This window comes from Lytechinus pictus, chromosome 8, assembly GCF_037042905.1.
Source record: "Lytechinus pictus isolate F3 Inbred chromosome 8, Lp3.0, whole genome shotgun sequence".
Lineage (NCBI taxonomy): Eukaryota > Metazoa > Echinodermata > Echinoidea > Temnopleuroida > Toxopneustidae > Lytechinus > Lytechinus pictus.
This window is the reverse complement of record NC_087252.1, coordinates 11588178-11732356: the sequence shown is the minus strand read 5'-3', so window position 1 is coordinate 11732356 and position 144179 is coordinate 11588178. Positions and strand designations below refer to the sequence as shown.

Here is a 144179-nt window from a genome sequence, read left to right as displayed (position 1 = left end):
CAGTCTTATACATTATTTATATTTTCGATTGTCACACAAAAATGTATTCATTTATGTCATTGTTATTGTATCAAGTTTTTTTTCATTTGTTATTGATTTATGAATAAAATGCAGAAACTCCTGCAAAAAAATTGTGCAGGACGCGCACTCTGAGTCATTTGTAAACGACCCCATAACAATTCAATCCACTTATGTCCTTAAGAGAAATCACAGACTTTCGTTTTCATTTCTTAGGTGAATGATAAATGGAGATTATGAGTATTGTTGTAATCTCTTATTTTACCATGATTGTAAACCGTCTACTTTATACTCTGTCACTCATTTTCTGTTTAGATTCCCTGGCGATTGGCATGATGACTACTGTTCTACTTCTCGGTTCACAGGACTGTGAGAAGGAATAACAGTATGGATTGCTGTCTTTGCATATTGCTGTTCTTTACTGTCTCTTTTCATAAGACATATGAAGTTAGTGTATCGACTCGTATTCAGAACTGGCAAGTCGATCCAGTCATTGGGGAGGATGTTACACTTGTCTGCACATACGAGCCTTCATACCAAACTCGAATACTGAATTGGAAAAACGGGAATGGAGATATTCTGGCTACTGATAGACAATGTCAGGGGTATGGATGCCACAAGACGCAAGAGGTTTTAGACAACAGCAAGTACAGTTTGATAGCGGATTCTTCCAGCGGGAATCTTACTATTACGACATTAACACCGAATGACAGCGGTGTATATCAGTGTTTTGTAATCACAGACTACCACACAGGGTTAAGTCGAATTCATTTGAATATACAACTACCAGGTAATAGCCATTAGTATTATTTCATTTTATTCCTTAACAATATTATTTGGCACTTTTGAGAACGGATGTTTATACAAATTAAATTCATACAAGTGATAAAATTGAAATGAGAGAGACTATACAAATGCATTTTATAGCATCAAAGGATCATATTGGTTGGCAGCCAGAAACGAGAAAGTTAATTTTATTCCTGGAACTATAATGGCCCACTTGCGCTACTAACGGTGCGCTGATAAAAAAAACAGCATATAAGGACAAATGGGAAATATAGATAGTAACGAATCAAATGACAACAAGAGATAGTGATAACGAAAAAATACAACAAAGAAATATAAAGCCATTGCACTTTGTATAAAAAAAAGATAAATGCGATATACATTTTCTACATTTAAGCCATAACCAGATCGCTATCAATAACCATTAATCGGTCCAGTCACGAATACAAGAATGGAGCATCAGCAGCCATCACCTACGGGAGGACCAACTACATGATATGCTCAATCCAAAGCGCTAGACGTCCTGCAGAACTCGAATGGCAAGTTCCTGAGGAAGTGCAAGCTCAACAGCAAGATCAGTACAACTTCTTTCACGGTGACGTCTACACATCTTATAAAGAGGTTGTGTTAAATCCAGCCAAAGACGATGACGGAAAGATATTACGTTGTGTGGCTTTGCATCAGGAGCTTGACCATGAACTACAATTGTCTATCATCCTAGAAGTTCAAGGCAAGTAGGCATACTGATATCGTAGATCTCCCTATATGTTGTGTACACCCTTTTGTCATATGTTGCATGATTTGGGCTATATATGTGTACTTTTAATAAAGATTCTGTAGATGTTTATTCAAATATGCAACATTTGCATTCACTTAGTAAATTTCAAATAAAATGGTAAATCACGTGTATCTGTACTTAGTTCATGAAATAAAAACACTTTTTCAAGAAATACCTTCCGTTTCTTCTCTTTTTTTCAGTCATGTTTAAGTCATAAATTTGTTTCTTTTATGTTATAGTATCGCCGACTGATTTAATTCTAACTGCAATTAATGGAATAACTACCAGCAAAGAAGGCTCAAGAAGTGCAGTTGTCTTTGAAGATTCGCCGACATCATTCACTTGTAAAAGTGTAGGATCACGCCCTCATGCTCTTATATACTGGTTCATTGGTTCAAACAATCACACTAGATATTCAACATCAAGGTTTAGCAAGAACGAGGTAGAACATGGACTGCATGACACTGAGTCTATTCTGGAGCTGATTCCGAAGAGGAGGCATCACATACAGGTTCTTCGATGCATGGCCATCGCTGGCATTAGCCAACGTCAAGTAGGAGTGAAGATTACGGTTTATGGTGAGCATATTTCCGTTTAGTGCATCAATACCAGATCGCTGCCCCATCCTGAATTTGATATCAGATCAGTGAAAATTATTAATCCTTGTAGTACATATAATAAATAAATCTCAAGGAATTCATTTGTAATGTTCATCTACATTAATTATTGTATCAGTAAGTCTTGTCCGATTTACATGTATAACACAGCATGACATAGGAAATTTCTCTGAACTTACGGCGACAGTCTTACTTTGGATAAATTTTTTGTACAGAGAGCGGGTCATCGAAATTATGATGAAAACTCACAGATACAAATCAATTGAGATAGTAGAATCGTTTCCTTGTCTAAAATCTACCCATGAGATTGAAAACAACATCATTTTCCATTTAGAAATGAGATAGCTGTAGATTGTGTCTTCCTTACGGGTAGATTGAATTGTCATTAGCTACCATGCTACAAATTAATATAGGCTTATGTGATAATTCTCAGGACCGCCTGATCCTCCCTACTTCAGTGGAACAGAAGAAATCCTAGATGGAATATCATCAAATATAACTTGCACATCAAACAATGGCTATCCTACACCAACGTTCCAGTGGTTTCTTGACACAAAGAACATCACTAAGGATTCAGACAGCATATCTTCTATGAACAGAAATCATCGGGTTGATGCAAGAAGTGTGCTAACAATAACACCAACGAGACACGAACACGGAACACGACTTGTCTGCGAAGTTCATCAAGGTGTTCACCGGGATAGACAATCGATAAAGGCTTGGAGTGTTATTAGTATTCTTCGTGTTCTTTGTAAGCCCTTTATATTTATTCATTTTTATCGAACTGTAAAAAAACATAAGAATTTCTTGATGTCTTCTAACTTAACGCATTGCAACATTAAGATCTCTAACTCGATTTCACGAGAACTTTCACAAGATATTCATCATGTCCTCAAAAATTGATGAATACTCTGAGCATGCTCCAAACGGACGAAGGGTAATAATATGTTTCTTGTAACGATCGAGAGTATTGACCATCTTTGATTTCGCAGCAATTAGCGCTTCAAGCGTATTACAAGCAGATCAGTTTTCCCCAAAACATTTCTTGGAATCCCTATTCTTTTATTATCTCTTTATATCATCTCTATAACCAGATGGCATTCATTACTCTTTCATTAACAACCATTATTTAAAAAGATACTGGTTCGTTTAGTCTGGCGCTTACTTGAAATAACATGTATTTTTAATGTCTCAATTATTCTTATGTAGATTTGTCCACTCTTATTATATTCATCTAGATTCCCCAGTCATTGTGGATCATTCTGTTCGCCGGGTACATGTTGATGGAGATAGCGTGGATGCCTTGCTCACGTGTACATCAGATAGTAGACCTGTGGCCTCGATAACCTGGTTCTGTAATGGAAAGCAACTCAACAATAGCACCCGTCGTCAGATTCATCAGGGTCTTACAGAAGAAGATACCTTGACTTTGAGTGTTCTGATCATTTCAAACATTTCTGCACAAGACGATGGCTACTATACATGTTTTGCTGAGACGATGCTTGAGGAAGATTCTGAAACTCTATTTTTTTTTCTCATATTCTAGTAAAATCTTTCATTTACATTATACTTTGATTGCCTGTCGTTGTCTATTAAATTAATTTCAATCTAAAAGCGTCATTTAAAGCTGATAATCATACTGTATATGTACCTATAGAACTCCATAGTTTGCCCCAACTATGCAGAATAAAGTCATGCCTTGTGAAAGTATGAATATCAAAGACGTCTCCCTTGAGACCTAAACATTGCATTAGTAGTACGAGAACGAGTTGCATTTTCGTAATTGCACCTTTCTGACCGCGGGAAACCATCACGTTATCTGTATTATAATTTTTCTTCTGTCGTTCCCGCTCCAAATATCGATATGAAAATGGCAAGATGAAATGGTTGACCGAATAAATGAATTAATTTGACAGTTCGCAAACTACTGGAAGCTATCTGAAATTAATTATGTTTAAAACACACTCTCAAAGAGGACCGACTCGTGAGCTACATGTTATTCATTTAAAAAGAAAGATCGTAAACAGATAATACTATTTTTATAGTATATATAGAAATGTTTTATCTTATTGAGCACAATTGGTAATTTCAGTATTCATGTTTCCGACTTTATTGCTCATTTGAAATGTAATTTAACCTTTATCATAGTGTATCATTTGCTTTGTTTTTAAATAATATCAATATTGTAATTACTTGAACATGTTGCAATGATATTCTGTTAAAGTTGCTAATGGTCCATAAATTCAAAAGCATTCCCAAGATCTGTATTAAAGACAACTCTTAAAATTCCATCCTTGTCACTTATCTTCAATGGCCATTGAATTATAAGTTCGGAAAGGAGACGTAAAAGAAATGGATAAGCATATTGGATGGATGGTGACAAGAGGGGGTGGGGGGGGGGCTTACCGGAAAGTTTGAGCACTTATATATTAGGGCTTATGCAAAGCAATTAATAAAATCTGAATTGCACGAATAAGTTTCAATATATGCCGGGGTAATGGGTTGACAAACTCAAAAATTTGTTTGTCATCCAGCGTATCAGATGGACCTAAGAACATCTCTGACTTCAGATTACGGCACGTTAAATTTCAGAGCAATGTATTAACCTCGTATGGAAGATGAATACCATCGACCAAATGGGATCATTGAAAGATAATTTAGAGCTTCCATCATCCTGCAAAATACAAATGTCCATTCACTCGTTATATTAAAGAAATGTGTAGTCTTGAAATTGTACTCTTATTTGGACACGTGCCGCCATATTCTAAACCCACACTAAGCACTTTCTATTAAACGCACATCGTTCTGTTGTCCCCGTACTTAAGATCTAAACCGCGCGTGTCCGTTTATAAACAACGCATCATAAGCAGGCCTGACAAGAGGTGTCAGTCTCACAATAGAGCAAGATGAAGTCTTGTTTAACATTGAATAAAGTGAAACCTATCTCTCTCTCCCTACTTTCGATTTTGGATTTTTTTTCTTCAATTTATTCCACTTTTAGAATCTCGTCATCTGCCATGCCCTTGATTGCTCTGTGAATTAATCGTTCATTCCTTCTTGAACTAAAATAAAAAGCACTCGATGCAAGATGATTGTAACCGTTTTCGTATAACATTTTTCTTCTACAAATGGCAGCTGTAATTTTGATATGGTTTGGTCTTCTGTTAAGGAAAGAAGGTAAGCTGAAAGTAAATGACTTTTGAATATTTTAAAGAGTTGAACTTTCATCCTGCTTATTCATCGGTTTGTGATGTCAGGCAGCTAGATTTTAACTGATACACATGAATGGGCATATTGTGTATAATGTTACCTTAAGGAATACATAAAAATATTTATGGCAGGCTTTGTCTTTTCTACAAAGATATTCATTATGTCTAGTTCAGTTAACTGGTTTGAATTTAGCACCAGCGCTCTGATTCTCCGTTGGCAATTGTAATTTTCCCTCTCAGTTGCGTAGCATTGTGTATTATATATTCGTAATGAAATTAAGGTATACTACTAGTAGAAAAACAGAATATCTTAATCATAACATGAACAAAATTATCCACTCCCAACGTACAGTGGTGGTCAAAAGTTAGTGAGCCCCACAGGAAAATAATAATATTTAAAGTGTTCTAAACTCCGTCATGTTTTAGATATTTACGTTTGAATTCAGGTGAAGAAATATTACAATTAATAAATTTTGTTTTTCTTGGTTCGCTGAACATTGTAGTGTTGTTGTCTACAGTCAACACTCAGAATGAAGGAGTGGGTTTTTTTGGTGGAATTCACTAACTATTGAGCCCAACTTTATCGATCAAAATATTCGGCACATTATTTCCTTGAACTTGTATCAACCTGTAAAGTATAAGCAGATATAATGCTTCGTTTTGCTTTTCGGTAACATTTTCGCAAGAAATATTGTAGAGATTACAATGTTACAAACCCATCTAATTTAGTCATAGTATCCTTTATGACTTGGATTGTTTAATATATTTAGTTCATGTAATATTTTTTTCAGTATGCTACGCAGTTACCAGTGTTAATATATTGACTGACATTTTAATTCCGAGTATTGGTGAAGACATTCATCTCCTCTGTAATTTTATGCCATCGAATCAGCATGCTGATGTATTGATCACAAAAGACAAAGTGACAAGATTAGCATCTAAAATATGCTTCAACGATGGAGATTGCAATAATTATAATTCAAATTCCGGAAAGATGACATGGCAGACGGACGCATCATCCGCTGAATTGACAATCAACAAATGGAGTATGAGTGACCGAGGAGACTATCAATGCGTTGTGGACAACACACGGTCAAATACCTTGAATTTGAGAGAAATAATGCCCGGTAAGTACTAGCCTGTAAAGGGACATCTCATACGGATGTTAAATATAAAATTTAGAAGACATCTTTCCAGAGGACGCCTTGGCCTCACAGGGGCTCTGGAACAATTTGTCATTTGCCGGATCTGGGTTTCATCACGGAGAGTTGTTCGGAAGTGGTTCCGCTGTCAGGTAATGCGAATGATATGCTTTGTGAATTCTGAAATGAGGGTGACCCCAAAAGTATGGTCATGGTGACAATTTAGTCTTAGTTGATTATAAAGGCATTGTTTCTATTGAAAGATTAATCAATACACGGTTCCCCAATTCTAAATAATTTATGTTTAAGCTTCCCCAATACTTTGGAAATGTATGATGGGTTTTTGTTGTTTTTGTACAAACGCATGAAGAACAACCCGACACTCCAGAAATTATGCTCAACAATCTGAGAGCTGGTGAAGAAACAAAAATAAACTGTACTTCAAACAATGGATACCCATCACCAGCCATCTATTGGTACGTGGAATCAACAAACCTCACGATGAATTCATCTATCCAGACGGAAATGGATGAGAACGGACGATGGAAGGCTACCAGTATTCTTACTTTTACACCATCAAGATATGATCACGGAAAAGGTCTTATCTGCCAGGTAGTCCAACCGACGGCGCGTCTTATGTCTTCGCAGAACGATACCATGGTCCTCGACATTCTCTGTAAGTTACACGCGAGAAATAGCCTGTTCACTATCCTGACAATTGATACTATTGTTTCTATTCCACAGCAAATAATAATCTACTGCAATATACGAGTATGTATTCGTTCAATTAGGCTTTAAAACCCCCAGAGTCATAGATTAAAAGACCTAAGTGCAACAGTTTGGCAATCAAAACTTAAAAATTGTCCATAAATTCGAAACACATCAATCTAGAAGTATCACACTCCTTCCTTCGCTAACCCGATTTGACTGACATACTTTGATGTTGAAAAACATCGTGATGTTTAGCTCATACGTTTTATATGCCATTAGTTTCTATCTCGCTCTTTTATGTATACAACACAGACCTACCCATCATTTCTCTTCGACTCCTTGATAACGAAGAGACGGTTTCCAGCTTGACTAGCCTGACTAGTGTCGAATTCGAATGTACATCAGATGCAAATCCAAAGGTCCTGAACTTATATTGGTACCACAACCAGCTGATCATAGTCAACAGCACAGGGCAGCTTGTTGTCCTTGACATTGTTCAGAGGAAAACAGTTTCAACTAGTCGCCTTATCATCAATGATGTGCAACGAATGCATTCTGGGAAATACGAATGTCACGTGATTACCGTTCTTGGTAATGCCACTGCGACTTTGAACTTTTCTTGTGAGTATCCACTCATTAGTGTATCACCTCTTTAATTTGTGTCGTTGCCTTGTCACCCACAATGTTCCCTCAGCAATTTTTTAAATATATATTTACTTAAAAAATAAAAGGCAATTGTGATATCTAATTACATAGTTATCAATTACCCCCCCCCCCCTTTGTACATTATAGATATCTCAGATCGACTTCCCCTGCTCTTTATCGTTCAAAACCAGACGACATCTTCAACTCTCTTCGTTTCCTGGCAACCAGGGTTCGATGGCGGGTTTCAACAGACGTTCAATCTGGAATACTGTCCAAACAATACACTAGTAAAGAAGGGAGAGTGTGGTGTTGTCACCAACTTTACAGAGACATCGTCTGAACTAGACGAATAAAAAGTTCCATGAAATTTGCTCTAGCGACAATTATTCTGCTGTTAATTCTACACACCTATTAAATGACCAACATCAAGCCTGGATTTTACAAATACCCTATCCTAAACCGAACCCTAAACCTAACAAGACAATTTGACAAGCTAAAAAAAAAGGTGTTTACCCAAATTTTAAATTCATTTCGTGCGCGAAACAATTTGACAGGCAAAGAAGGACCTCACTTTCAAAAGGGGGGGCACGGTAGCGTTAGTACGGCATATTTACATTAAAAATATATTGTGAGTCTAAAAGGGGCACGGACCGGTTGTGCACCACACCCCTCCCCTCCACCCCCCCCCCCCCCCATCCGCATGTGCCTACTAATAACTCAATATCTTAGAAGAAATAATACCCGGAGCACTTGCTGCCGGATCAAATATCGTTTTACAAAATTAAATACGACCACCAGGGACCGACTAACCATGAACAAAGTTGATTAGTGCAAGTTGCTTTCGCTTCATATGGGCATGGCTGATACATATAATTTTTTACAGATTAGTTACACGATGAATTTCGAAACACTTCTACCTGTTTATATTGGAGGAAAACTTACGTCGTGATTAGAATTGCCTACAATGATATCCAAATCCGTCGGCTCCTCTAGAGCTGACTAGCGTTACAATAATATTGTCATCGTCTTGTAATTGAATCATTTATTTCAACATTGGGAGTTACCATTAAATTGCAAAAATAACACTAATATTAACTTTCATGCAACTGGCCCCACAAGGACTGCACTTTCGACAATTTTAGTTTGGTTATTGAAAATTCGTCACGGTGCTGCTTCGTTTCCCGAGTGTAAACGACTTGTTCCTTGTTTTCAGATTCAAAGAATTCGTATATTGTCAACTGATCCCAATAGGAATACCACAATCATTCTATTACCCAAGCAGTCCTTTTCATTGTCAATTGGAAGCTTTTTTTAAATTTGTGGTTTGGCCAACTTGAACCAAAACAAATATTCCTTCGATATTATTAGTAAGAGCAATTAATTACAGTAACATTATTTCAAGGTATCATACCTTTTCAGGCTTCCTTTAAGATTAAGTGACCGATATTATTAAATTTTCGAGTACTTAATATCCACTAAATAATTATCCAACAGTCTAACACGTTTTAAAGATTTGAGTCCTTAGTGTTGTATGTTGGTAGACCTTTACCAGGACCCTGGGAATTATTTCTTTTTTACAGGGGGTCCTAATTTACCTTTGGCAAGCTCAAAACCTTACACTACAAAATGAAGGTCATTTTGTCGCGAGAAATTTGACAAGCAAGCAAAGTTATGGAGAATAGCACACGCAACACCCCCACGAAAAATATTAGGGGTGCTTCAGCAGCCCGACTACCCCGCTTCCCAGGGAAAATACTCTATTCATGTAAACACATATCGACTTTGATAACTGAGTTATATATTATTGATTCGAAAAGTATTTATTAATCAATGTTCTCCTCGTGTTAGACATTTTGGGACAATTATTGTTTGCCTTCACAAGCCTTCGCAATAAAACTAAGGACTACATGTAAATGTCCATGATAAAACTAAACACATGAATTATCAAACAGAACTTATGAAACCAGCTGTGCTTTTATTAAACAGCACACTCTGTCGTTGAGAAACAAACATTACATTTTACATGAATATGTGGCCTTTCAATTCTGAGGAATGATATATTTAAACGATCATTATTATTTGTATTGCATAGGCACATTCGTCGGAATCGGAATACGTCGGGTACCAATTTTGTTTATCCATTGTCTTTGGAATTCTAATTTTAGTAACGCCCATTTCGTCAAGTCGAAACTTTTTAACCGATAGTCACTTCAACTTCACATGTTACTCCCAGAAAATGGCCTCTCGTTATCTTTACTTGGTCTTATTGTTATTATTTGGCGAAGGTAAGTGCAAAAATTATTTCAAACGATTTTTTTTTCATTCACAGCTTCCATAATAATATTAAGGGCATATCTTATAGCTCCTCTATTTTTTTTTTCCGTACTTATGTTTTTACAATGTTATTATTTTATCGAGGAGTATATTTTTACCACAAACAAAAGATGGAGCCACAATCCGTTTTTCCAGGAAAGAACAAAAGAAATTACTAAAAAAATGTATAAAAGTAATCAAAGTGAAGCCAAAATCACAGAATTTCCAAAAAAAAAATTTAATTCAATTATCCCACTTTTGTGTAACCGCGATTATATTTTGTGTTCAATTTGCTACAGTGTCACAATGTGTTTTGTATAATAAATTGGCATGTTATCAGTATGGTGCGTCATAAATTACAATGCAATGGAGCAAAGTGTGCTATCAATACTATAAAAATCTATTTACAAAAAGCTCCAATGACGAACTTTCGTACCAAGGGCTCCAGAAGCACTCAATATATAGAGAGAGAAAAAAAATCATCGAATTCATTTTTGTCACAATTCTTTTTTTTTTTTACTAGTATATCATATTATCAGCGTTTTAAAAAGAGACTGCAGAAGAAGTAGTAGAATGGGCAGTAAAATACTTTTGTGATAAGTGGAGAAGTGATAGTAGAAATTTTTTACTTTCTGATATTTTCATTTCATTTTGATCTCTCTAGATTGCTTGGCGGAATTTACAGTGGCACTAGAACCACCGGTTAACTTACCCATCATGGGGGAGGATTTCACAATGACGTGCAGCTATTGGCCTCCATTACCAGGTAGCGTGGTAAAATTGTCGCGTGACCAAGGAAACGTCATTGCTACTTTTGATCAGGAAACCAAAACAATTCAATATTCAATTTTAAATCAACTAAGGTTCAAGTTGATAGGTGATAACAGCAACTCGTCTATCACAATAAACAATCTGAATACTGACGATAGTGGAAATTATACATGTATTGTACTGAATCAAAATGGACGCAAATCATCGACTTTGGCATTAGAAGTATTACATCCAGGTAAGATATATATTTTGTTATTTCAGACTTCCTGAACCTCATTATTGCCGTGAAATAAAGACTGTGTGTAACCTTTTCCTGGTAAAGAATGCCAATTCCATAAATCATTTATGTAATGCAAGGATGCCGAAAAACGTTCAGAGTCGAGAGGTTCCGATGCTGTCCGGGGATGCCGGGAAACGCATGAAAACAAATTTCGTAACATTTTTAGCCACTCTTTTGTGTCCAACTGGTCTATTGCAGATTATATTCAGTTCATCAATCGTCAAAAAACAATAGCAAATAACAATATTTGTTGCATGCGTTTTAATGCTTTTTTATTTATCACATTATTATCTTCGACCCGGTAAATAAGATTTCATGTTCGATCTAAAAATAAGTCGGGAAAAAGTAATGGAACAAGCAGGAGATGAAATATCGTCTACTGCATCCTGGGCAGCCACTCTTTATCATAATTCTTGTTCAAGATTTACAATCCAGGATAAACATAATGGCCCGTATTCTGAGGTCGGATTTAATTTGAACTCTGGTTTGAGTTGTGGTTTAACTATGGAAAGTAAGTTATTACATAAATCTATAACAGTAGAGGTTCAATGTATCAGCTCACTTGACTCCTTAAACATTATTAAATGCCTGGGAAGGATAAGTATGACAGTTTTCTTCGCCATTGAAAAAAAATCGTAAAGAGCACAGTAAACATGAAAAGCATCCACTGCAAACAAAATTTTGAAACCTTTGGCTTCCCATAATTTTAGCAAAGAGTTAGACCATGGTCTAAGTTAAACCTGACTTCAGAATACGGGTAAATGTGCTACAATCCCTCGAAAGAATTTCATTAAAGACCAAGAAGGAATTTGATCCGATATTTACCACAGTCAGACAACTACTACTTCGCCAATCATAGTTCAATTGATTTTTTTCTACTTTCAATTTATAATATTTACAATGAAGGTAAGTTGTCAGATTCTGATAACCTGTCCCAGGATATAAGTTGATACAACACTAACCGGGTGTACTTCTTTTCACTAATTCTAATTTTTAAAGCTCCACCTAGTGACGTAATCATCAGCGATATTCAGTCTCATGGAGGATACCATGAAAACTCTTACATTACCATGACAACGGGTGACCCACATGATGTAACATGCACTGTACAAGGGGCACGTCCACCGGCTCGTATTGAATGGAATACCGGTGTTGAACGTATCCAGGTCATGGATCAAATCAATGTTGTTGAAGGCCAAAGCTACGTATCTCACAGGGTAGCAACCATCACCCCTTTTCCATCGGGGACTGAAATTGTGCTCCAAGCAACATTATCCATCTGCATATTTATTTCGGAAAGGTAAAGGAGCAATATAGTTGTCTGTCTAGTCATGGATCTACTAGTAGGTCCATGGTCTAGTCAAAATAGAAACATCATAATAAATCGAACATGTGATGAAAAATATCCTCAATATCCGGATGAAAAGACAGCGAGATTTTGATATACATTTTTCTAAAGGATAGGCCTACTCAAAATAATTTAGAGCTAGGTGTCGTAGAAAATTGGACAATATTATATCAAATGGTAGAGCCGCCCCCTATCATCATGGCAGGTACTAAGACTAAATAGGGACGAAGTAACTGAAAGTGTGGACATAGTGATACGAAGTACATGTATATAGCATTCCTAGAATAATGGCATTTATGAAAACTGCTCCCAGTATATTTTTGCTTTCTTTCAGATGGCTATTATTTTAAACTACCCTACAATATGTAAATATAAATTGAGTATCAAATATATTTTATTCATCAGTTTTGTTTTTTTTACCTTGTTTCGTACGATTTTTATATTGACTAGAGCTTGAACTGCAGCTTTCGCGCAAAATGCAATCAATGAAGTCATCTTGTCGGGTAACCATTGATACGGTCTACACGAAATTAACGATCGCATGAGAAAAAAAAATCATCCGTTACCTTTATAGTTCTTGTTTGAAAATACTCTAAAACATTAGGGTTTTAAGTCATTGTAAACAGCATTTGGTTTGAAAGCATAGTGGCGCCCTATATTGTCATGGCACGAATCGCATCCCTCTTTTGAAGTGACAAGTATCAAGATATTGTTTTAGTTTCATGCCTCGATGCTTTCCGGTTAAACAAGGGGATCGCGATGTTATTTTGTCATGGTATTCAGAAGTCATTGTGTATCTGTTTCGATTTCTAGTGAGCTAGGATCATACATTTTCTTCAAGCACTGTCAAGTAAAGAGGTCACAATCATTTCCAATAATGATATTCGGTACTTTGAAAGGATTCCTCTTCTCAATTTTGGTGTATTGTAATGGTAGGTAGATTGATTATTTACTTTCAATCTAGTATTACCTTGTAGGTCTGTACGTAGAGGCATCGGTGCGTGAAGATATGTGTGCTAGTATGTAGTATGTCTTTGGTGAGTGGCTTAAGGCGCCTCATTCGACGCGCGAAAGTCGGTTTCTCCCCGGCCATTGTCAAATGCCCGTGAACAAGGCGTCAGCTCTCTTTAATACTGCATTCATTTAACCGGAAATGTTATATGCATTTTAGGTAACTATGTGTGCACTTGTTTGACAGATAAATACATATGAAGGCCTATATCAATAGATTCGAAATGACAAAATAAATCAATCGTCAAATAGTTTAAAAAGTAAGCCGTAACTATTTCCAAGTATGAATAAAAAGTGAGTCACACTCAAAACTGGGTCCAAATGACACATTTTGAGCCAGAGTGTTTAAACGGAGAAAATGTGACTCACCATTAAATTTACGTGTAGGCATCTGAGGTATCAATTTTTCTAATAATCGTGTGAATTGTTGAAAACCAGTATTATCCTTTGGCAGGTAGCTTCGGGGAATTCAACGCCTCGATCGCCAACGATGACATCCCTACCATCGGAGATAATATTCAACTTTCTTGTGTCTACTCGTACCAGCTCAGCCGCTTCCGAATCGCATGGAGGAGAGAAGATATAGGAACACTGGTTTCTGTCGAATGCTCTAGCAGTGTGCCGGATTGTGAACGAAGGAATTCTAATCCCTCAAAGTTCATATTTACGATAGAACGTCAACATTTTAACTTGACAATCAGGAATTTGGCAGTGGATGATACTGACACATACCAGTGCCAGTTCACCGGTTTAGGTTACTTTGAAAGAGCAGCAGTTCAACTTGAAGTGTTTGCAAAAAGTAAGCACTTTTCAAAAATATTGTTTTTAAAAGAAGAATATCACATCACAAGAATTTAACTTTCAAATTACCACCTGGGCTATACAGTAAAAAATAAAAATATCAAGTCATACACTTTTAATTCATAAATTATCCAACAGCCAGGTTTATGTTATTTTGATTTCACTTTGCTTTATTGGTAATTACTACCCATAAAAAACAAATATACCACACCCTTTCAAAATATGATAAAAACATGCAGCAGTTACCAACGAACTTGATTCTCGTCTTAATTTCGGGTTCACACGATATCGAGCAACGCTGTCACTCAGTTTATCTTATTTTTCTTCTTTAATTGGACAATCATTTAGAATTATGCTGTTACAAGTTTATGCTTAACAAGGATTTTGTTTATATCAAGTTCACTTTAAAAACATAAAGACGATATCGAGACAAGGAAATTGATGCAAGATCATTTTCATATATAATATCCTTTGAAAATATACATAATTACTTTTTTAAGACTGGATAAGAACTAGGCTGGAAGGGTTTTCGAGTTTACATACTATTTTTTTTTAAAGCAGCATTTAGTAAATGGTCTTAGAATATTTCCTGGCTGCATGAAAGCCTATGTATAATAAACTGCACTGTGTATGTTTCCTCATTTAGCCCCACCACGTAGCATAATCATTCATGATGATCGGTCTCTGGAGGGATATCAAAACAACTCCTATGTGACCATGACGACAGGTCAACCACGTGACTTAACATGCACAGTACGAGGAGCACGTCCACCGGCTCTCATTGAATGGCGCGCCGATGCTGGATGTATCAAGATCATCGCGATCAGATCAATGTTATCGAAGGTGCAATATACTTATCTACCAGGATAGCAACCATTACCTCTTCTAAAGAAGACCACAACGGAATCAGATTAATATGCATAGGCCTACCCTGGCTGCTAGGAAACAATCTAAATCTTTATTCCAAGTAAAAGAGGACTTTAACTCTTGCAGGCTTATGCTACTATTTCATTTGCACGATTTGGGGGCCCGAATAGTTAACGACTAGTTCACGCATCGAGTCGTGCCACGCCGTCCCATGTCATGAAGTGGGAGGGGAAATGGAGAACAATGCTTGAAGTGTCGTGCCAAAATTTTCTAATTTTTCAAATCTTGGCACTAACGAATTTCGGGGATTATGGCGTGAACTATTCGTAAACTGTGCGCTACCTCGTCGGGCCAAGTCGCTCCATTGCATGAGTGGCAAGCATTTCACGACTAGTTCTAGCCTTTTGACAAGGCCCTCGCGACTTTGCTCTATTCCTCGTCAGGAAGTGGCTGAAATGAGACTAGCGGCCTACCGAGAGAACTGGCGATACCCGAGTGAACGCGCGAGCCGAACGACGTTTTGTGAGCGCCGAATCCTCGCACTCACTCGGCTTCTTGCGAATAGTCTTTTGTCTTTTCTCCAGTCGTATAGGTATGTAATGTAAATATCACAACAGACACAGGGCCTTGTATAAAGGCTAGACTAGTTCACGAATAGTTCGTGACTAGTTCACGACTAATTTATAAGTAGTTTGAGACAAGTTAAACAATAGTTTACGAATAGATCACGCTCGCATAAGAATTGTTCGCCTAAAATGCTGCTATTACACTTCAAAAACAAAATTTTCTGTGATTAATTACAAAACTTCTCAACCCCACACCCCCCCCCCCCCCGAAACCGATAATTTTTAATTTTTAATAACTTACTCCTAAATACAATAGGCAAATGACCTATCACTGAAAAACTAAAAGTGTCATATTTCAGCGTATGCGTATAGGTAGGGATAATTTGAAGAAAGGATACCGCAGAATCACTTGCAGGATGGTATCTGCAAAAGAAAATCACATATCTGAATAGTTCAATATCTGCTCTTTTATTCGATACCCCAATCAAAGAAATTGACCAACGAATACCAAAGCTCCGTCTCTTCAAGTTAATGCTTATTTTTCGATAATTTAAAAAATCAAAGGGTGCTTTTTCTGATTACTTACCGTAGCTATATCACATCGTTAATGAGAGATGTGGAGGTTTCGTATTAAAAGAGCAGATATTGAACTTTTGAGAAACGTGATTTTGTTTTGACGTTCAGACTTCGTCCGCCAAAAGACTTGTATTTTTTCCTCAGATTATCTTCACCTATATGTTAAATGAATAATAGTTACAGTATAAGTAACCATATAAAAGGGGAGATTGATAGTTCATAGTTAATAGTCTATCATATTTGTGATTTGGCTGACAAAGTATAATATTCCGCTTTCGTTTGGGACGCACTGCATAGTCGCAACCTCAACTATAAAAATATCTGCATGTATATTCATCCGGTATTTCTAGAATACAATTTATTTATGTACAATATAATGCAATCTACTGGAAAGTAACAAATCAGCCCTTTAATTATGCGTTAGTTAACATGGTTTACGATATGTGATAAATTACACGATATTCCGATTACACAAAATATACAGTCCTAATGGAAAATAACATTACCATCTCTCCCCTACCTCAGGGGCTTCACACAAGCCTAAAATCGGAGTTCATAAGCGGTCTACGAAAGGTCCACTCTGCGAGTAGCCCCTTCCGTATCAATCCGCCCGCAATAAGACTCTATTCATATCAAGCTTAGATCGTACAGTGCGTTTATTATTTTCAGAGCAAACTTACCCTTTGGAGTTATAGCCGGTTCTCGCCCATTTTAGCAACATCGGCGAGGAACAAGCAGGCGCTCATAATGTGCCATGTGGTATATTTGATGGGATTTCATGACACTGTATAAAACACTTGATAATAATTATTCGGAAACACGGAATGGGTATGAAAAAGAAGAATATTTTTCTTACTAATTTTATATCAGCAGCTGTACAGCAGTGACGGTGGAAGGAAATGTAGATCTGTGATGGTGGTCCTGCTGTTCAAGGATGTGTAATGGAAGCACACTGACAGTACAAAGCTGAAGAGTCATTTTCCAACGTGACGTCTGGTAGTAGATCTAAGGCTCCAGAGGAGAAGAGACGTAAAATACAATGTAATATCAGAGGATAGAATCCGTTATGGTTGTAGTGATGGGATTATCTTATAGGCTGGTTGAAAGAAACAGTTGCAGTTTGTGTCATCATTAATAGCCACCTAGAAGAAGCAGGTTCTAGGTCAGCCGTCTGCTTTGTAATGATTGCTTACGATTGGACAGGGCTTTGATTTTCAAGTACTGTTCTAATGTGCTTTACATTAACATTCACGAGTCTAGTTTTCTGTAGAATGCATCCTTCACCCTACCATAGTATATCCATACATTTGTGTATATTAACTTTCCAGTTTTATTGCGTCAGAAAATGATGCTTAAGTCCGAAGAGGACCCACTCGAAAAACAAAACAGCTTCAATAAATGAAAAAGAAAACTTCTACACGTGCGATGAAGAGTACGATCAATAGGTGTATCAGATGAACCTTGAATGAAGCTCAAGACGAAAATGGAAGACTTAAACTGGAAACCATATAGGAATACCAGTCTTATCACAAAAAGGTTACTCGACATTGATTATTATCAAAGCGACCCAGAACCTTAATGCCCGTTTTCCTTACCGTGTAATTTACTTTTGAATGACGTTGAAGTTTTGAAGTCTCAATGGGAAACTTTGTTCAGTTTCACTATTTTTATCTTAATTTGCTTTCGAGACCGCTCAATATGTAATAAGATTTGATGGTCATTACAAAACTTTCTGACACTAATGCCATCAATTACCAATATCCATCAGCTATTATTTTTAATAGATTCTAGCCATTCATTTCTCTGCATAGTTTTGGCAATACCTGTCGGGCGAAACACTTTCCGTCAAACAATCATAATCGCCAAGCCTATACTATACCTCTTACACAAATACTCCTTATACGAGTCATATCCATGATTGATTGTGAAAGGTGCAGGTCTCTTTATCATGGATAAAAAGATACACAGAGCATAAAAATATAGAAATATTCATCATAAGTTATTTCCCCCAAACTGATTCATGAGACTACAGTTATTATACAGTGTGTCTCAAGATAACGGAACCGAGAATTATTGATGAATTACCATAACCTATTCACAAATATGATAGACAAATGACCCATTATCCGGCCATTATCTTAAAGCTTAGAATTTTTTTCATACGATGTAACCTACATGTATATGATTTTTCATTCACGCATGATTGAGCAAAATCATTTCAAGGATACCAAAACTTGGCAGCAGAATCTGAATTTGAAAAGAAAATTCATTGTGGAAGTAAGTCAATATCTGCTCTTTCATGGTATATATGGTTTGCCTACAGTCACTGGCGCCCCCCCCCCCACCTTTGTAATATAAATATGCCTTTCCAACACTAGTGTGCCCCCCCCCCCCCCTTGAAAGCGAAGGACCTTTTTCTCATTTTATTCGTGGACGAAATGACTTTAAATTTTGGGTAAAAATCTTTTTGTAGATATTGTCAAATTTTCCTCGTGAATACCCCCCCCCCCTTAGCAAATCCTGGATCCGCCCCGACAAGCCCGTAAAGCGTCTTCATTTATTAAAATTATTGAAATGCAAGTACTATTTTAAAGAAACAGAACTTTCGCATTTCTTGATCATTTACATTGATTGAGTTATCACATTAAAAGGAAACCAAAATATAAGGAAGGAATCAATATTATCAGAAAGATTAACACGAGGGGAGCACTGTAAAACTTATTACATCAAAATTGGTTATAGAATAAGCGAGTTATGGAAGTTTGAAAAGTCTTGTTGTACTTTCTGTGGGGATCCTCACACTGGCAAACATGCTTTAAAATTGCTGATTTTGTGGACAACTCTCCATTTTTTTTGTATTTTTTTTTCTTCAGATTTTCCCCTTTATATTTCACATATTTCGTATCATCTCTTGACCTTGACATACATGTATGTGGTTAGAATCATATTTTCCCATGACATGTTATGCTCAGATGGAGGAAAGATGCAATTTGAAAGATGAGGAAACTTTGTGGACAAAATAAATAGAGAGTTGTCCACAAAATAGCAATTTTGAGGTATGTTTACCAATTTGAGGATCCCCGTAGAAAGTACACAAGACTTCTTAAACGTCTATAACTTACTTTGTTTATAACCAGTTTTGATGAAAATTGTTTTCAATTGTTCCTCTCCTTTTACTATCTCCAATAGGATTGTTTCTCCTCTTGGGTTTTGGTTTCCTTTAAAGGGTATATAAATATTAAACTTTTTGACTTCCGACTTTCTTTTTGAAATTCGAATACCGGCAGCCAAGTGAGTTTTTGGTGACTTTTCTTCTAATTGTTTTTGCTTACTAACGCGTGAATGAATATTCTTCCGAGAGGAGATACAATCATAGGTCATTTGTATTGTATTTGTTATTATGTTATGATAACACCCTCAATCATTTTTTTTTTTTTTTTTTTTTTTTTTTTACTCTGACGCACTATATGTGTATTTCAAGTATGACCAATGCGGAATCATGAAGCAGCACTCACACTGGAAGAATAAGACCTTTTGAGTCTGTGATGTAACCCCTGGTAAGAAAAAGGGGAGAAATAGGTAACGGTATCATCGACAAATTACAGAGGGCTTGGATACCTTTAAACCCCTTTTTAAAAGAATGTTTCCTATGAACTTCAACCACTGCCCGGAATCGATGACCGGGGTGATAATAATTACGGTGTATAAAGCGCTTACAATTCTAATTTCATTAAGCGCTTTACACGTTTACATAATTGTTTTTTTTTTTATTAATTTGTTTCATATGTGTCTGTTCTTTTATCGTTTACTTTTATCGTTGTATTAGATCATGTTCTTTATTTATCAACCTAGTGAACCAAAAGTATAGTTACTGTAGTTACTGTAGACATGATAGGAATAATGACAATTTGGTACCCATTGAAGAATAAGCAGCCTTATCATTTTCTGGAGGGCTTTGATATCTCTCATTTCATGTGTTTTGGTTTTTAGTTCGCTTTTAATTCACGATAATTCATGTGACATATATAATGTGTATAATGTACAGTGTAACAATAAATGTGAAATGTATGATACAGTCTACGTCTGTTTAATTCATCTTTCTTGTTTGTGAATGAAGACAAGCTCGATGCATGACAATACCAAACTAGGGTAAAAAATAGAAAAGGAAGCACATTTCCTTGAATGACAAAAGCACAAACAAATCCTTTAGCATTCGCCGCTATCGATTATCACTTTCGATTATAAGTAGAAAAAACACAATATTTTTATCCATGCCAAATATTGAATTTTCTCATTCCTCTTCTTTTTCCGTGGCAGTTCGGCATATTAGGGTGCGTTTCAATAGACTTAGTGAAGACACATGACATGTGGTTGCGGACCAGAGCGATCTTTCACTCGGACCATTAAGAACTTAGGATGAGAACAATAACGATCATATATTGATCATACTATTTTGGGAAATACGGGAACATGAAAAGCTAGAAGTGTGGATCAGTTGCTGGTGAATGTTGGAGCCATATGATGGTATCCAGTATGAGTATGATGTGCTATGTGGACCGAGAAGTGGCGATTGACCTTTCCGTGTCGTCATAATGTAATTTATGGCCAAAATTAATGAATCGTGATGCAGACCTCTCACTAGGTAGTTATAGCACAACGACGTACGGAGGATACAAGACCACAGTAAATGTATTGGCAATGATCGTCAAATGACAATGAAGAGCAGAGATGTCTTTGTCGAAAATTGGTGAATCAAACAGCAGTTTAGTTTTTTACTCTGAACTAACGACATATTTGTATTTTTCGTCAACTCTGAAACCTGCGACTAAACTGCTATTCCGATTCACCAATATCTGACAATGACCCCACAGTTGTTCCTTGTCATTTGACGGACAATTTCAATATATTTTGCTGGATTTGTAAATCCTCCGTACCTCAAGGAGCGAAAACTCTCTTCGTAATCAGATTCAGTAGACTTTAGACAACTATCACGACGTAGCCTACAACTGACAATGGGACGATGAACCATATACAGGTGATCAATCAAACTTGCCTCGTATGATTCGCATACACTTAATAGACTAAAGCGAAAGAAGAATGCTCTTCAAGCTTCTCGAACGAACTCAAGAGCCCTTCAGAAATCCTCATGATGATGTAAAAAAATTGGAACTTCCACACATTAACCCGTAAGGGATTGTGGGTAAAAATTATATTCTTACTAGTAATGTTAAGCTGGATGCGACGGTCAACTAGACGTTATTTTTTTCTATTTGTATCACTCGATATAATCAAATAATTAACCAATGAGAACCATCTGTATCGGATTCAATATCTTCTGATGATGCTGATGATAGTCTACAGTCCATCGTCTTTTTGCCGTTACAGAAAGTCTTGTTATAATAACAAATGCCAAATTTCTGTAAAAAAAATACCATCAACCACTCAGGATTTGGGTAGCTTTCAACTGTTCTTGGAAATTATTATAAGAATTTTTAACGGGCCGCTGGTGTACTATCGTATTAAAAAATGTTATCAAATCGACAAAGAATGGAACATTACGTTCTCGTGTGGCTTGCCATCACCTGGATTGTGAAAGGTAAGGGTGAGCTGTTCATCGGGTAAATAATATTGTCAAAGAGAAAAATAGCTCATGAAAATTAAATAATCATCTTCTCAAACTATAAACGGATATGTTTCATTGTAGAATTAATTTGTAAAGTGCTAAGACAGGAGTTTATTTCTAATTTAATTACAGATGGACATGAGCGCAGGTGTTACATAAAAACAGATACGCTTGATATTTTGAAAGAGATTTTGTAGAGATCCATTTGCTCATGAATAAGTGAGTGAAGAATTTATTTTATGTTGGTGTCCAGATCTGATATCAATTTTTAGGGCAAGAAACCCTCAAATTCTGAATCATTTTGACTTCCCTTGCTTATACGGGTTTTAATTAAGCTGCGTTGGCACTTTTAATATTTCTTTAAACTTTGCCTTCACCTATTCTGCTTCAATAAAGGAAGAAATTCGAATATCAACGAAAATTGTAAATTCTTCCAAAATGTATGTATTTTTCCTAACCTAAGGTGTAATATAAGTTAAAAGGAAAGGACTCGTTTTCGAAATTCCAAACAAAATCATATTTTCTAAGAGCAAGCATATACCATAGGGCATTCAGAGATTTTAATGGCCAAAACTGTCATTTACAGATATGAGATACATATTTAAGGTATGCCTATATACATGAAATATCAACTCGTTGGAGTTATACGACTGACGTTTCAATAATAGAAATGAAGATATTGACAAGCTTTACGCCTTAATTAAATTATTGTTCATCAATATGAGGCGAATATTATTGTAACCAGTAGCCAACATGCGTAAGGTATATGTCTTAATGCCTGCGGGCAAAGCTAAGGAAAGAGCTCTATTAGCACATCAACTATGGAATTTGATAAGCTGAAACTTTTACTTGAAATTATACTTTTGTTTGAAAATTAACCCCCCCACACACACACACACACACACACACACCCTTAATTAGTCCTTTCCATTCTGTTGCAGGTACTCTACCTAGTTCTGTAGTGCCAGTTCCAGTGACTTATTCTGACTTGCCCGTCATCGGTGAAAATTTTACAATCACATGCAATTATCCATCTTCTGATTTAGTAAAGTGGACACATAATAATTCTCTCATAGCGTATCGAGACTGCAGCACTACGGCATATTGTCGGAAGTACAAATTCGTGGGAAATGACCGCAGCATATCGCTTACAATAATCAATTTGACTACATTCGACAATGGAATATATGCATGTAATGTATTTACAACTAATAAGGTCTATTCTTCTAATACATCACTGAAGGTAGTAAATCCAGGTAAGGAAAGGGAGCTGCTGTCAGTGCTGTGTATGGAAATTTGAGAAATTGGAGTTGTAATAAGTAATAAACAATAAGGAAAAATCATCGGACGCAGACACAAATTGGTATTACTCCTAATATAAAGCCGAGCTCAATGTGATTCAGTTATTAGTCCTTTGCATAAAAAACATTGATTTCATAAATGATAAGGTCACCAAGTAGGCGGCATGATATTACTCCATTGTAAACAGTTAAAGTTGACTTCATAAAAATAGAAGTGATTTCCTATATACTCATTAATTTGGGTGTATGCTATCTTAATTGGTTTGCATTTTCTAGGTCCACAAAGTACAGGGCATTTGACTATAGTGAATTCTAAATAAAGACAAAAAAAATGTTTAACTGAAACATCTCTTTACATGTAGGCCATATGTGAAAATTAAATATAAAAATAACTTCCTATACTCGCCTAGTGTTGTACGTACTGTTTGGTGATGTCATTCGTTTTCTATGTGTTTCAAGTACATTCATCATTGAACCAGCAGAACTTCTAGAAGCAACCACATTCACCGAGTTTCCAGGCCTACATGTCAGATTTCTGGCAAGGGAAAGATATATACTAAATGCAAGGAAGACAACATATAAATAATGAGTCATGTAATGGAAAAAGGGGGGTATGTTCAACCAATCAGAAATTACAATCGCAATTCCAAGTCAGAATCAAAAGAGGCACCCGAATTTCATTATCCTGTAGCCCTATATAAAATAACCAGTAGTAAAGAGTTTCAGATGGATATTATAATACACATCTTATGGAAAAAGATTTTACAAATCAATATGAGTTTACCAATATTGCTTTCTTCCAAAATATAATGATCGACTGCTAGTCCCACCGTATAGGATCACTCTCACCAATAATCTGAGTCAGGAGGAATATGCAGATACCTCAACCGTTTTGATGACATCTGGCCAACAGCATGCCATAACTTGCACAGTACGAGGGGCACGCCCACCGGCTCTTATTGAATGGCGCACCGATGTTGAAGGTATCCAGGTCATGGATCAAATCAATGTTGTTGAAGGCATCACGTATGTATCTCGGAATGTAGCAACCATCACACCTTCTAAAGATGACCACAATAAAGTTATTAGCTGTCTGGCATCTCATAGTAAGCTTCAGAATGTTCTTCAGTCAAACATCAGTCTCTTTATTCAAGGTAATATTTTTATCCTGTTTTTACTTACTCATAAGACACTCGGACACTTCCACGAATTTCATATAACTCTTTATATCTATTTAACTTATACATTCATATACAATGGCCCTAAATTCTTGAAATCCCTCTCTAATAACATAAACGGCAATGTATCATTGAACACATTTAAAATCAAAATCGAATTATCCTGCTTCATTCTTGCATTCCTCATAACTGAACGTACATTTGAATTCCTGAATAGCTTTTTTGTCTTTTTTTTCCTCGATATATATCTTATTATTATTTTGATTCTGGTTATATCAACGTTTGTTCTATCACAAGATTACATTCTGTGGTCATGGTCGTAAACCCTTTCCTATTAGACTTTCCTCACTTTTCGTGTACGTTCATCGTGTTCTTCTTGTCTTGACATGTCCTATCTTGTCTCTCGGTTCCTCTCGTCTTCTTGTTCACCCTTTCTTTTTTTTTTCATTGTGAGCAACGTTTCCTTCATGCCTGAGTCATCCTTGCGTTGAGTTTATACCTCTATTACTAAGTCAAAATAATCTATATCTCACCAAATGTTATATTATAGTTCGGAATTATATACTTAAGATTATGAAAAAAAATTGCTATAATTCTTTTGTTCTTTAAAGATACCAGAACTTTCAACTTTGAAATAAGATGTGAAAGACGAAAATAAAAACATCTAAAAGAAATCTAAATTTATAACAAATTAAAGAAGTACAATAAATGCTTCGATTTATTCCAAACCCATGTAAAATCAAGGTACACATGTATGACACGAGGCTGGACCTAATTCTTTACGCTCTTGGGATTGGTAGATAATCATGAAGTTGATGTATATTCTAATAATGAATATGCCTATCAGAACTACTGCTTCAGACCTTCAGATGTGCTTCTGAACATGCATATGCTCTTGATGAAACCCTCCATCACTTTCAGTGTTCTCAACTGCACCGAGAGAAATGTGTTTCTACGTGTGCAAGAGATCTGTGAATAATTGTTTTGATCATTGAAAATGGAAAATATCAAACTCCGAAACGAGCTATCTATACAGTATGTTAATTTACAAACTTTCCCAAATCATTTTTCTTACGACTTTAAAACTGAGTAAATACTATATGAAGGGTTTCCCATTTTCTTTTTTCATAGTCAGGCCAAGAGAATTACAGATTACATCTTCTCTGACCATAAAAATCAACGCGGGAACCAAAACTCTTACCGTGTTTGAAAACGTTCCGGTAAACATTACCTGCCGATATTTTGGATCTCGTCCTCCTATTCCACTTTCCTGGGAACTTGGACCTACAGCGCTTTCTGGTGGTATTACATATACTAGTAGGCCAGACAACATGGACAACACATTAAGTGATGGAGAGAGCATGTTGCGGATCACACTGCAAAGAAGTGATCATTACAAAATTGTGCGATGTTTGACATCTGACGAGGAATGGCAAGTTCATGAACAAGTGAGACTTGTCGTTTATGGTGAGTTAATTTGAAGTTACAATTACATAAATTTCATTTTCTCATTCTTATTTCAAATAGATTTGATCTCGAAACTTGTAAGTTGTTATCTAGCTTTGATACAGGTCACGTTTGTTGTGTGGTTAATTTGTAACCTTAAGCCATACCTCTTTAATTTACCTACATATATTTTTTCTTCTTTTGCCGTTATTAGTGATACCAGGGTGAGACATCTTAAGGAGAAGACGCTACAAAAATTTTGGTGTTATCATTATTTTCATAATCTAGAACATCTTAAAACTTAATGTGACTCACTTTTTATATCAAAGTAAATCTAAACTATAAGATGATGTTCCTCCTGTAATGCTCATGTTCACTGGGTAATTTTGTTCTTAATAAGGTCCACCAGATCCTCTAGAGATACTCAATACTACTGACTTACAAGACGGCATCGCCGCATCAGTCACGTGCATCGCAAACAATGGGTATCCAGTTCCTGTATTTCAATGGAATCTTGGAATTACTGATCTGACCAACAGATCATTTACAGTAGAAAACACTAATGACAACCACAGAGTTATGATACGAAGTGTGCTTACGTTCACTCCAAGGAAGAGAGACCATGGCCGATATCTTGTCTGTCAGGTACATCATCCTGAAACCCCGGGTGGTTGGTCTCGGAGCATATGGATAAAGATCAACGTCACATGTAAGTTGGTAATGTCTTTTCAACAATAATTAATTTAGTCAGGAACAAGTAAGATAGATATTTAGTCTCAGTTACCAAGCATATCAATAGCAAATTTAATTCCTTACATGATTTTTTTTATTTGATTTTCAATTAACTATACAAAACGTGTAGAACAAGATATTTTATTCAACATTATCGTTGTGATTCGTTTTATGATAAGGGTATATATATATATATATATATATATATACTGGCCTAATTGATGTGTTTGTTCGTGCTTTTGTTGTTGTTTTTTAGACAAAAATAGATAAGTATTTTATTCACCTACAATGGAGAGTGAAACGATGGGTTATGAATTCATTGTGAGCTTAATATTGTTTATCCTTCAATTTCAAGTAGCACTAGATAAGTCAGAACATTCACTACTGACATATTACATGTAATGAAAATGTTTCTTTTACCCCTTTTCTTTGTCTTTTAAACTAAATGAACTTGTGTCAAGATGAAAAATTGTCATTTAACACCAGTCATCATAAGTTTCGAAGCATGAAGCTCAGATCCCTTGTCTTCGTTCATTCCACACCGTTCGGTGTTCTACATCTTACGACGTATATGTATTACATTTAATACACAGATCCTCCAACAATTGCGGACCTATCGATGCGTCGAACTTCAGATGATGCTGGCGACATCGCTGTACTATTCTCCTGCCAGGTAGATGCTAGACCAAAAGCAAGTTCCATCCACTGGTTCTTCAATGGATCAAGATTGGAGAATGCTTCCGATGTCACAATCAATCAATTTGACCGACCAGGAAGTGAAACACTTAGAACAAGTACGCTGATGATAACGAATCCAGACGACTTAAATGAAGGAGAATACGTCTGTGAGGCCGGAACGTCACTTGGAAAAGAGAGTGATGTCATCATATTTCATTTGTGTAAGTTGACAAGAATGTATCCTTCTGTTCTAGCCCACTTCGATTAAAAGCAATGTGGTGTATGACTTATGCCAACCCTTTGTAAAGGGAAAAGTATTTCTTGTTTCAGAAACCAAGTCATAACAACGACGCAAGGGACGGGAGTGAGTCAATGGTGACAGGTTGCATAAACACGTCAAACGAATACAGATGTGAGGAATATTTGCAAAATTCTAATCCATTTTATTTCAATATTTATTCATTATTTAAAAATTTAAAATAAAAATATTAGTATACATATTAGACATTAAAGTTAAAAAATCAAACAGATCATGCAGAGAAATATAAAAAGTCATGAAGGTAATGAAATCGTTAAGTACACCCAATAGATTAAGCAAACGGATGTTTAACTACAATCTACTCGATACAGTTACCCATTTCGTATAGGCTAAATGGGTAAATATATTTAGTAAGTACGATCGCAAACATTAATCTTCGCTTTGGCATGTTATTGAATAAAACCTGGTAGACCAAATTAAGGATAAGAAAGTCATAATAAAGTATGAGGTAAAAAACCAAGAGTGGAACGTGTTGGACTTGGGTTCAGTAGTGAGCGGCCGATTGGCGTCCCTGGTAACAGGGTCCTTTTGAAAATCTCTGTCGATTATTCAATGATCGTAAGAGCATTAATGCCATCCTCACATGTAGATCAGATAGTATACCAACAGCCTCGATATCCTGGCGCTGGAATGGTACAGAACTCAACAACAGCACCCGTCATCAGATCCACCAAAGTCCATCACAAGAAAAGACCTTGACTACGAGTGTTCTGATCATTTCTAATATTTCGTCAGAAAACGATGGCAACTATACATGTTTTGCTGAGACGACGATTGGGAACGATAGCGAGACGATGGTCCTCTTATATTCTGGTAAATCTTGTGATATCAGGCTAAGGCACATTTTCATTAATCATCCATGATTTTCTCCTTCCCCAAATGCCTTTGCGGAATGAATCCTTTGTAACCGAAATGTGATATTGCTGTACTTTCCTAGCGTAGTTAATGATTGCTTACACTATTGTCTTATTGTCCCACAACCGTTAACACCAAGTCTTTGTAAATCCATACAGCCATCCCAGATCCACCTTCTCGGCTCATCGTCCACCAAAACCAGACGACATCTTCAACTCTCTTCGTTGCCTGGCAACCAGGGTTCGATGGTGGGTTTCAACAGACGTTCAATTTGGAATACTGTACCAACGACACAAAGGCAAAGGAAGACGAGTGTGGTGTTTTCACCAACTTGACAAAGTCATCTTTCAGACTTAACGGACTGAATACTTTCACCTGGTACCGGTTGACACTGTGGGCAGAGAACAGCGCAGGGAATAGCAGCACGGTGACAATAGTGGCTTCAACAGCTCGTAAGCTTTTTTTTAGCAATGAGATTTTCTTAACTGAAATCAATCAACATCTTTTCTACCAAGGATAATAAACATTTTATCAATTAACCCCCAAAAAAATCGTCCTCTTCAGTACGGGATTATATGTACATGTATTTTCCTTATATTTTCTTTACAGTGGGAAACATCGCAAGAGTATTTTGATATTTTCCCATGTCTTTCATTCTCTAAATAGGTCTCTCATCTTGAATACTGTAACAAGAAGTAAAGATTTTCTTGTTTTTAGGCTTCTAGAAAAAGTCAGTTTCTCTAGTATAACTATAAAATATGAAGTTAAATTGAACCATGCATGATCATGGTCGCAATATGTTTTCCATCATGTTCAATCTATCATAACTTGTATTCAAAGTTTAATTAATGATCGTGACCAAGACATAGTTTCAGTTGATGAAAAGGATCATCCACTTGATATTTTCATCTATGCTTGCATTGAAATCGAAACATCACAAACCACAATTCTCGAGATAAAGAACCACTTATGAAATGTCATTGAATCGTATTGCTGTTTCTTTTCTCTATTGTGCTTCCTTGTTTGGCTATATACAGCACTGCAACCAGAGAACTATGGTAAGAATAAGGCTTTATATTAATTACATCTTCTCTCTTTTCTCTCCTCTTACTTTAAAACATTCACTTTCTATGCATACGTGTATTGAAAAAGATGGCCATCACTACAACACGCTACATGGATCTTGCAAATCCATCCAGAATGAATCACTTGGAAAATCCTCCTAGTCTGTATTAAGAAACTTACTACTAAATGAATGCATTGTTTGGGGGATATTTGGAATGGTGTTTGAATAATGAAAGACACTTTATAAGTAAATAATACAATAAATAAATTCTTTAAAAACTTAAAAACATTGCGTTGACAGTTGTAATAATTTTGGCATTTCTATAGTGATTGATGATTCTCTTACTTCTTAATAAAAAAATATTCATAATTTAACAAGGAGAGTAAAACGGTAACAAATAGGCAAAATATTAAACATCGCTTTCGTATTACATTCAATGCACTTAAAAAATGTGATTTTTTAAGACATATTTTGGTGGGTATTTCTTTCATACAGTTTGGAAGAAATATACGTTTGTTCCCTTTTAGTAAAAACTCCTAAGCATTATAAATCATTCATATTTGTATCACGTGTTGGATCTTATTCGTTTCTTCTTTTAAATGTGGCTCACCTCTCTTGTATTTTTGAAAGTTTTCCGAATGAAATGTAAACCAATACTTTATCTCTCAATAATAAAAGTTACGTTTAGATTTATACAGTAAATTCAACATTAAGTTGTCAGGTGTTTTTGTGAGGTTTAATTGTATTTTTTAACCTATTTTCATCGTACAGGCGTAAGCGTTACTTGGGTCAAGGAGGGACAAGTATTTCAAATATCAAAAGCAAATCAGTCGTTGGGTGAAGTCTGCTTCGTTCGGAAGACCTCCGTAGAGAGTTGTGCTCGACTGGATGAATCAAAGTGCATTGACCCCGGGACAGAGATCAGCATTGACCCGGATGATGACGTAGTTGTAGTGACCTATGGGAGAGGGTTGTGTAGTGAACCAGCCGATATAAACGGTAACCGTTTGTACTTATTCTCCATCGTTTCTGTCACACTTATCAGTCATTTTTTTTTAATTAAAGCTAAAATAGAATAAAAATAAACAGAACCCTAATTATAAGACGACTTTTATTCTGCGGTCAATCTATATTGGAAAGTGAAAGAGAACTGAATAAAGGGTTGTATAATATATGTATGAAAATAAAATATAATTAATAATTACATTTGGCGATGTGCAAAATATGAGGGTATAGATAGGCCATTGGCTCACTGTGTACACGGATAGGGGTATATATAAAATGTGTGGGCGGATGTGTGTGAGGGTCGATCAAATGCGAGTGTGAGTTACAAACAGTTTGGCACCATGTGTGAGAGTTTTTATGGCGATACTATGCGTGGGATAAATTGTGTTCGGCTCATAAGTAGGACTTGATACATAAACGCTGCAATTAATTTGCTCTCTTAAACAAGTAATAACTGCACCTATCATTTTGATAAACTAGAGTATTTCAAGCTCATGAACTTTGGGGCCATCATGCACAGTGATAGTACATTGATTCTTGAAATGGCTATAACGTGATGATGTATTCGCAATATCTCACTGGTCGGGTTTTACTCTCTCATCCTAGTTCAACCTGGTCAGAAAGTTCAACCAAAAGAGCGAGAAACTCCTCACATGATAATTGCTATTGGTGTGATTGCTTCAATCAGTGTCATCATAGTAATCTCACTTGGTCTGATGTACTTTTATGGACTGATGTGCTGTACCAAATGGAAGAAAGGTACGTTTTAACCCAACAATGCACCCCTGAGAAAGCCTCGAGTATGTGTTTGTTTCTCCCTGTCCATACATATTCTGTGTGTGTGTGTGTGGGGGGGGGGGTATTTCACCTTGACAGAAATGTACCATTTGCGTGTTTTAAACACATTGTGGGTTTCATGAATCAAAGGTGTGTATGTGTCCTCATTATTCATTTATATTCAGTATCCTATGTGCACGGTTTCTTAATACATCGAAATTGTGAGGGTGTGCACTGGATGCATTGAGTGAGTGTGAGTGTGTGTGTGATATTCTCTCAAACAATTGAGGGTGTGGGTGTGTGAACTCATCTTACATTGACAATATTCTTTCATGTGCATGGTATCTCATACATTAATGTATGCAGGGCACGTTTTTAATGCATTGAATGTGTGGATGTGCTTTTCCACTAAAATATTGAGGGTGTGGGGTGTGGGTGTATGTACTCAATGCATTTTGAGGGTGAGGGTGCGTATTTGTGTGATTATTTTTCTCCAAACATTAAGGGTGCAGGATTTGCCTTCTTACCTCATTGACAGTAATATCCCATGTGCGTAATCATTAAGGAATGTGGGAGTGTGTGTGTGTGTGTATTTTGGGATTTACAGTTACATACCATTCTGATATGATTATTTACTTCCGGGATCAACCTTACAATATTCGAAAGATGAGAGAGGAGTGTGATGCGCGTGAGTGTATGGGGCGCACGTGTGTGAGGGTGAGTGTGAGAGAGAGGGGAAGAGAAATTGTTTGTTTTCATCAATACAAGGAAGTGGGGAATGTTCTGAGTAAATTTATATATGTTTCAGGGTGTGTGTTTCCTAAATGTATTGTGGTGTGGTTTTCTTGTGTGTGTGTTCTCAAAAGGCCTACGTTGCTGCCTTGTATTTCACTTACTCTTGTTTTCACTGAGTTTCAAATGATATTTGTTGGCTTGTACATCATTTTACAATATGCTATCATTGTTCTACTCTTCTCACTATTCATATTTTATTATCCCCGATACGTCCTCCAGTTGCACATAAAAATCCTTTCACTTTCACTTCCTCTTTATCCCACATTCTCTTATAACTATTATGCATTTTACTTGCTAGTCAAATTGTTAGCCAAGGAGATAGATGTAAAAGAGAGTGTAAAGGAAATAAAACATTTGTTTTAAAAATCATCAATATACCCATACAGCAGTTTCTGATTAAGGGTATTAGGGTTCATCAAAATCAAATGCAATTAAGTAGAAATGGTCAATATTATTTGGAAGTAGGATAAAATGTTACCTTAATGAAATTAAAATATTTGAATATGAAAAACTTGATTCAAATACGGATTGAAAACACTTAAGATTACAAAAAGCAAATTTTCCTCAAGTTTACAAGAATTGAGTATGCATAATTATCATTTTCAAATCAGGTCATCCTATTCATGACACTGAAATATTATTGTCAAACTAATAGAAATGTTTATGTACTTTTTATTTCCTTTGTTCTCTAAGCAGATAACGGTGATCAAGCAGAAGGCAGAACGGTATGCTTAAAACTTTATTTTTCATCTTTATTATTTTCATCTACTTATCTATCACAATCTATAACTCAGGAATATATTTTTTAAAATCTTACAAACTTTTTCACTAGATCTGCAGAAAATAAATTTTAAAAAATGAACCTCACTGCTTGATATTATTTTCAATAGTAGTATGAAGCAAAATCATGATATGCAAAAAGCAATTACAAGTGAGAGCATGTACATTTGACTTGTAAGAAATAGAGGGGGATACTTTACATTTATAATTGTACAGGTGTCGTTTTCATCATTTTAAATTTCAGTATACTGCATCATCCTCTATTTTATTGTATATGATCAAAATATACAAATCCTTTGTTAAACTCACTAAAGTTGAACATTCATATGCACTTGCTTTGAAAGGCCTTAATCAGGTAGTATATTTACTTCCATGTTTGTTTTTTACTCTTTTTTTTTACACATGAATTACAACAAAATTTAAATGCAACTCAAATCAAAGACATGACTTTCTATCCCATGCTGCCCCTATGAAATCAACAATCCACAATATTTATAACTTCATTGGATTTTTTCACTTTTCTAGGTGGATGAGGATGGCTTGGTATACATCTCAGTGGCTCATAACCGCACTCATCCCCCTAACGCCCCACCTATACAGACAGAGGAACCAACCATCTACGCCTCCCTCAACAAAGACGCCACGAAACATCGCAAGGGAGAGATAAAATACTCGGACACAAATGCAACAACCCCCGACGGCCAACCAATGTACGGGAACTACTTAGTCAAACAGAGGAAGCAAGAACAGGCCCGAATGCCACCACCGGTACAGGCGGATGATGCATCCTATAGAGCCGAAGGAAACAGAAGATCGGAAGGAGCTATCGGACCGACTATGCCAGACGGCCAACCAATGTATGGTAACTACTTGGTCAAAATGAGAAAAGAACAGGAAAGGGCTGAGCAGGAAAGGGCTGAACAGATGGCTGGCACCTATAATTTCTTCGAAATGTACAGTATTTAGCTCTCAATATGAAATGAAATTTACACAATTTTATGCGTTGCCAATTGATGGCTTAGAAAGTTGAGAATGTAATACTCTCCAGAATGTTTAATGTTCTCTAGATTAAGACCTCTGAATACCACCTAAAATAATCAAGGCACCTGCTAATGTGAAAGAGAATTTGTCATCGAATTTTGGCAGTGGATTGAACTATATAAAAGAGCTCAACTTGTAAATGACAGTTACTAAAAGTCTATTAGGTTTTACAGAGAAAACAATATCGGATGTAGGAATATTAGAATTCTTATAACATCATCAACCTACTTTTTCTAACCTTTACTGGTTACAAATATGTTTAGAATTATAGAATTTTACATATATTATTTCACTTTTGTAAATAGCAATTTCTTAATACACAATAAATACAAAAACTAGTACACAATTTATTTCGTTTTCAATAAGGTTTTAATAACTATCTAATGATAATCTATATAAATTTTCATCCGAAGGAGCTAACAGGTAAATGTAGCAATAAATGTATATATATTATTTACATCTTGATTATACATATCTACAAGTGAAGTAGTTGATGGCATTCTTTTTCACACAGCTAATGTTTATTATAGCCAATATTTGTCAGACATTAATGTTAAAGTATTTCTGAGTATTGTTGCATATAAGTAAAGTATTGTGCCAATTACAGTTCACGCTATAAACAGTTTATTTGCTTAATTTCATTTTACCCTCAACCATCAGTTGCATTCTTTTCAAAAGTGAGTCAAATTCATGTTTTTTTTCAAATATAGTACTATGAAATTATATTGATTACAAATGAAGTATGTGAATTAACAAAAAAGCAAATATTATTGGCTAAAATTTATAATGAAAATTGTAATATTTTATGCATGTGCAAATTGATCATGAAAAAAAAATTAAGAAGTTTTTACCCTAAATCAGCAGTGTTCTTGTTAAAAGTGATTCAACTTCATAATTTATTTTAAACATAGTACTATGAAATGATATAAATTACAAATTAAATATACATGTCAATTTACAAAAGGAAAATATTATTACCTATAAACTAATGAAAAGTGTAGGATACTCCAGACATATACTTGTATTAAAAGTAATCGTGACAAAAATAGAGTTCTATTTTATTTAATTCTCAATGTTTTGCAAACTTGGGTATTTTAGATCTACATGTATGAACCATATCTGTTCTGTAACATGATTTTCCATGTTGTTCACCTAAACTTTAAATTTACACTTTTCATGCATATATTATTACCCTATTATCATGAACATGTGCTTTTAGCAATAGTTGATTTATAATTAAAACTATTATCCAACCATAGATCATAAAGTGTTTGAAAAAATGTACTCAGTAATGTTGTATATTCTTACATTTCTTGTGAATGGTCATTTACATATATTGTAGGTTTAATACAAGTACCGATCATTTTCTGTACAAAACTATACCTTGCTGTGCAAAGTTAATTCAATGTTTAGCTGAACTGCATATTAATATATTGAATTTTCTATAATGTGTTCATATATGTCTTATATTTCCTTACAGTCACTATAGATTCTACTTACATTTAATAATAGTTTCAGCTTAAGTCAGCTTTGACTCTCAGGACTATGATCCTGAAGAGAGGGGTCTACTATTTTTGGATGTCGTTACTCTTTTTTAATAATAGATGTAGTTACAGTAAAAAAAATTGTTATAATTCTTTGGAATTGCAATGCAATACTATTGGCATTGAAAGAACTGTAAACTGAATCTTATGTGCATTAATACACATTACCAAGGGCATCGATGGCCCAACAGTAAATTATACACCTTTTAAAACACATAAGGCAGTTTCTAATGGCTCACTTGAAAATTTAAAATCGTGGATAATATGCTAAAAGTCAGCGATCGAGTTTGTACACCAACTTGCACAAAGCATAGTCACTTTGATATCGTAGCTAAGATTGTATTGGTAGTTGGCAGTAGAGTAGTATTCCAGGAAGAGCCCAAAATACTGTGTCTTTTCATAGTATTTGAAACAAAATGGTGTGTTAATAATCCAAGTGGTATTTATGCTAACATGTCTATTTTTTATCAATGAAACTATCAAATAAAGTGAAGCAATTTGCTCTGAATGATATAAAGGGGATTTTGAAGAATACAAGAAAATCTAAGAATATAGTAACAAGAGTTTGTCTTGTAAAGTCCACATCAGCGATAAATCTTAATTTACACTTGATGATAATCAGAGAATATAAACCAACATGAGAACAAGTCAACACAAAAAATAAACATTAATGAATAATGCACACAACTATTGTCATTACATCATGTAAGGATAATAGGGGTACTCTTATATGTTGTTATTATCATGGGATTTTCCACAAAAACTTTATCAAAGTTCAGTCATGACATGATTTGTTTCCAGCAATCAGCTTCAATACCTTTGAAACAATGACAGACATGCTGCATGTTATGTAATGCTATGATGGCACGCTCAATAAAAGCTGCACATATAAAACAATGATATGTTTCACATGGCGTTATTCATGAGTTGTATTGTCATACCCTCTGTCTTTAAAATGCATTACAATTATACATGTAGGTGCATGATAAGTTTTAAAAACTTAACATGTCTTGATATAGATAGAATTTCTTGTTAATGTGTTACATCATACTACAGTTGGCCTTGACCTGCAAGTAGAACAAACTACTTTTAACAAGAATTCTTTATAAATCTACCATTTACTAAGCACTCTGGTTGGTCTTAATGAATACATTCAAATAGATACAGGATATGATAATGAATTGTAAAGGATCAATGTTTACTTGTATGAGAAAGCAGGCTATCTAGATGATTCAGCTTCCGTATGCATTCTTCTCTCTGCTTGCGAAGGACTTGAAGCATTTCATCATCTTTGAATTCTTCGCTGTCAGAGCTACCAGCAGACTCAGGGGGTTCAGGATCGGGAGGCTCTGGAAGTATATCTGAAATTAAGGGGATCAAAACAGAAAATACAGTGCTTAGCCAAATACCCAGCTTTGAAATAAACGTAGCATTGAATAACTACCACGAAATGGGAGAGCTGAAAGATAGAGTGGGTTACATGAGAAAGTGGAGGAAAGTGTTCGACAAAGCAGAGCATTAGAAGTGTGTGACAAAGAAAGAGTGCAGAAAGTAAGTGAAAAAGGAGAGTGAAGGAATTAATAGCATAAAGTAAATACCATAAAAGGGAACAGATCGAAGATACAGAGGGTGACATGGAAAACTGGAGGATATTGTGTGACAAAGCAGAGCATTACAAGTGTGTGACAAAGAAAGAAGAGTGCAGAAAGTGTGTGAAATAGGAGAGTGAAGGAAGTAGATATCAAATAAGAGGGGGGAAAGTGTGTGTCAGACGGGCATAGAGAATGTGACGAAGTAAAGTAGGAATGTAAGGCAACAAGAGTGTCCAAAGTATTTGACAAAGTATGGTAGAGGAATCGGTGTAAAAAGAATGTGTGTGGCAAAGAAATGTAGAGAAAGTGTGCAACAGAGAAGAGTGTTGAAAGTATGTGAGAAGAATGGAGGAAAGAGAGGAGAAAGTATGTGACAAATAAGAGAGGAAAAAAGTTATGTGATAAAGAAGAGGAGAGAAAATATGTGTCAAAAGTGACTGGGAAAAATTATGAGACAATGGAGATTAAACAATTATTGTGGCAAAGAATAGATCAATGTTTTTGAAAAAATGAAAATAAAGACAAAAAAATGATAACGAGGGGTTCCATAGACATATTCGTATCTTTACATGAATGCTTTTTGCTGATTTAATGCATCATGATCTCATTAAGAAATTTTGTAGGAAACTCAGGATTATATATCCACGTCAAAACATTTCTAAATCTTGTATTACTTTTGCTTTTAGATAAAAACTTCCTCAAAAGCATACATGTAGAGGTTTGATTTGTGCCACAGCTTTATACATATAATTAAGATGATACTTCCCTTCTAATGCAAATGAAACCTCCCATAACAATTTAAAAATACCTGCTGAAAACTATCACTACATATTTGAAGCACTATTCAAATGGTATAAAAACTTCAAAAATCCTTGAGGGGGAATATTAATAGGTGTACCAATGTTTATGTAATTTCATCTCAAACAGAAGTCATCATGAACTACAATAATCTTGCTCTTAAGTTTCCATACCAATAAATCAATTATTAAAATAATAAATCAGGTTATCTCATTAAGCAAGCATTAAGCAAGCATTCACGTTGGGGGCATCTGAACTACTTACACTATAATTTCAGATCTTTGTATTGATATCAAACCAAACTGAGTAAATGAAAAAAAAATGAATCAAAGGACTGAGTTATAAGATATCTGTCAAGTGCAAGATAATATGCACTACATAAAAAGCCAAATTTTATTATTATCATTATTCATAATTAATTCATGCTGTCATATATCCAAGTAATTAAGACAGACAGGGGAATACTTAATACGAATTTTACTTTGGATTGGTTGATAAGGGAATAATTTTCAAGCCTCATGTACGGAATAACATGGGCATCCAGTTTATTATTTGTGGGAGGGGGGGTCTTCAAATAACAAATATCACAAAAAGTGCAATTCATTATTTGATCTGGGGACTAAAGTGAATACGAATTGAAGGCTAAAATATAGCATTCTCTATTTATCTTATAAAGACAAAAGTCTTTAACAATGTATATTATGAGAAGCAGAAGGTCTGAAGATGACTTTCCTTTATTTCATTTACAACTTTCTTTCAGCATTTAATACCTTTTGATATTCTCTCTTGTGAAGAAGCTTTCCTCTCTACTGGTGGAGTAAACATCAACGTATCCTGGCTCAATGCAAATGATCTGATGCTCGATGGTGTTGACCTTTGACTTGACGGGATCGACCTTTGACCTTTCGGGGAGCTGAACATCCTATCACTAATAACCTTCAAGATAAAAAGAGATAGAATGAGATGGTTCAGAAATTGAAAGTGGTTGAAAGGAAGAGCAATTTATATAATTGTTAATTCAGTTATGATATCTAAGGTTACACGGATGACAAAGTCATAGATTTCAATTATACAACAATTAAAGAATCTGAAGAGAGAAACTGCATTCAACTAGATCTTCTTCAAGCAAAACACGCCATGACACCATTCAAAACTAACCAATGATAAATAAATCACACCCTCTAGATACATTACATGAATGCTGTTGTTGTGTACTTGAACTGATTGTTTTCATAAGTGCTTTCAAATAATGAGTGCTCTCGATCAAGAGGCCATGCTATATGTGGAAATAATCAATAATATCAGTTGACACAAATACAGAGCATTCAGAATAAATTAAAAAAAAGTATTGAAGACACCAAGAATTTTCACCATATCATTCTTTGAATGTAAGATAGAAATCAAAATCATATTGTGTGTTGTTTGTTTTCCTTTACTAATGTTTGTTTTCCTTTACTAATTTGTTCCCAATTTTTTAGTTCTGTAAAGCAGCTATTGATCTCTATTCTTTTGATAAATTATATCATATATTAATTTCTTTTTACTACATGTACATGTATTAAGCTTTAAAAATAATTTTGGTTTAATGTACATATGTATTTATAGCATTTAACATTGGAATTTATTTGGGATTTATGATGGTGAAGATGCATATCATATACATCCTTATCATTGTTCCTGCAAATCAAATGAAGATATCAGTGAGGTACAACACTTTTTGATGTAACAACCTCGTATTCAATTGATAAATAAGGTACTTGTGTATGTCTGTAAGGGGGCAACCATGTTTCTTCAATAATGATGTCAAAAACAAGAGTTAACAATGGAATTTATTTGGGATTTATGATGGTGAATATGCATATCAGATACATCCTTATCATTGTTCCTACAAATCAAATGAAGATGTCAGTCAGGTACAAGACTTTTTGATGTAACAAGCTTGTATTCAATTGATAAATAAGATAAATAAGGTATTTTTTAAATTCATTGCATAAATATGCTCCCTATAATGTAGACATTTTGGTTAAACTGCATCAAATTATCTACTTGTACGTCACTCTCATCTTTCCTTTATTTTTCTGTAAATCCAAGATATTCATTTCATCACAACACTATCAGGAGGAATTGCTTGGACGAATACCACTATGAGTGACTCAGGTTTTTTCTTCTTTTCTTTTCGTTTTGTTATATACATTGTATTGACACACGAAAAACATTCTTTACAATTATGTTTACAGTGATGTATTCAATCATTACAGAAATACAGGCTGATTAATTTTCCTACAATAAAAACAGACAATAAAATGTGAATGAATGCCTTATTTCCCCACCGAACAATACAAATGGAAAATCACCTTTTCAGTCTGTATCCACTAAAATGTTATTTGTACTCCTTCAATCCATTTAGTATGAAATACATCGAGTATTGATTTGAGATGCCCCAACAACACAGTATAAAAAACAAAGCAAGTCATTTGTTTTCATGTACAATATACACATCACAACAATAAGGAAGTAAAAAATATATATAACATCAGAAACTAGAACTAAAGCACACATCCCTACCACAATCTGTTTTCAAATCTTTTCACAATTTTCAGAATAAATATTTAACCATCACTAAAGGAAAACATAATCCACACTGCCTACTGGCTTCAAATGTTTTTAAAAAAGAATTATAAGAAACTGTTACAAAATAACATGTAAATTATCCAGCTCATTTTTATCTTTATGTGTCTTTTGTTATGTCTGTTTAGGGTTTGTAAGGTTAATTGCAAATATATGTAACATCTTGATGATCTTGTTATTCATTTGAAATATGCTCTCTTTTCATTTGTTTTTGTATATTACTTGGTTTTAATTGTTTGTATCATTGGTGGACTTCAATGTTCTTCACATTCTATTTCATTGTAATTGTTTTAAATTTTGAATGAAATAAATGGAAATTGAATTGAATTGAAATTAAAAATAAAAAAGTAAAATACAAATGTAAAAAAATACATGAAAAAAATACCTTGATCGCTTTGCGACATACACAGTGAGCATGGCATTAGAGTAGTGAAAAGAAATTTATCAGAAAAAATGTGCAGTTTTACATTAATTTCATTATGATGTAACACATTAAAAGGTGTTTCTTTTGATTATTTTTTCAGAAATAAAATGGCACCTCAAATATGTATGTACCTTGGTATGTCACCATACGGGATAAAGTTTTGCATATTTCTTTTTTCTGCAAAACAATGACAACAAAAAGAACAATGCCTTTTGTATCAATTAGGGGACCTATCTACATCTCACAAGTCATGCTTTTTATATCCTCCCACTACTCATATTTTTAAATAATGTATATGTATCAATGTATGTAAATATTGTAAATACATGTTTGTGTACATACAGTATGTGTATTTGTAAACTTTGTGTAAATTACTGTATGTGATGAATTATAATTCGCAGGATGCATTAACAAATCAGTTTTGTTCATTGACTGTCATTTGTGTAACAAAGAATATGAATAAAAAAATAAAGTCAAATCAAACAATTTGTTATTGAATCAATAAAGAATGCCCCAAAGTTTGAATTAATTGGTAAAAGTTTGTAAGTTATATTTCTTTTGTGAATGAATCATGACTGAACTGTCAAATCAATGCCTGACTGGTTAATAGTTCACTTATTTGTTTATTCATTCACAAAACGTCAATTCTGTGTGAACATTAAATTGATTTCTTCTACTGACATGTAAATTTGATTTATATTTTCCTCTTGTCATTTGTAAACTTCTTTTATAAATGTTTGTATTTGTAGTGGACCAGTGAAAGGTAAGATTCCTGAAGGAGGATAATTAAATCATCATTTCTATTCATTCATTTCAGTTAATCCGTTGAATACTGAATTCTGTGGTTCCCATAGGCTTTGTACAGGGATCATCCAGTTCAAGTGGGCAACGAGTTAAGTACTCATTTATCAAACAGACCTGTGTCATACCACTATATACTTACTTGTCCAATGGCACTGTTTATAGGCGAGGAGGAGCCAAACTGTAGCCGACGTTTTGCTCCATCTTCATCATCTTCATCATCTGGTCTTTGCTGCTGTTTGGTAATATGTCTCTCCTGTATTTCTCCTAAGGAGGTATCATGTATTATGTCCTCCTGCAAGCCCTGCAGAGTTCTTGTCCTAGTAGCTGATGTTTGATCAGACGTTCTTGTAACTTCAGAAGCAGAAGGTTGCCTTGTGTCCATTATTTGAGCCTCATCTTGAGCAGACTTCACTGTTCTGCAGGAGTCGGTTGGAGTTCTTGTCCTACTTGGAAATGCTTCATGATGATCAACTGTTCTGGTATCATCAACAGCAGATTGCTGCCCAGCATCCAGTAACCGACTTTGGTCATGTGAAGACTCTCCTGATGCCATTGCTTGGACATAATCTGAAGGCGAGGTTCTAGGACCCTTGCTTGGTCCATCATAATGGGATGTTCCATCATGTCCCCCTGAACTATGCAGGCTACACTCAGCTTCATCTGTCCATGTTTCAGACCAATTTTTGGGTTGCTTCTCTTGATGATGGGTATTCTGAGGTAAATGTAATATTCTTTGGTCTTTCTCATTGGGGAATGTTGCTTGTTTGTGTTGCAAATCTGTTGATGCATTATCTCTTCTAACTCTTCTGTAACGATCATGTCCATAAGGATATTTATGCTGAGACTCAGTATGGTCTAGGTCTAATTTTCCACGTCCCACATTATCCACTCTCTCTTTGACGTCCCTATCTGTATGCACATGGGGACCCCTTTCACCACAGGGCAGTATATCACATGACATATGCAAATGAGGGACGACATTGGGAACTGACATCGGGTCATAACCCCCTCGAGATTCAGCAGCCTGGACATTTGGACTAGCTACTGGATATGGCTGAGGACATTCCTCCTCTCCTTCCCGCACGGTATCACTTCTCGATGTTCTTTCTTGTTCCAGACGACTTGCTTGATCATAGAAATGGGAACCACTACCAGTCTGGGTGCAAGATGACCCTGCTCTTCTTGTCTGTGTTGCAATGGATTGCGGGATAGGATCCGTCCCAGTGTGAGTTGTGGTGGCAGCTTTAGCAGGCCCCTGTTGGACGTTGCTTGCCACTCTTGCTTCTGTTAGAAGTTTCTGCTGTTGCAAACGCCTTCGGAAGTCTTCAAGCCTGGAACCTCCTTCCTGAAAAAATAAAAAGTTCATAAAATCAGAAAACTGTCACCGATTCATAAATCTAGAATGTAATTTCATTTTTTTAATAGTCCATCCATTTATGTTGGATAAACTTTTGAGAGTGTGATAATACATCATTTTATACATATAAAACATGTAGTAATTGGAAAGTAAAATGATTTAACATGAGTGGTGAAAGCAACACAATCAATTATAAAAAAAAACTAAGTATGCAACTGACTCTGCAGAAACCAATGCTGTTCAGAAAAAAAATTTATTACTATAAATTTAAACAATTTACCATAGACTATATTGAAAACAGAAAAGATGTAATAATGATTGGATTTTCTCAAAAGCACCGAAAGCAAAGTAACAAGAAGCAGTTGCAAAAAGAAAGAAATAATTTGATTTACATGTATTCTTCACATAATTCAGATACATGTTCTACCAATACCTGTCTTTAAAATGAAAGTACATGAACATCTATACGTGTAATATTTATCATCAAGAATACAAATAATCATGAAAACTTGAATTAAAATCTAAATACAGGTGTACATCAAATTAATAGCAGTACCGTCTCTTTTCCCTTCAAAAATTGTTCATTCCTTTCAATCACACTTTTCTATTACAAGGAAATGGATTGCAAAGTATAGATCTACTATTAGAATGGTGAAAAAAATATGCCAAAGCGCGCTTGCGATCATTTAAAACAAAGATGGTAGACTCTTTGATTGGTCATGTAGGGATTTTTATGTGTACATTTGCATGAAAAAAAATATATATCTTGTGTATTTGCAAAGATCATTTTTTAGAATGTGTCTAGAGAGATTTCAATCCTCATCTCTTCCATGTTTGTCTGTATACAAAAAAGGACATAGGGACATTAATCCAATTATTTCAATGAGAAAATACAATTTGTTCCAATAGGAGCATTGTAAATCTTGTATAAAATCCATAAAGGTACATTGTCTTTTCTTTCTGTGAAGTGGCTTAATGGAATTTTTTTTTTAATCCGGAATCCAAGCATTCACAAATGAATATGAGCCGAAAAGGGGCAAACACATGAAAACTGGAAAATTCTTGTTCCTGTTCCGATGAAGACTCATGTGTAATACTAGCATTATAACTGAGAATGACCAGTTTCCTTCAAAATCTCTAAATTGGCAACTCTGTTAGATAAGTAATCACTATCTCCATTATGGGAATTGGAAATTTTTTCATCAAATCCTCAGATTGATTTTCATTAACTTCATATTCTTTCATCTGTAATGGATGTAAAATCAGTATTGCCAATTTGAGAAATAAACCTGATTGACATGAACCTCAAAACACAATTTGGCATTTCTCACACCAACAAAATACGTTTGACAAACACAATCCTTACATCTCTATCTTTCCCTCCACTGACATTATCCACCTGAGTCGGCCTGAGAGGGCGTCCTGACATTTGACCCAGTACTCTATTAAGGGCTCCCTCTTTAGCCTGCTCCATCCTGCGTCTCATACGCCACTGTTGTAGAATGTCTTCCTCGGGGCGTTGAGGGCGCTGTGTGGAATTGAGATTGGCTGGGAAGAGCGGGGGCCTTGGTATGTTCTCTTTGTCTATAAGGAAGGGACAATGTGATTAAACAACTTACAAATTTCAAACTAAATACAAAAGAATCACATGTTTTAAATAGTAAAGAGTGATGTCAAAATCCACAGCAAAAAGCAAATTAGAAAGACATTGAATTGATTGGGATAGGATATGAAAAAAAAGGGTAGTCTGTCTTGTGGAAATGCCATGCTGGAGAATCTACAGCTTTCCAGGAATAAGATTTCTTCTGTGACATATCTACAAATAATGACAAAGTAATAAAACCATGGTAGCAAGGACAAAGCTTTGAAGGCCAGTGTACTTGTATTACAGGACAAAATACCATGATCATTAATATACAGTACTGCCTATTATGTGCAGCCACACCTGTTACTTCACAAACACAAGCAAAACAGAGCAAACAGGTTATTTTAAATAATCTACTTAAACACAGTTTTTGTTCTTTGGCTATTAATATTTTGCCTGCATTTTTTTAATTGTTTGGGCCTATGGACATAATTGTGATTTAGTGGAAATTCTGTGACTCCACATGATACATTCTGAATTCTGTTGAATAAAGTGCAGGTGACTATGGCAATGAATGTCAAATCAAGTTTTGCATGCTCTGGCATGAAATAATGCTTCAATTTAGTGATTATTCAAAGGAAGTTTGACATTTTAATGCAGGTCTACCACATTTCATGCAACGGAGAAAGCTATGGACTTGAGCAGAAGAGCTGCCAACCTTAATTGTAAAAATTCCTATTCATTATTTATCTTAATCCTATTTTAAGTCTATACACCAGGGATTCAGTTTAAAGAGAAGTGGGAGTGATCATTCGCTATCACTCTCCTTAATCCATTTTTGGTAGAGCAATTTATCACTCATCTCAGCAATTACTTAACAAGGGTGACAGTCAATGGTCAAACAGTTAGAGTCAGCCTTGAAAACCTCATTCTCTGTCAAGGTTTTGTAAACAACACACAATTATATTGTAAGCAATAACACATTTGCAAGAATAACATTAAAAAGTTCAAAGAGATAACTATTGCATAGATCCATATCTGATTGTTTGTCTCCTTTGGTTGTAGGATGTAACTTAGTGTACGTTCCTCCATCCATTTTGAAATTGGACAAGGGAGCCCCCCCCCCCCCTTGTATGTCAAAGAAGAGTTTTTAGTAGTGCTGCAATTAAAAGTTTTAGGAGAGCTATTTATTGCTCCCCTTATAATTATAAAACTGAGTCCCTGATACACCTAATTTTTTTTTTGGTAAAACCTTCCAGAGTTTATCACTCTTCAGGTATCAAACATCCTATTTCTAGGGGGAAATCCTATTCAGTGTCACATTCCCCTTAAAAATCCTAAAAATTAGTAGCTCTGCTTGAGTAAGGACAGGAAGTGGATCTTGCATGAAATGGATATCATCTCACCACGATATCCTGAGGTGTACATATCACTGTCTCTAGAGGGCGTCGTATCATCTGTGATTGGTGAACTAGTAGAGAATGACCCTATTCCATCAGAACTCACGGCTGGCTCACTGAGGATAGTCCTATCACTGTGTATTAATAACGGGAGAAATTGAAATAGAAAGGACTGTTAAAACAATATTCACTGAAGTGAATTGATCGATTTGAAATATTGATAACAATTACTAATATAATTACTATTACATATCATGTGCTTTTCTCATAAGGTCCAAACAAACAAAATTAATTGAATTAAATCGTTTTTATAAACTATGATATCTGAAGAATACAAATGACAAAAGAGATGGAGATTTAATGTTTTTTCTAACAATAATCACTCATCAATCTACCATAAGTGTCAAACAGCTGATGGGGCATATATACAAGAATGAAACAAATATCACAAACACAAGAATAGGGTAAATTGGGAAATTTTATGCGATTGAAGGGGGTCCAAAAGTTTTGAACTGAGTATTTTAATTCAATTGTGGGGAAAATTCAATGTAGAATAGAGTAAAATAATGAGTGTGGAGAGACTAGAGGGAGGGGCTGGTAAGGTGATGAAAAACTAACACTGTTTATTAAGGAAATAAAATTTGATATGTACATGTGCTTTCTACGATATGTGAATATTGACGTTTTGATGGAACTTTGATCAAATATCAATAATCCTTTAACAGCATGAATAAAGTACAGTCAAACCTGCATTGGTAACCAAACGTCCAAAGGGACCACTTGTCTATAAAGATCACAATCTGGTTCCCTTGAATAGTTTTCTTCATTAAACCATGTGTAAAATGAACTTGTCCATAAAGAGCACCTGCTTATAAAGGTTTCACTTGTCTCCCTTTTGCGGTCTTTACAAACAGGCTTCAGCTAATTTTTAATTTTTTAAGGGTTCACAGAACTTTCGATAACAAAATTGTATCAAGTTCTCTAGATCTCAAGTATCATTCAACAAAAAACAGAACGCTACATTTCTTTTAAAAATAATCGTTCGGAGTTTCACATAAAAAAGTGGAAAATAATTATTATGAAAGAGTAAAGGGTATAGATCTATTTTTTTTGTTGGAATTATATCTGTTGTATATAACCTTAACCTAGCACGTTGTCTATCTATATGAATGTAAAAGAATCATGTATCTGTTTCTGAGATATTTTTGTTAAAATGTGAATTGCAAATAAAACTATAAAAAAAAGTATCATTCAACAAATGTTTGACTGATACAAATATCATCTCACCTTAATTCAAGAAGTTTTTCAGCTCTTCTCTGAATCTCATCAGTCTCCTTATCAGTCACAGGAGAAGGCATCTTCATGGACTGTCCAATTATAAAAACAGAAAATAATATTTTAACAAAGCAATGCCTGAAATACTTTCATTACACCAAAAATTGGCTGTGCAAAACCACCCCCTTAACACTATAAATACTGGGAGTCTACCCCCCCCCCCCCCCACACCCCCTGGCATAATCTGTGCTTATTTTATCTCCTTTTAAGATTTTCACCTGCTATTTCACATATTTCTTCAAAGTACTTTCCATTTTTCAGAAAAAAAGGGAAAATATATGCTTTCAAATTATACAAATGTGCTTAATTAACAATCTTTACATAAAAACAAGCAGCATTTATCACCATGATAAATTTTCCTTTTACAACGTGACAGAAACTACAACACTCCATCAACTTTCCGACAATCAAGAAAAACATGAAGATTAGACTTTCCTATTTAGAAGTATAAACAGATTAAAATAACACAAGATGGATCATCCAGATATTCATACTTTGAAAGGCTTTATATCTTCAAAGGACTTACACTGCTTGATGAAGAGCTGAGTGTTGAAACACCGCTCACTCGTCTACCACTACTTAGAGATGACACTCCACTCTTTGAGACTCCAGACCAGGAGGGTATCCTCGATGCACCCCTTCCGCCACCACCTGCACCCCTTTGAGATCTTTCTATCCCCTTTACACCCTGAGATAATCTGGTTCCTCGGATGGGTGTGGTCTTGGTGGGAGCTTGACTAGACATCGAGGATGATGGTTGGTGGGATGGAAGCGGTGGAGATGACGAAGAAGACAACAGCCACCAAAAGTCTTTGCTACCGGTAGCCGAAAGCCGCGCCCTCTCTTCTCTACTCTGGGGAGCGCCGTAACGGAACCGGTCTATGAACCTTTGAAAATGAATATTAAATACATGATGAGGAGCATCAGCTTTCTTGGGCAGTGGATAATTATTTGCTTATACCAGACTGTGTAAATTGCATTTTAAATGTCTGTAACAGAGACATCTTGGGGGAAAAGCAACTCAGTGTACCATCAATAAATTCTTTTGCAAAGCCTGTTTTAATAGCTACAGGCCAATGTCTGGCCAGGAAAAAAGTAAGATAATTAATTTAGCGTAAAAGGCAATTTCCAGTAACATTACATAATGTCAGCTGGTCATAAATCTTGTATAGTCTTAGGTAAGACAAGTGATTTATCAGAAAGCTATCAAATTCCCAATACAAACAAACAATGATCTGCCTTTGTTTAACACAAAGCTGAGCAATAATCATAGAACAATTTTATTTACTACTGATTGTATTGGCCTCAGTCTTGTACAATCAATCATTAACATCATCAGAACGATCAATTGCTATTTGTTTTACACGGGATCCTGGTCATGAATTTGAAATGTGTATGAAACTGTATCAAAGGGAATAGGCAAAAAACTAAGACTCATCTGAGAGATCATTAAAGACAAGGTTCACACAAAGTTAGATTTTTCAAGATTAAGAACTTTGTCAAGAAAGGCAATATGTTTGTAGGTACTTCATATTGTGATTTCTCAGCTGCTTCAGCAATAAACATAACAAACATACTGTATTATATTTTCGACAAACCTGATGAAATCTTTATTTCCTACAGAATGTGAGTAAAGTATTTACCTGGCCAATGTACTGTCTGATTCACGAGTTGAGGTATGTTCCTGTGTACCAATTACATCTAGAAAAAAAAAGAGAAAATATATAGTCAAACCTGTGTTAGTGGCCATCTGCCTATGGGCAATTCCATAGGTTGGTGGACATGAGCTCAATGTGTCTTTGTACATATAGCCCATCTGAACCGTAACGTGAGTAACCACTTTATCTGCACCCCTTGTAAAAACCATGTGTTCTTTATTTTTTTAATTATATACAAATTTGTCTCCCTAATATACTTCATTGAAATGGATATAATCAACTTTCATAAAAGCCTTGCATGAGGACACTTTTCACTTATGTCCACTTTTCATTTTATGCATGTCCAAATCATGTAACATGAGTAACCGACACATTTCAAAGATTTGCCAGGAGCATAATGTAATTTCCCAAGTTTTGTTTTTATACAAAGGATAGTCAGACTGCGTACTATGTTGGGATAAAGAGATGTTTAGTTCCTATCAATAATAATGGAGTTACAGCTCCAAGTATGAGTCAAGGTGTCTCCAAATGTAATGTGAGTAACCATGGAATAGCCCCTATAGTGACTACTAAAACAGATTCCCATGGAGGAAGATTGTGTGTATAAGAACCTGTCTATAGCAGCCACCTGCCTAAAGTGACCAATAAAACTATAAGAAAAAATACTTCCCATAGAGGAAGATTGTGTGTATAAGAACCTGTCTATAGCAGCCACCTGTCTATAAATGTCATATTTTGTGTTTCCCTTGGGTGGTCACTATAGACACTTTTCACTGTATATACATGTATAAAGTATTCACAGAACAAAGTACACATTTTGGTAACTTTTATAAATAAAGTAAAATATTCCAAATCAGTTTTTATCAAGGTGATTTCTAACCTACCAACAATGTGGAGGTCATGAGCAATCATGGACTTAACGTTATCAAAATAGACGGGGGCATCTTTCTTGGGGAAAGTATTTTGTTGCTTTAGATTCCACAACTGAGGGCAAAATGCAAGATGTTCTCAAACTTCTCCTTATTCATGGAAAGTCATGCTGATTTTCACCATCTGATATTTCTGGACAAAGCGAATGCGAATAAAATAAATTCATGAAAATATACCATTGCAAATTCCAATAAAGCAAAATTGCAAAATGATAAGTATGCAAAATGTATGGCGTATAAAGTTTTCATGGTCTTTAAAGGGGGAGTGAACTGTGTGTGGTCTCTCATTGATTGTGTGTTATAAATACATAGTCTTAAAATATATGTTTTCAGATATATATTACTACAGAGAAAAAATTTACATATAATTGTATTTGTATATAAAAACTAAAATATTTTGAAAGGAAAAGTAATTTTTGTGTTACTTGGTAACATAATTATTGCGGTATAAATGTATTGAGTAGTTAATTAGCATGTTATTATTCAAGTGGGTCTATATTAATAGACTACACTACCATTATGGGTCAGGAAACTGGCCAGGTATGAGTAGTTGAAGACTCGAGATGGTGCTATTGGTTCGTATCTGCTTTAAGTTTATATATCATTATTACAATTTCGGAAGGCGATCTCCATTAATATCAGGGGAGCCTTTCATCAACATTTTAGTATTATAAGTAAAGCTAAAAACAAACAAAAAAGAGAAAAAATCTATTAATTTGATTGGCCGGGAAGAAGTGTTACTGTCAGATAGAACATCCGACTAGTCCTTTCATGAAATGCTCCACAGGAGACCGAGGAGCACTGTATTACCATGTGGGGACGGTGAAACGCCAGAGACAGGGGCGTGGCTAGTAGCTGCTGAAGAAGAGGATACATTCTGGGCATCACCAGGGCTTTCAGTCGTAGATGGGCGTTCACTGGCCGGCCAAGATTCATCAAATTTAGAAGACGTATCGGCAGGCCTATAAGAAAAGAGTGATACGTTAAGATTACAAATCTTTACTACACTCCTACACTACAAATCGGATGCATCCAAGAATGAATCAACAATGGTACGCCAGGCTTTAATAGTTTACAGTAATCACCATGTTTCTCTACCAGAGCATAGTTTCCCTAGGATCTCTATTGTAACTCTGCTGATTTATCCTTATTCCCTCCTTTCCTTATTTTGCAATTCTTAAAAACAGAAATTTGACTTACAGGGGAAAATAAACCTTCTATGATAATCTTGCCAATTATATAGTTGCTAATTCATTGGCGCAGTATTGGTCCCCCATTTAGGTCACCTGCTTGAAGGAGCTTTGCATGCTCAAGGTATCAATGCTGCCAAGTACACACTCATCTCTCCTGGTTTGAGTGAAGCACAATGTGAATGGCGAAGGAAATAACGCCATTTCAGGTCATGACCCTCTGTTTCAAAGTCAAGAGTCAGAACCACAAGACCACAGCGCTCCACACTATAATGAAGGTTGATTGGACATGTACTTCACCTTTAAATATTATGTTGCACTTATCCAATCAACTGTAAAATGCAAAAGACAGTGAACTTTTTTTTTGGGGGGGGGTTGGTGGGGGTTGAAGAATTGAAATATACAAATACAATGTTTTGTGTAAGAAAATGTCAGACTTGGGCAAAATATTTGCTCAAATTTGTATTCAGTGACTTTTATATGCAATTTGAAATTGACATTATAGCAAAACATACCATGGGTGATTTACTTTGTGCACAAAGCATCTAAGGTATTAAATAAAACAAAAAAAAAAGAAATCCGACCAACCCAACTTTCCTATTTGGGGCTTATGAGGGCAACATAACATTACAGCCTTATTAAAGCACAAATAGAGCTGCTCTATCACTGTTTAGACATACCCTGGACTTGGTGTGTCATGGGTTGGGAGTTCCTTTGCAAGCATGGTGTTTGATCCAGACAGGAACCCTTTCTCTCCAGGACTCAGCTCCTTCACTCTCCTATGCTGAACATCATCAGTTGACTTGAGATGGGATTTCACTCTCTCAGGACTTAAAGAAATCTAATTTACAGTAATGAGAAAAATTAGACCTCAAAGTGAACAGGTAACTCTGCTTGAAATAAAGCCAATGTTATTGGGAAATTCTGAACTACAGAACAAGGGAGAAACAAGTCTTAGAGTAGGTTTAACCCAATCTGGCATGATGAAAAAAAAAGGGTTGCAATGTGATCAATTCTAACACACATAATCTACCGTAACTGATGATGTATCCACAGTAGTGTGCATCCCCTAAATATAATCTGATGAATGCAGAGGAGTTTTATCCCCACACGACCAAACATTTACCTTTTTTAAGTTAAAATTTCTTTAATCTTCAATAAACACCTTCAGTCAGTCAAAATTAACTCATGTTGGGTAGACTTTTATTTGAAGATTTACTTGTACATGTACAGTTTATCGTGTGAATAGAACAAACAGTGAATAAAATAGGTACCTTCAAAGAAAGTTGGGGAAAAAAATAACCATAGATAAATAACATACGATACAAAATCTATGTCAAATACTTAACATTTGATTCTACCTATTTCCACTGAAGTGTATCACTATTCTAATCTGATCAGAAAGGATTGTGAATATGAAAATTCACTATGCACTTTTGGAGTACATGTTAGAAATACTAATTAAATCATGGAAAACATTTTTTGTGTACCTGAAAAAAAAAATAATAATAATGATTACATACATGTAATTTACAGAAGGTTTGGGGGTATATACTCACTGCTTTTGTTTTCTTTGTGAGATGTTTGGAAAGTGTAGGGTGGTAGAAGGCTCTTGGTTCTGGTGCATCATAAAAAGGGTTATCAGACCTTTTTTGAGAGAAAAATAAGAAATGATGAATTCTGTCCAGGGCTCCAAACCCAGGGTTTAAATTGTTCCAGATCATTGTAGGCGGTGGATGCCTTTTGTACACAAATTTTCAGATTTTCCCCTTTATTTTAAATATTTCACATTATCTCCTCCTGACCTTGACATATATGGTGTGAATTATACTTTCCTATGACATATGTTGTACTCAGAGGGATTGTATGCAATTTGAAAGATGAGGAAAATCTGAAAATTTGTGTACAAAACAAATGGAGAGTTGTCCACAAAATCAGCCATTTTGAAGCACGTTTGCCAATTTGAGGATCCCCATAGAAAGTACAACGAGAATTTTTAAACTCCCGTAACTTGCTTATTTCATGACCGATTTGATGAAACTTTGTTTTAAATTGTCCTCTCATTTTACTCTTTCCAAAAAGATTGCTTCTCTTCTTGGGTTTTGGTTTCCTTTAATTCCTGGTAAAAAGGTTATCAGTAAATATGTTGCTATGTAATTCAAAGGTATGATCTGGCATGAAATGACACCTGACAGCATGCTTCAAAGCACAATGATTCCAATTCCTAAGGACATTGGGCTAATTTGGGTGATTCGTGCAACTTTCGAGAAATTACGTGAAGTAGTATAATTAGGAAAGTGTTGGAGTTGGTGACTATAAAAAGAGAAATTAATAATCTGTGCACTAGTGAGTTGCAGTTTGGCTTTAAAGAAGGGCTGTTGACAACTATGTGTACCAGTATGGTAAAAGAGACAGTGTCATACTTTGTTCATGAGAAGGGTAATGTATATGATCTTGTATTAGACGCAAGCAAAGCCTTCAATAGAGTTAATTTTTTTAAATTGTTTAAAATCATGTTATGTAAAGGAGTGTCCCATGTTTTGTAAAACTTCTATTGAATATGTATCTGGATCGAAAGATCTGTCTAAGATGGATCGGTGTATACTCTGTTTATTTTACAGAGTCTAACGGCGTAAAACAGGCTGGAATCGGTGAGGGTTGGTTTCTGGGACAAGTATTTGCAGGTGCTTTCTCTTATGCTGATGATTTAATCCTACTGTCACCTAGTGTTGTTGCCCTCAACAGAATTATCTTTATTTGTCAGGATTATGCTTCCGAATATGATATAAAATCCAATAGTAAGAGCAAGCTTATCATATTAAGATGTGATAGAAAAAAAGTAGTGGACCCAAAGATTAAAGTCAGTGGTAATTCAGTTCAGGTTGTGGATAGAATTTGTCATCTTGGTCATGTCATCAGTCATGATATTTTTAGTGATGATGTTTCCAAACCTATAGGTGATTTTAATCGTCAGTGCAATATGGTATTAATTTCAAACATGCCAAGTGTTATTTACATAATATTCCGTTTCAAAAATGTTGTTGCTGTTTTTATGGAACACAGTTATATGCACTATTTGACTCATCTTTGGAGGCTTTATTTAGACACTGGAGAATAGCTGTTTGCAGAGATTGGAAAGTTCCTTGGCGAACACATAATGTGTTCTTACCCTTTTTGGCCAAAACAATGTGTATAAAATTGTGGTTTTGTAAAAGATGCTTAAATTTTGTCTTGTCATCTCTTAAAAGTTAAGAATGATAACTTTATAGTATCATATAACAACAATGGGTCAGTTTGGTTCATTCTCTGTGCTTGGATGGAATATCAGATACTTGAATAGTAAATATATGATGGACCCTAGACTGATAAATAGGAAGTGGAATAAGATTAAATGCAACTTAGCTAATGTGGATCGCAAGGTCAAGCAAATTAGGGAACTCATTTCAATGAGGGATGAAAAGGATGTATCTTGTTTAACTAAAAGTGAATCGAAGAAATCGATTGGCTTCCTGTGCCTACATTATGTACTACAGTCCGACCTCTCTTATCCGGACACGTTGGGACCAGCACCAATCCGGATAAGGGATTTATCCGGATCTGGGAGACCCAATATTAAATACACGCAGCTGCTGCCTGCCCAACATTAACGGCGGTAGCTACACGTTATTTATTGTAGTGGGCGTACAGACAGTATTCACTGCTGTATCAGTGCAAATTATAGGCGGTATTTTTACAGAAATGAAATCGATCGATGGCCAAAACTGTTGGATAGTTTACCTGCTAACATGATTGAGCATACCTCGAAAGAGAATGAAAGTTTTACAATTCGATCATCGCGGTTGGTATCGCAGCTTCCCAATGTCAGCCATTGTTATACTGACTGTAGGCTCAAACATGATAGATGGCGCTGTCCGTATTGAAGCCTAGCGTTAGCTAGCGAGACACGCATTGTTTTTCCCGGGAAACGAAAAGAGAACGTGATGAAATGTTTGCGCTGCGCCCTGATTTACTGGAAAATTATCCTGCCTAAATTCTTTCAGTGATTTTCATGAAAAATAATGTTGTAGGTAGACTATATTGGAAAATAATTAATATATGTATAAATCAAAGTGAGTTTGCGCATAGGATTGAGTTTAGATTGAAATCTCATTTCCTCACATACTAGATTGAATTGAAAAAAAAAAAATCTCGGCAAATGTGCGTCCGGATAATAGAGAGATCCGGATAAGGGGAGGCCGGATAAGAGAGGTCGGACTGTATGTAGATTAATTCCTGGTCCCACCCCGGGGTTGCTTTTGTTGTCAATTCCTTTTTTTTTTTAAGAGAGCAGAGCCTGTGAACGGGTTGGCTTGTGTATGGATAAGAGGAATAGAGGTATGCGATCGGCGGGGATATGGGCATGGGTAGGATAACGGAGGGGGTTATGCCAGGGGCACTGTTGCTGTGGGGTCCTTCCTTTAGCAGTGCGGATGGGATCTGTGGTGTCCCACGTGTACAGCTCGCCGCTGTGCCCGGGCAGGCTGTGCATACATGTGTGGCATCGCGTGTCTTGGTTGCGTAGCCGATGTTTTGTTTTGTTTTTAGTATTATTGTAGGGTCAGCTGCATAGCTTGTTTATCGGGTTTCGCTCTCATTTAATTAATTTGTAATGTTTTGAAGTGTCTTTGTTATATATTGAATATGCTGTTGCTTTTTTCATATTTTATGTTTGTTTTGTAAACTGGAAAATATTGTGTTTTTTTAAATAATCTTTGTAGAGTCTATGTGCATTTCTTATGCGAATAAAGAAGACTTTGAATGGAATTGAATTTTTTATAGCAAAGGCTTTGGGCTTGGCATTGTTTGACTACTCGTGCATTACTGCCGCCGTGTACAGGAAAATTGAAGGCACGGCGCATGCAAAATCGCAACAAACTAACTCCCGCAAATTTCATAAGAGGATTTACAGAATCAAGTCCTCCTACGAAACTTACTGAACGATGTGAAGTCTATTCCCCCTAATATGATATCCCTCAAATAGCGTCATTTAAGCATTGATTTTTCTTCTCGTTGACAAAATGCGGAGCGAGCTTGCGATTTCCCAAATTTTTCGTCTAATGAGCTAAAGAGGGTGTGCGATTTTTCTTCATATCAAAGACACTACAAGGGAAAAACTAGGCACAAAAACTATTTTACACGTAAATCGATGGAAAGCGTTACGCGAAGTCGGCAAAGTGTCCAATCTTTTTATTGTAAAGACTTTGGTGGAACGTTAATTGACAAACGAGCGGTAGCACTTGCGGGGCTTCGTTGAATTTTCTATATTTTTGTTTAATTTGTCATCGCTTTGAATATTTTCCAAAAAGTATTATCATCAACAAAATATATATAAAAAGTACGTTTTTTAAGTTATTGCATTATTGGTGTCTCTATTTTGTCAAACAATCATTGGAATTGCGCATACAATGAATCAAGAATCTAGTTTTAAAATACCGACAAGCTGAATTAAGGTTGTGAATTGTATTAGCGCCACCAACGACCTTCCTTTTATTTACGTCTTTACGTCGAAGAGACATGCGAAGCAACTTTCCAGGCCGAGGTAAGCGATTTTGCTTTTTTTTATTTGCTTTTTACCTAAAAAATATTTGTAAAAACTAAAATTTAAAATGGAACGCTTTTCACTGGAAAAAGCCCTGGTGAGTAGCGGAATGAGTTTCGGCTAACATTCGTGTTATGAAGCGATGTTAAACGACAACTCTAAAATTCGTAGCGTAAACATGTTCGTAATGCGAGGATAGTATAGCATACTTACCTCGCAATACATGTGACTGGTCTAAGTCTTACAGCAACATTACTCGTCAGTCTAAAATTTAGTTTCTTTAATATATAATAATTATGTCTTTATGATTTGATTTTGACATTTCCTTGGCTTTGGCATTTGCATGCCATGACTTTCCTTCTATTGATCTCATTCACTCATTTTGATTCCTAAATAATATATCATTGGCATATAGTACAGGAATCCCACTCTCAACTAACTTTTTATCCAATGCTGGCAGCCCTGTAACTGTAATTACGGAAAATTAACGTTTCCGTATGAAAAAAATAACATTGCAATTTAAACATGACATCATTTTAAATACATGGGGCACACACAAAAAAATATTATTATTATTATTTACCGCATCGGCTTACTCACTTGTTAATTTCATTGTTGAATAACGCAGACATTTTGTGTCTTGTTGGAGAATTTCGAACCAATGGGTCCTTGCTTATTCAATGATTGAAAATCATACATTTCTTAACAACTGAGCTCCGTTTCGTTCGTATTTACCGCTGGGTCCTGGGAATCGATTTTTTTTTTACAGTCGTATGGTACGCCCTCTACGATACGGCTGTGGTAGACTTGGAGTGTGAAAAAAAAAACTAGTCTATGAAAAAACAAGTATTATTATATCTTTGGAAAATTGGTGAAAACCACTTTGAAAGTTATCTGTAGAAGAAAAAATGATGAACGAAATATTCACTGCCACCTCAGTGTTACATCAGTGTTAATGGATAGGTGAGAGTTGGATGAAATCGGGACAAGATATTGAGTTTTTAAATTGTTTGCTTCATAATTATATTCCATGAAAATTTTGCTAAATAAAACTGAAAGATGAATCTTAACAGCACTTAACTAATTCACGGACAACAAAATTTTTGTTACTCAAGTTGTGTCAAGCCAATTCGTTCACCATCAACATTTAAGGACGTTCCACAGTTAAAGTGAAATCCATGTCATTTTCACCAAACTTTGCACATAGATACTTTAGAACCTTAATATTCGAAATTTGCAAAAATTAACATAGGTCCATGTGCTTGATTTTTTGCTATAGAGCTTCAAAGTTCACCCAAATTGATGTTCTTAAGAATTGCGCATTCAAAAGAATTTGGCATTTTTAGACCGCCCAAGATTACTACAATGAGTTTAAACCTCTATTACTCAGTCAAAATACATGAAAAAGTCATCAAATTTCGCAAGAAAGTTGATAATTTTATCGTTAGAATGGAGAATCTATTTATAGTGCTATTTGTTTGCAATTTTAAGTTTAACAGCAGTGTCAGTTCTTAAAAATGGCGTAAAATATAGCAAAATCCCAATCTAAAAAATGTAAAATTTCAGTAACAAACTACAAACGTACAATAAATGCTGCACTTTATTCAAAATCCATGTCATTTTCACCAAAATTTGCAGAGTTGTAGAGGAAGGTATGCCTAAGAGGTACAGACATAAAAAAATAGGGGTTCATGTGCTTGTTTTTAAACTATCAGCATTTTCATTAGAGCAAATGTGCTTTTTAAAACACCAAAAATGCGCCGAATGCTTAGTATCTATGTGAAGAAAAAATAAAAACCACTCTACCATTTATTCAAACTCGGGGTAATATTCGTGATGCTTGGCAGTACTGCAGAGTGAAGTATTTTGAAATTGTAGAGAATATTTTTTTGAATGGTCCATGGAATAATTTAATTTTTTAGCTTCATGAAATAACGCATCGGATCTGCAGTTAAAGTGCAGAAGATGAGAAAAATCAGCTAATACCCGCAGGTAATTAATCACCTGTTCATCCATTGTGACGTCAGCGCGCAGAGTGTAAACTATGCGCAGATCATAATGCGCACAAACATAACTGTGGAACGTCCTTAATTGCTACACACGATGTGCACAGAATTCACTTTGTGCATGTCAAATCTAGTTAACGCTCTCGTTTCAGAATTTTACTAAAACGTTCTCAATGTTAAATTGGTACAATGCCCACATAAATTGACTGAATACACTCATCATTCTCTTCACACTTGCTGTGCAAACCCTTCAGTCGAGATAAGGGTCTGAATGCGCAGCCTATAATGCATTGTGGTACTGAAGGCCCGAATTCAAGTTTTGTATGTGCTAGTCTTTGCTAATGATCAAAGTATATCAATCAGGGTCTTGTGCCGGCCCGCAGACTACCCTCTCTCTATCTTCCTCTTTGTTAGCACTGTTAAACCCCCTCCCATCCTGTCTCACTCCCAAAACCCTCTTTCCACCCCCCCCCCCTCTCTCTTTCTTTCTCTCCACCATTTTATTTTCACTCTCACTCACAGTTTCTCTCACATATCTATTAGGAAATAACAATGACGACGAACATAGAGTGCATCTTGAAAAGCTTCGGTATGTCGACTCTTTGTTTTACTTTCCAATTATACAGTACCAATCAATACATTTATATCATTTCATCAAAGTGGAAATTAAAAAAAACAATGTAATATTATTCTAATTCTATGCCTCATGTTCCCTGCATGTCTTTCCATCTCATTCTTATCTTACTCTATCCTCTCATCATCTCTTACATTCAGTTTCTTTTCCATCATCAATCCCGGGGGGGGGGGTACTCACGAAATAAGGCATACGGGGATGTGCCGCTGGAATGGGTCGCTTTTTTTTAAGAAATCCCTAACATGTGGTATTGTTTTATGCTGGAAAATCCTGAAACACGGCCCTGATTGTTAGATCCTGGCCTTAAACATGGGTCCATATTCTCCTCCAATTTTGGGTGATAATAGGTACCTTTTTAGCCATAATGACCTGTAAATATGGGTATGGGTTTTGAACCTTCAGCTACACACCCCCGTCCAAATCAAATCTAAGTGCCAACCCCCCCCCCCCCCCCCCCCCCCAGCATCAATCTCCTCCTCTCATTCTTGAACATTTGGCTCGTGGAATCAATGGCTAGTTGAATCAGTGGTGGATTGAGGATGGAGGCAGTCTGGGACCCTGCCCATGAGGGACCCACACATACAAGAGAAGGGACCAAGTGGCTGCACAGCCCCACCCCTGGAACCTTAACCTTTTTCCAGTGCTTGACAATCTTTGCTTTTAAGGGAGGAAAACTTTGACCGATTTTGGAATCCATAACCCTACTCTTTTGCTAATCAGATTTTCGGGAGGGAAAATGTAGGCTTATTTTACACTTGACACTGTTTTTGCATATCAGATTTTCAAGGAGGAAAATTTCAACTTCATTAAATGAGGTTGCAATTTTGTTAAAATCCTCTTAACATGCAGTTCAAAGGCTCTTGAAATTTCATATAATCATATACTACTGGATCCGCCACTTTGTTGGATGTTACATGTATCTAAAATACCCAGATGAGATCAGTTATACATCTGATAAAATATTAATTGGCATGTGATGTCATAATGCTATCAGTCATAATGAATGAAATAGTAATACAATAATTACATTTTAATCTATTTTATTCCTGAATAAGATGCACAAACAATTTATTGCAAAAGAACATGAAAACACTATTGCTTATAGCTAACTGATAAAACATACTGTTTCTCATATATGTCTCTTTGCAGTATCTCCTTAATAAATTAAATTCACATTTACATACCAACATGATCAAACACATATGCTTCAATTTCCAATAATCAATTATCTACTGCAATACTCTCAAGGAGTAAGGACTGGTATTTTAGTACTATACCTGGCAGTATATATTCATAATAATCCTAGAATATAAAAAAAATAAAGAAAAGCATTAAAATAATTAAACTTTGATAATGTAAAAATACTGGCTTCACATATATATCTGCCTACAAAGTCTACAAGCCTGTGAGTAAAAAAAAAGAAAGAAAAAGATGGATTCTCTGCATGCATTATCACTACATGAGCCCATCTTTAAGCTGATCCCTAAAAAACCCTCGAGTTATTGGGAGAACAATGAATTTCAATAGTTGTATACATATATCAATTAGAAGCTCAAACACTCAAGACGACCGTCTCCTGTGTTTATTGATTACATTTTTTAAAAGAAATTATCATTATGTTGTTTACATTGTTTACATTATTGATTATTTATATTATGTAAACACATTCATAACATCTCTGACATAGACCTTCAAACACAGAGGCATAAAGGGGTATTACAACAATCATTTTATCCTCAAGTTTAACTTTTTAATATAACAGGAAAAAGTATAATTGCTTAATTTTGCCTAACAGTTTTTAACAGTTAACAGTTTCTACAATAATGCAGCATATATGTATTTACTTAAGAATTAAGAAAAGGAAATTAAAACAAATATTTAGTGAGTGGTGATAGAATCGGTTTCTATTAGGTAATTGTGAATGTGAAGTCTGTCTATGTATAGACACAACCCAGATTACAAAACTTTTCTAAAGTATTCTAAACTGTACTTAGAAAGATATATTTGAAATCATTGCCTGTCTGTTACCCCTAAACACACTTATTATCTCTATCGAATTCTGCCAGGAAGGAGATTTTCATAAATAGTTTGGATGACAAAAATGTGCACATGGTATCTAATACACATTGTAGAGCATGTCCCTTGAGCATCACATGAACTGGGAACTTTAGTGCACTTTTAGTCACACTTAAACAGGGTTCCCAGCATTTCAAGAAAACAAATTCCCTGATTTTTCCCTGATGAAGTTTAAAAATTCCGATAATTATTTAAACCCATTCCTAGTTTTGCATGTTTCTAAGTTGTTGCAGTAAATTACATGGATTTTCAGTATAAAAACAAGTGAAACTAATTACTGCCACCATAACCAGTCATTCAATGGATGTTGTTTTGATATGCAACAAAATATAACAGTCTGACTGACTACCATGCTTTCAATTTTTTGGGTGATCAAAATTCCCTTAATTTTCCCTAATTTGAGGCATTTTTCCCTGATTTTAGGTATTTTTTAATCAAATTCCCTGATTTTTCCCTGACTGGAAAAAAGTAAAATTTTCCCTCATGGGCTGGGAACCCTGTTAAATCTTTGAAAAAAAAAACACTTCTAGGTGAAATAAGATGAGCTAGGAGGGGGGGGGGGGGGGGGTAAAGAGACAGAATTCACTGAATGTCCAATTTTAGCTAATAGAGTTGAAGTGATATAATCCAGGAAATCCAACAAAAATATAAAGATTTTCATCTCAGTGATCATTTCTTCTCACACATGAAAAATCAAGAAACTTTGGAAAAAAAAGGCAAATAACAGTTCCCTCAACATTGGTTATTTCCATACATGCACACAGATCCCCCTAAATCAAACTGCCAAAACTTTTTTCAGGAAAATGTTGTGAGGAGAGTAACTTAGTATGTTTCCACAATTATTAACCAACTTCTGTGTAACAATTAAATTTGTCCATTAAGTCAACCAGGTTATAGTTATTTGGTTAATCTTTTTCCTTTCCCGGCATCCATGTGACTCTCCTATTCCTATTGTTTGTATATGTTGTTTATGTATTTGATTATGCCGAATAAATAATAATAATGAATAATAATAATAAACATAATCTTGGAAATTTTCGTCAATAATATCAATGTGTGCTTACTAAATCACGGTGTTGAAATATAAAACCTATTTGGGTTTACACAAAATGTTTTCAATCAAATGAATGGATCTTAATGTTTCACATTGTTTTACAATGCGTACTATGTCATTTGAATCATGTTTCTTTGTTGGATATGGATATGATATAAAATGAAATGAAAAAGACCCAATATTTGGCACAGCAGTAAAGGTAACTTGATGATTTTTTTAGGTACAATATAATCTCAGCCTACTCTAATATATTTTCACTGTTACAGAGGAAGATTCTATGACAGTACAAACAGATAGGCCCATTTTCTGAACTCAGGTTCAAATTAAGACCTTGTTTAAAGTTGTGGTTTAACTATGGAGAGCCAATTGGGCCACAAATCATAACAGTACATATCCAACAATTTATTAACTCATTTGGCACTCAAATTGTTCATAATTGTCTGGAAATGATAACTGAAGTATTTTCATTCATTATGAAAGCAAAAGGAAACAAAATAGTAAACATAAGAAATATACAATATAAACAGAATTTTTGAAATGTTGGCTCCCCATAATTTTGGCACAGAGTAAGACCATGGCCTATTAAACCTGACTTCAGAATACGGGCCATAGTATTTTATACTTTATCACTTTTGAAGTGAATGTATTGCTTGTCGAGCTTGGAAGATACAATCATTGACACTGACTCCTTTGTAAGAAGATCCAATGATACTGAGTGGAAGATGATGATCTTTTATGTATGAAAGAGCATCTTCTGCAGGGAGAAAGAAGTATATGAAGGAAAACAAAACAATCTAAATTCACCTTGATTAATAATCTCTTTTATATAATGTGCTTAAAGTAGACATTCCAAGTATCTAAGCGCTTACAGATTTATTATTACCCTTGTCATCGGATTCAGGCACACCCCGTAAAATGTGAAAATATAAAGGTGCACCCCATAAAATGCTTTCCCTGTGGATAATCCCGCAAAATTTGTTCATTTGTGAACGATGACCCTTTCTTATTTAAAAAAAAAAGTTTTTGCTTTGCTTGTCAAGGTGTTCGAGAAAAGAAAAGTCCTCCAGTTTAGAATAACGATCCTTTTTTTTGTTTGTCAAATTGTTCGGAAAGATTTGCACCCTGCAAAATTCTGACTCGGGATCCGCGCCTGAGTATAAGTGTATCAGCAAGACCTTATTTATAATATGCTACATACATGTATATAACATACAAAATACTTTAAAAGTCGTAATACTTTTAACTTCAGCACTTCATGAATTTAAATAAGAATGGAGCAAAAACGGGGTACGCTGTACATAAATATTGATTATTCTGTAGAATTGCCCCATAGTACTACATTCATACTACCAAGAACCTTTCTCATGAAATTCAATAAACCTACCAACAAGTTGCGTGTGTCCAAGTCTGTATTGTGGTATACAATCATGGTGGATATTGACCTTTGAGAAGGTCGGCTTCTGACCGATCCCCAGATGGTCATGGACAGTGGTCAAGGCACTTGATAAGAGGTCGCTGGGGTCAACATTGTAGGGGTCACCAAAGAGGTCATTGAACCATGCACCTCCCATCATGCACTGCAGGTCAAAAGAAAGAAAGAAAAAAAGATATCAATTCAAAAAAGAAAAACCAAATTGTCAATCATATGATATGATTCCAATACCAATTTAAAGAGCTACAATATAATCTTAATCAAAAGCACTGGCCTCTGACTGTTACTATGGCAGCTGTAGGAGAATTCCTATTTTTAGTGCTGACAACTTTCATGAAAGCCAATCCTGGGGAGTGTTTCACCAATATTTCTGTCTGACATGCTGTTAGATCTGACATCTTTCCTTGATTTTGATTGGCCAAGACACACTGCTACTATGGTAACTGTCAGATATAAAGGAACTTTTCGGATTAAACTTTCAACAAGTTCTTTCATGAAATGCTCGGGACCCTGGTATACTTACAGTCATTCTTGTTGTGGGGTCTTTCCTCCTGTCTAGCTCAGGAAAAGCACATGAATCAAAGATCACACCAAGTACTCTGGACTGCACGGATGAAGGGACTAGATAACCAAACCCAGTCACAGGGAGCTGCACATTGTCGTACTCTAGATTGACCACGGCTACGGTACAGCTGGTGATCTGACGAAGAAGGTTGGATAGTTTCTCATGTTCAGGTGGAAGTAGTCTCTGAGTGACTGTTTGGAAACAGAACAAAATGAGATAGCTTGGTTAGTCTTCTTCAACTGTTGGTGATCTGACAGATCTAAGGGATGTGATGAATCAGAAGCAGCTGGAGGCTGAAGAGAGTCTCAAGCTGAGGTGAAAGTAGTAGTGCTTGTTTGAAACAAAGAACAAAGTAGTAGTGCTTGTTTGAAACAAAGAAGAGGAGAGCTTGGGCCTTGGTTAGTCCTCATCAACCACTGGTGATATGACAGCTCTGACCTACAGGTTGGACCATATCTCAAGATCAGGTGGAAAGAGTCTTTGAATGACTGAGTGAAACCAAATCGCGTGATAGAAAAGCGCATAAAATTACTTTTTTTTATTTCAACGAAAAAAGTTATAGTAAGTGAAGAATCAGCCCATATTGCCAGTGCTTGCTTTTGAATATAAGTTATCAATGAACTGAGCATGCTCAGTACTTGTTAAAAGAGGGGAAATCCCTGGTTTTCAGGTAAAACCCAGTTTAAACCATGGTTTCATTTGAGACCACTGTTGAAACCATGGTTTCATTCGAGACCACTGTAGAAACCGTGGGTTTTAGAAACCATCGTTTGTGAAACGCAGGTTTTAGAAACCATGGTTTTTTTCAAAACCATGGTTTCTAAAACCGTGGTTTTAAATGAAACCACCTTTGTGAATTCAGGTTAGCTTGGTTAATCTTCATCAACTACTGGTGATCTGACGAGAAGGTTGGATAGTTTCTCATGCTCAGTATACTAGTATTGCACCATATGTTAACAATTTCATCACAAACCATTACCGCTGTATCTGAACTCTTCAGGATCTCTGCACATATATATACCACCACAATCATGAAAATAGCAATTCATGATGAATGACTACAAAAAAATGGAGAAAATATCTGTATGCCAAACTATGATGCACTTAATACAATGTTTCTAAGCAATGCTTGCTATTACACCTGCATTTTAGCACAGCTACTCTCACCTTCCAACAGATTTACTATACCTGGGTGGCAAATGCGGATAAAATACCATGCAAAAGAAAATCAGTGCTGTAGTGGGATTTGAACCCTGGACCTTGTGGTTCAAAGTCCAGAAAATAATCCACTGAGGCACAACATCTCTACCGCCCTAGAAGTTCATGGGGGGGGGGGGGTAAATGGAGAAAAGATGACAGTGGATCTGCATGTAGAAGGGTTGATCATTTTGTGGAATTACTCAAAATTTCTTCATACCTTGAGCAGAAGTGGCACAAACGACATGATCCGCCTCCCAGACGTCACCGTTCTCGGTCAAAAGCCTGACACTCTGTAACAGATATGATGGAAAGATAATAAAACACAATGTAAGAAACAGAATAATGTTCAATAAATGGAACCAATGAAGGAAGGGGTGGGTTCCCAGCAGATACTAAACCCTAGATATAACATTTTCAGAGGAAATGAGCACTGGTAGTAATGAATAGAATTGTGACTGGTATGTTATTTTTTTTTTGGGGGGGGGGGGAATTTCTCAAAACTGACAGTACATGTAGTTAATCGAATCGCCCCATATACATGTAATTTGGTACAAAAAAAGAAAACTTTTACCTTCTGTGTATCACGTGCATCAGTCTGCTGAATGAACTCGATCCTCCTACATGGATTTGACCTTTGAACTTCGACCCCATTCTCAATTAGCCAATCAGAAAGCCTGTTTGGTAATGTTTCAAGTCCATTGGTCATTGTCCAGGTGGCCCACTTCTCTTCTTTGGCTTTCTGGGCTATACTGCTCCTCCCAATGTCAGGGAATTTTTCTGTATTTGACGGGAAATATTGAAAATCTCTCCCAATCACAATATTAAATTTATTCTACATAAAACCATTTCAAAATGATAAATATGTAATGTTACAAATGCTAATTGTATATCATCGTCCTTTAAAAGATTTCTGAACAAAGCAAAACAACAAATCACTAAGTGCCAATGAATAGTTGCCCCGTCAAAGATGTGAAGGGACTAGAAAAGGCATCTTAATTCATCTGACATTATTCATTTGCATGGTTTTTGGTTGGTTTTTATTTCTGATCGAAGCAATACAAAAATTGAGTGCCAATGGATAGTTGCCCTGTCAAAGACGAGAAGAGACTAAACAAGTGGAACGCCTCTGGCAGTCTCGCCCGCCTGCATTACACGATTTGATAAAGTAGCAGTGCTGACTTTGAAAACAGCTAATGAATAATCGTTTGCAAAAGAAAACATGCTTATGATAATAAAATACTATATCCATTGACCGAAAATGACATTGACCATGATCATGTGACCTAAGACGTGTGCAAAGCAATAATTCATACTTGATTACCCTTTGTCTATGTTTCATGAAGTGAACTAGATCCATAAACTTTCTAAGTTATAACGCCAATACCCCTAACACAGCAAAAGCTCATTGACCTTAAATGACTTTTGACCTTGGTCATGTGACCTTAAACACGCAGAGGATTCAGGGATACGTATTTGCTCTTATGTCCAAGTTTCAGAACTACATCGATAAACTTTTAAAGTTATGATGACAATTCCACAAATACCCCCAACATTACCACAGTTCGTTGACCGTAAATGACCTTTGACCTTGGTCATGTGACCTGAAATTTGCACAGCATTTTAAAGGATACTTGATTGCTCTTCTGTCCAAGTTTCAGGAACTAGATCCATAAACATTCAAAGTTATGATGATAATTCCACAATTACCCCCAACTCTTCAAATCAGGCAAGGAAAAAGTTTATAGAAGTCTTAAAAATAACATTCAGTTACATGAATACTTAAAATGCCATATCTTTCTTATTTCTTGCCTGATTTGTTCCAAACTTACATCATTCTGTTCCTTTACCAAGGTTGGATTCCCTCTCACCTGGTTTATCTCTTAGGCCTCCTATGATAATTGAACCATATTTCCTCTCAGCATTAAATATTGCAGGGAAGCATGCCCTCATGCTCAGCTCCTTCGAGTCTCCAGCAAAGATGCCCCGACAGAATGGATTTGCAAGATATTTAGCTACCTGAAATTCATTTCATATGAAATAGAAATATGAAAAAGGCATGTTCAATTACGGTAAACAAATTACTTGAACATTTAATGTGATCCTCAAATGAAATTCCTGCCATTTTCTTTTCCACTCTCTTCTGCTTTTTCATAGTTTAGATTAAAACAATATGTATAATAAAAATATACATATGAAGATACAAAATACCTTAAACTGATGTACGTTTTGATTCATTCAAGAAGAAATACAAATTACAAAGAAAAAATAAATCTATTCATCTGGATAATTTACTGTTATTGAAATAGAGAACAGTTTCACGTCCAATCCGGGACGCTTCTCCAGCTCGTCTGAACTGGTGGGAAATAAATGCCAGTCCAGATGAACAGATTGTCTCTTTGTAATTTACATAAAATACCTTATTTATTCAAGAACCTCTTTACTACAATTTTCATGGCATTATACATTTATGAAAATGATATTAGAATCATCAGAGGGCTTTTTCACGAAGTGTCATGTTTAAGTTCCAACATTCACATAATATTTAACACGCAATCTCCTTGACCCATATCAATGAGAGCATGTCCTGACTAAGGCCACAATGCATTATCAACAGCATGAACTGGGAACTTCAACGCGATTTTAAGTCAAAGAAATTTTAATTCATGAAATTACCTCTTTCCCGAGTCTCCTCGAAAAGAAATCATGGATAGTCTCATCCTCTTCTTTACATTTGACGGCGAATGGTTCTCTGATCAACCTGGATAAGAGTGATTGTGAAAACGGGGCCTGTCGTTGGAGGACGGTGGTGAGGGATGATGGGAGGCGATGGAGGCCATCTTGGGTGTAGATAAATCGGTTTTGCGTGGCAGGGTGGCTGCGTGTGACCGGTATAACAGCATCTTCCAAGCCGATGGCGGATACCTACTGGGAGTACAAATATCACACCAATCATCTGATGAACTGACCTCATTTCACAAAACATGATTATTAAGTTAATGACAAATTTGCTCACAACCAATTACATGTAAATGGCGGAATTCAGTAGTACTACTGAGTACAAATATCACAACAATCATCTGATGAACTGACCTCATTTCACATTACATTCATTATCAATTTCATGACAAATTTGCTCTCAACCAATCAAAAGACGGAATTCAGTAACAATGTACATACTTACATGTGTAACAGCAAAATTACAGCATATTCATTAGATGTTTTTATTGAATAATAATGTGACAAATTTAAATTCATATGAACAGAAGATGCCAGAAAACCTATATGTGGATTCTTGCTTGAAAATTTCAGGGAATTGTTTTCCAGGAGCATCGACAATGAAGAGGGAGAAATTACCACATCAGATTGGGATGCAAAATGAACACCTTTATTCAACAAGGCCTAGGCTGAACATGCCGGCTAATATTTATACAATCATATGGTAGCTTCAAACAAACCAAACACAAACATTGGCGTAATACATTCTTCTTTCTTCCATCTTCATCTATGGAAAGCGAATTACCCAAACACTGTGCTGCACCGAATTACAAGCACTACATTCTGGACTAAACAACCCTACAAATCACATGATTCGAGTATCTAAAATAGTTCAAGTATTTCACTAGAAATCTGCATAAAAAGCACAAACTAGTATGTAACAACACTGCATGTGCATGAACATGTTAAACAACAAACCTACACAATCAAGTAAAAAAATACAATACACGTATCTGCATAACTCTAGTTAGACTAGTATACTACAAAAGGCAATAGCTAATATAAATATGCAAGTTTAAAGGCATGTAAACTGTTCATTAACGTTAAATGAACAAACAATACCTACAACAACCAATATACAAATGCTTCTTCGTCCATCAACTTCTTACCGTGCATGACCACCAAAAAAAATTACACAAAGGCCAAACATATGCTTTAAAAAATACATCTATAAGGTATTTCTAAATTGACCAATATCTACTCACATTTCCATAACAGCGTGCCATTACAGGTAAACACAATAGTCAACCAATAAATCCGAATCAAAAGTTATTCCTTCCAATAGTTAAAAAAAATGATGATCCATATTACTATCCTTCTTAATAAAAACAAATTATACACAGTAACCATAAACCAAAATTCAAAACCGTAAAATTCAGGCATGTCGTGAAAAACAGTTCTCTCTTCCACTTGACCTACACTGATAAACCGTGTAAACAAGCTTAAACACATCTTAACTATGATATGCACTGTTGTGCCACCTGTATATCATAATTGTAAGGAACAATACAAAACAGGTACCTGTAACAGGGCGTATACAAGCTAAAAAACAAGTAAAACCAAATCTAAAAGGCATAAACACAAATTATGCACATGAAAACAGCTACACCATGGAGCGAAAAGGTGCGATCAAATATACTGGAAATATCACAAATGAGGCCTTCATGTACATAAACCTGTCAACAATAAAAACCAAGAGTTAAAATCTAAACTATCAGTATTAAACAAAACAATAGCATAAAATTCCATTATGTAATAAGCTTACGGCTTACATCAGTATCCCAAAATAACAATAGCACAATCATAACAAACAAAAATATCTCACTCAAGGAATATTTACAATTTTTTTTTACACAACTTCACTGGTCAGTGTTAAGTCCAATAAAAACTTACATGAGTACCCTTGGCTATTGTAAAAAAAAATAACAAAATGTATGACAAAAATAACCAACATAAGTAACTGTACAGAAATTAAACTATATGTGTACAACTGGAGGCCCACTGCACCACCAACTGGTAAAAATAAAAAACGATATCAAAATGAACAAGATTAAAACATGTCTAAAATACTAAAAGATCATGTGGTTATGGCATTAACATTAAACATGATAAAGAAACCAACAAAAACACTGTCATAAATATACAAAGACAAAGATTACAAATCGACAAGGAATAAATCACCATCAATATAGTCAATAACTGCGAATGTTCGAAGAAAGAGTAACAGCGGTCAAGTGAAAACAGTAAAAATAGTCCAACAATTCTTGCGGCGTAGAATGCGACGTGACCGGCTGCTGCTAACTAAAAACACTGATGCAGGGGACAGGCTGGGGGTGTGGAGGGGCCGGGGGAGGTGGGCTAATATCCGGCGCATAGCTAGCAAAGCGACCTATGTCTGGGCCTATGTCTGGACCTATGTCTGGACAACAGGTGTTGTTCCGAAGCAGACCAAGTAGCGATGAGGGGTTACCTCGAGGATCATATAGAGCAGCGGACATGGGGACCCAAGGTCGCGAAAGTTCATAGGCGAGTCGTAGTGAGGCCATCAAAATTCCTGTAGTAGGGCCCATCTTGAGGGTGGTGTGATGACAATCTCGGGCAGTTCCACTGGTACATGAAGTGGAGACATCGCGAACACGTTGGACGTCGGGGGGTCGACCCATGGGAACCGAGATGTTGGTACTCATAAGAACTGTACCCAGGCTGGGGATCACATCAGAGGCGGTATCCCTCACAGGCTGGTAGGTGGAGTCATCATGGTATCGGTCTAGAGGACATTGGAATTCCTCATCCTGGACAGTGGTGGCTATGGCATCAACCACAAAAGAGCTGGAGTGAACAACACCATGCTGGTAAATATGGACATCTGGGGGGTGTCCTTGGGGGACCAGGGCATCCTCAAGCTGAAGAGAATGTGGTGGATCCCGACGTAGATCAGGGATGGTACTTTGCTCAAAGCAGTCCATGGTGAACTTCCGATCAGCACCTGGATCAATGGCTCTAGTTGGGTTAACTGGAGATAACTGAATGTGAGACGATGGCTCGAGCATATACAGGCGCAGTTGATGTGTTGTCATGTCAACGGAGGTACTGCTCGCTTGGCTGATAGCGAGACCGGCTATTCTATCATTCGTACATGCGAACCGAACGAGGGTATTGTTAGTTTGGCCGATAGCGAGATCGAGAACGGCTATTCTATCATTCGAACATGCGAACCGAACGGAGGTATTGTTAGTTTGGCCGAGAGCGAGATCGAGAACGGCTATTCTATCATTCGAACATGCGAACTGAACAGAGGTATTGTTAGTTTGGCCGATAGCGAGATCGAGAACGGCTAGCCTATCGTTCGAATGTGTGAATCGAAAACGAGTGCCTGTATGTGAATGGTGCATGCACTGTTCGGGCGTGTGATGAGTGAACAGTGTATCAGAGCGCAAGAGCCTATCAGCCCCGTCAATGCAGGTAGAAGTTGGCACAATCTGGAAACCAGGAGTACTGCCAGGGATAACTGACAAGTCTTTGCACGTTTCATCTCTCTCTGATGAACCAACATAGCGAACATTGCTATCAACAACATCACAGAAATTCAACTGATCTTTACTCGCACCAAGTGTGCAAGTGCCTGATAACATATCAAGTGAAGGGGGATCACATCCCAGTCCAACAGTGAGTTCATGACCTTGGAAACGATCAGGCTCCGATAAACAATCATCATCGGTAGGAATACCCGGATTACATACCACATCATTGTGAGAACCATGATCATCATTAGCTACATGCATTGCCGACAACTCAGCAGCGCAACCATCAAGATTAACAGAATGTGTTACAAGGTCGGTTAAATCTAAATCTCCGGACGATATAGCTCTAGACCCATCTAACTCAACGCTAAACCTCGAAGAATCGCTAGTGTGAACAGGCCTACTCCAATCACCTGTCACTCCAATGTTACGACCATAATGAAACACGTCATGACTACTTCTTCCATCTTCTCGCAAAGCAACGTCATCAACATCACAACTGGGGATACCACCTTCGTCTGCATGTACAAAGCTAAACTCCTTGGCATTGTCTTTACGTTTATTTTCATCACTTCCTTCATCAGATCTCAACTCATCATTAACATTGTCTTCATGTTTATTTTCATCACTTCCTACATCACATCTCAACTCATTATCATTGACATTGTCTTCATGTTTATTTACATCACTTCCTTCATCACATCTCAACTCAATATCATTGTCTTCGTGTTTATTTTCATCACATCCTTCAACGAATCTCAACTCATTATCATTGACATTGTCTTCAAGTTTATTTTCAACACTTCTTTCATCACATCTGAACACATTGACTTCATGTTTATTCTGATCACTTCTAATTCGATCATTACATCTGAACTCATTATCATTGACGTTGTCTTCGTGTTTATTTTCATCACTTCCTTCATCACATCTCAACTCACTGACATTATTTTTCTCACGTCCTGCATGTCTCAATTCATTGTCATTCAACTCATCTTCACAACAATCAAGACTTTGAGTGTGACTGACATGATATTGGTAATTGTCATTAGCTAGCATTTGTCTGTCAAAACCAAAATGTATGCAAACAAGATCCCATATGTCTGCAAGTGAAGTGGACTTATTTACAATAGAACCTCTGGCGATAATCGGGCAAGAAGCTGAAATTTGCCCCAGCATGAGTTCCAAAACCACAACTTTCTGAGCGGCTGTCTTACCGCCAGCAACGTCAAAGGAATCGTCAACAAAACCCCGTACGGTATTTGCCTTCGACTTCCTTTGCCATGAAATACTCTCCGATAGAAAAGGCAAAAAATCAGTATATGAACACAAATTCATCATTAAACTACGCTTCCACTCTAGGAAGGATTCGGGAGTCTCGTACCGACTCAACCTGCGCAACTGTGCGGGCGCTTCCGCTGACTGCGTCATCGTATCGTACTATACGTGAGGCTATCAAAGCGTTACCTGTGTGTCGCTAACGCTGATGGAGCGATGAATCAGCCAGTTCAAATTGCAAAAATCACTACAGCTATAGTCCTAAACTGTCGATGCGTGACCCAGTTTTGGCCTAAAAATTCCTATGTGGCAGGGAACGAACCTAGCGCTGACACCACGACAATGAAGAGGGAGAAATTACCACATCAGATTGGGATGCAAAATGAACACCTTTATTCAACAAGGCCTAGGCTGAACATGCCGGCTAATATTTATACAATCATATGGTAGCTTCAAACAAACCAAACACAAACATTGGCGCATGGCAATGTAAGCATTTCAGTGTGGGTGCAACTGTTGCAGATCTGCCAACCTCTGGGAATGAAAAATTGTACTCTTGTGATTAAAAAAAAAATGCATTTTCCCCCCAAAACTGTATTTCATAATAAAATGCATGGCCGGCACGCTCAAGCTGCATGCAAGCTAAAATGCGCACTGCTCTTGCAGATGAAAAAAAAAACATTGAAACATGTGCATACCTCTCCCTGGTTTTAACAAAATGATTGTACCTGAAATTACATTGATCCAATAGCCATATTTGTGTTATTTTTCATTATTTTTTTTAAACAAAATCGTATTTTTTATAAAGAAAACGTACTGTCGTATTTTGGTTGCAAAAACGTACTAAATACGCCAAAAACGTACTAAATACGCCAAAAACGTTCTAGATGGCAGCTCTGCTATTGCTCAAAGTATCTTTTTTGTGTAGCAAGTTTTTAAATATGACTGGACAGAATGTCATTTCCCAGACCAACCACTCACATTTGAAAATAAAAACAATTCCATGTATTTTGGTAGATGTTTGACAATATGAAACAATTTTTCATCAGTACGTTCCTCTAAAATTGTCAGTTTATAGCTATAGTGTATCCCTTCTCTGTAATTGAGTGCTGTATGTAGCATAAATGTATTATTTCTAGAAAGATGGCTTCAGCCTTCCAGGATGTATCATGTGTTTCATGACCAAATCATGTAGGTCGAGATCTACCTACCAAATCCAGAGTGTTCTTGCCAACAACTCCAACAGGACGGATGCTACGCGTTCCTCTTTCATGAACAGCTCCCTCTGGTGATTGGAAAGAGTCAACCCATCCACCAACTCTGGGACTGCCTTCTAAAATGACAATCTGTAAGATAAAGACGGTTCTAAGAACAGGTTCAGGTTGGTCAATTTAAAAGGGGGGCAATTCCATAAAATGATCAACCTTTTTGTACATCCGATCCCCATTTTTCTCAAGTTTACTTCACTTCATAAACTGACCAAGTCATGGTCATTTGAGAGCATTACAGAATTCAGAGACAGAGAATTTCATGAAGGTCCCACATATAGGGGGTTGGATGTATGTATTTTATGGAGTTGCCCAGGGGATATCCTTGGGAACTGCTGGCAAGGTATGAAAGAGGGCATTAAGGGCAGCACATAGCAGAAGACTCTAATGCCATTCAATATGAGAGCCCCCCCCCCCCCCCATGTGAAAATATTCATGTACTCACAATGAAAATTTGTGTAAATCTTTATGTATTGTCTTTATGAAATTTTTTGTGTAAACTAAGCTAGCTTCTTAACAAATTTCCAATCGTATGTAAAGTCAACGGGTGCACAGACATGGGGCACCCTTTTTTTTTTTCAATCTAACATTAAAATTGACTGGCCGAGGACAATGTTTTTTTTTTCAAAGAGTTAAGACCAAGAAAATCATATATTTCTTACAAACTTTTCTACAATTTTTGGCAACTTACTCATAAGAATAATAAGGAACATTATCAACTGAAAATGTTAAAGGATGTTCCACAGTTAAAATGAAATCCATGTCATTTTCACCAAATTTTGCAGAGTTACTTCAGCACCTAAATTCCAAATGCAAAATTTAACATGGGTTCATGTGCTTGACTTTTTGCTATTGAGCTTTAAAGTTCAACCAATTTGAAGTTCTCAAGAAAATATGCACATTCAAAAGGTTTGGGCACTAAAGACCTCCTTGGATTAGTGTGTACGAGGAGAAATTTAAAAAAGATTAAAATGTTATAAAACTCCTCGAAACAGACGGCTGCCAGCTGTCTAACATCATCATCATCTGATACAGGAAGAAGGCGGTGGCCTGTAATTCCCGGTCACTCCATCTTATTCTATGGTTTTAGTCTGGTTACTGTAGTAGCAGTGACGACTTGTTTTGCGATCGGCTTGATGGGGGTCAGCTGCCAGCGCTCTGTTTATGAAAGGATTAGCGGCGACGGTCTTAGGCCCAAAGGAGGGGATTCGTTGGATGTCCAGGGGCCCGTTTCTCAACACCTGGACAAGTTAGTCATATCTTTATCCACCAACCACGGAGTTAGTTCCAATCTTACTAAACCCATTTCACAAAATGCTTCCTGACTAGAGTCCCTTGATATCGATACTATCAGTAGAAAGAGCAGACGAGACATAGCCTTAGTCACAAAAACATAATTTTTAAAAAGCAAAAATATGATAAAACTGCAATTATTGTGATGAATTTGGAAATACATCTAATCAAAATAATAGCAGAGGCAAAATATGTACCATGCCATGCACACTTAAACCATGATGAGTGGAGCATGCAATTGCTGAGAAAATGAAATTATGAATAATCACATACGTTGAGATGGGTACCCCCGGGATAGTAAATTTTAAGTTTGCGGAAGTAAACCACAATGGTTTTCTTTGTAAAATAATAATAATTATATGTTTATGGTTCCAAACATCATCAAAATATAGTTTAACATCAATTTCTACACTCTTTAGATACTGAAACACACCATTTGACAAATTCTTTGCATAAATTAGAGAAAGAATTTATCAAAATGTTGATAAGGGTCTGAAAACAACGAATACGAGTCCAGTTATGGATGACATGACGTGGTAGAATCTTTATCGATTCAATTATTTTACTATTTCAAAATGAATGGTTTTGTTGCGTTTTACCAACAGTTTTTATAGTTTCTGTGCATTACAATTATTATTGAATGATCTATTACACCTGTTTTGCAATGTGATTTCAACTTCTATGATTGATCATGTAAGATTATAATTTTCAAATTTCGAGGCACTTTTGCATTTGCATGTCATAGTCTACCCACGTGATGCCACTACGTCATTAAGAAAGAAGTTATGACAGGTTCGGAGGTGTCATAAATATTTCAACGTCTGTAAAACAACGTTCGCATCCAATAACAACTAAGTAATTGTAACATAACTATAATTTCTGTTTGCCCTTCTCCTACACTTATTCTCACTAATTTCACCTGTCGATTTTCTGTGACCCTCCACATACGCTAGTCCTTTACCTTTTTCTATCATTTTCCTAGAAAGGCAAACACTTCATTTTAACTTTAAAGAGGTGGGCCGATAACATAAATAATAATACACTCGCTATACACATATAAACTTCACACCGGGAGAAAGCCTTACCTTATTCTTGTATTCTATCCAGGCACTCTTATAACAGGTCCGCTACGACCGGGGGTTGGGTATGGAATGATGTGGTTGAGTGGCGTGTGTAGTGTGTGTGCCGGGTATGTGTTTTGTACAGCTGACTGGTCTTGTGTTTGTTCCTCCCGCCGATGGGTCATGTGATGTTGTGTGCTTAATTACTACTAATCCCTACTAATCCCCTAACACCATACTTCCCCCCACCCTAAAAAAATTGGGTGGCCCATTTTCTATATAACTTAGCATAACTTGACATACTTAACATAAGGTAACCCTAAACATAAAACCATAAAATATACATCAACGTTCATTTGTTTTTCCTTTTTTTTTCTTGATCATATCTTTTTCTTTCCTTTTTTCGTATTCTTTGATCTTTTTTCTTTCTTTTCTTCTTTTGTTTTCTTTTTCTTTTCTCCTTCATTTTTTTTTGTCTGTGATCTTTTTTCTTTTTCTTTTCTTTTGAGATCTTTTTTTTCTTTTCTTTGTGATCTTTTTTTCTTTTCTTATTTTTTCTTATTTGTTCATGACATAGATATAACATAAATACATCAATATATACATTGTACATCAATATCAATCATAAAACATATTCTTACCTTGTCTCTGCCTTGTTTATGTATCTAAGTAAAAAAGTAAGCAAATATTTAAATCGATACATACATACATATATATATATTATTACTTATCTGATCTAATTTTCCAATTTCAACAAAAAGCATAACTCAATAAGAATTGTAAATCATAGGCGTCTATTTTCCGTATTACATATATAAAGCATAATAAACACATATAAAATACAACTTTTGTATATAAAATAAATAGCCTTACAATGAAGGTAAAAGGCAGAGACAGGTGCGAGGGAGTAGCATTGCCCCATTATTTGAGGCAATAGAGCTCCCTTGCTTTAATCTGCCATAACCAGGATCGATACTGAATTCAAGATGGACACATTCCAAGGGGGCGCTCTCATGAAAACGTTTCATAGGATGCCTCCCAGAACGGGTCGCTTTCTTGTTTTACAAGTTGCACACCTGGCTATATGCAGATGAGTGTCTTCCGACATGCCGTATCGGTATATTACTGAGAGCTACCGATCCCAGCATGCCATGCTGAAGGAGAATCATGACTAAGCTGGATGATGTAATGTCGTAGTGATTCAGAAATCATCATGACATCACGCTCATCCTTCTCCATCAAGATGACTCCTTCTCTGTAATGGTAGAAGAGTTGCCTGTTTGTCCACAAAAACTTTCCCTCTGGCGGGAGGAGAAACAGAGTCTCTTCAGCCGGCTCTTTCTTGTATGTTAACCACCTGCAGGGGGGCTCGAGGAATTGGTTCCGCATGATCTTGACTAAATCGTCAGAAGGCGGCTCCTCTGCCACCTCAGCTGGGTCAACTATTCGGATCTCAAATGAATTGGCTTTGTTGAAGGATGTTTCCATGCACATTACAGGAAAAGATTCAACAGCCTCATTTGGGACCCTTTGTCTTTGACTTAATGGCACATCTTTGTCTAATCAATCGACAAGGTGTACCAATCAATTTCTTTTTAAGTAGAAACCTTCTCAACTCCTGTTCCCCTGGGGCCAGCCCCTCAATAGAGCGGCTCCAGGGATCCAGAAGATGAAGAGTAGAGACCTGATTCATAAGTATCCACAATGGGACACATTCTGAAGGTTCTACGTCAGGTCCTACAATCAAGAGTTATAAGCCTTCCAAATCATATCACCTTGTTTTATGGATCTTCTCTTTGTATGATTGGTAGGTCTTCACCATTCATAGTTAAGATAGCATTTGGGATGCTAATATTGGCATTGTGTTTTCGCAACAAGTCGATGCCAAACAACATCTCATCTGCTATTGGAGCTACATAAATCTTCTCGCTGAGTATTTGGGTACCCAGCTTGATATTGATAGGCCCTACAACCATGCCATCCATTGTCATGTCTCGGCCAGCCCCCTTAAGGAGTACACGCTTAAGGATGGGTGGCCGAGGCTGGAGGCGATTGAATAGCCTATCTGATATGATGGTGACAGCTGCCGCAGTGTCCAAAACAGATGTAATGGGCTCTTTGCCAACTGTCAGCTCAACACTCAATGTTGAAGTAGACACAATTCTACAAATGACTACTTCAACCTGTTGATCTTTAACCTCACCAGAAATGTCTGGTGGCCATGGTGGATTCCTCCAAGGGACATCTAATACCTCAGAGAATTTCGGGCTCCCTGGACTTGCTTGTGAGTCCGGTGCCCGTGTGTTACCATGGTCTTGTGGTATTAGGCTGTCCTTTAATGGAATGGAGATGGTGGGGGTGGAGATCTGTGATCGGATCGGGGATTCCCCATCTCCTCCGATCCCTGTCCATTTCCCTCCTCCTCGAAGGTGACAGCCCTAAGTTGTCTTTTCTGAGCAGGCGATCTCCCTCTGGGGCAGGCCCTACTGAAATGGCCTTCTTCCCCACAGTTGAAACAGCCTGCGAAGTTTCGCTGCCGATCGGTTGTTGGAAGGCCCGAAGATGGTCTTCTGCCTCCTTCTGACCGATCCGGCGTTCTATTAGAGGTATACCTCGGCCTGTCTGATGTACCCGGAGCTCGGCCGGAGGTATATTTTGGTCTTTCAGGTGTGACAGGGGCACGGCCGGAGGAGTAACTCGGCTGGCCTCTTGACACCGACAAAAGTTCTTTAGTACTCCGAGACAGATCCGTGATTGCAGCAACCATCGAATCCATCTTGGAGGCCCACATTGCATTCTGAGCCTCCAGAGCACTGATTCTAGCCTCAAGGCTAGAATTTCCTTTGGTGGCAGCTTCCGGAGGAGACGACTCTTGTACCCTGAGGTCATTCTTATCTTCTCCTACAGAGAGCTGCCTTACTTCGTTTCTCAGCCTAGGGCCATGCTTCTGCATGGTCTTCTGGGTAAACTGAAACCATTTGTACTTAGTCATGGCTTCATCTAATGTCCCAGGCCGAGAAGTCAGGACATGATGCCCTGCATCTTTGTCTTGGGCACCTTGGCAGAACCTTGCCACTACAAGTTCTTGGACGAACTTGTCGGGTAGGCCTACGAAGGCCTGACCTGCAAGGGTCATAAGCCTATCTGCCCACTTGATGATGTCTTCATCCGAGCGTTGAAAAGCCGATTGAAATTGCATCCGAGTAACTTCCGGCTCCTCCTGGAGAGCGAACTGCTTCTCCAACTTGGTAACCAAGTCAGAGAAGGCGATATTTGGATTGCTCTCCTGGATGAGGGCCATGAACTTACTGGCTTCGGCCTCCAACGCCAGACACAGCTGATATTTCTTGTCTGCATCAGACATGCAATGTCTTTCGGTGTAAAGTTGGAACTTTGAATAGAAGGCCGCCCAACTTCCCTTGCCGTCGAACGAAATGGTCTTCGGCAAAGAGGTTGGTCTAGAAGGGGGCCTTCTGTCGTCATACTCTGGTACCACAGGTCTTGAGGCCGAAGAAAGTCTGGTGACGCGGGGCGGCTGATTTCTTGTTGGCAGCCCCAAGTATCCAGGACTTACTGATGGCCTTGTGGTGTTTCTATTTTCACTGTATACTGGGCCTCCATGTCCATCTCTTTGAGGTCCAGCGCCTTGATACACAGGGTTGCTACCCCCATGTCGCAAGTCACATGGTCCTTGGGGAGAGGTTTGCGGGGCCACAGTGTAAGGGTAGTGTGGCGGATATCTGCCTCCAGCCCATGGTGGGCAATATCCACCGTAGGCGGCAGCAGGGTTGCAGTATGGAGGAGCTGGTTGTCCAATTCCTCCGAATGGCATCATCTGCATCATCCTAAACATCACGCCATACATTTCCTCGTACTGCGCTTGCGTAAAGTGTGGAACAGCCTGTGGATAGCTATGTGGAGGTGTCTGGGTAGTTTGGTTTAACATTGCTGGTCGGCCACCCTGAGCTCTGGGAGCCTGACCATGCAAATCTACCTGTGCACGAGGACCACATTGGAACTGGGGTCCTGGTGGGGTAGCTAGTGGTGGTGTAACTGGATGGGGACCCTGTGGTGGGAACAGGCCATCGTTCCATCCTAAAAATCCAAATTGGTTAGCCCAGAGGGACTTAGCCCTATCTTCTGGAGAGGCCGAAGGCTGCTGAGTACAAGCGCCACCTGGCCTCCCCCCTGTAAAAAATAAGGGGGCCTCCCCGTCCTGTGTCTGAGAAGACTGGCCTACAGCACCCCGAGTGCTATGTGCACGGGTGTGCTGTGGCCAAGCCTCAAACGCCTGGCTCACGGGGGGCTCCTTTGATGGTATCAGTGGAACGCTCGTAGAAGGCTCGACTCCTTCGGAGCGCACTTCTCTGCGGTCCACATTATGAGCCGTTGTTGTTGGCTCATAGTCAAAGGCGTAAACTAATAGTTCCGCCTTCGGTATGTGAGGTATTGACAAGAATGTATCCGGAGTAATGTCGGCCGCCTCCCTTGCGTGTAGAATGCGGTTGGCGGTGGCCATACCCACTCCGGGCAGACTCATCAATTCCTCAGACGAACAAAAGTTGATTTTGATTCTTGGAATGTTGCTCGCCATCTTGATGTAGAAATTAATCAGTAACAAAAAAGACTCACAATAGTCAATTGAAAATAAATCTGGGACAAATTAAATTCCAAAATTATCCTGCAGACTACTTTGTCTTGCGGATAAAATTAAAATAAATCTGGGACAAAATTAACTTTAAAAAAATGAAAGAGAAATTAGCAGAACTAACCTCAAAATATCCTGAGGATGTTATTAAATTAAAATCCAGAGGCTACCTTGCCTAAAAAATAAAATTCCTGTATGATTTAATTCTTAGAAAACAAAAAATGCAAACAATCGAACGCTCACTTGTTAAAAGAAAGATATGAAATATATAGAAAAAATTTCTAATAAATAAATTCCTATTATTTATTTATATATATATATATATATTTTTTTTTTAAACAAAAGTTAATATTTACACGTACGATTGGAATAATGAACAGATCTATGTACAATTTATTTAAACATATACAGAATTTATTTAATTGTACAATTTCTAATTTATCAATTTGAATGTGGATTTATATAAAGATCAGCAGCACAGCTCACAGCATTCACTCAACGGCAGCAGCAGCAACAATACAACAGCACAGCAGCAGCAGCAAAATATTCAATACAGCAGCAGCAACAACAATAAAATAATTAATACAAGACTGAATTTCCTTATCTCCTGAGACGTAACCAAAAAATAATAAATTCCTAACAATTAACAGCAGCAGCAGCAGCAGCAGCAAATTTCTGGTGTTTTCTCCAAAAAACACCCAGAAATATAATTACAAAAAAAAAATACTAACAGCAGCTGCAGCAGCAGCGCGGCGGTCAAAGGAGAAAAGCAAATTCAGGCTTGTAATAAAATAATCAACTCACAACATCAATAATATTCAGCAATCCATTCACACCACATCAGTAAACACAGTCAAACCCAATCAAAATTTCATCAAAGTCAATCACACTCGGCACGGTGGCCAAAAAAATATATCCTAACGAGGGAAGATTTAAATATATGGTCAACAAAATGAGTGGATATTTACCCTAAATAGTACAACGTATAATGTTTTGTCCAAAAAAAATCCGATTAGCTCCTGTCGAGCTAGCCGCTGAATTCCTTCAAGGCCAGCACGGCAGTGCCGATCGGTAAAAAAAATAGAGTATATTTACGGAACTAAAAATCAAACTTTTTCCACCAAAAAATGAAATCTCAAACTAAAATAATATGTTACTTTTTGTTTTATTTAATATTATGGACGAAACAGAGTCAAACAGCTCAAATTAATAAAAAGCCTAAAATTTTCAAGATGACGGCGGCTTTTTTATATTCGGCCACGGCCAACGCAGATTCTGCAACGGCGTTGGCTGTGGCGAAGTAAAGAAAATGTTTTGCCGAAAATAAAATAAAAATCGCTTTAATCCTCGTCGCCAGTAAAGAGGTGGGCCGATAACATAAATAATAATACACTCGCTATACACATATAAACTTCACACGGGGAGAAAGCCTTACCTTATTCTTGTATTCTATCCAGGCACTCTTATAACAGGTCCGCTACGACCGGGGGTTGGGTATGGAATGATGTGGTTGAGTGGCGTGTGTAGTGTGTGTGCCGGGTATGTGTTTTGTACAGCTGACTGGTCTTGTGTTTGTTCCTCCCGCCGATGGGTCATGTGATGTTGTGTGCTTAATTACTACTAATCCCTACTAATCCCCTAACACCATAACTTTATTAATGTTTGTTTTTCCCTTGTATGCTTTTGTCTTTGTATGTTCTGTATCCCTTCTTTTTCTTTCTTTACTGGGCTGGAACTTCTAAGATCCAACAGATCTTTAATGCCAGTCCATACTCGATGCCTGTTTTGTACACTATTTACTATATCATAATTTTTGTTACTTTGTTTTGTTCTTGTCATTATGTATTTCTTCTTTACCTGTAGGTATAGATCTAGGCCTATATTAGACCAAAAGCTTCGGTCTCTGTTATGTTGGTTGTTCAGCTGAACTCCGTTGGCTTCACTCACCAAATACAGAGACCGAAGTTCTAGCGCGATCTGTACAGGGGACTCAGTGGCCATATGTTTATGTACTTAAGATCGGATAAAACGGGGAAGTGAATTTGCGCGACAGCCGAGGTAAGTCACTGTTTTTGTTCCTTTTAACTCGATTTTTCTCCGTTTCTTGGCAATTAATGCCAAGAGGGAATATCAATTTGCATTTTGGTCGCATTAATTTTCAAAATTTTTATTGATTAAAGACAAAAATTGAAGAGCCCCGACGGGGGGATTTTGCATTGCAAGTCCCCTAATGGTGGCTGCACGCTAGCAAGCCGTCTCGTCTGTGTATGAGGAGAACTTTTAAAAAAAAATGTTTAAAAACTCCTCAAAACAGACGGCTGCCAGCTGTCTAGGCCTATATATGTTATTTTTATCGAGTGAAATAGGCCTAAAATCCTAAATGAATTGAATTTAATTTAGGCTTAGGCCCTAGGCCTAATTGAATTTACTAGGGGCCTACTCATTTTTAATTTTTAGTTAGGCCTAGGTTGTTGTCCCCGATCTTGGCAAAGAGGGCTTCGTGAAACGGTTAGCGGACGAGTAGCTCACTATCTCCGATTTAGTCAAGAAGTTACACTTATGACGGTGTTGAGAAACGGGCCCCAGTACTGTGTAGGTCCATGGTTACATGTACCTGGTCGGCCAGCCGCTACGCCTTCGCTTTCCGATTCCCGGAGCGCGCCGGCCCGGCACCCCGGCGGGTCCGGGGAGAGTCGAGTGTCTGTCCGTAGGCCTAATCCACACCGCTTAACCCAACTTTAGTCGGCGATAAGATTTAAAATCATAACGTAAAATTTATTCACCTTCTCTTGGCCATGAGGATGAACTAATTTGTTTTCTCCAATTTGAGAGACTCTGGAATAAAATGCAGCTGCAAGTCCTGAAATTCCGCCGCCCAACACTACCGTTCCCGCTTGCTTGGTCGCCATGTTCTCCGTCAAAGGTCTACGTAGCCTCTTGTCGAGCGCGGCCCGCGCGTTTCCGTTTTACACCCTGGCGAAGGCATTTTCCGGAAAAATAGCCACAAAGCGACTAGTGAAGAGTCTACGTCTACGTTTGTTTACATAATCAGCTGGGCGCGCGATCCGAAAGTCCGCACCGAAGATATCCACAGAACATACGTGCAAATGCAGCTGAGCTTATAGACCAAAAGCTTCAGTCTCTGTATTTTGGTTGTTCCGCTGAACTATATATACGTTGGCTTCATGATTTTTTTTACTTTATCGCACATGATCGTTTATATTATATGAATGAAAACGAATAATAGCTAAAATATTGAAAAATAAAACACATAATTACTTTTTTTTCATATTATATCTATCCTTATATCTATCATATCTGTCTATCCACTATCTATGTTATAAATCAATCTATAGTATGGTACTACATGATATATCTATCTGTTAATTTGTCTATCTACTCTGTCTCTCTCATTCTCTATCTACCTATCTATCTGTCTATCTATCTATCCATCTAACATATATCTCTCAAACTCTCTATCTATCCATCTGTCTCTCTTTTATTTCTCTCTCTCCATCTGTTAATCTATACTCATGTGCAATATCAACACTGCTTCGACTTCCTTCGGGAGTCTATTTCCTCAGCTCTACTTTTCCTTTTTTTTGTGCAAGATTCGATTCAATTACTACTTTATTTACTTGTTACCATTGTTAAATGTCTCGTATTGCATAATGAGTTTTTTTTTCTTCTGAAGGTTGCCTCCTATTCTCTTTCAAATTCCACCTCTTGCTTTCCCGTCTCTTTGTCTTATCCCAATTTCTTTCCCTTCTCTCACCTCTTTCTTCTTAATCTTTCATTCCGCTTTTTTCTTCTTTGGTGACACTTTACTTTTGGCCTTTTGTATTTATTTATGATACACTTCTTTTTTATCTATCTCTCGAATTCTCTCTATCCATCTGTCTGTATGTCTCTCAAATTCTCTCTATCTATCTATCCATCTGTCTGTCTTTTTCTCTCTATCCTATGTATCTATCTCTCAAATTATATATCTATCTATATCTATCTATCTATCTATGTAACTACAGTATCTATCTATTAATCTTCTCTGTCTCTCTCATTCAAGTTTATCTATCTATCTCTCTCTATCTCTCTCCCTCTATCTATCTATATATCTATCTATCTATCTATCTATCTATCTATCTATCTATCCATCTGTCTTGTTTTCTCTCTTTCTCTATTTCTCTTTTTCCGTCCATATATATCTATCTATCTATAACATATCTCCCTCTCTCAAGTTCTCTCCCCCATCTATCTATCTATCTATCTTCTATCTATGTAACGACAGTATCTATCTATCTGTTAATTTGTATATCTTCTCTGTCTCTCTCATTCTTTATCTATCTATCCATCTAACATCTACCTATCTCTCAAATTATCTATCTCTCTCTCTCTCCCTCTCTCCCCCTATCTATCCATCTGTCTGTCTTTCTCTATTTCTCTCTATCTATCTATCTTCTATCTATCTATTTATCTATCTATCTATGTAACTACAGTATCTATCTATCTATTAATTTGTCTATCTTCTCTGTCTCTCTCATTCTTTATCTATCTATCTATCTATCTATCTATCTATCTATCTATCTATCTATTTATCTATCTATCTATATATCTATCTAACATCTATCTATCTTTCTAATTCTCTATCTCTCTCTCCCTCTATCTATCTATCGATCTGTTTGTCTTTTTTTCTCTCTTTCTCTATTTCTCCTTTTCCGTCCATATATATACATATCTATCTATCTATAACATCTCTCCATCTCTCAAGTTCTCTCCCCCATCTATCTATCTATCTATCTTTTATCTATTTATCTATCTATGTAACTACAGTATCTATCTGTTAATTTATCTATCTTCTCTGTCTCTCTCATTCTTTATCTATCTATCTATCTATCTATCTATCTATCTATCTATCTATCTATCTAACATGTACCTATCTCTCAAATTCTCTATCTCTCTCTCCCCCCTCTATATATCTATCCATCTGTCTGTATTTCTCTATTTCTCTCTATCTATCTTCTATCTATCTATTTATCTATCTATGTAACTACAGTTTCTATTTATCTGTTAATTTGTCTATCTTCTCTGTCTCTCTCATTCTTTATCTATCTATCTAACATCTATCTATCTCTCAGATTCTCTCTCTCTCTCTTTCTCTCTCTATCTATCCATCTGTCTGTCTTTTTTTCTCTCTCTCTATTTCTCTTTATCCGTCCATATATCTATATATCTATCTATTTATCTATAACATCTCTCCATCTCTCAAGTTCTCTCCCCCCCATCTATCTATCTATCTATCTATCAATCTCTCTGTCTTTCTCTCTCTCTCTCTCTACTTCTATCTATCTATTCATCTATCTATCTATCTATCTATCTATCTATCTATCTATCTATCTATGTCTCTATCTATTAGTTCTATTTCTATCTTTCTGCATCTAAGTGTATCAATCCATCAAACTTCAATTTTCTTTCTATATGTATCTGTTTATTTTTATTTTGTCTGTCATTCTATTCATTTAGTTAATAATTTATATTCATAACTTTTCATAACGTAACTGCAAAAGCATGTTCGGATTTCACTCATATGACTGCTCTCTGTACATGAAGTGCCGAGGAACTCTATGCTCTGATCAGTAACTGTGCAGATTGCATGCGGTGGTGTGGGGCTCGCCCTTTGGGCTCGCCTGTGTCGCACGCTGCAACCAGCGACGTGTGTAGACTCTTCACTAGTCGCTTTGTGGCTATTTTTGCGGAAAATGCCTTCGCCAGGGTGTAAAACGGAAACGCGCGGCCGGCCCTGTCGGCTGCTTTCCGAGCGAACATGGCTCGCGCCAGGCCTAATTCGCTTCGCTCGGGAAGCAGCCGCCAGGGCCTCGACAAGAGGCTAAGGTCTACTGAGCTGCTGCGCTGCATGCATATTAATATGTGGAGTGAGTGCTCTCTCTCAGCTCCCTCTCTCCAGTTAGTCTCTCGTTTGAACAGGGTAGCTTTTAGGATCAAGGCATTTAGAGGGTGAAGGAGGGAGCATCATCATAGGGTAATCGTCCAAGAGAGTCTTGCGTAGGTGGAGCAGGATTCGGAGCAGGATGCTCTGGAGCGTCCTCTTCAAGTTTACACAGGGCATAAGTTGGGTCTCTTCTCTTCCCAACTATTTGCAGAGCTTGGACTGAGTAGACCAATCATTCCCTGCTATTACCTGGACCTGATATTACTCCATTTACCCAATATTTCTCAGAATGATGTAACTATACTATTTCCAGCATTTTCATGATATGTATACCACCTGATATTAATCCATTTACCCATAACCAGTATATGATGTAACTAATATTTCAAGAATTTTCATGATATTACTCAGTTTACCCAATATTACCCAATTAATGTGGGCTCATTAAAAAACAATTAGTGTCATTGAGGTCATTAAAGCACATTTTTACAACTCCTTACTCTAATTAAGCCATATCATCTCATACTATCCTAAAATCCTACATCCTAATCATAATCATATATTTATCCTAATCCTATCCTAACATCTATCCACCGAGTCCTGTCATTGACTTCTATATATTGTATTATAAATTATGCATGGTTAACAATTATTTAACCCTAAAACATTTAAAATTAAATGTCATGATTATGAATAATATGATATATAAACTACATATTTTTATGAAACTTTTCTGGGTGGAATCATTGCATAAACATAAACACATTAATTATAACAGCTACCGGTATTATATAGCTAAAAATTTGGCCATTTATTGTAGTAATGAATATTCATGAGTAACTAATATTCCCAGCATTTTTCCTGATATTACTCCATTTATGGGTTCCGCATGGGTTGGATCGAGGTCTCGTTTCCATCTGGGTCCTATCTGGGCCCCATAGTTTGCAATGTTATTAACAATCAAAGTCATTCAACATTACCCCAAATTACCCCTCATCACCCTGTTGTAACTGGGTAAAATGTTGGTTTCATCAGGGTGATAACAGTGATTTTTTGGACTTTGAGAATTTCGCTGGGATTGCTGTAAGATTACTGTTATTACTAAAGTTTGCAAAGTTATAAGCAATCAAAGTCATTCAACATTACCCTTATTACCCATCATCACCCTGTTGTAACTATAGGTAACTGTCGGTTTCATCAGGGTGATAAACGTAACAGGTAGCAACAGGAATTATAATTTCGGTAATAGCATGTGGTAATGACGGTAAAATTTGGTGTTACTCAAATTTCCGGGTGATAGGATTACCGGTAATATCCGGTAAAATTGGTAATCGGTAACAACTTGCCCAGTGGGAAGTTCAGCATCATCAACCAGGTCCACACTGCCAAAGGAAGGAGTGTTGACGCGGAGCCACTTCAAGCAGGTGGTGCCCACACTCCTCGAGGCAAAGGAACCTACAGGTATCCACCATCCAAAGAGTGCATGCTTAGGCGCTCCTCCAGGGATGTGCCAAGACCAACAGAAGCCAAAGGGACTGCCTCCTCCAGCTATCACCGTGGCTGAATTCTTCCAATTCGTCCGTCCAAGAAAAAAGGTGATATCGAGGAACAGAGAAAGATTGACGGGAGAAAGATGAGAGAGAAAAAACAGAGGGACAAGGAAAAGGAGACAGAAGAAGAGATTGAAGAAAAGACGGAAGAAATGATGGAAAAAGTATTAAAAAATTATGATCTTGATGCAGCAAACCAAGTAACGGTGCTCAGCAAGAAAGGTAAAAGTGCAACTGAAGTCACTGTACATGTATCTACACCTCTTCCAGTATTGCCGTTTGAGAAGAATCTTGAGAGATCACTCCTATTGAGCAAGGGTGAGATTCAACAGAAAAACAAAGTGCATGCTATTGAGATAATGAACAGTGAATGTAACATCGACATGAAGCAATGATGAAGGAGCAAATCAAAGAGGATGGAAGGAAAAGAAGGGCAAATTTCGAAGAGGCAAAGATAGATAAGACAAAGAAAGTGAAGAAAGTAAAGAGAGCGGTAAAGAAGAAACATAAAAAGAAGGAGAAGAAATCAAAGCAATCAAAACAGAAAGGAATAAAGAGGAAAGGTAGCAAGCAAAAAGAAGGAAGCAAGAAAAAGAAGAGGAAGGTGAAACGTGAAGAAAATTATGCTGATGAGTCGCAAACGGAATTGATCATAGAAACTAAAGACAAGGTTAGAACAGTGTCAAATATAAAGACTGTTATAGAAGAGATCTGAAAATCTATCTTTGCCCTGCTTGTATGACATCCGGCGGCACCAATGAATGTTGTTGTATATATAGTCAGAGCTCCCAATTTTTACTATTGGATTTAAATAAGAGCGAATAAGTGTTTTAATCTCAAAATTGTGACTTTTGAGCTTCTAGATCACTACTTTTTACTTTTAAAGGTTGTCAGCTCTGTATAGTTGGCTATGTTTAGCCCAGGTTTCAAGTGAATTTGAAATGACCTCACGCAAACTTGTTTGATGTGGAATGGAAGAAAGAAAACCAGAAGCTACCAAGCAAGGAGAACATAGAGCATGGAAGTGATGTTGATGAGTCGCAGAAGGAACTAATTGTAGAAGCTAGTGCCAAATATAAAGACTGTAACAAGTATGTCATCAGGAAATCTATGTTCTCCCTGTTCTCCCCGCTTGTCAGAAATCCAGCGGAGACAATGAAACATGGATTAGCTGTGATCACTGTGTAAGATGATTGCATCTGTGCTGTACAAGGTTAGTATGCATTTCTTGCGAGGTATCAATCTTGCAGGCTTTGATTACAGATGCAAATTGTGTTGAATGATGACTTGGACATTCATGTCTATTTTCCTACAAAATGTTGTTTTTATGAATACAGAATATCGTAGACGCAAATTCTCCTTGCCAGTGGTGCTGGAATGTTCTGAACAGGGAGAAGGAGAGGTGATCCATTGTTGACACTCAATGGATAACCCCAATTTGATTCAATTTTGTTCCATTTGATAGGCTGATAGTAAAATTGTTATTTGAATTATGCATTTGTTTATTAAAGCAAGTCTTTAAGAAATTTGACCAAGAATCTTCTGGCACCACTGTAGATGTGCACGGATGTAGGTTCTGTCTTCAAGAGCCTGTTACATTATCTGTACATGTAGCTTTATGCCAACCCCATACTAAAGATATTGGGTGCTTATATTTCATGCATTATCTATTATCATTACTTTACTTGGGCCCATTGCAGAGAAATCTGAGTAGGACTATAGTGCTGGGTATAGGTAACTCTGCCTAAGCTGACCTTCCAGAAGTTGAATATTCAGCTACTGGCAAGTCAAAGCAACTAACAATATATGCAGCTTGCAACTAGACATGTTTGACTGTTGTTAATCTGCTGGGGATAATCATGAAATGAAGCAATTCTGCCTTTATGTGGCAAGCTTTCTTCCACTTCTGTGGAGTTCCTCATGCAAGTGAGCAGTCACATATGTCCTTTATGCTGCCTGGGTGATGTTACATGAAGCTGTTCTTAAGTTTATACATGTTTTCACGAACGAATGGATTGGTGGATCATGCTTTATGCATATAATCTTGTTCAACAAATTAAGTCAAATTCAAAAAGTAAGTGTGGTCCCAATAGGTTAGATTTTGGCAAAGTTACCTGGTTGGTGTTTCATAAAGATGTTCCTAAAGTTATGCATAAATTCATGCACAACTGGAACATGTTCTTATGGTGGTAAGCCAACTACACAGGGATATACAACAAAGCACACAAGAAAAGTCACAAGTCGTGTGTAAATTCGTTCATAACTTGTGAAAAGCTTTATGAAACATCCACCTATATCGCTATGGAGCTTACTCAAAATCTAAGAACAGGGATACAGGTAACTTTGCCTTTATAAATTCAAATTTATTGGGAACACAGAAATATTAGATTATACCAAATTATATTTAAATTTCCAAGACAAATGTATGCCTTGTGGGTCATTTGAAATATAACTTGTGATAATGTTTGGCAGTGATGAATGTACTGTAGGTATTCATGTTCAGGCCTATAGTATGCAATTGCCAAAGACTGGTGTGCAATATGAATATGTTTAAAAGTAGTCTATTACGTATGAACCAATACATCATTCGGTTTTCACACACTGGGTGACATGTAAATCTTCCGAGGATATAAGGGTTAATGACTGTTACTTTCAGAAATGAAAGACTCCTGTTTGCACTTTGGTTGTTATTTGTGATCCCCTCTAGTAACATATAATTGTCTAAATTGTCAGTGTTCTGTTGCCTGCAGACTTCAGCTAAAATGGGGTTCCACAGGGACCCTCTAAGACCCATCTTGTTTCTGTCAGAATAACTGTTCATTACATTTGTATGGTTGATAATATACGCTCTGATCCTCCTGAGAATTTCCTAATTTCATGACAAGTTGTAGATGTTTTTGTCGAACAAATATATTTTACAATTTATTGCCTTGAAAATTACCTACATGTATTGAATGTCCCATATACCTATCATTACAACTTGAATTGTGTCTTATGCAAGGAAGTGTATACTATATCAATTCCTATCTTTTACATAATTTGGTATAGTGACTACAATTTAAGAAAAAATATATTTCTTTGATTATCGACTTTCATTCAGTCATTTTATTAAACATAAAATTATGTATCAATTGCTCTCTAAATTGAAAATGTCCCATGCATTCATATTTGCAGTAATTACTTTGAATAGGTGTATTGTTTGTTTTCTCAATTCAGTTTCCAAAAGTTACAATGTTCATACATACACCCAAGCAGGGAATGTACCGACATGTAGATAGGACAGAGGATTATGCATATACTAGTCTGCAAGCACAGACTCATATTTGACTCTTCAACCAATAACAGGTCTAGATTGAAGACTAGACTCCAAAGACTCTGTACACAGTGAATCTATAGTCTCACTACTTCAGACTCTGCATTATTCAGTATGCGAATTGCGAAACCAAGGTCTGTGCCTGTAGACTAGATATATACTGCAAAACTGTGCTGTTAACCAGTGTACATGGAGCACCATATCTCTCATTTTACTCCAGTGTTAAATTTACAGTATTACTTCATAACATATGGGTGTGCCATGTTAATACTGTAGGATCACTAGCGTACCTACGGTACCTACGGTACCTACGGTTGCTCATCAGGGGGGGCAGACTGCCCCCCCTGATGAGCAACAACCCATACAAAAGACATATACCTGCCCCCCCTGACGAGCTTAAAGACCTTTATTGCCCCCCTGACGAGCTTGAAGACCTTTTTTTTTTTTTTTTTTTTTTTTTTTTTTTTTTTTTGCTTGTCAATTTTTTTTCTGGTACGAAAACCTATATTTTATTTTTTTATTGAAGACCTTGTTTTTTTTTTTTTTTTTTTTTTGCTTGTCAATTTTTTTTCTGGTACGAAAACCTATATATTTTTATTGAAGACCTTTTTTTTTTTTTTTTTTTTTTTTGCTTGTCAAATTTTTTGGCGGCCGATTTTGCTCCCCCTGTGGAAAATCCTAGGTACGCCACTGTGTAGGATTCAAGTCTAAATACTCACGTTGTAATCCGCCTGATTGGTTTTTGTTTTAACACCCAAGTTTTGTAATTATCAAGTCATCCGTTTTACATAATAGTTTCATCTCTCCTCAGTAGAATCTTATTATGATATGGAGCGATATATGAAGTTTGACCACATTTAGGCATTGTAGGATATTTTATATCAGTCAAAAATAATAACATCAAGAATACCATATTGCACAAGCGTGTAGAAGGGTTTATTTGAAGTTCATGGCAGCTGATAATGCAAACATATTAGTTACATATTAAGTTTTTAAGAATATATACACATCATCGTTGGTATTCACCTACAAGGTACGTACGTCATTTAATTCTTGGCCATAATAGGCATCTGGGACAGAAGAGAGAAGGGAATACAAACGAAGAGAAATTGACATAGCGAGAAGTTATGTACCCAAAAGAAAAACAAAAGGAATCGACTGGAAAAGTATCTATGTTTTAATGGTCAGATCTTTATTGACCAGAGTCATTCCGCCAAAGTTGTATATAATAATAGCATACCAATAGGAGTGGGCTATACATGGGTCAAAAATACTTTTTTGTCAATTTAATATGACAACAGTTTTTATTGATTCCTTGTAATGTATCTCAACATGAAATGACAATATTTCTTGTCTCGGGTCCGAGAAAAAAGTGTGCCGGGCCAAAATCCAAAATGGCCGCCAAAACCCCCCAAAATCACAATTTTGGCCACAACTTCTTTATTTGGTGGTTTTTTCTCTGGTTTTGGTGTCTATTCATATGTTATGTGGGGCAGGCAATCTGTTTTACCTGATGTTAGTACTTAAAAACCATTATTTATAGAGTTAAAGGGTTATTTTACCTAAATTTACACATTTTTAGACCCATTTTTCAGCCAAAAATTAGGTTTCATCGTCTTGTGGTTCTTGGATATTGGACGATACGAGTTTCACAATAGCAAGTAGTTTCATATAGCTATGTTGCTCTTATTCCTCACTTTGGGTTCTACGGATATTTTCGAAATATATCTTACTAATAAAAAATGTTATTTATCCATAGGGGCCATATATACAGTATACAATGTACATGTATTGTACATACCGCCCTGCATACGTCAATGCATTGACCACCATGGCAAGGTCTACAGGTAGATCTATATAAATTATAGTGTCATAGAAATGATCTCTTGAATTAGATGCCCCAGAAATTGAAGATACTGTTGTTTTGTCTCAGAAATTGAAGACATGTTTTGTCAAATATGCTCATTCAGGGGGCGGAGAGGGTAAAATAATTAACAATGGATTATAGTCAACCCCACATTATGGCATTTACACTGTGGCTATTCTGCTAGCATTATGGTAACTTTGCCATTCAATTGTAACTTGCATAGAATCCTTGATTCTGATTGGCTGTTGATCAGCGTTACCATGGTAGTTAACTGACAACATAAACATGGGGTTAGACACAACCAGGTAAAAACAAGCCTCCAAATGAAGAAGATAGATGTATGGCTAAAATGTGATATGCGTACATGTACATGATGTTTACAATGTATGTGCAATTTATGTTTATCATCGGGTTGTATATTTCCATCATGTATATCAGCTAACAAGCAATCAAATTCACAAGTAACAATCTAATTCTAAACCTCAGGAGCTCAATTCTATGACACTATAGTTTATATACAGGACTTGTTATACAGTGCGTCCCAGAAAAAACGAAACCGAGATTTAGCGATGATTTATCATAACTTAATCATTAATAAAATAGACAAATGACCTACCAATGTAAAGCTTAGAATCTCCTCTTTCATCTGATATTACTTAGATTATTCCTTATTCACGCATGAGTGAGCAAAAACAATTTGAAGAAAGGATACCAAAAACTCATTTTGCGGAGGGTATCTGAATTTCAAAAAGAAAACCACATTTATAAAAAGTTCAATATCTGCTCTTTTATTTGATACCTTAATCACAGAAAATGGTCAAGAAGTAAAAAAGTTATGCTCCCGAGAAACGATGCTTGTATTTCCATAATTTCATTAAATAAACTTGTTTTCACCGATTTCCCACAGAAGCTATCACACGGTTAACAAAAGACTTAATGCATGGCTGATCGTCAACAAAACGGAGTGTCGAGTGAGTTTGAACGCTAGCCTGTAAAACCTCTTCATTTTATGAAATTATTGAAATTCAAGCCTTATTTCAAATAGCCAGAACTTTTCTATTTCTTGACCATTTTCTGTAATTGAGGTATCAAATTAAAGAGCAGATATTGAACTTTTTATAAATGTGGTTTTCTTTTTGAAACCCAGATACAGCCCGCCAAGTGACTTTTTGGTATCCCCTCTTCAAATTGTTTTGGCTCACTCATGCGTGAATGAGAAATAATCTAAGTAATTGCAGATGAAAGAGGAGATTCTAAGCTTTAAAATGGTAGGTCATTTGTTTATTTTATTAATGATTAAGTTATGATAAATCATCGATAAATCTCGGTTTCGTTTTTTCTGGGACGCACTGTATGTCATGGTGGTCAATGCATGGATATATGCAGTGTAGTATGTACAGTACATTACAGCCCCTATGGACAAATGACTTTTTCTTTTATTTGATAAGATATATTTTGCAAATATCCGTCAACCTCAATTTAAAGATATAAAAGCTCTATATCTATATGAAGCTGTTCAACTGGTATCATCTAATATATCTAAGAACCATGAGACAATGAAACCTAATTTTTGGCTGAAAAAAGGGTCTAAAAGTTAGTAAATTTAAGTAAAATCACCTTATAACTCTACAAATAAAGGTTTAAAGGTACTAATTTTAGGAAAAACAAATCGCCTGCCCCAAAAAACATATGAATAGACACCAAAACCAGAGAAAAAGACCACCAAATAAAGAAGTGGCCAAAACTGTAATTTTGGGGGGTTTTGGCGGCCATTTTGGATTTTGGCCGGGCACACTTTTATTGGACCCGAGACAAAAAATATTATCATTTCATGTTGAGATAAGGTTAAAGGAATACAAAAAAACTGTTGGCACAGTAAAACCAAAAATCACCCATTTATAGCCCACTCCTAATACCAACCAGGATTTGTTAAAGTTTTCGTAATAAAACTAAGTCCATGTGCTTATAATTATTTATGAAGCCCATGCGTTAATTAATCATAGTACCGAAGGATGAATGGCAATCATTATCTAAGCTTATCCATGATATATATCAAATTTGTTAAGAAACATCTGTCTTAGAAATGATTGTTCGAATGAACCGATGCGAATAAGTATCAGACCAACACTAAAAAAATGTTTTTTATTGGTAAGAATGTACGAGGATTTCGGTTGATATTGACCAATTTTTTGGTCGAACACAAGTCATATTCACCAACAAATTGTTACTTTTCGACCAATGCTTTTGAAGAGTGGTCAAAAATTCTTGGTCTCCAATAGAATTAGACAAAATGGATTAGAAACGCTTTTAACTGTTTCTTTCTAGCGATATTTATGTGTATAATGTTTTCACATCTATGAGGAGCATGGGTACAATTGCCGAAGTAGATCTCTCCATGCACGACGGTATTTTTTATTTGTCTTTGCGAATACAAGTACATTACTCCAAAAGGGAATCAAATGAAGATTGATAAGAATATCATCGAGACCTCGAATGTCTAGATTCTGTTGGCCTACTGCGTCAAAGAAACGGATGATTGGTGGTAGCCACGAGACGATATTCACTCCACTGATGATCAGAACTGTCTTGACTCCCTTGTAATGGACTTGCTGACCTCCCGCCGCATTCCGATTTTCATCTTGTGGAAAGGCCATATCAAGGGCAGCAATTGCTCTGGAGTGCTTTATGGCGATCGCCATTGATTTAAAGTTCAAGATAAATCCAATAACGATAGGTAACATTGAAAGACAGAAGAGAACGACCGTTACGGCAATCCCCTGTACAGTTAAGGCTTCACTATCCACTCCTCGGCAGGAAAATATTTTGTTAACAGGAGAACGTGGAAAGAGACCAACAGTGAAGAATGCAATCGGGGCTAATGTCACGACAACTAAACCGATTTTAGCAGATCGTAACGTGACAATCGATGGATATCGCAGGGGTCTAGATATTGCGATATATCGATCGAGGCTGATGCAAGACAGCACATTTGCTGATAGAAAGAGACAAGTGTAGAAGAAAAACATGAGACAGTGTGTTCCATGAAATGGCCACGAAAGCCCTCGACAACTCAACGCTATTTCTAGACAGTATCGAAGACATCCCACCAGACCCCCGGCCAAATCGAGCAATCCATTACAGAGGTAAAAGAATCTAGATACATCTTCAAAGACATTCTTGTTTCTGTAGATGATCACCAATGAACATACGTTAGTGAACAGGATCACTAGTGCTGTAGAGGTAAAAACAACGAGAAGGAGAATGTCCACCTTTGTCAACGCTAAGGTACTTCCGTGAGTCAGGTTTACACAGGTTAGGTCGCCAGAAGTATTAACTTCCATAGTTTCGGAGGGATTTGAAGTTCTATTTCCTGCACGGGCTTGTAGAAATGACCTACGTCCAACTTTTAGGAGCCGCGCTTATGCCCAAATTAAAAAGTCTTTCTCTATTCAGCAGTATTTCTCCGATATGCCACCCTTCAATGGGTGTATTTTGTAAGCTAGCAAGTCTCGGCCTATAATGACGTCAGTGATGTGCAAGAACATTCATCCTTTCGAGTCCACATGCAACGATGGTGGTGGTGGTGATGATTCAATTAGTACGTGATTGGCTTTTTTAGTTCATGTCTATTATATTCAATGATAAACATAGGAATTCAAGACCTTTACTGCATATCCAGTTTTATCAAGAAATTGATGGAAAACTCATCTTGAGATTTACACGTAGGCCTATGTCATGAAAATACACCTGATACACAATGCTCATTTAGTTCTTTTTTCGAAATACATGTACATGTACCCCTAAAGTAGGCCTACTAAAAATGTCTTTCTATATCAGAAAAGCGGTCATCGGATAAGACACACACACACACACATACATTTCGAGATAACGCCTGAACTCAATTTCGTGATATTAAGCCCACAACATAATAAATAATTATTCTCTGTAGCCTTGATATTGATACTTCATTCTGGATAGAGAACACATGCAAATCAATATGGCTCCAATATATTAATGTTTAGCAAGGCCTATACCGTCATTACCCATTCAATTCTTTTGACAGAGATGTTTTATATTACCCAATACCTGTCAGTGCATATCAAACTGATGGCTATAACTTTCCTGTTTTTAGTTGGACGAGCGATATCAATAATTAGGATTTGGTATGCTTGTGACGGATTAGACAGGCGTTTCATTTTCTATGATTGTCAGAAAATTGCAATTACAAAATATTGAATTGACCAAACGAAGCGTTTGGTCAATTCAATACTCCATACCAACGATTTGACATATGACAAGATAAGAGTCAACAAACTTGTAACATATTTTGAGCATATGCGAATAGTGGTTATGAACCAAAAGTTGAATGCAGGCTCAATATCAATCGATTTTTTTTTCACGCTTTCTTCTCTCCAGGGTTTCCTGATAATATGGAGTAAAATATAATGACAATTGAGGGGCAGATTCAGACATTTTAGAAACACAAGTCTATATCTTTGGATTAAAACATGGGGTCGAGGAGGATTCATGGGAAATGTATGTATGTTGTTCTAGACACTAGCCTAACCCTGAAGCTATCCAGAAAAATTAACTTGTCACCAAAATGTTTGAGTTACGCCAGAGTTAACAATAAAACAGGTAATACCAGGCGAGTATTAGGAAGAGATTTGTGTTTAATAAAACGCTGCAGCCAAGAGAATATCGATATACAGGCATAAACTCTGAATAATTAGGTTGAAGTGCCGTGGTCGAGTGGTCTAGGCGCCTGACTGGAAAAGTCCGGGGTTCGATCCCCGGCCGCTGCTTCTATATGCCCGTGAGCAAATCATTTAATCGGCAATGCTCTTTAAAAAAAAATGATTTTTCAAATAAATGAAAATTCTATACGCATTCTCTGTAACTAGGTGTGCGCTTGTTAAAAAAAAATACAACAACAAAACATGATACAATATTCCATAAGTATAAACATTATTATGGCGTGGCTCATTCCCTTCAGTGTTTCTTTACCCCCATGAAAACACAATAGTTATATTGTAAAAAGAACTTTTCAACTAAACATCCAAACTGACAAAATATATATTTTCTTACAATCCTGAGGAAACACTTATGGTTGAATATAGCAATCAACAACCAATAACACTAACTTCTCAAATCCTATCTTGGTTAAAGCCACTTAAATGAAACTGTCTAACTTTTCTAGCATATCTAACAAGAACATATATGCATTTAATCAATTCAATGTACTGTGATTATAAAACAATGTATGCCTGATTCATATACCCGGTACACGTAAGTTATCATCAACATTAAAAATTAGATCCATAAACATGTATACCAATAAACCCACTGGAACTGAACAAAACCAAATCATATTTCCAGTACACTCTGTATTTTTTTTTCTTTTGCGTATAAGCTGTTAGATCACTGTCATCAAAATACAATCGTATTAACAGTAATAAACGCATCTATGATTAATACGTTTCAATGCACTATTATCGGTTACATTATATGATAAATAAGGTAGGTATATTGATGCAGTAAATATGGTATTGATGCAAAAAGCACATACCAAATATCAATATTTTTCAAAAGCACATACATGTACCAAGTATCAATATCTTCATGTTATTATGAGGTTGTTTAATTGTGTATTATGCCCAAGACAATAATTTTTACATGCTTTACTGTGACATTTCACGTTGAAATTTAATGATGTATTTTGCAATGCTGTGTTTGAGTGCTTGCACAGCAAAAACTGTGGTGTTAACCGGTGTACATAGAGGACCACACCAGTTATTTTACACCGGTGTTAAATTGGTGGTGTTAGTTTTACACCTATAAGTGTTATTACAACACCTATGGTTGTTACATTTACACTTTTTGGTGTTATATTCAATCTCTAGGGTGTTATTTTAACACCACAGGGTGTGGTCCTCTATTAACACGAATTGGTGTAAGTTTTAACACCACAGTTTTTACAGTGTGTAACTGATTTATGAAGATATTGATACTTGGTATGTGCTTTTGAAAAATATTGATATTTGGTATGTGCTTTTTGTATCAATACCATATTTACAAAAAAAGGTTTTGTTGTTCTTATACATACATTTATATCACCATCGTTTCTTTTTCCTCCTTCGAGAGAAATAAAAACAAAAACAAACTGCAAATGATTAATCATATAAACAATCGACATGAAAGCACTTGTGCACTATCTCTGACGGTCAAAATTTCTACCAATACGACTGCAAAAAAACAAAACTATGTAGCCATGCAATTATGATATCGGTCTTGCCGTCAAATCCAAGATACAGTGTTACTCTATGATGCACAATAAAAAAAATGAATTCTAACGACATATGGCAGTATGACAAAATTGAAATGAAAATGCACACGAATAGGACATATAGCAAAACCGTTTACCTAATTATCATCGGTAGGAAAAACACATAATAAACGAATGCAAAAATGATCCATCAAACAGAGTTAACATGTCGTCTCAAAATGCACTAAAGAATTAACACCAGTAGTGCAAAGCAACAACTCCTACATCCCTCTGATTTGTGTAACAGGTGAAAAGGAAATAAACAGCTAGAAAATTCATATGAGCGTGAATAGGGAAAAACATTTTAAAAATGATATGATAACCAACTTACCTACGAACCAAAACAGGAGCACACTGCACTTCTCAACCACACCGCATTTAACAACCGCCCCCATTCAGACCAAGCAAATGGGCAGGTACAATTTCAAAGCCAACCACACACATCACATGAAAAAACAACTGGGAGCACTAGCGTACCTACGGGGGGGGCAGGGGGGGCACTCTGCCCCCCCTGACGAGCCACAACCCATACAAAAGACATATACCTGCCCACCCCTGACGAGCTTAAAAGACCTTTTTTCCCCCCCCTGACGAGCTTGAATACCTTTATTGCCCCCCCCCCCTGGTTTTTTTTTTTTTTTTTTTTTTTTTTGCTTGTCAATTTATTTATGGTACGAAAACCTTCATTTTTTCATTGAAGCCCTTTTTTTTTTTTTTTTTTGCTTGTCAATTTATTTATGGTACGAAAACCTTCATTTTTTCATTGAAGCCCTTTTTTTTTTTTTTTTTTGCTTGTCAATTATTTTTTGGTACGAAAACCTTAATTTTTTTTAATTGAAGACCTTTTTTTTTTTTTTTTTTTGCTTGTCAATTTATTTATGGTACGAAAACCTTCATTTTTTCATTGAAGCCCTTTTTTTTTTTTTTTTTTTTTTTTTTTGCTTGTCAATTTATTTATGGTACGAAAACCTTCATTTTTTCATTGAAGCCCTTTTTTTTTTTTTTTTTTTTTTTTTTTTTTTTTTTTTTTTTTGCTTGTCAAATTTTTTGGCGGCCGATTTTGCCCCCCCTGTGGAAAATCCTAGGTACGCCACTGACTGGGAGTAACTGTATATCAACACAAAGCAGTACAATTGAACAATTGTCATAAACCTTCATAAAAATATGGATAAATTATGAACTCTCCAGCGCTGCATTCAAAATCCTATAATGTGTAACAAAATCAACATGGCAAAAATCAAACAATAATACATGAGAATGTGATTATACACCTTAACAGAGTCAAATAGATGAGGCATGGGGGGAGCTTGAGAGCATGCATTAATTACTAGGATGAGGCCACGAATGGGGGATACAGTTCAGGGTACACCGTACACGACTCTGGAGGATGGTTGTCTGCTGTACTGAAAGAACCTGATCAGATCCCGAAGGCCTCGCTCTTCTTCTTTTTCTTATTCTTTCTTCCCCTCTCCTCACACTTTTGTCTTTTCTTTTAATTCTTATTGTGCAGTTTTCTTGTTTGTTTTGTCTGTTTTTGTCTTTTGGATTGTTTTCTGTAGTGTTTTTTGTGTGTGCTTTTTTTTCTGTACTGTTTTGTCTTGTCTTGTCCTCCTCTGTGTACACTGTCTTTGTCTTTTATTTTGTTATTAATATTCCGTCTTGTCTCGTTTATTTTATTTTATAAACACTATTTGAATCGTTTTTTTGTATATTTTCTTGTATGCCATGGGTATGATCATGTAATAAGGGTTGTATTAAGTGTTATATAGTGCATAAAACCCACGAAGCTTGACCCCATTATAATTTTTCTATTGAACATTATTAATTTCTAGTTGTATTTGATGAATTTTAATCAGTTATTTATTTCCAGGGACTCGCATAAACAAGCGATGCTTTCCAATGAGTTCCCTTTTTTCTTTTCTGTTATTCATATTATGATTTCTTCCTACTTATTTTGTAAATTTGTTTGAAATGAAGAAGAATAAAATCAATCAATCAATCAGTCAATCAATGATGGAAAGTTGGGACCAAGGGTAGTTGGATAGGTTGCTGCACCGCGGGGGCCCAGAGGCTGGAAAGGAAGGACGTCACCTACAATGGTATTGTGGGAAACTATCACATGATTCCTAAGATGGGACCTACCAAGAGTAGCATGGGATATAGGGGGCACTACATCCGGACAAAAAGGGTCATGGGTATCAGGGGCTGTTATCATCATCGATGGAGACATCTATAGTAGATGGCAACTTGTTGGATGGAACGCCGACATTGACAGGCGGCTGGTGGTCTGGTGAAGCATCAACACGGTCCGAGTAAGATGTAAAATCTAAGTAATTGGTGGGGGCATCTACATCTGCTGGTCGTTGGTAGACAGAGGCATCTACATCTGTGGGAGGTGGACATTCCTTTTGAGAGTAACAAAACATATTTTAATGGGAATATATGTCGTTCATACACAAGTAGGAACCATGTCAAGTATATACGTGAACAAATTAAATGACCTTTATTTTTTAGTGAAGATTTTCGGCTAGTCAAATCTTCCTGTGAAAATGCCCCCCCCTTGCTGGAAAATTCTGGATCTGCCCCTGGTTGACACATCTAAATGTTTCCCAAAGCCAAAGACGCCTCGTTTCAGTTATTCTCCAAACCTATCTAAAGCTTTGGTAGCATATATATATATATATATATATATATATATAAAATAAATTTTTTTTTTATAATAATAATAATAATGGGTATTTAGAGGCGCTAAAAACAAAAAGTACCATAGCGCGTACAATGTAGGAATAACAATTTAACATTTGCAATAACTACGACAATATTCAAGATAAAAAGGGAAATTAATTATTGAGGAAAAAGGTATGCCTTAAGGGAAGATTTGAAGCCGAGAGCACTGGAAGCATTTCTTATTGAAAGAGGGATAGTATTCCAAGTCTTGGCAGCTGCTACAGCAAACCGTTTTTCGGCAGAGGAGAGTTTTGATAAGGGAAAGCAAAGTCTGCATGTGTCAGCGATTGAACGAAGATTACGAGAGGGTGTGTATCATTTGATGATATTATTAAGATATTCAGGTGCTAGTTGATTTAGAGTTTTGTATAAATATAAACAGACTTTAAACTGAATACGTTGGAATAGAGGTAGCCAGTAGGGGTGTAGTATGAGTTCGGGATCCAAAGCCAAAAATTAATCGAGCGGCACAATTCTGAATAACCTCAAGTTTTCTTCTATCTCTAGCTGACAAAACAGTATATAAACTATTACAGTAATCTAACCGAGAAAGAATAAGTGCTCGCACAGCATGGTGACATGTCTCATCGGCGGATCCAGGGGGGTGGCGCAGGGGGCGCGCGCCCCCCCCCCCCTAATATTTGAGCGGCGCCGCTCAAAAAAAAAAAAAAAAAGTGAAAGAAAGAAAAGGCGCCGCTTGAAAAAATAAAAATAAAGGAAAGAAAAGAAAAGAAAACTACCTTTTTCCCAACAACTTCGCCGGTAGCAGTGCGCTGCCTGCATATAACTGGTGCCAATTAAGAATAATCAGCGCCACCTAAATCTAAATCGGCGCCGGGCAAGAATATTCAGCGCTATTTGGTTATAAGTCGGCGCCAGTCAAGAAAAATCGGCACTGCCAGAGTCTTAACCGGCGCCAATCAAGGATAATCAGCGCCACCTAAATCTAAATCGGCGCCGGACAAGAATAATCGGCGCCGGTAAAGAAAAATCGACGCTGCCTGAGTTCTTAACCGGCGCCGATCAAGAATAATCAGCTCCACCTAAATCCAAATCGGCGCCAGTCAAGAATAATCGGCGCCTCCTGGTTCTAAATCGGCGCCAGTCGATTATGAATTGCCGCTGCCTGAATCTTACGTGACGTCTGTAAAAATAATCAGCACTACTTGTTTAAATCGGCGCCGGTCAAGACAAATCGGCGCTGCCTTTGTCTTAACCGGCGCCACCTAAATTTAAATCGGCGCCGGTCAAGAATGATCAGCGTCCCCTGGTTCCAATAAATAGGCACCGGTAGAATAATGAAGAAGGGCCTATTGCCAATCAAATCTAGATCGGCGCCGGTCAAGAATGATCAGCGGCACCTAGCTGGTTATACATTTTATTGTTGAATGGTCATAACGAATAGCAAAGCTTATCGCATGCCCTTACAGAGTGGACTGGGGCGGGACAGTTGCCCACAGATGTAATGAAATCTTTAATTTGTTATTTTAAGAAATCCCAGAATCATACAAAAGTGTAGAGCAAATCCTTTAATTTTGATCTTATTTTCCAATGCTTTAGTAAAAAAAGGTCAGTCACTTTTCTTCTTTACACATCCCCACTAGCGTACCTACGGGGGGGGGGGGCAGGGGGTATCTTTGCCCCCCCCCCCTGACGAGGTTTAAGACCTTCAATGCCCCCCTGACGAGACGAGCTTGAAGACCTTTTATTTTTTTATTTTTTTTTTTTTTTGCTTGTAAATTTTTTTCTGGTACGAAATCCTTTATTTGTGATCGAAGACCTTTTTTTTTTTTTTTTTTTTTTTTTTTTTTTTGCTTGTCAAATTTTTTGGCGGACGGTTTTGCCCCCCCTGTGGAAAATCCTAGGTAAGCCACTGCACATCCCACATTGTGCCACCTCTATGGTCTTTAGTGTAAGACAGCTACTTTAGTGTTTTATGAAGATGATTCGATATTTTAGTCCAAAACGTTGCTTATACCGGGAGTGTATAATTACGCAACAATGCAGACGTATATTCGTTAGACCTTAAACCACTAAATATCATTTTCAATGTATAAATACAGTTTGTCAATACCTTTGTTTTAACGTTTAAATGTTTACGACACAAAATTTGATTTATTTTCATCTTCCATTAAGTTAAATATTATTCATCTGATCACTCAGGTAGAAGTTTAAAACAAAGATAACGATACCTATAAAACTGGAGAACTTTTTCCAAAGCTCTGTCTTGAAAGATCTCTTTCTGAATTCAGCTCATAAGCATTATATCCAGTTTCATCAAAGTAATTAGATAAAAATTACTCATCATTACAAATTGCATTAGATTTAGTGAAAAGCATCACAATATATAATTATGTATATAGGCCTAAACATCATGTACATGAAAATTGAATGATAATACATAAACCTGGATTGGTGATGTATTACAAATGACTCATGATGACTTGTAGTATCATTGTATATGCAGTGGCGTCGATCCGGGGGGGGGGGGCAGGGGGCGATCGCCCCACCAATGAAAATATTGGGTTTGGGGGGCAAACATATCGTTTTGCCCTCCCCCAATAGTTCCGCATATGCAAAAATAAAATAAGATGGTAATGTTACACAGAAATCAGCAAGTGAGATAGAGCTACACAACTCGTTCTTTATTTAGAATCGTGCAAATTGTCCGCTTTTCAGATTGGAATATAAAAATGTTCAGCTTGCGCTTCGCGCTCGCATCATTTCTGTAGCAAAACCCCATACTTTTCATGATTAAATATATGTGAATAGAATGTCCCGTTTTCAGTTCTAATCAAAAGAACTCCCGCTTCGATTTGCAATAATCTTTTGTTGGATACAATCTTGTTCTCTATTAAAAACGTCCATTAAACTGTCATTTTTTCAGATCGAAATATCAAAATTTTAAGCTCGCGCTTCGCGCTCGCATTTATTGTTTTTTTTTAGATACCCATCTTAATCATTGGTACCAAAATGCTTAGAATATAAACCTTTCTGGTCAGAATATAAAGAAATTTTAGCTCGCCCTCGGCACTCGCATTATCTGTGTAGTGAGATATGTATCCTCCTCATGAGTTACTACAAACAGTCCTAAACAGGCACATTTTTCCTTTTTTCAGGTCAGTATACTATAAAAAATTTCAGTTCGCGCTTCGCGCTCGCATTAATTTGTTGGTGAGATATGTGTCTCTATCTCATGAGTCATATATATGTATATATATATATATATATATATATATATATATATATATATATATATATATATATATATATATATATATATATATATATTGTGTGAAAGAAATGGATGAAGAGAACAATGGTAGGCGTAGCTTAAATCAAGGTTCCCCAGAGCTATCTACCCTTTTTGGAAAAATTGGTGATGCCGAAAAAATGTCTCTGCCGGGAATCGAACCCGGGCCCCCAGCCTTAAACGCCGGTGCCTTAACCACTAGACCACAGAGACGGGTTAGTGGCTAGGGCGACCCCGATCCAATTGACCGTCAGATAGACAGATTTTCGACACCATACCAATTATAATTTCCTTTGTCGGGTGAAGGTGGGTTTTGAACAATGACAAGCCGCCATGCCTCAGCTGGATCAAAGCTATTGCTTTGATACAGTACACGTATGGGAGAAAGTATACAAATGTGTGAAGTTATACACGTACTACAGCTTTGGCAACTCTTTTTATATTTAAATATTGTGTGAAAGAAATGGATGAAGAGAACAATGGTAGGCGTAGCTTAAATCAAGGTTCCCCAGAGCTATCTACCCTTTTTGGAAAAATTGGTGATGCCGAAAAAATGTATATATATATATATATATATATATATATATATATACACCTTTTTCAACATTTTCTTTTATGTCGCCGGTGAAGTGCAAAAATTTGTGCGCCGCTCGGCAGTGCGCCCCCCCCCCCCTTTCGCAAAAAGCTGGATCCGCCTATGTGTCTTAAGATCAATGAATCTACGAATCCTCCACAAATTGCTGAGATGATAATTACAATTGCGGACAACCTGTACTTGAGCAGACAGTGTGAACATGTTATCAATGCATACTCCAAGAACAGTAGTTTTAGTGGAGATGGGGATGCATTGACCATTAACATTAAGCCGTGAATATGTGATATTGATTGCAGATGGCGGGCAGAAGAACAGAGAGCTATGAATTCAGTTTTGCTATTAGTCAGCTGGAGATAGTTAGATGACATCCACCTACTTATTTCTGAAATACAAAGAGAGGTTTTCTCACGTGCTTTATTTATGTTATCAAAAGAGCGCGGGTCAAAGGAACAATACAGTTGTACATCATCTGCATAACGAATATACTGCAGACCATGTTTATTATATGTCAGAGATGGGAGTGATATACAAGCTTAACAGAATCGGCCCGAGAACTGACCCTTGGGGTACCCACGGGTCAGACAACTCTCCGGCTATGCTTACCCTAGATGACCAACCAGTCAGGTGTCATGTTACGATATGATATATGTTTACGCATGCGCGTGGTTGCTAAGTTGTTGCTAGGGGTTGCTAGGCAACGCGACATGTAACCGAGATGTAAGAACTACGGCTCCGAGTTGTTGTTAATAAACTTGTTATTTGAGAGTCGAGTTCAATCAGTCATGTGTCCATCTCAGTGATATACAGTGTCATTCCACTTATTAAACGTAATTTACATGGTGGCAGCGAGCGGAACTGAACTCATGTCAGAAATGTGAAATACTGGACATTTGACGGGGTTACCGGGAGCGTTGGAGGATCAATGGACCGTCTGCTGGACTGGAATGCGTGTGTGTACCGGTACCGGTGTTGTGTACCGTAGCTGGAGGTCCGGATCGGGCTAGGCTGTACGCGCATTGGATCGCTGATCGATTTGAGGTCAAACGATCGGACTCGGAAGGGAACCCTCACACAGAGGCGTCGATCCTGGGGGGGGGGGGGGGGGGCAGGGGGGGGCGATCGCCCCACCAATGAAAATATTGGGGGGGCAAACATATCATATTGCCCCCCCCCCCCCAATAATTCCGGATATGCATTTAAAAAAAACAAGATTGTAATGTTCAGCAAGCGAGATTGAGATACACAACTCGTTCTTTATTTAAAATCGTGCTCAAAATGTCAGCTTTTCAGATTGGAATATAAAAATTTTCAGCTCGCGCTTCGCGCTCGCATCATTTCTGTAGCAAAAACCCATACTTTTCATGATTAAATTGGTGAATGTAAATGTCCCATTTTCAGTTCTAAGCCTCAAAAGAACTGCTTCAATTTGCAATCATCTTTTCTTGGATATATAGCTTGTTCTTTTTCAAAAACGTCCAGTAAACTGTCATTTTTTCAGATCGAAATATCAAAATTTTCAGCTCGCGCTTCGCGCTCGCATCTATTCTCTTTTAGATACAAATCTTAATCATTGGTACCAAAAATGCTTAGAATATCAAGTTTTCAGCTGAGAATATAAAGAAATTTGAGCTCACTCTCGGCACTCGTACTATCTGTGTAGTGAGATACGTGTCTGTGTCTCATGAGTCATACATATATATAGATATATACATATATATATATATATATATGTGTGTGTGTGTGTGTGTGTATATATATATATATATATATATATATATATATATATGTATGTGTGTGTGTGTGTGTGGGTGGGTGTTTTGTACGATCGAGCGCCTTTGGAACGTTAATGATTTCGCCCCCCCCCCCCCAATCTGAAAAATGGATCGACGCCCTGGCCTCACAGTTTTGTTTAGGCTTCTGTCTGATTGGAAGTAGGAGTGAACTGTGGTTTGCTGAAGTGAAACCTGGACTAGTGTAGACTGTACTAGTCTGGACTGAGTTGCCGGATCTTCCGCTGTTTCGACTACGGATGATAGAGGACCGTGACTCGTGAGCACTTGTATTTTGAACAGAGGATGAACGTTCGTTAGCTTTTGGGGAGCCGACGCGTAACGTTACTCGTTAGACCTGATCATTGGCTGATGACATGTGTTATCGATACCGTGCATTTGGACGAATTTTGCAGTGAGAATTAACAGTAACTTACTCGGATCTTGGCCTTGGGGAGATCTTAGTATAAATGCCGCACATCGCTTTGGAGCTAAAGTAGAAAGCTGAACATCGTGAGTACAAACTGGTTCAATATTATTGATATTTGGACGCTTTGCTGTGCTCTAGACTTAGATCTAGCCTAATTGTTTTCTTGTTGAGCAATTGTTATTTGGACCAGTCTAACGTTAAACTTATTTGTGGATATGTATTGATGGAAACTGTAGACTACATTTCTGGACCATGTGTCTTGGACCTGGTCTAAACCTAAATGAGTGGAGTTTTCATCATTTCCTGTGCTGGTTTTGGAATATGTTTAGCTGCTGAGACAGAGTGATATCCATTTCGTGATGCCCAAACCCTGGACCTGGTCATGCTGGTTGGACTGACGGTGATGTCGAGGACTAGGAATAGAGATGAAGGACTAAGCTGTGAATTTTTGGACCTGGTGAGTGGGACCCAGGCGCGGATCCATGGGGGGGCCGAGGGGGCCTTGCCCCCCCCCCCCCCCTTGGCAAAAAAAAAAGAGAGGGAAAGAAAGAGAAAAAAGAGGGGAAGAGGGGAAAGAAAAGAAGAAAAAGAAGAGGGGGAAGGAAGGGAAGGAAAAGGGAGAAGAAAAGGGGAAAGAAAGAGAAGGAAAAAGAGAGGGAAAGGAAAAGGAGAAAAAAGGAGAGAGAGGGGAAGAGGGGAAAGGAAGAGAAGAAAAAGAGAGAGAGAGGAAAAAGGGGAAAGAAAAGGGAGGGGGAGGAAGAGGGGGAAGAAAAAAGAGGAAGAGGGGAAAAGAAAAGGAGGAAAAGGAGAAAAAGGAGAGAGAGGAAGAGGGAGGAAAGAAGAGAGGGGAAAGAAAAGAAGAGGGGAAAGAAAAGAAGAAAAAGGAGAAGAGGGGAAAGAAAGATAAAAAAAGAGGAAGAGGGGGAAGGAAGAGAAGAAAAGGGAGGGGGAGGGGGAGAAAAAAGAGGAAGAGGGGAAAAGAGAGAGGAAGAGGGGAAAAGGAATAAGAGAAAAAATGAGAAAGAGGAAGAGGGAAGAAAGAAGAGAAGAAAAAAGAGAGAGAAAGGGGGAAAGAAAAGAAGAAAAGGGGAGAGGAAGAGGGGGAGGGACGAGAAGAAAAAAAGAGGAAGAGGAGGAAAGAAAATGATGTTCGAACCAAAAGGGCGCCGAAATGATGTTCGAAGGAATGTCAAAATGATGTTCGAACTGGGGGTCGAATTGATGTTCGAACAGGGGGGGGGGGGGGCGAATTGATGTTTGACGTAGGGGCGCCAAATTGATGTTGGAACTAGGGGGCGCCAAATTGATCCTCGAGCCAGGGGGGGGCGAAATGATATTCGAACTACTAGGGGCGCCAAATTGATGTTGGACCTACATGTAGGGGCGCCGAATTGATATTCGTCGAACTAGAAGGGCGCCGAAATGATGTTCGAATGGATGTTAAAATGATGTTCGAACTGGGGGCGCCAGATTGATACTCGAACTAGGGGGGGGGATGGGGCCGAATCGATGTTCGAACTAGGAGGGCGCCAAATTGATACTCGAACTAGGGGGGCTCGATCAGAATTGATGTTTGACCATTAGGCGACAAATACATATTTCAGAAGAGGGAGGGCAAGTGATATTTCACATGGCGCCAAATTCATGTTCAACCGAGGGCGCCAAATTGACCTTGAACTTAGGGGGCTCCATGCAATTTCATGCGCAACATTGCTCGTATTGCCTGTTTATAGTGAAATTTATTCCCTGCTCAAAAAGGTTAAATTAATGCGGCTGAATTAAACTATCCCGTTTTTACGATAATAGACAAAAATCAATGTGCTCGAGTTTGAAGTTTGTTTGGCGAGATAGGTATCCTGTTCAGGGTCAGAAAAGGGGTTAATATCAAATTCAGCTAGCGCTACGCGCTCGCAATATTTGATTAGTGAGGTGTGTATCCTCTCCATCGATCACACGTACATAAGTCCTTAAAATGTTAGTGTTTTTCAAGTCAATATACATAGGCCGATCCAGGGGGCAAAGTTTTTGCCCCCCCCCCCCCATGGTGGCGCAAAAAAGGAAAGAAAAAGAAAAAAAGACGAAGAGAAAAAGGAGAAACTTTTAGAATAGGAATTATACGTTAAAAGAGTCCTTCTTAAGTCAGTATATAAAAAAAATTGAGCTCGCGCTTCGCGCTCGCATCACTTTTTAGTTATGTAAGCATCCCGACCTCACAGTTTTTTTTATGCGAACGAGAAGCACAAGCTGAAAATATTTTATATTCTAATCTAACGAATGAAAATGTCCTTTTCATTTTATCATAAAAAAGTTTTCAGCTAGCGCTTCGCGCTCGCATTCATTTCTTAAAGGACAAGTCCACCCCCAAAAAAATGTTGATTCGAATAAATAGAGAAAAATCAAACAAGCATTATGTTGAAAATTTCATCAAAATCGGATGTAAAATAAGAAAATTATGACATTTTAAAATTTTGCTTATTTTTCACAAAACAGTGATATGCACAACTCAGTGACATGCAAATGAGACAGTCGATGATGTCCCTCACTCACTAATTCCTTTGTTTTTTATTGTTAGAATTATACAATATTTCATTTTTTACAGATTTTACAATATGGACCAACTTGATTGAACCATTTAGTATTAAACAATGCTAATTGCTCATGTTCATGGAGGAATTAATCGTTGTTTCACACGACAACGGAGAAAAATTGAATATTTCATATTTCATACACTAAAATACAAAAAGAAGTAGTGAGTGAGTGATGTCATCAGTCTCCTCATTTGCATACCCACAAGGATGTGAATATAACTGGTTTGTGAAATTAAGCGAAACTTTTAAATGTTGTAGGCCTACCTATTATCTTTGTGTATTTCATATAAGATTCTCAAAATATTCCTTTTTAGGTGCCTCGATTGCACGTGCCCCCCCCCCCCCAAAAAAAAAAAAATCGGGGAAAAGGAGAAAAAGAGGGAGAAAGGAAGATAAACGTAATGGGGATAGAAGAAATTATTGTTTATTATAATGTTATATTATATTATCATAATTATGTTACATAAGTAGCATTTTTTTCATGACTTTAAGAAACAGTTTGCTCAGGGCCTATGTCTTCATTGTTCCTGGTGCTCGCATAGACTGTTTAACGAGATGTATAATCCTGTTGTACTAAAACATCCCGTTTTCAAATCAATATACACCAAATATATTTCCTCACAATTCGAGTTATTATTGTTTTATGTAGTGACATTTGCTTCTTTTTCATGACTACTTAAAGTGATTGCCCAATTTTAAGGTCTTAATATAAAACATTTCCTGTCCGTGCTAACGTTCGCATTAGTTGATTGGTGAGATGTCTGCTCTTCATGAATTCCTAAAATCAGTCCTTAAAATGTCAATTTTTCTGATCTGAATATCAAAAATTTTCAGCTCGCGCTTCGCGCTCGCATCATTTGGTTAGTGAAATACGTAAGGACTTAGTGAATTCCTACAAACAAGCCTTAGAATGCCCCTCTTCAGGTCTGAATTTCATAAATTTTCAGCTCGCGCTTCGCGCAGGGACCTGGGAAGCGGGGGTGCTGGGGGTGCTGCGTGTATTATTTTCCATAGGCAGCACCCCCACGAAATCAGGTTCCCTTTCAGTTTGTATTTTTTATATATGTTATAATGTACATTATTATCACATCCGACAATCGCAAATCATTTACATACAGTAGTCTTTCACATATCCAATAACATCCCTCCTATAACGCGACTCAATCAAGCTCCGGCACTCCGATACATACGTGGTCGCGCGCGATACGTGATAATCATAGTTTACACACTACTTGATAGCAAAGCAGGGAGGGACATATGGGATAAGGGTGTGGTTGGACTTGAAACTTCCAGGTTTTATGTCGAATCAAGTGTGCGCGCGCCCGACCGCCCGTGTTTTGTATAAACAATTACAAGTCAGACAACAGAAATCAAATTTCACAGTCTCTTTCGCCCTGTCCCATGGCACTGGGAAGCGTGGGTGCTGGGGGTGAAGCACCCCCAAAATTTGGGGGTGCTGCATGTGTTATTTTCCATAGGCAGCACCTCCTGGAAATCTAGTGGTAAATTGATAAATGACAGAAATGTAATGAAAATGAACGACGTTTTGTAACCCCCCCCCCCCCACTTCAGAATTTTCCGACACAGTTCTTAAAATAGTGTTTAAATTCACCCTTTTTTCAGATCGGAATATCAAACATTTTCTGCTCGCGCTTCGCGCTCACATTATTAATATAAGAATATATCCAATTACCCATCATTTTCTTGATTTACAAAACATGAATAGAATGTCCCGATTATATGTCTGAAATATGAATTTTGTTTCCGCTCGCATCAATTGTATAGTTATATACCTATCCTGTTCATGATTAGAAAAGTGCTTAAGATGTCCCGTTTTTAGGTCTGAATCTCATTTTTATTTCCGCTCGCGCTTCGCGCTCGCATCAATTGTATAGTTATATACCTATCCTCTTCATTATTAGAAAAGTGCTTAGAATGTCTCGTTTTTTTGTATGAAATCTCAATTTTGTTTCCGGTCGCGCTTCGCGCTCGCATCAATTGTATAGTTATATACCTATCCTGTTCATGATTAGAAAAGTGCTTAAGATGTCCCGTATTTAGGTCTGAAATCTCATTTTTATTTCCGATCGCGCTTCGCGCTCGCATCAATTATGTAGTTATATACCTATCCTGTTCATGATTACAAAAAGTGCTTAGAATGTCCAGTATTTAGGTCGAAATGTCAAATTTTTCAGCTCGCGCTTCGCGCTCGCATTATTTGATTGTTGATACGTGTATCGTCTTAATGGGTTACTGCAAACAGTCCTTATAACAGTTCACTTTCGATCAGACCAGAGCGTATCTAAAAAAACTATCTGATCGCGTTCGCAGTTATTATTTGTTACATACGCATCTTGTTCAGGACCACAAACATTGCTCAAAATGTTCAATTTTCAGGACAAAATACAAGAAGTTTCCCCCAAAAAAATAGCTCGTGCTTCAGTTATCGAGTTATCTAATTATACAGTATATCTATATATGTTCTTTTATAAGAAGAAAGCTAAGGAGTGACTGTCATATATATATGTATATATATATATATATGTGTGTGCGTGTTTGTGTGTGTGTGTGTGCGTGGGTTGATGGGTGTGTATGTGGTGCCCTTAGAGGTGTATGTGTGTGTGTAATTATGGAAAACTCAATTGTGTCCCCTCCCCCCCACCTTTGAGGAGAGATTTCAGCACCCCCACTAAAAAAATCGTTCCCAGGTCCCTGGCTTCGCGCTCGCAGTATTTGATTAGTGAGATCCGTATGATAATCATGATTACAATGACTACAAAAAGTGCTTCATGTGTTTAGATGTAATTCTAACAAAATCAGCATAGGATGGCACTATCATTAGATGACTGTGGTGATATATTTATACTCTTAATGGATACCTAAAATATAGTCCTTAAAATGTCCCTGTTTGGGGTCAATATATACAAAAACTTCAGCGCGCGCTTCGCGCTCGCATTGATTGTTTAGCGAGACAGGTACGTATCACGATTACAAAAAAATTGCTTATAATGTCCCTTTTAGGTCTGAATATCAAAAATTTTCAGCTCGCGCTTCGCGCTCGCATTATTTAACCAGTGAGATACTTATCCGTTTAATGGCATTGCATGTCCTTAACATTTCTCTGTTAGGTCAGTATACCTGGCAACTGAGCGCACTCCCTAAGTGACACCAAATTTGTGGTGGTGACCCACGGTACGCCACTGTACCTATATATTCTATAACAAACTACTTGAATTCCCCCCATTTAAAAAAATCGGATCGCGATTTGCGCTCGCATTATTTGCTATAAATGTATCAACCCTTGAATCCTGTTCATGATTACAAAAAATATAAAATATCCAGTTTTTCAGGCCTCATGCACTGTCAACAAATTTTACGTACTCATTAGGCTTATTAGATTAATAAATATGAAATTAAAAAAATTATGAATTCATAACTAAATTGTCCCTTTTTCAGAAAAAAAATATCGACATGTTTTAGGAAGAGGAATAGAAGATAGGCATCATTTATTTTTATATAATGACAAAATGTCCTTAGGCCTAAAATTTATCGATCCTAGTTTAAAATAATAATAAAATATCAGCTCGCGCTTCGCGCTCGCATCATTTATTAAGTGCTTTCCACATCCACTTCACAATTCCCCTATATACACAGTGCTTTAAATATTGCTTAAATTGACCCATTTCATATCGGAATTTCAAATATTATTTCCAGCTCGCGATCCGCGTTCGCATTATTGATTTTCATGATGAAAAATGAAATGTATTCAGAATGCCCAGATTCTGTCTAACTCTAAAACACGTGCACGCATGTTTATTGAGATACGCATCTTGATCTTATTCAAAACGTGCTAAAATTATCCAGTTTCAGATCAGAATATCAAAAATTTTCTGCTTGCGCTTTGCGCTCGCATTATTAATGTAGGAAGATACCAAAAACTACTCATCATTTTTCATGAGTGACAAAACATGAATCGAGTGTCCCGTTGGGGGTTTGAAATCAAATTTTTTAGGTTGGAATATAAAAAATGTTCAGCTCGCGCTTCGCGCTCGCATTATTTAATCGTTGAAAATATGTATCGTCTTAATGGCTAACTGCAAAATTTCCTTAACAGGTCCCTTTTCGACCAGGCCAGAACGCACATTAAAAATTTCTGCTCGCGTTTCGCGCTCGTAGTAATTATCTAGTTACATACGCATCTTGTTCAGGTTCACAAACATTGCCCAGAATGTTCAATTTTCAGGTCAAAATACATGAAATTTAATTATTTTTTTATCTCGCATAGGGCTTATGAGATTATAGCACATTAATGTTGTTTATAAAGTAAAGCTAGGAAATGACTGTTAGGACATGGGCGTTTTGCCCCCCCCCCCCAAAAAAAAAAAATCACGACCAAAAAAAAAGAGAGAAAAGGAAAGGGATTATGGTGAAATATAATATTATTTTCCAAATATATCGCGCTTCGCGTTATCATTATTTATTTAGGCCTTGTGAGATACCTCAATGTGTTTTTAAGAATAAAATTTCGGAATTTCTTTAACTTCTACCCCCCAATTTTATTTTATTTTTTTTTATCTTGGTGCCCTCTACAAAAGTTCAACAAGCCCCCCCCCCCCCCCCCCCCCGTGCAACCCTGCTGAATAAATCACAGCTTCGCCACTGATGAGGAGATTGAGTCGATTGCTTCGAGATTGCATTATTCCCAAGAGGTTATCATTGATATTATTGAAGGCTATTCTAAACAACTAGTAAAGAAACTACAGCTCCCGTTCACACAATATTCTAGTAGGGCCTACTCTGGTGAGAAGTTAAACCAAATTGAGACCCCCAAAAATCGCTCGCGCTTCGCGCTCCCATTGATATTACGTTATATATTCATGGATTTTTTTTTCAAGAACACATTAAAAAAGTGGTCTTTAATTGCCTTTTTTTAATGTGATTATGTAATAAGATAATTCAAAAAACATTTAAGTTACATTTAAGTTAGCCTGGCCGGGAGGAAGGGGGCGCCATTTTTCGAAAAGTACACATGGGCGCCAAAAATCAGGTCAAATTTGGGCCCCCCTCTCCACAAAATCTTGGATCCGCGCCTGGTGGGACCAACGAGTAAAGACTTCAAGTGGAAAGGACATTGTGTTCAGCAGCAAACAGATGTACTTTGACTATTCATGGATGCCAGGACTTGATATGAAAAGTGATTAGATCTATGCAAGTAGAATTAAATTCAGAGACTTGGACTACGCCAATATCTAACAGATTTAGGTTGAAGTGAACTTGGACTTAATTTACAGTTGGACTCAGTTGTGGATCACAAAATGACTCAATTGTAAATTTCAAATTGAATCTGTGTATAATGTATGCTATGTTGAACATGTTTACATTCTGGATTGAGAATTAGCTCTTACAGCTGACAGGTCATTGCTGTCTATTATGCGCGCTGTACATGTTTATCTCATGAATGTTATGTATTTTGTGATAATTGATCTTGCATATTATGCTATATTGATACATTGTATTGTGTTCATCAAATCTCATTGATGCCGTATAGGTCTATTCTAAATGTGCATTTTTGTCACATGAATGTAATGTGCGATGTGATTATTGATTTTGCATATTATGCTATATTGATATTGTGTTTTTCAAATCCTGATGTGGTTATTTCTATGCTATGTGTAAAGATTGGCAGAATGTTGTGTTAACCACAGACTGACATAATCTTTGGGTAAAAAGGATTATAAACACCAATTCTTTCTTAAGCAGGTTACGTATCAAGCATCATGGCTGCGCCTATTCCTACACCTGTGTTTGATTGGAATTGCCCTGATAGGACTCAGGCTTTCAGGGAATTCAAGCAGATCTCGAACATGTGGTTTCGAGTGAAGAACATTCCAGACAAAGAACAGTATAACTATATAGTAATGTGGTCTGGTAGAGAAGGTCTGCGTATGTTCAATACATGGGACCTCAGTGAGGAACAGTGTGCTGATCCCAAAAACATATGGACGCATTTTGCCAATCAGGTTCAGCCGGCAGAGAATTTTCGCATTCATAGGCTGGAGTTTCAGAGATTCAGACAGGATAATGCTGAGTCTATAGAAGATTTTGTACTTCGATGCAAGTCCAAAGCGGCAAAGTGTATGTTTCCTGCCAAGGTCCAGGTGTCCGGACGGGACGAGGACAAGGGAGTCACGATGATGGATGAGCGTATAATTGAGGTGATGATCTCAGGTGTCAAGTACCCAAAAGTGCAGAAGTTGCTGTTGGCAAAGGATAGTACTCTTACCTTAGAAGGTGCGATTGATATCGCAAGGGCCCATGAGGCAAGCTCTGCTCATATGCACCAACTGCAGGCTATGGACAAGGCTGATATTCATGTTTTCCAGAAGCCAAAGAAGTGCAGGTTTTGTGCTACTCTGCATCTACCCAAGGCGTGTCCTGCATATAAGTCTACATGTAACGCTTGTGGTAAGAATGGCCACTGGAGGAAATGCTGTCCTAATCGCTCCTAGCAGGATAAAGACAGAGGACCTAACAAGGCTTTGAAGTCCAATTCTCACCTGTCACAGAAGCATGGCAAGAGAGGCAAGGAAAGGAAGAGGGATGTTCACCCAGTTGACATCAAAGGAAATGATACCCAAGGACTTGAAGAGACTTTTGACAGTTTATCCCTCGGAAGCATCGTGATGAAGCTCCACGTTGACAGTATTCCTGAGAAGGATAATAGAGATGAGGTGATTTCTACACTGGATGTCTCTTTCGATCACAGGCCTGGAAACCACACACTCAAGGTGAAGGTAGATACGGGTGCACAAGGGAATATTCTTCCTGCAAGAGTCTTCAAGCAAGCTTACCCTAAGCAGATTGATGAAAGATGTCGCCCCATCAGACAGTCACTGACGCAGAAGAGGACAATTCTGGTTTGCATCAATGAAACACAGGTACCATATTATGGATGTGTTAGCTTTAGATGCAAGTACGGTGAAGGAGACTGGGAAAGGACAACCTTCTATGTGGTTGATACCAATGGCCCAGCAATTCTTGGATTGTCAAGTTCGCGTCAGCTGAAGCTGGTGACACTCAACTGCGTAGTATCTGAGATCAATCCCGAGCCAATAAGGGATAAGGAAGATCTCCGCTCAAGGTTTCCTGACATATTCAAGGGCATTGGTAAATTTCCAGGTACATTTCATCTGACACTTCGCGAAGATGCTGAACCTGCAGTGCATCCTCCGAGGAGGTTACCCATCCACTTGAAGGATGAGTTGGAGCAAGAACTGCATCGTATGGAGGACATTGGTGTCATTACCAAAGTGACAGAGCCTACCGATTGGGTGTCTTCTCTGGCTGTTAGTCGTAAGGCGAATGGCAAACTCCGGATTTGTCTCGACCCTAAGAATCTCAATAGGGCTACAAAGCGAACGCACCACAAGACACCTACTCTTGAAGAAATCACTCACAAGATGAGTGGGGCCAAGGTGTTCAGCAAGCTGGAAGCTCGTCATGGGTATTGGAGTGTCGTCTTGGACGAGGAGTCAAGCTTCTTGACAACGTTCAATTCTCCTTTTGGACGCTTCCGATATTTGAGACTGCCTTTTGGTCTGAATGTCTCTCAGAATGTCTTCCAAGAAAAAATGGACATAATATTAGAGAAGTGTCCAGGAACCATCGGGATAGCTGATGATATCGTTGTGTTTGGTCAAGACCAACAGGAGCACGATAAGAATCTTGTGAATCTGATGAAGGTGTCACGAGAATTCGGTCTGGTTTTCAATCCAGACAAGTGTGAGTGTAGCATCCCATCAGTGAAGTTCTTTGGGTGTTACTATGATGCTGCAGGTGTGCACCCAGACCCTGATAAAGTGGAAAGCATCAAGAGGATACCGCCTCCAGACAATGTGAAGGATCTTCAGAAGTTTCTAGGAATGGTCCAGTATCTATCACCATTTGTCGCACACATGGCGGATCACACTGATGCACTCTGTGGTTTGCTACGCAAGGATAGTGAGTGGCAGTGGAATGCCACACATCAACAAGCTTTTGAAGCACTGAAAGATAGGATCAGTGAATCTACAACACTGACATACTTTGACTCTCGTAAACCAACAGTGATACAGGTTGATGCTTCCTTGAAGGGGGTAGGAGCGGCACTTTTGCAAGACAACAAGCCTGTTGCTTTTGCTAGTAAAGCACTCACTCCTACAGAGCAGAGATATGCCAACATAGAACGGGAACTATTGGCGGTCGTCTTTGGATGTACCAGGTTCCACACATATGTGTTTGGTTCTAGTTTCGTCACCCAGTCAGACCATAAGCCTCTTGAGAATATACAACACAAGAATTTGGCTGATACTCCGCCGAGACTCCAGAGGATGATGTTGAGGCTACAACCTTACGACTACAAGGTTGTGTACTGCCCTGGAAAGGACATGATGTTAGCTGATGCTCTTTCTCGCCTGAACCCTGCCGAGGAGCCTACCTTGGATTTTGAGCTCACCATCCACTCAGTTCGATATTCTGATGATAAGCTAGAGGAAATTCGGAAGTATACGGATGATGACGAAACCCTCAGGAAGCTAGTGAATGTTGTCACAGAATGTAGGCCAGAGGATCCAAAGGAGCTGTCCAAGGATATCCGAAAGTTCTGGTCCTGTCGCGACAAACTATCAGTAGAGGATGGCATACTCATGAAAGGGGAATGTGTATTCATTCCTGGTCCACTCAGACATGAGGTACTTCAGATGATCCATACAGGACATTTAGGAATTGTGAAGTCTCAACAGAGAGCTAAGTCGTCTGTCTACTGGCCTGGCATAGACAAAGATGTCGAAGACACAACACGTGGATGCCCCATTTGTCAGGCCAATCAGAGAAAACAGCAACATGAGCCTCTTGTCCCACACGATGTGCCAGAAGGACCATGGGAGGTAGTGGGGACAGACTTATTTTGCTTCAACAACAGAGATTACCTGATTATCACTGACTATTTCTCAAAGTGCCCTTTTGTAAAGGAAGTTAGAGGAAGATGCACCAGTAGTGCAATTATACAGCTGACGAAGTCTATCTTCAGTGAACACGGTGTTCCAAGCAAAGTTGTCAGCGATAATGGGCCTCAATTTGCCAGTGAAGAATACCAGATCTTCAGTCAGACTTGGGGTTTCGCTCATGTAACTTAAAGTCCGCACTATCCCAGAAGCAATGGTCTGATAGAAAGGTCGATACAGACCGTTAAGAGGGTCATGGAGAAGTGTCTCGGACAACAAGACATTTATATGGAACTACTGTGTCTGAGAACCACCCCTATTAGCAGTGATATTCCTTCTCCCTCAGAGATACTCTATGGCCGCAAGGTTCGAAGTAACCTCCCCTTCATGAGTAGTTCTTCTGATTCAGCAAGGGACGTTCGCCGTCTACTCGTTAAACGGCAGGGAAAGCAAAAAGAACATCATGACAGACATGGAGTGAAGGCTCTTCCCGATCTTCATGTCGGCCAGAAAGCTACAATGAGAGATGTACGTACTGGTACGTGGGTGCCAGTCACAGTGACACGTGTTTGCAAGGAGCCTCGTTCCTATCTTGTGAACACCCCCAATGGAGGAACATTGAGGAGGAACAGGAGAGAACTCCGTAATTTTCCAGAAGCACAAAGGAGTTCTAATCCAAAGAACTATCAAAGACAGAACTGCCACAACCTTGAAAATGATCAAGGTACCAACCAACCATGTCTTTACAGTACAAGAAGTGGTCGTTCTGTGAAACCTCCGAAACGCTCTAGAATTGAAGAATTTTGAACAAATACTCTTGTCAGACAAAAGACTGAAACAAGTATGAGAGGTTTTTTTTCTTATTTTTTCACTTTTCCATCGGTTTTCTTTTAACAGGCATTTGATGGAATGAATCATTACAAATGATACATTGATTTGGTTACAGGTTTTGATGAGTATTCATCATCAATATAATAATACATGAATATTGTGTGAAGATCGTTCTTAATCCACATTAACTTCATATAGAATTCATACTGGCAGATTTTTATAATACAGTTACAAAATAAAGCCATTTATTGCTGACATGTTAAAATTGTTGGAAAATATATACTGGACAAACAGTATTTCGAGATTGTCAGATGTATATATGTATGTATATTTCCTGTTCTTTTCAGTTTGCCAGGTGTGTATATTGATATAGTATATGGCTATCTGTTCTGGTGCTAACTTTGCTGTTCACATGGCATCAAGGATAGTTTTAGGTTGCAATTTCTTTGATTTGTACAAAGTTTGCTGATGTAATTCCAATTGCAATTTCAAAACATGTTTCTATTGTGAATTTTTGACTGTGTCAGTGAAAAACCATTTATTGATTTCAAAATTGCAGCCAGTGTCCATTTATACTATTAGACAATTTTTTTACAATGTTATAAGGCTGGAAGAAATATTTAGATCACACATTAAACTGGACAGAGTTGATTATTTCATCTTGAATTCTAAACTGATCCTGATTTGCAATATTATGTACTGTTCTGCTTCTGGCTAAAAGTTTACAGTGAACATTTTTTTCTGTAATTTTCATGCTTCTTTAAAGAAGGGGGATGTCATGTTATGATATGATATATGTTTACGCATGCGCGTGGTTGCTAAGTTGTTGCTAGGGGTTTCTAGGCAACGCAACATGTAACCGAGATCAGAGGCGTCGATCCTGGGGGGGGGGGCAGGGAGGGGGCGATCGCCCCACCAATGAAAATATTGGGGGGGCAAACATATCGTTTTGCCCCCCCCCCCAATAATTCTGCATGTGCAAAAATAAAATAATGAGATTATAATGTTACACAGAAATCAGCAAGCGAGATTGAAATACACAACTCGTTCTTTATCTAAAATCGTGCTCAAAATGTCTGCTTTTCAAATTGGAATATAACATTTTTCAGCTCGCGCTCGCATCTATTGTTCATTTAAATACCCATCTTAATTATTGGTACTCAAAACGCTTAGAATATTAAGCTTTCAGGTCAGAATATAAATAAATTTCGGCTCGCTCTCAGCACTCTCATTATCTGTTAGTGAGATACATGTCGTCCTCATGAGTTACTACAAAAAGTCCTAAACAGGTACCTTTTTCCCGTTTCCAGGTCAGTATACTAAAAAATTTCAGCTCGCGCTTCGCGCTCGCATATTAATTTGTTGGTGAGATATGTGTCTCTTTCTCATGAATCATGTACATATATATATATATATATACATATATATATATATATATATATATATATATATATATATATATACATATATATATATATATATATATATGTAGGCCTACATATATATATATATATATATAGGCCTATGTGTGTGTGGGGGTGGTTTGTTCATTATGTGTGATCGAACGCCTTTGGAACGTTGATTTATGATTTTGCCCCCCCCCCCCCCATCTGAAAAATGGATCGACGCCCCTGACCGAGATGTAAGAACTACGGCTCCGAATTGTTGTTAATAAACTTGTTATTTGAGAGTTCAATCAGTCATGTGTCCATCTCAGTGATATACAGTGTCATTCCACTAACGTAACTTAAGACGTGAATGGAAAAAAGCTCGGGTAGTACCAATATTTAAATCTGGTGATATGTCTTCGTTGAATAATTACCGCCCCATTTCTATATCGTGAATAAAATTTTTGAAAGGGCTGTTCACCAACAGCTAAGTGAATTCTTGGACGTGAATGATTTATTACACCCAAATCAATCTGGTTTTCGGCCAATGCATTCAACAACTACTGCCCTTGCAAAACTTGTAAATCAGTGGTCGTTAAACATTGATAACAATTTAATTTCTGGAGTTGCGTTCATAGATCTTCGGAAGGCCTTTGATACCGTGGCACATGAGCTGCTTTTAAAGAAATTAGCTTGCATTGGTTGTAGTAATAGGACTATCACTTGGTTCAAATCATATTTATTTGATCGACAACAAGTGACACAATTCAAAGGAGCCAAATCGCACCCTTCAATCGTCAAATTAGGCGTGCCACAAGGGTCAATTCTAGGTCCCCTTTTATTTTCAATATATGTTAATAGTTTACCTGAATGTATTCATGAAGGTATCATAGATATGTACGCTGACGACACGACACTTACCGTCAGTGCGAATGATGCGACAGTTTTGAAATAAAAATTAACTGTTGCATTAAACAAGGTCATGGCATGGATTAAAGATAATCAGCTCGTCCTCAACACTGAAAAAACCTGTGTCATGATATTAGGTACTCGTGCTAATCTCAGGAAAATAGATTCTTTCACGATTTCGTTAAACGGTGATTTGATAAATAGAGTTCAATTCACCAAATGCTTAGGAGTTTTGATAGATGAAGAACTGAAATGGTCAAAACAAATTGAAAATGTATGTAAACTTACTCAGAAAAGTATTGGCATAATAAAGAGAGCGAAAAGTTCTTTGCCTGTGCAGTCCTTAAAGTTGCTTTATAACCAGGATAACAGTTTAGTGTTGCCAAGATTTGATTACTGTTCTGCTGTATGGTCGAATAGATTTCAATCCCATACAATTAAGCTGCAAAAAATTCAGAAGAGGGCTGCAAGAATAATATTGAACAAGACATACGACAAACCGTCGGCTGATTTGTTCACAAGTCTTAAATGGATGACACTAGACAAACGATTTGAGCTCAGTCGCGTTTTGATGATATATAAATGTGTTCATAATTTAGCACCTTCTTACCTTCAGGTAAACTTAACCAGTCCAAATGATGTACATGAATATCATACCAGACAGAGAGACAGGGGATATTTACGTGTGCCCAAGTTTCGCACTGATTGTTATAAGTGTAGTCCAATCGTATCTTCAATATTTGAATGGAATAAGCTTGATAATTCAATTAGAACAGCTCCTTCTGTCATTTCATTTAAGAGAATTAATAGAAGAACTTGTAATTTATAAATAACTTGCGGAACATCCACTGTTGTGCGTATTTTGTGTTAGCATGATCTTGATGATCTGGTGTATATTATCAGTATTTTCAAGATGTCCTTCTTAGTTAATTTGATTTATTGATATTTGATTATACGTCAAACGAGTGCCCGTCTGCGTTTTGTTTGCTGCTAAGTTTGTTAATGTTTCGTTTTACATTCAAATCCTAATGTGAATAGTAATGCCGTAACATTCTGTACAAACGTTATGCATTTTGTAAATATGTTTATTGTTATTCAGGGCCCCAAGGAAGACCACTACTTATTGGTGAATGGGCTACCCTGTCAAAATATCAGAAATAAATAAATAAATAAATAAATAAATAAATAAACCATTAAGAGCATGACCAGATATGTGAAATCGAGATTTTAAGCGATTCAGTAGTATGGTATGATCCACAGTGTCAAAAGCTGCACTTAGGTCCAATGAGACTAAGAAAACACACTTATGCTGATCAAAATATGACAGAACATCATTCTGCAATTTCAAAAGGGCTGTCTCAGTGCTGAAATAGGATCTATATGCTGACTGCATTGGATCGTTTAAACCATTATCATTTACGTGTTCTGGGGCCTGTTGCAGAAAGAGTTGCGTTTAAACGCAAGTAAAAAAATCAATCGTAAGTCAAAAATGCACGCTGTTGATTGGTTGAAAATCAAGTTGCGCATGATTTTTAGAGTTGCAATTGATTGCAACTCTTTCTGCAACAGGCCCCTGTTAGTTGAATTGATACTACCTTTTCTATCACTTTAGCAATATGTGAAATATTACTAACAGGCCTATAATCATGATAATTACATATTGTGTCTTTATTCAGATTGTTTTTCTTGATTATTGGTGTAACTATATAGCCTGATGAACACCATCTGGAAATGTACCCGATGATAATGAGCTGTTTACAATAGAGGTCAGAGCAGGAATATTGCAATTGACAAGTTTTTTCAAAAGCCAAGTAGGTTGAGAATCTGTTAAAGAAGTGGCATTAGACATATTACTCACAATGCGTTTGATATTATCCTCACTGACAACCTCAAAACAATTCAACATACTTTCATGAAAAGAACTGACTTCATCTACACTTCTTGGTTCAGGTGTATTTGTGACATTGTTGCCGATATCACTTATCTTCTTGACAAAGAACAAAGAAAAACGATTTGCTAGATCACGAGGATTATCATACACAGGGAGAAATTTAACATTCTTGTGGAGCAGATTATTAACAACATTAAAACTGTTTTGACATTGGCTTTTACAGAGTAACTCCGTATAGTATTTTTGCTTAGCCTTAACTATGAGGTCGTTAACATGCTTGTTAGCTAGCTTAAAAGATGTGTGATCAGTGTCTGAAGAACTTTTGGTCCATTTCCGTTCAATCCGTCTTCTTTCTCGACGCGCAGTAAGGATTTCCTCATTGAACCAAGGATTGCGAACCCTTGTGGAGCGGAGACATGATTTCTGAGGAGCAAACTCATTAACGCAGGCTGCTACAGATGTGTTATACGCAGTAAGAACTGAATCAACATCACCAGCCGAGGACAAGTCATTGAGTTTGTCAATCAGTGCCTCACTAAATCCTTCGATGTCCATTTCCTTGAAGTTCCTGAAAGTCCGCTTAACTTTCTTCACCACCGGCCGAGGATCTGCCGAGGATACCTGAGTACAAATCGGATGCAGTGATGATCAGACATGAGACTATGATGAATTACAATGTCTTCAATGATGCAGCCATGACGGGTAGGACAGATGTCTGCAGAGGATTGTCCTTGATGATTACTATCATGTTTTCTCTGGTCATTACAATTAAGGTCCAAAGTGTGACCCATGCTAGCTCCGATGACATGTTGAACCAAGCTAGCAGATTCTATGATGGATAGGAACTGAGCTACATTTGAAGGTTTATCGACGTGAATGTTAAAGTCCCCAAGAAGAAGAACTAGCCCAGCCAATCGTGATATCTCAGCAGTTTCTTGAAGAAAATCTGCTGTACGGAGCTGATTCTGCACAGAAGGTGGTGGTCGGTAACCAGGTAACAATACAGCGTTGGACCAACGTTGGATCAACGTTGGGAAATTTTTTCCCAACGTTGCATCATCGATAGAAGTGCACGCGCATACATCGTCAGACCAACAACATTTCCAACGTCAGTTCAACGTTGTCCAGCAACAATGTTTCAACGTTGTCTGGCAACGTTGATCCAATGTTGGTTAAATAGTCAAATACAACATTGCTACAACGTTGGTAAGCAACGTTGCATCATCGATAGAAGTGCACGTCCATACATCGTCAGACCAACAACATTTCCAACGTCAGTTCAACGTTGTCCACCATCAATGCTCCAACGTTGGTATAATGTCGGCTGAGTCATCAATAACAGCGTTGCTGCAACGTTGATGGGCAACGTTGAAGTAGCGATGGACGTGCACTTGCATACATCGTCAGTCCAACTATGTTTACAACGTTGGTTCAACGCTGTCCAGCAACAATGCTGCAACGTTGTCTGGCAACATTGCTCCAACATTGTTACAACGTTGTCACAACGTTGCTCCAACATTGCTTCAACGTTATTCCAACGTAAGGCAGTAATTAACAAAACATTAATTGGTTTCAAGGTGAAGTCCACCATTACAACTCTACACTCTAATCATTATCATCATGTCTTATCCTATCCTAAAATCCTACATCCTAATCCTATAACCTATTCCTATCATCCTACACCTATCCACTGTATCCTGTCATTGACTCCTATATATAGAGCAACTTTGCTATACTTGGCAGAATACACTTAATATCATTTTCCACACTTAACCTTGAATATTTCACTTAGAATAATATGTTTTGATTATAAATGATATGGTAATGGAGCCACATACTTTTCTGAAACTTTTCATGGTGGAAATATTGAATAAACATAAATACTCTAATTATTATAGCAATATTACCTAAAATTTTGGTCATTTACTGATGTAATGAATATTCATGAGTGCATAATTATTGTCCAGATGAGGCAGGTATGGCAGCGTTGGTCCAATGTTGGTCCAACGTTGGGTGACGTTGATCCAACGTTGGTATAATGTTGGTCCAATGTTGATGGAAAGTTGATTCAACTTTAGTCCAATGTTAGTCCAACGTTGGCGTAAACGTTGATTCAATGTTTGTCTAATATCGGTTAAATGTTGTTGTAACGTTGATTCTTTGTTGGTCTAATTTTAAACAAATCCAACGATGCGCCATCTCCATCAAACAGTTTTCAACACTGTGCCATCATCATCTGTAACCTGTTCATGATTCTATCAAAAAACATTACAACTATTATTACATCTATTCATTTCTTTTCATTCTTTCTGTTACAAGTCTCTTCACATCATTAAGAGGAATCAAGAGAATTACGTGTGATATTTATTGAGGCCTTTGTAGCATTCAAACTTTTTTGACATCCTCTTTTTCTCAAACAAGACTAATACCAAAAAAACATATGCATATGTAATAAGAATTAAGATGTATTACATTTTCTTGCGAGTTGCAATCTCTGTTTCTGTCTACAATTGTTTAATGACTCGGTATGCAATGCCAATTGCAACGTCAGTAATCATCACAAAAACTCACATGTGTAATTGCAGTCTCTCAGTATTTACAAAATCTAAAAAGGAGATCGCGTAACTTGGCCTCACTCAGAGTAACGTAGCTACTGCCTACTGTAACTAAAGAGTGCCTCTTTTAGATTAAGATAGAAGTCAACTGATATCTCAATATGCATGGCCATGGCCTAGTCTCGCTCGTGCCATAACTATTAAATGATATTTCAGCGTCAAGTGTAGCATGCCTCACATAGCAACTACAGGTTTGACTGCAGTTGGAAAACACTCGGTCCTGGCTAGGCCAGGCAGGACCGACCAGGTGAATTCAAGGCAGCGTATAATACATAAGGCAGGAATGCCAGGTAGCAAGTCATTGGGTGATTTCAAGTACGGTGTACGGTGTTGAGAGCGTGAAAGCTAGGCTGCTGAACTGAGCTCCAACATCAAGCGTAATATTATTTTTTCATTGAAATGTATTAAAACTCTAATGATTTGCTCTCATCTTAAATGTAAAAGATAATTTTACGGAGATGGTTCGTCGTGTTCGCCCCCTGTTCGTGAGCTACAGTTCATCAACACCAACACTGAACTTTAAATCACGATTCTCCCAATCCCTGGGGGTCGGTGTTGCTGAATGGGGAAATTGCTTGTAGATCATCAACACCATGCAGCCACAGTGCAGTGTTGGGTTCAGCAGATGACAATCAACACCAGCCTTCAACACAAACTGCCGGAAATACACCATATTTTCCGAGGTCAATCTCAACACCAGCCTGATTCAAGTACGGTGTTGTCACAACACCAACACTAACCCAGGGAGCTCCGCGGCCCGCTCAGCGGGCCAGAGCCCAGGGGCTTACCGTGTAATTCACCATACCCACGGTAGTAGCGTGAAGTATGGTCTAAATAATTATCCGAATAAATAGTTAAAACAGAAATTAAGCACTTACCACGATTATATTGATGAAGGTCTAGCTAACGAGTGGCAGCTTCCTGACATTGAGGCACACACTGGAATCTCAAAAAACGAAAGGTTCTGTCTTGAATTGGTAGCTCTCCTTCTTTCAGAATTCATAGCAATAAAATGGCCGTTCGAGACCGGTACCGAGGGTGTAGGGCGCATGCGCGAATTTGACAAAAGTCTATATGCGCTAGTGCTATTAGCCTCGGTCTCAATCGGCCATTTTGTTTTGAATTCTGAACGAGAAGAGCTACCGCGACAGAACTTTTCGTTTTTTGAGGTTCCAGTCTGTGCCTCGATGTCAGGAAGCTGCCACTCGTTAGACCTTCATCCATATAATCGTGGTAAGTGCTTAATTTCTGTTTTAACTATTTATTCGGATAATTATTTAGACCATACTTCACGCTACTACCGTGGGTATGGTGAATTACACGGTAAGCCCCTGGGCTCCGGCCCGCTGCGCGGGCCGGAGCTCCCGGGTTACACCAACACCAGTCCAGATTTCAACACTGTACTTGAAAATCATCCAACATGTCCAATGACTGTTGCCTTGCCCTTGGTATCGCATACTCGTTCCCACTCACACGTATTGCGAGGTTAGTATTAGTCACTCACACAAGCTAATTACGAGGTTAGTTAGTATGTTATACTGTGCAGTGACTGGTGTTAAGTACTACTTTACTACTACTTACACGAATATCCTAGCGTCGGACTGTACGCGCACAGAAGCTGACTCCGGAGTCCGTGATCTTTCGGAGGGGATCAATGCATGGTTGCAGTTACCGATTATCTGCAAGTGCAAAGAAAATTCCACTGTAGATTGTAGGTCCTAAATATGCAGCTTATAAGTACTGTTCCAGATCACTAGATATTCTGGAATTTAATTGTCTATATCCACTATATCCAGTCCAAATTCTGCCAGATTCTTCAAGTTCAAAATTGAAGGAAGCAGACTACACAGACATGACAGAAAGAGTCCGAAGTCGCGACTAATTCTGCGCATCAGAATAGTATGGTATTTTTAAATAGGCACATTTGATGCTTGTATTTCCTTCTTCAATTTCTTCTAGTTATGTGACGGTAGGCCTATGACATATCTCGTACTTACTGTGAAAGGCCTAGCCAGCTGCAAAGGACGAGGGCGTTTCTGGAAATTCTGGTCTTAAACTACATTTTTTTTCTTGTTTTTCTCCTTTATTTTCTATATTTATCGACACATTTGCATCCCCCGGTGCATGCAGCCTCTCTATTCTACCCCATCTTTATTTTTGTTTTCCCCTTAGACTTAGTTTTAGTTCCTCTTTCCCTTCCCATTATTTTCCTTCTCTCTCGATCTCTTTTCCCCTTATTGCTGGGGGATACCAAGGGTGACATGGATAGACAAGCAAACTTACTTGATCGACCCCCCCCCCCTTGGCCCCATTGGAAATTATGCGAGTAGTCGTCTGTATATCATTATCAATTCTCCAATGAACCAGTTTCTAACGTTCTCAACACTGTGTATATTATGCCGGGATATTATGTTGAATGTCAAACAAATATCCAACAAACTATAGTTTCCAACATTGTGTCAATGTTAACTGTCAACAACTCTCCAATAAACTATTCCAATTACGCTGTCCACGTTGTGCCATTGTCCGTTGTTCAACAACTCTCCATCAAACTAGTTTCCAACTTTGTCAACGTTGTGCCATTGTCGACTGTCCAACAAATCTCCAAGAAAATAGTTTCCAACGTTGTTCCTTTGTCGGTTGTTCAGCAACTCTCCATCGAACTAGTTTCCGACGTAGTCAACGCTGTGCCTTTATTGGCTGTTCAACACCTATCCAATCAAACACGCGTTTCCAACGTTGTGACGTTGTTGGCTGTCCAACAAATCTCCAACACACTAGTTTCAAATGTTGTGCCATTGTCTGTTGTTCAACAACTTTCCAACGTTGCCAACGTTGTGTCATCGTCGACTATTCTACTGATCTCCACTCTACCAGTTTCCAACGTTGTGCCAGTGTCAGTTGTTCAACAACCTCCCATCTAACTAGTTTCCAGCTTTATCAACGTTGTGTCATTGTATACTATCTAACTAATCTCCAAGTCCAATCTACCAGTTTCCAACGTTGTGCCATCGTCGACTATCCAACAAATCTCCATCGAACTAATTTCTAGCTTTGACAACGTTGTGCCATAGTTGGTTGTTCAACAACTTTCCATCGAACTAGTTTCCAACGTTGCCAACCTTGTGTCATCGTCGACTATCCAACTAATCTCCAACCTACTACTTTCCATTGTTGTGCCATTGTCGACTGTCCAACAACTCTCCAACTAACAAGTTTCCAACGTTGCCAACGTCGTGTCATTGTTGATTGTTCAACAACTTTCCAGCGAACTAGTTTCCAACGTTGCCAACGTTGTGCCTTTGCTGGCTGTCAACAACTATCCAATCAAACGTGTCTCCAACGTTGTGACATTGTCGACTGTCCAACAACTCTCCAACTTACTAGTCTCCAACGTTGTGCCATTGTCGACCGTCCAACAAATCTCCAACAAACTAGTTTCCAACTTTGTCAACGTTGTGCCATTGTCGACTGTCCAACAACTCTCCAACTAACAAGTTTCCAACGTTGCCAACGTCGTGTCATTGTTGATTGTTCAACAACTTTCCAGCGAACTAGTTTCCAACGTTGCCAACGTTGTGCCTTTGCTGGCTGTTCAACAACTATCCAATCAAACGTGTTTCCAACGTTGTGACATTGTCGACTGTCCAACAACTCTCCAACTAACAAGTTTCCAACGTTGCCAACGTTGTGTCATTGTTGATTGTTCAACAACTTTCCAGCGAACTAGTTTCCAACGTTGCCAACGTTGTGCCTTTGCTGGCTGTTCAACAACTATCCAATCAAACGTGTTTCCAACGTTGTGACATTGTCGACTGTCCAGCAACTCTCCAACTAACAAGTTTCCAATGTTGCCAACGTCGTGTCATTGTTGATTGTCCATCATCTTTCCATCAAACTAGTTTCCAACGTCGATTCAACGTTAATCCATCAAGTTTTTCCAACGTCCAACGACTTTCAAGTTTCCAACATGGAGCCAACGTTGGCTTGTTACCTGGGTAGACTACCAAGAAATGCAATTGACCTGCATTGCTAACAACGTGTGCTAGCTCAAATGTAGAATAGGTCAGACAGTCATCCATTTTCAGCTGTAGTTGAAGTGGAGACTTTAAAATAACCGCGATGCCGCCATGAGGATCTGTTGGTCTTGGAGCATTCACAACCGCATATCCAGCTGGTATAAGGCATTCTGCGATGACGACCGGATCTTCTGCTCGAAGCCATGTTTCTGTTATAATCATTACATCAATATCGTGTTCAGAAATATAATCATTGAGTAGGAATGTCTTATTACGTACAGAGTTGAGCATTCCATAAACATATCTTTAAACAGGACTCATGAACCTTTTTATTATTGGTATCAACAACAATCAAGTTATGATGATTAATTCCCTGCACAGAAGATTTGTTGTTCAGACTAAACTGGGAGATACCATTAAGTACTGGGATTCTGCTTTGCTTTCTACAACCTCCCCGTTTCCCACGATGAGCCTTCTTTTTTAGTTTACGATTTATTCCTAACCTCTTAATATTCATCAAATCATCAGGATGGAAGAAATGATGTTGTAGTTTAATGGGTAAAACATTACATTAAAAAAAATCAAGTCTAGGGTAAGATTTTACCCGTTAGAATTTAAATATAGATTATTTTTCCCGTCGTTGGTATTTGAATTTATTAAATCTAGAGCCCTCTTCCGAAAATATTTATATTTTGATTTGACATAGCCATTTGAGCATGCATTAATATCGTTCAAACCACAATCTATTTAGGGCAGCAGCATTATACGTGATCGACACTTTTGGGGGATTTACCAAAACTAAGGATATGCCTCTTTTTTAATTATCCCTCTCTTTCTCTCTCTCTCTCTCTTTTCCTTGTTTTAATGTGCTTAAATTAAATGGACATTGCATTTTGCGCACTATATATAAATCCTAATAATAATAATATTAATAATTATATTATTATTATCATTATCATTATTGTTATTATTATTATTAGTATTATTATTATTAGGCCTATATCATTAATAGTGCTGTTATACAGTGCGTATCAAAAAAAAAATTTACACGAAAAAATCCTGTAAAATTATACGTTTGTAATATCCTGAAGATTTTTCCACATTTTAACATTGGTACAGATCCATTTAAACAAAATATGACGATTTAACTGTCGAAAAATATTTCCGCTTGAGTGAGCACCACTTACTTTTGAAAAGTTAGTGAAAAATGATTTGCGCAGAACTTTGAAATAGTTATGCGAATAAAAGTAGACCTTAATCACGAAGAACACGTGGAATTTAGCTAGTAAAAATGATTTGAAGATATCTTTTACCTTTTAAACTTGTTGCCTTGCCCAAAACACTTCGAAGAGTGCATTGCGCCCCAACCCACTCCCCTACACACCGAGGCCATCGTGACGATATTTGCTTTACACTGAGCTGTGATTTACATGAAATGGCTTAGGCTTGATTTTCATGTTGTATCATTGTCAAGCTTGGGGATAGTGTGGAGAAACAAGTATTAAATGAAAAATGAACTTAATCCCACTTTAAATTATAAAAAAAACTTAGCGAAAAAATGCTGGAGATATATGATATAAGCTTTTGTTCAGATTCAGCTATGTCCTCAGATCCAGCTGGCACAAAAAGGGTAAAGGTTGTGCATATAAGTGTTGGAATTTCAATTTGGGTGGCAAAATTGTTACAAAATGCTTGAATGTATCCATTTTATTTCAATTGACTAAAATGCAAGGGAAATGTATGAGAAATGTTTCGCAGGGTAAGTTTGATATTGCCCTTTCCTCTTGACACAGCGTAAAAATTAGAGTTTCTGCGCAAACAGATTTCTGCGAGCTTTACAAAAATAGACAGTGCTCACTCAAGTGTAACATTCTGTCAAAACTTTTACTTTCATTGGATAGATGAGACCCAAACCCAAGATTACATGTGAAAAAATTACCCATATGTTGTATATTTTTTAATTCACAGGGCTTTTCAAAGTGTAAACTTTTTTTTGATACGCACTGTATATTTTATCTAACAATTATTTTTATTCATTCGGTCCATGAAAATGACTTAAAAAGCAGTCAACCATAACAATTTGATTTTTCGCTTTAATTTTCTTGCACTCCCCTGTCAATTTTCTCACTTTTATTCTCTTTCCTCTATCATTTTGTCTATATCCATTTCCCATTCATTTTAGAGTCTGGAGTGCATGGTCACAAAATCTTGATCGGCGAAGAAATAATTGTGTTAGTTCACTTTGCTTTTTCACAATGAGCCGTAAAGTTCAACCAATGATGATCGGGGGTGTAAGACAGGGGCGGATCCAGGATTTTCCAAGGGGGGGGGGGCAAAAAAAAGGTTTTCAATCACAAATTAAGGATATTTTGTACCTGAAAATATTTGACAAGCAAGCAAAAAAAAAAATTTTAAACCACAAATAAAGGATATTTCATACCCGAAAAAACTTGACAAGCAAAAACAGGGGGTCTTCAACTTCAAAAGAGGGGTACACCTCTATTTTGATGGCATTTTTACTTTATTACAAATTTTAAGTTTACTTCTCAAAAGGGGGGGGGGCAAGTTTGTTCGTTTGTTAGACTGCACACAGTCACGGGCAGCTAGTAAAAGGTCATTTGCCTAGTATGGATAATTTAAACCACGAACTAAAGGTGGTTTTCAAATTCACTGAGATAGATCTAATTTCGTGATTTGATATTATTCATCTAAACTTTACCCCCTGCATGATTACTCTTCATAGAATACACAAATCATTTCACACCCGCTCCAGAAAGAAAGAAATAAATAGTCTTCGCGAACCATTAAAAATTCATGCATTTTATATTACATAATTATGAGGACACTGATATGCTCGTAGGCACTAGCGTATACCTACGGGGGGGGGGCAGCTTGAAGACCTTTATCCCCCCCCCCCCCCCCCCCCGACGAGCTTGAAGACTACAACTAACTTTTCGTCTTGGTTAGTTACCTCCCCATAAAAATAGGATCGATCCAGCTCTCACGTCCCTGATTATATATATAAATCATATGATCAAGTCAAGTAAAATACATGCAATTAAGGGCCAGTTACTATTAGCACGAAATTGCTTGACTGGCAATAGTAGTTTTCATGCGAACGAAACAAGAGAGTCGATTTCCATATTTTTTTTTTTTTATTTTTTTTTATTTACTTACTTATTTATTTATTTATTTATTTATTTGTTTGTTTATTTATTTATCTATTTATTCATATTATAATTATTTCATTTATTATTTTATTTATCTAGATTTAGAACTGACTACTGGACATTCTACGTACATTTTGTAATCATAAATAGATGGGTATATTCCTGATCGAATAAATGATTAAAATTATTTGATACTTAGATCTGAAAACTTCAACCTACCTCAATTTATACGAGCCGATTTTTTTTTTTTAGATTTAGACCTAAACACTGCTAAAAACGAAAAGCTAACATTGTTATGCTGCCCTCAGCGTCGATAATTATAGACCTCCATGCGATCTCTTTCCATTGGATTTCTACGAAAGTAAGGAACGTGTTCCTTTACGGACCACAAATTGCCATAATTTCATGAAATATTTGTTTGAATGATATTTGTAAATGTTAAGCATGATTGTATGATATTTTAAGACTAGTATTATTGTATGTATTTTGAAATTGGTCTGAACGTTTATGCGTGATTTCGATTTTGATAAAGCAGTTGCCGTGTGCATGTTGTGTCACTGTCAGTTGTGAGTGTGACTTGTGTGAAGTCGTGTCGTGCGCATTGAATTTTCTGTACGCTATCGTCGCCAATTCTGGCAATGGGGGTTCAGACACCGCACATGTGCTGTGTCGGGATCAGAGCAGGGATATCCCTGATCAGAGCTAGGCTACGTCTTGTTGGTAGGGAAAGTTCATTCTTATGATGTTGATGAATACAAACTGAATGTTTGATGAAAATCCATATTCATTACCGTATATATTCCAAATTCAAATTGATGAGCGGTCATGATACACAACGAAACGAACAATTGTCCATAATATAGACTGTGTACAACGTCAACGGATAGATCGTCTCCGCACAGCGATTCGAAGACCGTTGATAGGTCAATCGCGCAGATCACGTCATGACCACGTGGTCCCAAAAATAATTCATTCGGAATGCGTGCGGAAGTATCGATATCCGGTCGCGTTGTGCACGCGAGAAATGGTCTTGGTTCGTGATCGGATCACTCCGGTATCGATCGAAACTGCAATTTCATGCATATTTACGCGACGCTCCGAAACCCGGAAGCCAATTGACTTTGTGCACGTTGCGATAGACTACAAATTCCAACGAACACGATGACATATAGACGCTAATTCGTAAGATTTTGACGGAAAAGCAAGAAGTTATCGAAATTCGCTCACCTGTGCGGTATCGGTGAGAAAATAGATCCTGCGAGAATACCTTTCATAATTCATATAAAATATAGGAAAGGGAAATTCTAGGTCGATTTTGGTATGAGGTTATAGAGAATTGCACACTCGTTTTGGTGGAATACTGTGTGGGGAAATAAAAGGCTCGCACTGCGCCTGATTACTATATTTTCATTCATAAATTGGCTCTCGGCAGTGGCTGGATGACGTCATGTAATAAGCAAAAATGTCCCGGGGGGGGGCCACTTCCATTGAAGAGTGGATACCATGCGCGACCATGTGGTCTCGGAAAAGCACCCTAAACACGTATTTTCCATATTTTGAAAATGCACCCCTTAACAAGTATTGGCGTCTGAAACCCTACCCTTAACAAGTATTGGAAACAAAACAATACTCCTTGCCAAGTATTCCCTGAAATGAACCCCTAAACAAGTACAGCGATATTTTATTGTTTGTTCCGTCGGTCGTCGGTTTTACCTTTAGTTTACACACCATTTGGTTAAGTACGGCCCCAGCTTCCACACCTTGCGCTAATCGGACTCTAAACAAGTAGTGTTGGGGCAAAAAGGACATCCTTTATAAAACATTTTAATTTTGTTTTATCATCCCCGAAAAATTTGACCCTGAACACGTAGCTTTCCTAGCGAAATAGATACCCTTTTTGCATTATTTTTGCGTTTTTGACACCCTTATCACGTTACGTACTTAACGTGCCCTATCTTGAAAAAGACATCCTTTTTACATGTTTTTCTGGTCGCGCATGGTATCCACTCGTCAATGTAAGTGGCCCCCCCCCGAGAAAAATGTACACGACCGCTAGCGTTCACGCTCAGCTATCCATTGTACACAATTGTTCACTGTGTGACATACTCACATAGGGTCAATTCCAGCGTAACGGACATGACATTCAGACAAATTTTTGTAATTCAAAGGTTTATACAGTAGAATTAGCAGTCTTTTGATAATTGTTACTGAGCTTATCAGACACATTTAAGTATCAGTTACATACACATGAAATTTCAAATCATTTCGTTGAACAGTTGCGGAGAAATTGCACTCTTTGTGAGCGTAACGGACATGACACGAAATGGACGAAGCATTTTTACCTCCTATTGCTTATCAAAATTCCTGTGAATTCTTAGATTGCATGCACCTGATGTTGGTGTTAATTTAACCTTAAGATCATGCTCTATCCATAAAATGGTGTTTAACAACAGTTTTGTAGTGCATTCTGTATTCATAGCTCAAAATGTAGCGTAACGGACATGACGCACGAAGCGTAACGGACATGACAGTTTCGTCCACTTTTTGTAAGCGAATATAATTATTTTAAATACAAGATATGGTACAAGTCTAATTGTTTGCATGTTAAGGCTAGAGGTTAGAGACACACATCATAACTGGTAATCTGTATTATCTCCTATTATTTTGCAATTTGAGAGGGGGGCTTTTCGTACAATATTTATAAACAAAGAAATATTTAGAAAAATTTCTTTTACACCAGTTAACAACAGTTAATGAGTATTTTCCAGTTACTACCATCTGCCACACCTAATTAAAGGAGAAAAAGTTGATAGAAAAGATTATTTTTTATCATGGCTCACTATTTGATAATATACACTAGCGTAACGGACATGACACCCTTATGAAGTGAACTTCATCAGCACTTCTTAGTTTCAAAATGAAGGAAATATGAATAATGAATGTAATTATGTAACAGCAAAGTACCTTTACTAACATTCTTAAGAAAAATATGTAGATATTATTGGCAGGTATCATTAATTTAATAGCTATAGCCTACATGATAATTTTATATACATGTAGAATACAATGTTTGTCGTACCACTACGGCACACTGAGAAGACCAAATCTCTTTTTTTTTCTGAGACGAAAACAAAATGTACCAGACCTGTATAAATCCAAGATGAACATATGTACTAGTATTAATGTCAGTTTTAAGATTAAATAAATTATATTAAAAAGTGCTTTAAAATTTAATAGCAGTACCTTGAAACCAGTCTTTCATTATCGATTATGTATGAGTTGAAAGGTACACGGAATGTTTATAAATCGCTTCTGAGATTTTTTTTCATTCAAAATAAATATCATCCTGAGTATAATCATCCTTTCATCAAATCTTGGATGTTTTAAATCTTTCAATCTTGCTTGCTGACAAATGTGGCTGTATCTAATTTTGTTGCATTGTCCGCGCTGCTTGTGTACAAATGAAGATACATAATTCAAATCGTGATTATGGCTGACCAAAATACTATGATGACATAATTAAATATCGATCGCGCCACGTTCCTTCCACAGCCCCTTTGCTTTGTGATATTGCAAAGAAGTGCCACTGTAGATCCATGGATTCATAGAGCTACATCATGTAACACAGTTATCTGAAAACAAACTTGTTTTTAAATGTGAGCCCGTGCCATTACTGAAAAGGTAGAGGTTGGTGAAAGTCAGATACTTTGAAGCAATATCGTCAGTGATCTCATGAATTTACAAGTTGGAGTTTTATCATGCTCCAAACTGTCAGTGCAAACACCTAAGATAATCAATTGTATTGTTCAAACACAAATAATGCAGATTGTGATCTGAGTATGTTGCCAGATCTAGCTGCATCTTATCCAATATTATGTGGTATACCGTTCATTCTCAGAAAAATATACCAGAACAAGAGCTGAACTTTCATCATTCACCAACTTATAAAAATAGCTTGAATGACATGCAGATTCTAGGAATTATTACATCCAGCTATCCTCAAGCAATGGAGACTGACCTCAGTCTGTTACAGTGAGCCTAATATTTTGTTTTTGTGAATGCTGCCTTTTGTCATATATAAGGCGTCATGTCCGTTACGCAAATTGTCATGTCCGTTACGCCATTTTTATGAAAATGAGAAGTGGTAAGGGAAAATGATTGCTACACATGGTAGGGGGTTTAATTCTAACATAGAATCTGAATCTGCAGTACCTTTAGACAAATTTCCTGTAAGCTGTGAAAACTTTAAGTGAAAAATGTAACGGACATGACACTGATAATGGTAAAGAAATCACACAAATCTGAAGACAGATTTCTCTAAAATTGATGAATGGCATAAAATTTAACGATGATTTTCTGTTGATTTAAACATTAATCAACTATTCAAAAGTTATAAGAGACCTCTGGGACCTTGTTTGCTTTTAGTAGAGACAGGAAAGGTAAATTGTTTAAAAATAGCCACATTTTTAACATTTTGCAATTTACTATTCTATTTTTTTGATGGTGGAAAAAACTACAAAATTTTATCAATATTCTGATTTTTCTATTGGAAATTGAGACTTTATAGATTACTTTTTAAGAAAATCTGACTGCTTAAGTGAAATCTGAAACTTCATTTTTTCTCTAAAGTGAACATTTTCCATGGAATTGCCCATAGGCAAAAAAAAAGTCAACCGCATTTGCCATTGAAAAATTATGCAATTGCAATTCTTGATTTTCCATGATCATGATTGATTCTTGCATGCATTGCCATTGCATTAGAACGCACTGTGAAGAGACTTGGAGAGAGGCAGTGTAGCTCGGTCTACGTCGGTTAGAGCACCTGTAACGTGTGTGGGTTTGACTTTGACTCTTCGAGTAAAAAGTGACTGCACACACAGCTAAAAATTTCGCCCTTTTCACTACATTCACACACAGCGCAGCCAAAAATGGTTTTGAGGAAAAAAGTTTCTGACATATACGGTTATCCAAATTTAGAATCATTTGGGTATCAAATTAAAGATAATAAAGTGCTCAAAATAACTTATAGGTCAAGTCCACCCCAGGAAAATGCTGACTTGAATAAATAGAGAAGAATCAAACTAGCATAGTGCTGAAAATTTCATCAAAATCGGATGTAAAATAAGAAAGTTATGACATTTTAAAGTTTCACTTATTTTTCACAAAACAGTGACATGCACAAATAGGTGAGTCGGTTGATGGTGTCCATCACTCACTATTTCTTTTGTTTTTTATTGTTTGAATTATACCATATTTCATTTTTTATATATTTGACAATGAGGACCAACTTGACTGAACCATATAGTATTAAACAATGCTAATTCCACATGTTCAGGGAGGAATTAATTGTATCACTTGACAATGAGGAGAAAATTAAAGTATTTTATATTTCATGTAATAAAATACAAAAGAAATAGTGAGTGGATGACGTCATAGTCTCCTCATTTTCATACCAGCCAGGATGTGCAAAATATCTGCACTCATGGGCAGAAATCTCTACCCAAAGGTAGGAGGACCAGGCATGGATGAAGGAGTTTTCCCTCAGAAAATTTGACAAGCAAAAAAAAAGGGGGGAGGGGGTTATCACCCAAAATGCATGGTCATTTCGTCCCCCCCCCCAAAAAAAAAAAAGGTAGCAAATTTAAAGGGGAGGGCACACTTGGGGAAAAACATTTTTTCTATTACAAATTTCAATGTTGAATGATGTATTTTTTTCCATCACAAAAGACCACAAATAGTAGGGGGACATTTGAGAGAGTTGCAACATATCAAGACACCATTCCTTAAAAGAGTAGGGTGTTTACCTTGTGTATTGCAATGATGTTCCATGGCCAAAAGCTTAAATCAGAATGTCAAGAAAGTCAATTTCCTTCCATGATTATAAAAAACTATGATTGTGAGCATTAAAGGTCAAGTCCACCCCAGAAAATTGTTGATTTGAATCGATAGAGAAAAATCAAACAAGCATAATGCTGAAAATTTCATCAAAATCGGATGTAAAATAAGAAAGTTATGACATTTTTAAGTTTCACTTATTTTTCACAAAACAGTTAAATGCACAACTCAGTGATATGCAAATGAGAGTCGATGATGTCCATCACTCACTATTTCTTTTGTTTTTTATTGTTTGAAATGAATTATACAATATTTCATTTTTTACAGATTTGACAATAAGGACCAACTTAACTTAACCATACATGTAAACTGTTAAAATAATGGTAATTCCACATGTTCAGGGAGAAATAAAACTTTGTTTCACTTGACAAGGAGGAGAAGATTAGAATATTTCATATAATAAAATACAAAAGAAATAGTTAGTGGATGACGTCATCAGTCTGCCAATTTGCATACCGACCAGGATGTGCATATAACTGTTTTGTGAAATTAAGCAAAACTTTAAAATGTCATAACTTTCTTATTTTACATCCGATTTTGATGAAATTTTCAGTGTTTTGCTTGTTGGATTTTTTTCCTTTTTTTCAAATCAACTTTTTGTTGGGATGGACTTGTCCTTTAATGGAATAACAAGAGGTTAGATCATTTGTAAGAAATGTGGAAATCCATTATGAAATATTGAGAAGCAAGTTGAAATTAAAAATAGACAAAAATATTTTAGAAACATTGGTGAAACGTTCAAAAGAAAAAAATATATACCAAGGAGTGAGTGATAGTAGTCTCCTACATGGAGTTCAGACTCCATATGAGGCAATGTAAAATGAAGCGTCTGAGCCTGCAGAGTAATAGTGTACATGTTCTTTGTCGGATTCACCTGCATTGTGATAAGTGGACTTTATTTTTCTTTGTTTTTTTTTTTCTTTCAGGTGCGTAGATAAGGATGCAGATATTCGTGAAGACCCTGACGGGCAAGACTATCACCCTTGAGGTGGAGCCTTCTGACACCATAGAGAATGTCAAGGCTAAGATCCAGGATAAAGAAGGTAAATTGTCTACATGGGCATTTTCACGGTAACTGACATTACACGGCACAATGTTTTCACACCTTTCATTGTGTGTATCTCTAAAACAACAAATGATGGGAGTTTGCTTTTGATAGAGTTAATAAAGTGAACCTTGCTGTATACTCTGATACTAAGTTTTCCTATGTAACCACATTTTTTTACGCATCAGCAAGCAAAAATGTGTCGGTAACTGACATTACGCAAAAGGACATGCCATTTCAGGGTGTTCATTAAAATTGAAATATCTCATGTCCCTGAGTAGATAGAGTAATAATTTGAATATGTAAATATACCTTCGTTACTAGGTTAAGATGTGTCAAAATATTAAACATTTTGTTTTTGTCTTTTGGGGGCTATGATAATTTTTCCACAACCATGCTGGTAACTGACATTACGGTAACTGACATTACACTTAATTTGCCATAGAGATAACACATGGAAGTCAAATGTGTGGAATCATTGCATTGTATCTTCTGTGCAGGGCTTCACATGGAAGTGAGCTTGATGTGGAAGTATACCCGAGTTTCTAGGAACATTTCAATGAAAAAACTTTTTATTTTTCTTAATTCCTTTCTTTGATTTGAACATTTTTATAATTACTTGTCGGTAACTGACAGTACACATTAACATTTACCAGTGCTATATGATTTTCAAAGGCATAATTTTCTTGGTACTTACATGTATATGTATGGCTTTTTAAAATCATAAAAGTTTCATCATACTTCACATTTTTAATTATCAAAAGATAAGATATGTATGTTTTACTTACTCGTGGGGGTGGGGTTGGTGGGGTCATAGCAGCTACATGTTTTCCTATTAGTAATTTAATATTGCATTGACTGTACACATGGATTTTTCTGACTATACACCCATAATATATTCATCAGTTTTATATTGACTTTTTAAACCTTTTCCTTCTCCAACCTCCCCCTCCCCTCAAAAAAGGCAAAATGAATAAGGGTCTCCTCCCCTAGGCTACACATACCCCTCCCCCGAATCTCATGTAGCCATGTAGTTTTATTGATTTCTATTCTGGTCAGTGCAAGCAATGCTTGTTCATATCTGTCGGATTTCAATTCTCATCATAATTTGTTTAATCATTTCCTTTGCTAATTTCTTTTTTAAGCTGTCAACAAAAAATAAACTCCAGCTTCTAAACTGAAACTGAACTATTTGTAAATTAGAAGAAAAAAAACACAGTTTTAGTAGATCCATGCAACATTGATCAGAACTGTCAAATTTCACTTTTCATCTATACTTGTAAACCAAAAACAAAATTGTATCACACATCCACACTTCTAACAGGTATAAAAACCAGGAATTTACTTTTAGCGAGGCAATGCTCAAAAGAATCCTAGAAACTAAAAAAGGGACCCTGGAAATCCCC

General features: G+C 37.1%; 8 protein-coding genes across 8 annotated transcripts in view; 6 read left to right on the top strand and 2 right to left on the bottom strand.

The window, feature by feature from the left end:
* The first annotated feature begins 397 nt into the window (after positions 1-397).
* Positions 398-3745, top strand: LOC129266804 (titin homolog). Its single transcript, XM_064103273.1, has 5 exons — positions 398-808; positions 1202-1534; positions 1822-2160; positions 2633-2950; positions 3438-3745. The coding sequence occupies exons 1-5, from the start codon at positions 406-408 to the stop codon at positions 3743-3745; spliced, it is 1701 nt and encodes a 566-aa protein (XP_063959343.1). The 5' UTR covers positions 398-405.
* Positions 3746-5233: 1488 nt separating this feature from the next.
* Positions 5234-10446, top strand: LOC129267206 (sialic acid-binding Ig-like lectin 12). Its single transcript, XM_064103086.1, has 5 exons — positions 5234-5376; positions 6200-6535; positions 6921-7226; positions 7574-7882; positions 8054-10446. Exons 1-5 carry the CDS (start codon positions 5328-5330, stop codon positions 8257-8259), a joined length of 1206 nt encoding a protein of 401 aa, XP_063959156.1. The 5' UTR covers positions 5234-5327; the 3' UTR covers positions 8260-10446.
* A 444-nt stretch (positions 10447-10890) lies between these two features.
* On the top strand, positions 10891-15359 carry LOC129267208 (uncharacterized). The gene is made up of 5 exons (XM_064103085.1): positions 10891-11225; positions 12270-12570; positions 13432-13554; positions 14088-14428; positions 15077-15359. Exons 1-5 carry the CDS (start codon positions 10937-10939, stop codon positions 15298-15300), a joined length of 1278 nt encoding a protein of 425 aa, XP_063959155.1. The 5' UTR covers positions 10891-10936; the 3' UTR covers positions 15301-15359.
* A 13388-nt stretch (positions 15360-28747) lies between these two features.
* On the top strand, positions 28748-34994 carry LOC129267216 (uncharacterized). Its single transcript, XM_064103578.1, has 6 exons — positions 28748-29023; positions 29609-29629; positions 30409-30636; positions 31249-31401; positions 32911-32939; positions 33520-34994. The coding sequence occupies exons 4-6, from the start codon at positions 31296-31298 to the stop codon at positions 33958-33960; spliced, it is 576 nt and encodes a 191-aa protein (XP_063959648.1). The 5' UTR covers positions 28748-29023; positions 29609-29629; positions 30409-30636; positions 31249-31295; the 3' UTR covers positions 33961-34994.
* LOC129266322 (uncharacterized) lies at positions 34395-57646 on the bottom strand. Its single transcript, XM_064103576.1, has 12 exons — positions 57458-57646; positions 52839-52926; positions 51960-52120; positions 50900-51051; positions 49146-49203; positions 48029-48389; positions 47455-47534; positions 46174-46301; positions 44549-44766; positions 41965-43170; positions 38740-38905; positions 34395-36940 (listed from the first exon to the last, which is right to left on the bottom strand). Exons 1-12 carry the CDS (start codon positions 57487-57489, stop codon positions 36771-36773), a joined length of 2820 nt encoding a protein of 939 aa, XP_063959646.1. The 5' UTR covers positions 57490-57646; the 3' UTR covers positions 34395-36770.
* Positions 57647-59450: 1804 nt separating this feature from the next.
* LOC129267218 (protoporphyrinogen oxidase-like) lies at positions 59451-84712 on the bottom strand. Its single transcript, XM_064103575.1, has 9 exons — positions 84452-84712; positions 74610-74744; positions 68498-68746; positions 67693-67840; positions 66396-66601; positions 66042-66114; positions 64583-64815; positions 64012-64204; positions 59451-63381 (listed from the first exon to the last, which is right to left on the bottom strand). Exons 1-9 carry the CDS (start codon positions 84575-84577, stop codon positions 63254-63256), a joined length of 1491 nt encoding a protein of 496 aa, XP_063959645.1. The 5' UTR covers positions 84578-84712; the 3' UTR covers positions 59451-63253.
* Positions 84713-118712: 34000 nt separating this feature from the next.
* Positions 118713-121202, top strand: LOC135154998 (uncharacterized protein K02A2.6-like). The gene has a single exon (XM_064103272.1). It carries the CDS (start codon positions 118713-118715, stop codon positions 121200-121202), a length of 2490 nt encoding a protein of 829 aa, XP_063959342.1.
* A 14909-nt stretch (positions 121203-136111) lies between these two features.
* LOC129266324 (ubiquitin) overlaps positions 136112-144179 on the top strand; it is a 13113-nt gene continuing 5045 nt past the window's right edge. The window contains exons 1-2 of the mRNA XM_064103574.1: positions 136112-136194; positions 142655-142771. Coding sequence (XP_063959644.1) covers positions 142669-142771 — 103 coding nt within the window. The 5' untranslated portion in view covers positions 136112-136194; positions 142655-142668. The remainder of the gene's footprint in view (positions 136195-142654; positions 142772-144179) is intronic.

What these genes read in the sequence shown, in the direction of transcription:
- LOC129266804 (XM_064103273.1), top strand. Translation starts at nt 406, where the DNA reads ATGGATTGCTGTCTTTGCATATTGCTGTTCTTTACTGTCTCTTTTCAT. An exon ending in TATCATCCTAGAAGTTCAAG is followed by an intron (nt 1,535 to 1,821) that starts GCAAGTAGGCAT and finishes TTTATGTTATAG; the next exon opens with TATCGCCGACTGATTTAATT. An exon ending in AGTGAAGATTACGGTTTATG is followed by an intron (nt 2,161 to 2,632) that starts GTGAGCATATTT and finishes GATAATTCTCAG; the next exon opens with GACCGCCTGATCCTCCCTAC.
- LOC129267206 (XM_064103086.1), top strand. Translation starts at nt 5,328, where the DNA reads ATGGCAGCTGTAATTTTGATATGGTTTGGTCTTCTGTTAAGGAAAGAA. An exon ending in TCTTCTGTTAAGGAAAGAAG is followed by an intron (nt 5,377 to 6,199) that starts GTAAGCTGAAAG and finishes TATTTTTTTCAG; the next exon opens with TATGCTACGCAGTTACCAGT. An exon ending in CATGGTCCTCGACATTCTCT is followed by an intron (nt 7,227 to 7,573) that starts GTAAGTTACACG and finishes TATACAACACAG; the next exon opens with ACCTACCCATCATTTCTCTT.
- LOC129267208 (XM_064103085.1), top strand. Translation starts at nt 10,937, where the DNA reads ATGGGGGAGGATTTCACAATGACGTGCAGCTATTGGCCTCCATTACCA. An exon ending in TGCATATTTATTTCGGAAAG is followed by an intron (nt 12,571 to 13,431) that starts GTAAAGGAGCAA and finishes TTCGATTTCTAG; the next exon opens with TGAGCTAGGATCATACATTT. An exon ending in TTGGTGTATTGTAATGGTAG is followed by an intron (nt 13,555 to 14,087) that starts GTAGATTGATTA and finishes TTTGGCAGGTAG; the next exon opens with CTTCGGGGAATTCAACGCCT.
- LOC129267216 (XM_064103578.1), top strand. Translation starts at nt 31,296, where the DNA reads ATGATAATTGCTATTGGTGTGATTGCTTCAATCAGTGTCATCATAGTA. An exon ending in CTGTACCAAATGGAAGAAAG is followed by an intron (nt 31,402 to 32,910) that starts GTACGTTTTAAC and finishes TTCTCTAAGCAG; the next exon opens with ATAACGGTGATCAAGCAGAA. An exon ending in ATCAAGCAGAAGGCAGAACG is followed by an intron (nt 32,940 to 33,519) that starts GTATGCTTAAAA and finishes TCACTTTTCTAG; the next exon opens with GTGGATGAGGATGGCTTGGT.
- LOC129266322 (XM_064103576.1), bottom strand. Translation starts at nt 57,489, where the DNA reads ATGTCTGCGTTATTCAACAATGAAATTAACAA. An exon ending in TTCAACAATGAAATTAACAA is followed by an intron (nt 52,927 to 57,457) that starts GTGAGTAAGCCG and finishes CTCTCAAAAAAG; the next exon opens with GTCTGATAACCCTTTTTATG. An exon ending in TCAGACAGTACATTGGCCAG is followed by an intron (nt 48,390 to 49,145) that starts GTAAATACTTTA and finishes TCATTTTCAAAG; the next exon opens with GTTCATAGACCGGTTCCGTT.
- LOC129267218 (XM_064103575.1), bottom strand. Translation starts at nt 84,577, where the DNA reads ATGGCGACCAAGCAAGCGGGAACGGTAGTGTTGGGCGGCGGAATTTCA. An exon ending in ATGCACGTGATACACAGAAG is followed by an intron (nt 66,115 to 66,395) that starts GTAAAAGTTTTC and finishes TATCTGTTACAG; the next exon opens with AGTGTCAGGCTTTTGACCGA. An exon ending in TTGTGCCACTTCTGCTCAAG is followed by an intron (nt 64,816 to 66,041) that starts GTATGAAGAAAT and finishes GTTTCCAAACAG; the next exon opens with TCACTCAGAGACTACTTCCA.
- LOC135154998 (XM_064103272.1), top strand. Translation starts at nt 118,713, where the DNA reads ATGAAGCTCCACGTTGACAGTATTCCTGAGAAGGATAATAGAGATGAG.